This window comes from Hemiscyllium ocellatum, chromosome 9, assembly GCF_020745735.1.
Source record: "Hemiscyllium ocellatum isolate sHemOce1 chromosome 9, sHemOce1.pat.X.cur, whole genome shotgun sequence".
NCBI classification, from domain to species: domain Eukaryota; kingdom Metazoa; phylum Chordata; class Chondrichthyes; order Orectolobiformes; family Hemiscylliidae; genus Hemiscyllium; species Hemiscyllium ocellatum.
In genome coordinates this window covers 85042950-85160825 of record NC_083409.1, presented here as the reverse complement: position 1 = coordinate 85160825, position 117876 = coordinate 85042950, and the positions used below count along the sequence as shown (strand labels likewise).

The window sequence follows — 117876 nt, the reverse complement described above, 5'->3', positions numbered from 1 at the left end:
AAAGTTCTACTCTTTCCGATCCTCTGTTTCCTATCTTTTAGCTAATTTCTAATGGCACCAGATCCCATTCAAACTCCATCCCTGAGTTCACTAGCCTACATTGGCTTCAGGTACAGCAACAGTTAAGTTTTAAAATTCTCATCCATTTGCTTAAGTCTGTTCATGGCCTTGTGCCTTCCTATCTCGGTAGTTTTCCAAGCAGGATCAACATTCAAATAATTCTGGCTTGTTCCAAATTAGGCATCTCCTACATCTTCCATTTTCTAACTGCCCTTGAGAAGGTGGTTATTGGGTAAAACCTTAGGGTCTTTTTGTAATTGTTTCAATCTGGTCTACCCTAAAATATGTAATTTCTAATGGCAATAAATGTCACTAAAATGTTCTGAATATCTGTATACTCCGTTTACATATCTGCTGAGTATGCACATGTATAAACCTCTCTCAACACGCTAGATGTCACATATTGTCTGAAGAAATATTAGTGAAATGGCACATTTCACAATTTCACATTGCACTTTACAGTCAAAATGAATGGAAAATGATGCAGCCAATTTGCATACTGCAAAGTCCTGTAAACAGTGTTGTGATTCATGCCCACGTAATCTTCAGTTATGTTGGTTGAGAAGTAAAAATTGCCCTCGTTACCAGGGAAAATATTATTGCTTTTTGTGAAGTATTATGGAAGAATCCATCAGCCCGGACAAAGAGGAATTCAATTTGACATCTCATCTCAAATGTGGCATCTGATAATATAGCAGCTTCTTATTATCACGCCGAAGCTTCGGCATCACTGTGTCTAAGTGTCAGAACAGAACTTGTCTATAACCGTTTGACTCAGAAGCAAAACAGCAAATTCTAATACAGTATAATGCTATCTAATACTGGAAAAGTATTTTTCTGCTTTTCAACTGACTTTCCCAAAAACCAGTGGTTAGAAGTAGAGGGTCAGGTTTTCTAGAATGGGGTACTGAATGGAAGATGAATGCCCAGGGATAACTCAACAAGTCAATTGAGTATAGCTGATTCAATAGCCAAAATGTCATTGGATTTGGGCCGTGCTGGTTGACAAATATTCCTGGAAGGAGGGCATACATATCACTAGCCCTTTGTTAGTATGCATTGATACATGCATGAACCAAAGTAAAGGCTAGAGTACAAAATAGATAATTAATTGTCCAAGTTTCATGTACTGCTGGTTCCTGTACACATATTGTCCATCCTGAAGAGTCAGATCCATTTTTGTTGTATCAGAGTGACACAATGTTTTGCACATTTCCAGAGTCAAGAGGCCCACCGTGTTTCTGGTTACCTCTACCCAATGACCGTTCAGACAGGGAATTTGTTGACACCAATCTGATCCATACCAGCCATGCAGCTAACCAAGCCAATCAGCCCCTGAAAAAAAACAATCAGAGTTGCTGTGGCTACGTACACTTTTACACACAAGTTGTAGGTTGCAGTTGTGGATAATCATGGTAGGTGTTGCAATTCCTTCAAAAGGCTGACCTGTTTTTCCTGCCAATCATTGGCATACATTGGAAGAATTTACAAGTTGATACTTAACCAGTTTTGCTGGGTTTTGAACACACCTTGGCTTCAATTAGAATTAGATCTAAAAGCTTTTGGTTCAAAGGCAGGGACACTACCGCTGTACCAGAACACTCCAAGTTTAGCAAATGCTGAATAGTAAGTCATTTTTATTTTAAATCCAATCTCTTCTTCTAATGCAACAATATATTAAAAAAAAATCACCTCCCACACTTTTCCATAAGTAGGCAAAAGGAAGTGTTTAAGACTGATGAGTTTTGTACCAAATGTACAGGTGAGTCAATTGTGGCAATAGGTTGGAGTGAGAATCCCTGCTATTACAAAATGATGAGGATTTATTCCTCACTGAAACACAAAATAAGAGCAGGTAGTCATTTGGCCCTTCAATTCTACTCTGCTGTTCATTATGATCACAACCAATCATCCAACTCAATAGCCTGTTCCCGCATTTCCACCATGTTCTTTGATCCTTTAACCCCAAGTGCTATATCCAACTCCTTCTTGAAATCATGTTTTGATCTTGACTGCTTTCTGTGGTAGCAAGTTCCATAGACTCACCACTCTCTGGGTAAAAAAATTCTCATCTCAGTCCTAAATGGTTTATCCTGCATCCTTAGACTATCACATCTGTTTCTGGACTCACCTGCCCATTGGGAATATTCTTCTTGCATTTACCCTGTTTAATCCTGTTATAATTTTATAGCCTTCTATGAGACTCCCCTCTCCCTAGGGTCATTCTTCTGAACTCCAGTAAATATTAGCCTAACTGATTCAATCACCTCTGTTAGTCCTGCACGTCCCTGGACACTATGGGAAATTTAGCATGGCCAATCCACCTAATCCGCATATCTTCGGATTGTGGGAGAAAACCATAGCATCCGGAGGAAATCGGACAGAATGTGCAAACTCCATCCAGTTGTTAAAGGCTGGAACCAAATCCAGTTCCTGACACTGAGGTAGCAATGCTAACTACTGAGCCACTCAAAGATGTAAAGCACATTTAAGGCAAAACATGGACACTAACAACTGCATAAGATAGTAGAATATTATGTACACACAAGGGTTAGCCATTAAAACTGAAGTGAGGAGAAATTTCTAAACTAAAAGAGGTTTTAAAAAATTCAAAAATTCATTAAACTATAAAGAACCGCCATTCCTTTTGTATTTTAATATATACAACGAGGCCAAAATCAGATCAGCAATGACCTTACCAAATGGTGAAGGGCTGAATGACTTATTCCTGAATTACAACAAACAAATTGGTAGTAGAGATAAACTGATCTTTGGATACTAACAAAAATCAAAGTATATGGAAGTAGTGAGGGAAGCTGTAGCTAAGGATAAAGACCAACCAAGATCTTATTTAATGGTGGTGCAGACTTGAGGAGTAGAACAATTATACCTGCACCTCATTGGTACATGCGATTAAGTTACTAATTCCTAGAGAACAAATGGGAATGAATACCAAGTGACAACTGTTGCAGCACCAGAGGTACAAAAGCATATTGCAGAATTGAGCAGAAGAGGCAGTTGTTCAACCCCTGTCAATCCATCATTTGAAAGAGTTTTTTTGATTAATCTGTATTTTATCTTCATTTGCTTGTCTTGTTAAATTTCAGGTGAAGAAAATGGTTCAACTTGCTAAACCATTTTCCTAATCTAAAGTTAAAACAGTTGACATGGGACTAAAGCAGGTAAATGGAGTTAAAGTATCGTCAGCAACATATATGGTTTAGTTGAGACAGCACTATAAGTGGGAGAGGATTAAAAGACACTATTTGTAGAAAAGTTACACCTATCACTTCAGTACAGGGGTATCTGTTTCAATTATAAACTAGAAGTCTAAATAAAATTAATAAAAAAGGAGAAAGACAACATTATCCAAGTTTTGGCTCAATAAATTTATTTATAATGTCAAGAATAATTAAACAATGTCTGGCTCCAAATTCAATCACAAATACAGTAAACCTTTGACAAAGGCAATGCCTGAATCATTGTACAATGGATAAAAGGATTCATTTCTCACAAAGTTATTACTCAATGAATAACCAAATTCCACAAACATTTTGAATCCTGAAACACGGAGTTCCTTGGGCAATGGACTTCACTTTAACTTACTCAAGATATCTGCAGCCACCTGGAACAAAAAAATAGTTTCATTCTTGAGTGTGCAGACTGAATGAGACAGAGCAGAATGGGAACAGTTGGACATAATTTCTTTTAATTGAACTGGAAGGAAATGTCTAATTCCAAGTGCATCAAAACAAAATGGATTTGTTGCTTTCCAATTGCTAGAGAGGCCACATATAGACAAATTAGCATACTTTTCATTTATCTGAAAAACACTACAGAAAAATGATTTTAAAAGCTACAGCAAATCTTGTTATGAGGCAAGGATGGGAATTGAGACTAACTGGAGAACTCTTACAAAGTCATAAGAGGCACAAATGGTCCAAGTGCTCTCTTTCTGTACCATATCATTCAGCAATTCTAGAAATAAAATGTTTAAATTTCTATCAAAATTCTTGAAGATCTATACTGATGCCTTACTTCCTAATGATTAATTCTGGTTACATAAATTAAAAGCATTTATTTAATACTTCTTTAATGTGATTAAAGAAAATAAGGCACTTCAATTAATATCAATTTAAAAAGTGAAAGATTTTTCATGTAACCTCCAACAAATACTCAAAATTGATTTCAGCATCAGAGTCAAAAAACTGCACAGAACTATGTCAGTACAACAGAACTGTGTACCACCAGAACAGTTTACAAAACAAAATAGGAGAATGAACACCCAACACAAGGACAATTAAAAGTCCTCCCGAAAGATTAAAGTAATAATTTGGAAATATATTTAGAAGCAAAGAACTTACACAATGGTCCCTGGCATGCAAAAAGTCAAACAGTTCCTCATTACAGGTTTCTGCTGTTTGCGATCTAGAATTTACTCTCTCTGTACAGGCATCCAATATTTCTTGTAGCTTTACACACTTTTCGATCTTCTCACACCGCTCTCTAATTGCTATTATGGGATCCTGTACAGGCACAACAGAATGTTTTAAACAAATCAAATACATTTTAAAAGTACCTTCATTTTTATAAATGTGTTTAATACTAAACTTTAGGCATTTGCCCATTATCTAAATTCTTGTTTTCAAGAAGTTGACATTCAGGGTTACCAAATTAGATTTAATTCTCAAATTTATTTGACTAGATCTCTGAAAGGTTAACATCGTGTGTTAAGAGGTTCTTAAAAGTAAAGAATGCCAGAGTAGAGCATCAAGGATAGGGACAGGTTTCAGGTTGACTGGCTCCATAACCCCAGGTTCTTAATTCCCACACAGGAATTAAGAAGTGGAGGAAATGGGATGCAACAGCAACAGTGTTAGCTATACACTTGAGATAGCATATCCATAATCAATGCAAGCTACTAACTTCATCTCCTCAAAGTTTAAATGTTTCCTCAATGTAAGAGCCATACAGATAATCAGAATTGTAGTTTCATGTTTTTGTTTGAACTACTTTAACAGGCAAAAATACAATTTTAACCCAATAGCCAAAGCAGAAGTAGTAACAAACTGGAAATTAATCACTTGACTCATGCAGCTCTGTCAAAATGAAATTAAAAACACCAACAGTAATGGTCTGGGGGTCGAATGCTCATTTGCTGTATGGGATAAGTAACAGGATTTTTATGGGAATTAAGACGGAAAGGGTAGTGAAAGAGTTTTATGGTAATAAAACCATTTTGTTAACTCATTGCAATCTGATTGCAATGTCAGAACAAATCTGTATATTTCTCTTGCAAATGGATAACTATTGTTAGTGGGGCTTAAGTAGTTTCCCACTAAGTCTTCTTGTTGCTTTGGCTCAATCATAGAAATATGTAGCAACAGGAAGCAATCTAAGTGTCTTTAGGATGAAAAGAAATAAGGAATTAAAAAAAAGGAAATAAATAATGGGCACAGTATGCAGACAAGTTTGTAAAAGTCGCACGGATGATGTCAACTGTGTTACACAATTAATTAAAAAATTATTCTTGACAATAAAGCTAATTTAATTCAATTTGAAGACCACTGGCAAGGCTAGCATTTATTGTTCATTCAATGCCTTCAAGGTGGTGGTAGTGAGCTACTTTTCAAATAGCTACAGTCCACATGGTGTAGGCACACACACAATATACCTCCATGCAATTTAGTGTATTATATTACATATACATTATATGCATACAATAATATTATTTTGACTTCATATTGCTGTAAACTGCCCATATTTCCACTGCTCTTCACTTCAGTTGAGTACACAGGTTCAAGGGCTGCCACAGTTACTTGTTCCCACAGTTGCGCTTCAAAAATCTGCTAGCCCCGTGCAAACCTTTTGATATTCAAGGCCAAATAAGTCACTGTGTTCTTTGAGACAAAGACTCAGCAGAGGCACAGTTGAATTCAGTCAGGAGGGAGCTTCCCTGAGAATTCTCATTGACTTCTGGCCCACTGTGGCCTCATGGAATCAGGGTGAAATGTGAGCTAAAATACATACCTGACCACATCTTTATCAATCTGCCTATCATAGATGCATTTGTCCATGACAGTAGTATAAGGAGTAACTATTGTCCTTGCAGAGACTAGTCCAGCCTTCGCATTAAGTATATATTCCATGTAGCACCGCCACCACCATGCTGAATGGAATAGATTTCAAACAGATCTAGCAACTAAAGACCAGGCACGCATGAGAGGTGCTGTGGGCCATCAGCAGCAGTGGAGCTGCACTCAGCCACAAGCTACAAACTCACGATCCAGTATATCACTATCACTACCATCAAACCTGGGAATCTGATTTAATCAAAAATCAAGGTATGCCAGAAACAGTACCAGGCATATTTAAACATGAGGTGTCAACGTGGTGAAGCCACACAGGACTACGCGCATACCAAACAGCATAAGCAGCAAGCGATGCAGAGCTAAGCGATTCCAGAGTCAGTAGATCAGATGCAAACTCTGCAGTCCTGCCAGTCACGAACAATGATGGACAATTAAATGACTAACTGGAGAAGGAGTCGTCTCCACAAACATGCCCAGCCTGAGTAATATGGGAAGCCTAGCATATTACTGTAAAAAAGATAAACAATTGCAACCATCTCCTGCCAGACATGCAGAACTGATGATTAATTTCATCATGCTGCGTAGTTTCCAGGTATCACAGGTGCCAGTCTTCAGCTAATGAGGACTCCACATATCAAGAAACAGTTGAAGGTGCTGTGTATTATGAAGGCTATGGGTCCAGACAATATTCATTATTATTGCAGATGTGCTGCAAAACTTGCTCGTTCCTAGCCAAATTCTTCCAATATAATTACAAGAATGGAATCGACCTGGTAATGTGGAAAATTGGCCAAATATGTGCTATCCCATAAAAAGCAGGTCAAATCCAATGTAGTCAATGACTGTCCCATCAGCCTATCAGTAAAGTGAGGGTCAACTCAGCTCCAGGACAACTCTGCAGGAGTTCCTCAATGTGTTGTCCTAGACCCAACCATCATCAGTTGCCTCATTCATAACTTTCCTCCCATAAAGATCAGAAACGGGATGTTCATTGATGACTGCACAATGTCAGCACCACTCATGATTCCTCAGATACTGAAGCAGCCCAAGGTCAAATGCACTAAGACCCAGACAATGTCCACTGACGAGTGGTAAGTAACTTCAAGCTACATGAGTGCCAGGCAACAAACATCTCCAACAAGAGAGAATACAACCATCGTATGCAATAGCATTGCCATCATTGAATTCCCCTGTTATTAACATGCTGAGGGTTACCACTGACCAAAAAACATACTGGACTAGGCAAACACACTGTTGTCACAAGAACAAGTGAGAGGTTAAGAATCCTACAGCACATAACTCACCTCCAACTTCAGAACCTGTCCAGCACAAGTCAGGAGTGTGATGGAATTCTCACCACTTGCCTGAATGAGTGCTGCTCCAGCAACACTCTAAGTTGGCATCATCCAGGTCAAACCAGACCTCGATTGACAACACTCCCTCCACCACTGACACACTGGAACTGCAATGCACAATTAACAAAATGCATTGTAGAAACTCACCAAGATTCCTTTAAGACAGCACTTTCCATATCTTAAACTACTACCCCCTAGAAGGACAGGGGTAGCAGACATGTGGGAACACCACCACCTGTAATTTCCCCTCCAAGACAATCACCAGCCTGACTTGGAAATAGATCACCATTCCTTCAGTGTCACTAGCTCAAAATGCTTGAACTCCTTCACTAACAGCACTATAAATGTTCCTACACTAAATGATCACACCTACTTTCCTAACAGCAATTAAGAATGGGCAATAACCGCTGGCTCAGCAACAGCATATCGCCTGAAGCTGCTCTTCCTGCCTCTCACTCATTCCCAAATCCTTGCTCACAGCAAAACTTCAGGAAGGAGCAGCTGCTAGTGGGAGCATTTGAAAAAAAAGTTAGCTCCAGCAGAACACTTTGGCAGCCTGCAGAGCCAGCTTCAGACAAAACCTGAACCTTGAATAGAATTTCAGATTCAACAAAGACAAATAGGGTGCTGAAGAGTCAAGGAGCAAGAAGCTGGCGAGAGGTAAAGCTCACATGGTCATCACCAAGACACTTCGTTAGGCATCAGCACAGGCCCAAGTCAGTCAGTCAGCAGCAGGATGAATTAGGGAGTTAGAGGGACTGCAAGGGATTCAGTGAGAGGATGGGTCCTCAGCAACCAGAAGGGTCGGGAAATAGGATATCAGGAAGTCAATAGTGGTAATTTAGTGATGCCACAATGTCATGGGGAGATGGTAAGACTCTCTCAGACTAAGTCTGAGTGTTATCCAGGTCTTGCTTCTGTACTGGAGAAGTCCCAAATAGCGCTGAAAATTTTGGTGAGGAGTTTCGCATTCCTGGCATTATGGTAAAGGGAGTGTTATTGATCAAGCCGCTAAAGTTGTCTTGGCCTAGGACACTTGAGAAATTCCTACAGTAATGTTTGGCACCCCTCTTCTACCCTTGATTCCAACAACTACAGTTTTACTTTGTCTCCTTCACTCTGGCATATGCTGCATTAATGTTAAGGAAAATAATTTTCACCTCACCACTGGGGTTCAGCTTTATGTCAGTGTTTGGACTGTGTGTAAAACAGGAGCTGAGAGAGCATGACAGAACTCAAACTGAGAAATGTGTTGTGAATAAGTACTATAAGGTGCCAGAAGACTGGAGGTTGGCTAACGTGGTACTATTTAAGAAAGGTAGTAAGGACAAGCCAGGGAATTATAGACCAGTGAGTCTGACGTCAATGGTGGGCAAGTTGTTAGAGGGAATCCTGAGGGACAGAACATATGCATATTTGGAAAGGCAAGGACTAAATAGGGATAGTCAACATGGCTTTGAGGGTGGAAAATGATGGCTCACAAACTTGACTGAGTTTTTTGATGTAGGAACAAAGAGGATTGACGCGAGCAGAGCAGTAGATGTGATCTAAGTGTACATCAGTAAGGCGTTCAACAAGGTTCCCCATGGGAGACTGGTTAGCAAGGTTAGATCTCATGGAATACAGGGAGAACTAGCCATTTGGATGTAGAACTGGCTTGAAGGTAGAAGACAGAGGGTGGTAGTGGAGGGTTGTTTTCCAGATTGTGACCAGTAGAGTGCCACAAGGATCGGTGCTGGGTCCACTGCTTTTCGTCATTAATATACATGATTTGGACGTGAGCTTAAGAGGTATAATTAGTAAGTTGGCAAGTAACACCAAAATTGGAGATGTCGTGGACAGTGAAGAAGGTTACCTCAGATTACAATGACATCTTGATCAGATGAAACAATAAGCTGAGGTTTAGATAATTTAGATAAACGCGAGGTGCGACAATTTGGGAAAACAAATCTTAGCAGGACATATACACTTAATGGTAAGGTCCTAGAGAGTGTTGCTGAACAAAGATACCTTGGAGTGCAGGTTCACTCCTTGGAAGTAGAGTCACAGGTAGATAGGATAGTGACGGTGGTGTTTGGTATGGTTTGCTATATTGGTCAGAGTATTGAGGACAGGAGTTGGGAAGACATGTTGCGGCTATACAGGACGTTGGTTAGGCCACTGTTGGAATACTGCATGCAATTCTGATCTCCTTCCTATCGGAAAGATGTTGTCAAACTCGAAAGGGCTCAGAAAAGATTTACAAGGATATTGCCAGGATTAGAGGATTTGAGCTCTAGGGAGAGGTTTGATATGCTGGAGCTGTTTTCCCTTGAGCATCTGAGGCTGAGGGATGACCTTATAGAGGTTTACAAAGTTACGAGGGGCTTGGAGATAGGCTAAACAGGCAAAAGGTATTTTCCCTTAGATGGGAGAGTCCAGAACTAGAGGACATAGGTTTAGGAAGAGAGGGGAAAGATATAAAGTGACCTAAGGGGCAACGTTGTCTTGCAGAGAGTAGTGCGTGTGTGGAATGGGCCGCAGAGGAAGGATTTGGAGGCTGGATGCTGGCAGGTGGGACTAGGTTGGGTTGGGATATCTAGTCGGCATGGATGAGTTGGACCAAAGGGTCTATTTCTGAACTTTGCATCTCTATGACTAAGTACTATTGGATAATGGTTATTTCAGGTGATTGAAAGTAGACCAGTTGGGAGGTAACTGGCACAGTTGACCCGTCTTGCCTCATTCAGGCAGGACACACCTGGGCAACTTTCAACCTTAGCTGCTAGATACACAGATATCTTTTTAAGAACAATTTTAAGAACCCTGGCAACCTCCTTGCGAATCTTTCTGAACTCTTTCAAGTTTCACAACATTCTTCCTACAGGTGGTCCTCAGGATGTTCATTCCACAAACAAGCCATCCTGTCTAAAAAATCTGCCACATTCTTTTTTTAAAAATCTCTCTCTTTTCACCTTAAAAACATGTCCCCTACTCTTTTGAAGAAATAATTCACTCACCATTTTCTTAGGGCAAATATGGGCGTTAAATAATATCACCAGTTTCCACATCACCCCTCCCAACCTCATTCCAGATCCAACCCTCCCAACGCAGCACCACCCTCTTGAACTGTCCTCCATGCCCATCATCTCTCCTAACTATCCCCTCCACCCTCCCCTCCAACTTATCACCATCATTCCCCACTTGCATCTACCAATTGCTTTTCCAGCAACCTTCCCCCCACCACTCTCCTATTTTATATCTCAGTCCCCTTCCCGCACTCCCTCCCACATTCCTGATGCTTGAAATGTCAGCTCTCCTTCTCCTTACATGTTGCCTGACTTACTGTGCTTTTCCAGCATCAAACTTTGAGACATTAAATAGAGCCTTACATCCTAAGTACAAGCTATAAAAATCAAATGAGAATTTCCAGATAACTGGAATTTACAGCAATTTATTTTACATACTCACCACCACTTCTTCTTCTTCTTCCTCCTCTTCATCCTAAGGAGAAGCAACATGATTAGTAATACATAGGAACTGATGAATTATAAGTTACATTACAACTATGTACAGGGTTGTTTTTCAGACTGGAGGCCTGTGACCAGTGAAGTGCCACAAGGATCGGTGCTGGGCCCTCCACTTTTTGTCATTTACATAAATTATTTGGATGTGAGCATAAGAGGTACAGTTAGTAAGTTTGCAGATGACACCAAAATTGGAGGTGTAGTGGACAGCAAAGAGGGTTACCTCAGATTACAACAGGATCTGGACCAGATGGGCCAATGGGCTGAGAAGTGGCAGATGGAGTTTAATTCAGATAAATGTGAGGTGCTGCATTTTGGGAAAGCAAAACTTAACAGGACTTATACACTTAATGGTTAGGTCCTAGGGAGTATTGCTGAACAAAGAGACCTTGGAGTGCAGGTCCATAGCTCCTTGAAAGTGGAGTCGCAGGTAGATAGGACGTTTGGTATGCTTTTTTTTATTGGTCAGAGTATTGAGTACAGAAGTTGGGAGATCATGTTGCAGCTGTACAGGACATTGGTTAGGCTACTGTTGGAATATTGTGTGCAATTCTGGTCTCCTTCCTATCAGAAAGATGTTGTGAAACTTGAAAGACTTCAGAAAAGATTTACAAGGATGTTGCCAGGGTTGGAGGATTTGAGCCATAGGGAGAGACTGAACAGGCTGGGGCTGTTTTCCCTGGAGCGTTGGAGGCTGAGGGTGACCTTATAGAGTTTTACAAAATTATGAGGGACATGGATAGGATAACTAGACAAAGTCTTTTACCTGGGATCAGGGAATCTAGAACAGAGGGCATAGGTTTAGGGAGAGGGGGGAAAGATATAAAAGAGACCTAAGGGGCAACTTTTTCACACAGAGGGTGGTACGGGTATGGAATGAGCTGCCAGAGGAAGTGGTAGAGGCTGGTACAATTGCAACATTTAAAAGGCATTTGGATGGGTATATGAATAGGAAGGGTTTGGAGGGATATGGGCCAGGTGCTGGCAGGTGGGACTAGATTTGGTTGGGATATCTGGTCAGCATGGACGGGTTGGACCGAATGGTCTGTTTCCATGTTGTACAACTCTATTTACATGGTACTTTTCTAAGTCACAGAATAGAACAAAAACAGAAAGGGACATCAGGAGGGATAAAAATTGAGATTTGGGAGCAGATTTTCTAGCTGTGATCAGGTTGTAAGTTTGATCGTTAAGCTGGTAGGTTTGTTCTCAGATGTTTCGTCACCATGCTAGGTAACATCAGCGAGCTTCCAGTGAAGTGTTGATGTTCTATCCTGTGTGCTATTTCTGTATCTTGGTTTGTTGTAGTAGGGGATATCACATCTGATTCTGTTTCTGAGAGTTTGGTAAGAGTTCCAAATCTATATGTTTGTTAATGGAGTTCCAGTTTGAATGCCAGGCCTCTACGAATTCCTGCACATGTATTTGTTTAGTTTGCCCCAATCAAATTGGTATCCCTCTTCATCTGTATGTATGGATACTAGTGATAGTCATGTCTTCTGACGCTCATGTATCCTTGTGGCTAGCTTCCTGCCAGTTTGTCCAGGGACAGCTAAACAAAGACACACACGGGAATTCCTAGAGGCCTGGCATTCAAACCAGAACCCCAATGGACCACATTTACCAATTCCTCAGAAACAGAACTGAAAATGATCAGACCTACCACAATAAACCAAGACACACAAAAAGCAAAGCAGGACAGAACACCGACCCTTAACCAGAGGCTCAGTGATGATGTTTACTCGCACAGTGATGAAATGTCTGAGAACAAACCCACCAGCTCAGCAAGCAAACTTACAACCTAAGGGATAAAAATCTTGGTAACTGGGGTGGATTTTAAAGAGGAACTTCAGGAGAAAATGGAAAACCTGGATAAATGTCTGGTGTCCTGACCATTACAACAGCTCCAAAAAAAGTAACTGGACTTAAAATATTTGCTCTCTTAACAACTTCCTCTTTTTAATTTAGAAAGGCCTGATTTGTTACAGATGGCAGAGTGGTTCTTTTTTAGGTTGACAATATTATCATAGGTTGCAAGAACCTTGGCTGACAAGTCATGTGGAACATCTAGTCATGAGGAACAAGCAAGCTTACTTAAAGTTGAGAAGGCAAAGATCAGACAGGGTTCTTGAGGCATAAGGTAGCCTGAAAGGAGCAGAGGAATGGCCTCATGAGTGTTAGAAAGGGGCAGGAAAACCCTTTGGGAGTAGGATTAAGGAAAACCCTAAGGCGTTCTACACTTAAGTGAGGAACAAGAGAATGGCCTTATTGAGGGTTGGGTCGATTATGGATAGTGAAGGGAACTTGCGCGTGGAGTCAGAATCATGGAGGGGTACAGCACAGGAACAAACCCTTCAGTCCAACTCATCCACGCCGACCAGATATCCCAACCCAATGTAGTCCCACTTGCCAGCACCCAGCTCATATCCTTCAAATCCTTCCTGTTCATATACTCATCCAAATGTCTTTCCTTCCTGTTCATATACTCATCCAAATGTCTTGAAAATTTTGCAATTGTATTAGCCTCCACCACTTCGGCTGGCAGCTCATTCCACACATACACCACCCTGTACATGGAAAAGTTGCCCTTTAGGTCTCGCTTATATCTTGCCCCTCTCACCGAAACCTATGCCCTCTAGTTTTGGACTACCCCACCCCAGGAAAATACTTTGTATATTTATCTTATCCATACCCCTCACAATTTTATAAACCTCTATAAGGTCACCCCTCAGCCTCTGATGCTCCAGAGAAAATAGTCCCAGCCTATTCAACTTCTTCTTACAGCTCAAACCATCCAACCCTGGCAATATCCTTGTAAATCTTTTCTGAACCCTTTCAAGTTTTACAACATCTTTCTGATTGGAAGGAGACCAGATTTGCATGCAAAATTCCAACAGTGGCCTAACCAATATCTGTACAGCCACAATATGACCTCCAACTCCTGTACTCAATGCACTGAATAATAAAGGAAAGCATACCAAACACCTTCTTCGTTAGGAGAAAGTGAGAACTCTAGATGCTGGAGACGAGAGTTGAAAAGTGTGGCGCTGGAAAAGCGCAGCAGGCCAGGCAGCATCCGAGGAGCAGGAAAAATCGATGTTTCGGGCATAAGCCCTTCTTCAGGACTGAGGCTAGTGTGCCAAGCAGGCGGAGATAAAAGGTGGGGTGGAATTTGGGGGAGGGGTGCTGGGAATACGATAGGTGGAAGGAGGTGAGGGTGAGGGTGTTAGACCGGAGAGGGGGTGGGGGCAGAGAGGTCGGAAAGAAGATTGCAGGTCAAGAGGGCAGTGCTGAAAACAGAGGTTGGGACTGGGACACCCGCACCAACCAACCCAACCGCCCAGTGACTGAACACTTTAACTCCCTCTCCCACTCCGCCAAGGACATGCAGGTCCTTGGCCTCCTCCATCGCCAGACCCTGGCCACACAACGCCTGGAGGAAGAGCGCCTCATCTTCCGCATAGGAACCCTCCAACCACACGGGATGAATGTAGATTTCTCCATCTTCCTCATTTCACCTCTCCTAACTTTATCTCAGTCCCAAACCTATCGTATTCCCCGCACCCCTCCCCGAAATGCCACCCTCACCTTTTATCTCAGCCTGCTTGGTATACCAGCCTCATTCTTGAAGAGAGGCGTATGCCCGAAACGTCGATTCCCCTGCTCCTCGGATGCTGCCTGGCCTGCTGCACTTTTCCAGCACCTTAGTTATCCTATCCACCTGTAGCTCTACTTTCAAGGAGCTATGAACTGCACTTCAAGGTCTCTATTCAGCAACACTCCCTAGGACTTTACCATTAAGTGTAGAAGTCCTCCTAAGATTTGCTTTCCCAAAATGCAACTGTTTAAGAAAGGTAGTAAGGACAAGCCAGGGAACTGTGGACCATTTATCGCATTTATATAAATAAAACTCCATCTGCCACTCCTCAGCCCACTGGCTCATCCGATCTAGATTAGTGGTGCTGGAAGAGCACAGCAGTTCAGGCAGCACCAAGGAGCAGTGAAATCGACGTTTCGGGCAAAAACTTGGAACTAGGGTGAGGTGGGGGAAGGGGAAATGAGGAAACTGCATCAATGTGGACTTCAACAGTTTCCTCATTTCCCCTTCCCCCACCTCACTGTAGTTCCAAACTTCCAGCTCAGCACTGTCCCCGTGACTTGTCCGGACTTGTGCTACTTGCCTATCTCCTTTTCCACCTATCCACTCCACCCTCTCCTCCCTGACCTATCACCTTCATCCCCTCCCCCACTCACCCACTGTACTCAATGCTACTTTCTCCCACCCCCACCCTCCTCTAGCTTATCTCTCCACTCTTCAGGCTCTCTGCCTTTATTCCTGATGAATGGCTTTTGCCTGAAACGTCGATTTCGCTGCTCCTTGGATGCTGCCTGAACTGCTGTGCTCTTCCAGCACCACTAATCCAGAATCTGGTTTCCAGCATCTGCAGTCATTGTTTTTACCTCATCCGATCTAGATCCCACTGTAATCAGAGGTAACCTTCTTTGCTGTCCACTATACCTCCAATTTTGGTGTCATCTGCAAACCTATTAACTATACCTCTTAAGCTCACATCCAAACCATTTATATAAATGACGACAAATAGTGGACCCAGCACCAATCCTTGTGGCACTCCACTGGTCACAGGCTTCCAATCTGAAAAACAACCCTCCACCACCACCCGGTCTTCTACCTTTGAGCCAGTTCTGCATCCAAATGGCTAGTTATCCCTGTATTCCATGAGATCAAACCTTGCTAACCAATCTCCCATGGGGAACCTTGTCAAACGCCTTACTGAAGTCTACATAGATCACATCTACCGCTCTGCCTTCATCAATCTTCTTTGCTACTTCTTCAAAAAACTCAATCAATTTCGTGTGACATGATTTCCTACACATAAAGCCATGTTAGCTATCCCTAATCAGTCCTTGCCTTTCCAAATACACATACATCCTATCCCTCAGGATACCCTCCAACTTGTCCACCACAGATGTCAGGCTCACCTGTTCCCTGGATTGTCCTTACTACCTTTCTTAAACAGTGGCACCATGTTAGCCAACCTCTAGTCTTCTACACCTCACCTGTGCTGTCGATGATACAGATATCTCAGCAAGGGGCCCAGCAATCACTTCCCTAGCTTCCCACAAATTCCTAGGGTACACCTAATCAGGTCCTGGGAGCTTTACACATTTCAAGACATCCAGCACTTCCTCCTCTGTAATATGGTCATCTTTCAAGATATCACCATCTATTTCCCTACGTTCTATATCTTCCATGTCATTTGCCACAGTAAGCACTGATGCAAAATACTCGTTTAGTACCTCCCCCCATCTCCTGCAACTCCACACAAAGGCTGCCTTGCTGATCTTTGAGGGGCCCTTTTTGCTCCCTAGTTACTCTTTTGTCCTTAATGTATTTGTAAAAACCCTTTGGATTTTCCTTAACTCTATTTGCCAAATATCGTCAAAATTGTCCTTTCTCCAATTTAGAACTTCAACTTTTAAATCTGGCCCATCCTTTTTCCAAAACTATTTTAAAAGTAACAGAGAATTATAGTCACTAACCCTCAAACTGTTCCCCCACTGACACCTCAGTCACCTGCCCTGCCTTATTTCCCAAGAGTAGGTCAGGTTTTGCACCTTCTCAGTATGTAGATGTACCTACTAGAATCAGAAATTTTTCTTGTATAAGCTTAACAAATTCCTCTCCATCTAAACCCTTAACACTACAACAGTCCCAGTCGATGTTTGGAAAGTTAAAATTCCCTACCATAACCACCCTATTATTCTTACAGATAACTGAAATCTCCTTACAAATTTGTTTCTCAATTTCCTGCTGACCATCAGGGGGTCTATAATACAATCCCAATAGGGTGATCATCCTTTTCTTATTTCTCCGTTCCACTCAAATAACTTCCCTGGATGTATTTCCGGGAATATTCTCCCTCAGTACAACTGTAATGCTATCCCTTACCAAAAATGCCACTCCTCCTCCTGTCTTGCCTCCCTTTCTGTCCTTCCTGTAGCATTTGTACCCTGGAACATTAAGCTGCCAGTCCTGTCCATCCCTGAGCCATGTTTCTGTAATTGCTATGATATCCCAGTCCCATGTTTCTAACCTTGCCCTGAGTTCATCTGCCTTCCCTGTCAGACCCTATGCATTGAAGTAAATGCAGTTGAATTCATCAGTCCTACCTTGTTCTCTGCTTTGCCCTTGCCTGGCCTGACTCTTTGGCTCGCTTCTTTTCTCAACTGGACCAGTCCCAGATTGATTTCTTTCCCTCACTACCTCCCTGGGTCCTCGCCCTCCCCCCATCTTACTAGTATAAATTCTCCCAAGCAGCTCTCGCAATCCCCCTACCAGTACATTAGTCCCCTTCCAATTCAGGTGCATCTGTCCTTCTTATATAGGTCACTCCTACCCCAGAAGACATTCCAATGATCCAAAAATGTGAATCCTTCTCCCATAAACCAGCTCCTCCGCCAGGCATTCATCTGCTCTATCCTCATATTCCTGCCCTCACTAGCTCACAGCATTAGGAGTAATCTAGATATTATTGCTAGAGGATCTCCTTTTTACATTCCTGCCTAACTCCATATTCTCCCCTCAGAATCTCAACCCTTTCCCTTCCTATGTTGTTGGTTCCAATGTGTACAAAGACCTCCTGCTGGCCCCTCTTCCCCTTGTTAACATTCTGCACCCTCTCCAAGATATCCTTGACCCTGGCACCAGGGAAGCAACACACCATTCTGAATTTTCACTGCTGGCCATAAACGCCTGTCTGTGCCTCAGACTAGACAGTCCCCAACACAAATCTATCTCTTGGAATCCAATGTACCCCTCATGGCGTTACAGCCAGCTTCGATACTAGAAACTTGGCTGTTTGTGCTATATTCCCCTGAGAATCCAGCAACCCCTATACTTTCCAACCACAGAATACTTGTTTGAAATGGGGATAGCCACAGAAGACTCCCGCACTATCTGCCTACCTCTCTTACCTTTCCTGGAGTTGTAATGCTATCCCTTACCAAAAATGTCACTCCCCCTCCTCTCTTGCCGCCCTTTCTGTCCTTCCTGTAGCATTTGTATCCTGGAACATTAGCCTGTCAGTCCTGTTCATCCCGGAGCCATTGCTATGATATCTCATCAATATTACTGTATCTGAGACTTTTCTCCCTTGCTATAACTGCCATCCATCACACCCTCTTGCTCTGGTAAATTCGTCATTGCCTCTAACTGTTGCTCCAACCATTCCATTCGATCGGATAGGATTCACAACGAATGGCATTTATTGCAGATATAAACCTCAGTAACACAAACTCTCCCTGAACTCCTACATCTGTTAAGAGGAGCATATCACTCTACTAAGGGCCATTTTTGCTTCTTCCAATCTGCAGACCCAGAAAATAGCACCATCTTATTCTTCTACAAAACACTGCTCCAGGCTAACTTAATACTTATGGCTTAAGACTCTCTCAATAAAACATTCAAGAACGAACCCATTCTATGCAGTACTGCAGATTCCCCAAGGCCACACTTAAAACTATTCACTTATTGGTCTGAGTGCTGCGACTTCTCCCCAACAGGTTCCTCCAAGGTCAGTTGCGAACTTCACTTTGTTAATTTTCCCAGATGCACTCCGATGTCCAGTGATACATGAATTCAACAGCAAAGGCAGTAACTGTGCAGGTTCACTGTTGTGTCAGTTACCAGTGTGGGTTCTCTCGCACGTGCGCGTTCTCTCTCTCCCCAACTACACTGACCTCACCATGTGCTGCCTTTGTCTGTTTTTGACTTTTTTTTCCTCCAAAGTTCCAAAACAATGCAACTGCATATAAAACAGTAATTGCTGCTCCTGGAATTCAAGGGAATTTCCTCCAACAAATATCCCAGAAAAAGGAGTAGCCTGTTATAGCCAGAAATTTTTCCTGTCCTCTTGGATTACCCAGAATCCTTACTGGAGGTAGGGAAGCTCCTTAATGAATACTTTGCTTCAGTATTCACTACTGAGAGGGACCTTGACATTTCAGAGAACAGCGTGAAACAGACTGATATGCTAGAACAGGTCAATGTTAGGAAGGAGGATGTGCTGAAAATTTTGAAAAACGTGAGGCTGGATAAATCCCCTGGGCCAGACGGGATATACCCCAGGTTCACACAGAAAGTGAGGGAAGAGATTGCTGCGCCTTTGGTGATGATCTTTCTGTCCTCATGGTCTACTGGAGTAGTGTCAGATGATTGGAGGGTGACAAATATTATTCCCTTGTACAAGAAAAGGAAGTGGAATAATCCTGGGAATTACAGACCAGTCTTACATCAGTGGTGGGCAAAGTACTGGAGAGGATTCTGAGAGACAGGATTCATGATTACATGGAAAACCACAGTTTAATTAGAGATAGTCAGCATGGCTTTGAGAAGAGTAAGTCATGCCTCATAAACCTTACTGAATTCCTTGAGGATGTGACAAAACACACTGAAGAAGATAGAGCAGTGGATGTGGTGTAGATGGATTTTAGCAAGGCATTTGATAAGGTTCCCCATGGTAGGCTTATTCAGAATGAAAGGAGGCATGGGTTACAGAGAAATCTGGCTGCCTGGATACAGAATTGGCTGGTCCAAAGAAGTCAGACGATAGTGGTAGATGGAAAGTATTCAGCCTGGAGCTTAACAGACAGTGGTGTTCCACAGGGATCGGTTCTGGGACCTCTGCTCTTTGATGATTTTTATAAATGACTTAGATGAAGTAGTGGAAGAGTGGGTTACTAAGTTTGGTGATGAAAGTGGGAATTGGAGGAGTTGTGGATAGTGTAGAGGATTGTTGTAGGTTGCAACAGGCCATTGACAGGATGCAAAACAGGGCTGATAACTGGCAGATGGAATTCAACCTGAAAAATAGTGAACGATTCATTTTGGAAGATCGCATTTTAACACAGAATATAGGGTCAAAGGCAGGATTGTTGGCAGCTTGGAGAAACAGAGGGACCTTTGGGTCCATGCCCATAGCTCCCACAAAGTTGACACCCAAGTTCATAAAGTTGTTAAGGAGATGTGTAGGCGTGTTGGTTTTCTTTTGCAGGGGGATTGAGTTTAAGAGTTACAAGGTTATGCTGCAGCTCTACAGACCCCTGATTAGACTACACTTGGAACACTGTTCACTTCTGGTCACCTCATTATTGGAAAAATGTGAAAGCTTTAGAGAGGGTGCAGAGAAGATTTGCCAGGATGTTGCCTGGTCTCATGACGAAAGTTTGAGGGAGATAGGGCTTTTCCCATTGGAGCTAGGGAGGATTAAAGGTGTACAAGATGTTGAGAGGCATAGATAATAGTGGATAGACAGAGACATTTCCCCATGGCAGAAATGTCTATCACAAGGGGCCATAATTTTAAGGTAATTAGAAGAGGTTTAGGGTAGATGTCAGAGGTAGCTCTTTACACAGATTGGTGGGTGCATGGAATGCACTGCTAGCAGTAGTAATAGGGACATTTAAATGACTTTTGAATAGGCACATGGAAGGTAGTACAATTAAGGGTACATAGGTTGGTTTGATCTTATAGCAGGATAAACAGTTGGTACTGAGCTGTACTGTTCTACGTTCTCGCATTACAAGGCAGCAGACTGCAACTGAAAGAAAGGCATTATTTAATAGTTAGAATCACTGGCCCTGGGACCTATCCCACGAGCTGGGGGAAGCGTGCTTCCCAGCGAACAAAACCAAAGACAATGCTGCAAGAACAAGGAACAAAAGTTGAAAATGCTGCCAACACAAGTCAGTCAGTCAGTCAGTCAGTATTGCCGTCTGTCAGCAATCACCGTGACCATTTACTGAGCTGATCTGGTCTGTAAAGGAAAACGAGCCAGACTAACGCTAACTCCGCTCACTCTCCCCCCAGCCCCAGCCCCAGCCCCAGCCCCGCTCCGTGGACCCAGGGTTTGCTCGCTACACAGCCGCCTCTGTCCTTGGACTCACCCCCAGCGGCCCAGCTCAGGCTTGTCCTTGGCACTCCCCTCTTCCACCAACCACATACTACTTTCACCGCCTGGCCTCAATTTACAGACCCCGTCGCCCTGCCCCGCATTTATTTCCCGCTGCTACCCCAGCTCCTTCTCCCCGATCTCACCTCAGGTCCCCCCGCCAACACCACCTCATCCTCCAAACCCATGGCGACCTTCCACTCAAACCCGGGAAGAGAAAAGCGCATGCGCGGCCAGATTGTATCAACGTCACAACTAAAGACCCGGATGCTCCGTAGAAACAGATAGACCGTATTCAAAGACTGGAAATGGTTCGATGTTGTTTACTTCCGGGTGAGTTCCAAGACGCGGTGTCTATTTATTGTTTTCGTGAACTCCGTCTTGGCAAGCTTCATTATCAAACCAGTTAACTATAACTGCTTAAACAAGGCTAATGTTCCCAGGCGCTCCTGTGTGTTCATCTAAATTAATAACAGGTACCCTAGCAAAGAATTGATACACAGACTTTGGAATGTAGCTGAGGTGTTTTAAACCCAAGTGGTGTCTCAACATTGGTATAATATACTTGATGTAATAAAAGCCGATGATTCGTGTAGCGTTTGCTGTTTGAGGTACTTTGCAGTAACCCTTCAATAGATCAATCTTTGAAAGGAATGAAGCACTGCTAACCCAATCAATACAAATTTCTAAACAAGTCATTCAGTACGAATCCGTTTTTGATACCGCATTTACTTTTCTATGCAGTGTACAGAATCTAGTAAATCCATCCAGGTTAGGAGCTCCATCACCATTGAATTTTAGCTGCTTTGGCTAGATACAATCAAATCTTTTTTTTTAAATATGCATTGAATCTATTTTATCTAGGCTCAAATGATTTTTAAAAAATTGTTTTATTGACATGGACACTGATTGCTGTCCAATCACATCTTGCTTAATCCAAGTTATACACACTGGCATCTCTCTACAGACTTCCGCAAAATTCCTAAGTAACCTTACAAGAAGAGTATCTAAGTACAATAATAAGGCATCTAATATTTCCGGTATTTCAGTATTTGATAGCAGGAAGTTCTCTTTGTGAGATATCTGTCCATCAATCTCACTCTTAGAACATAGAACAGCACAGCACAGTACAGGCCCTTCAACCCACAATGTTGTGCCAACCATTTATCTTACTCTAAGTTCAGACCAACCTGTGTACCCTTCATTGTACTAACTTCCATATGGCTATCCAAGAGTCACTTAAATGTCCCTAATGTATCTGATTCTATTACTATTGCTGGCAGTGCATTCCACACACACACCACTCTCTGCGTAAAAAACCTACCTCTGACATAGAGTCATAGAGATGTACAGCATGGAAACAGACCCTTCAGTCCAACCTGTCCATACCACCAGATATCCCAACCCAATCTAGTCCCACCTGCCAGCACCCGGTCCATATCCAAGACATCTCCCCTAAACCTTCCACTAACCACTTTAAAATTATGGCCCCTTATAATAGACATTTCCGCCATAGGAAAAAGTCTCTGGCCATCCACTTTAACTATGCCTCATCATGTTGTGTACCTCTGTCAAGTTACCTCTCATCACTCTTTGCTCCAATGAAAAAAGCCCTAGCTCCCTTAATCTTTCTCCATAAGACATGCCCTACAGTCTGGGCAGCATCCTGGTAAATCTCCTCTGCACCCTCTCTAAATCTTCCACATCCTTCCCACAATGAGGCGACTAGAATTCAACACAATGTTTCAAGTGTAGTCTAACCAGAGCTTTATAGAGCTGCAGCATAACCTCACAGCTCTTAAGCTCAATACTCCGCCAATGAAAGCCAACACACTATACGCCTTCTTAACAACCCAACCAACTTGTGTGGCAACTTTAAAGGATCTATGGACATAGATCTGAAGATCCCTCTGTTCCTCCACCTACCAAGAATCCTTGCCTTTAACCCTGTATTCTGCTTTCAAATTTTACCTTCCAAAGTGAGTGGCTTCACACTTTTCCAGGTTGAATTCCACCTGGCACCTATCAGCCCAGTTCGGCGTCATGTCAATGTCCCGTTGCAACCTACAATAGCCCTCCATACCATCTACCACTCCACCAACCTTCATGTCATCAGCAAACTTATTAACCCATCGTTCCACTTCTGCATCCAAGTCTTTTTAAAAATCACAAAGAGCAGAGATCCCAGAACCGATCCTTGAGGAACACCAGTGACCACTAAGCTCCAGGCTGAATACTTTCCATCTACTACCACCCTGTCTTCTATGCACCAGCCAATTAAGTATCTAGACAGCCAGATTTCCTTGTATTTCATGCCTCCTCACTTTCTGAATGAGCCTACCATGGAGAACCTTATCAAATGCTTTGCTGATATCCATGTACACCACATCCATTGCTCTGCATTCAGCTTCAACACTGTGTTTTGTCACATGCTCAAAGAATTCAATAAGGCTAGTGAGGCATAACCTGCTCCTCACAAAGTTATGTTGATGATCTCTAATCAAATGATAGTTTTACAAGTAATCATAAATCCTCTTAGAATCCTCTCTAACACTTTACCCACCACTGACGTGAAACTGACTGGTCTATAATTCTCAGGATGACCTCTATTCCCTTTATTCAATAAGAAAATAACATTTGCCAACCTCCAATCATCTGGCACTACTCCAGTGGACAATGAGAATACAATGATCATTGCCAAAGGTCCAGTAATCTCTTCCCTCACTTCCTGTACTAACCTAAGATAAAGCCCATCTGGCCCAGGAGACTTTTCTTTCCTCATGATTTTCAAAATTTTCAGAACATCCTCCTTTTTAACATCAACCTGTTCAAGCATATCAGTCTGTTTCATGTTGTCCTCAGAAATGTCAAAGTACTGCTCAGTAGTGAGTACTGAAGCAAGGTATTCATTAAGGAATTCCCCTACCTCCTCTGACTCCAGGCGTAAGTTCCCTCCACTTGCCCTGATCAGCCCTGCCATCATGCTGGCCATCCTCTTGTTCCTCACATAAATGTAGAATGCTTAGGGTTTAGATTAGATTACTTATAGTGTGGAAACAGGCCCTTCAGCCCAACAAGTCCACACCGACCCTCCGAAGAGCAACCCACCCAGACCCATTCCCCCGACATTTACCCCCTCACCTAACACTACAGACAATTTAGCATGGCCAATTCACCTAACCTGCACATTTTTGAACTGTGGGAGGAAACCAGAGCACCCAGAGGAAACCCACACAGACATGGGGAGAATGTGCAAACTCTACACAGACAGTTGCCGGAGGCAGGAATTGAACTCAGGTCACTGGCGTTGTGAGGCAGCAGTGCTAACCACTGTGCCACCAGTTTTCCTTAATCCTACCCGCTAAAGCTGTTTCATGCCTCCTTCTATCTCTGCTAAGTCCATTCTTCAGTTCCTGGCTACCTTGTGACCCTCTAGATCCCTGCCTCCTCAATCTTAAGCAAGCTTCCTTCTTCCTCTTGACTAGACGTTCCACATCCCTTGTCACCCAAGGTCTTTCAACCTACCATCTCCTCCTTGCCTCAGTGAGACAAACCTGTCCAACACTGTCAGCAAGTGCTCCCTGAACAACCTCCACATTTGTCATGCATTTCCCTGAGAACATCTGTTCCTAATTTAGGTGCCCCAGTTCCTGCCTAACAGCATTGTAATTTCCCCCTCTCCCAATTAAATACTTTCCCATATTGTCTGGTCCTATCCCTCTTCATGAGTATAATAAGGGTCAGGTAGTTCTGATCACTATCATCGAAATGCTTTCCCATCGTGAGATCTGACATCTAGCATGGTTTGTTGCCAAACACCAAATCCAATATGGCCTCCCCACATATGGATTCATGCACCCTTCCCAGACACACCTGACAAAATCTGCTCCATCGAAACTATTTGAACTGAGGAGGTTCCCATCTATATTAGGGAAGTTAAATCACCCATAACAACAATCCTGTTACTTCTGCATCTTTCCAAAATTTGCCTCCCAAACTGCTCCTCCCTGTCTCTGTTGCTACTGAAGAGTCTGTAGAAAAGTCCCAATAAAGTGACTGCTCCTTTCCTGTTTCTGATTTCCACCCATACGGACTCTATAGACAAACTGTCCTCAATGACCTGCCTTTCTGCAGCTGTGAAACTCACTGATTAGCAAAGCCCACTCCTCCTCCTCTTTAACCTCCCCCTTACCCCCTGATTCATTTTGAAACTTCTAAACTCTGGAACAGCCAACAACTATGCCTGCTCCTGTGATATCCAAGTCTCTGTAATGGTCACAACATCCAAGTACTGATCCTTGCTCTAAGTTTGTCAGCCATATCCTGGATATTTCTTGCATTAAACAAATGATACACTTCAACCCACCACACTGACTGCATCTTTGCCATTTCAAGTGCCTATCCCTCCTCACAGTCTCTACATGTTGTATCTGGCTATTCATTAACTACTCCATGATCTGATCCATAGCTCTGGTTACCCCCCCCCCCCCCCCACCAATCTAGCTTAAAACCTCTTGAAAAGCTCTAGCAAACCTCCCCCACCCAGTTTATTGGTGGACCTCCCCAGTTCAGGTGCGACCTGTCTTTCTTGTACAGGTCCCACCTTTCCCGGAAGATATCCTTATGATCCACATATCTGAAGTCTTCCCTCCTACACCAGTCTTGCAGCCATGTGTTCATCTGCACTTGCTCTCTGTTCCTAACCTCACTAGTACGTGGCACAAGTAGCAATCCAGAGATTATTACCCTGCTCTCCTACCTTCTAGGTTCCAACCTAACTCCCTATATTCACTTTTCTTACTATGTCATTGGTACTTTGTGTAGCATGACTTCTGGCTGCTCTCCCTCCCACTTAAGAATCTTGTACACTTGATCTAAGATATCCCTGATGGCAACATACCATCTGGGAGTCTCATTTGCACCCAGAGAATCTCCTATCACTATCACTCTCCTATCTGTCCCCCTTCCCTTCTCAGCCACATGGCCAGAAACCTGGCCGCTGAAGCTTTCCACTGATAGGTAATTCCCCCAACAGTATCCAAAATACATATTTGTTGTCTGTCAACTCTCACTATCTTTGCCTCCTGACATACTACCTTTCTCTCTATGACAATATTGCTTTAAAATGTTTGAGGCATATGAATATTTTACCCATTTTCCCAACCTGTCACTGAAGAAACATCAGGTATATACTATCACACTTAGGTTGAGGATTAAGTTAAATTCTCAATTTTTTGACCAAATTGTCTCACTACCTTGTAAATCAATTTTGGGTTTACCTTATGAACTATCATTTTGAATGCCTCTAAGTTGGAGCAAATACATGAACCCTCTCCTAGGAGATAACTTACGCATTATTATGAAGGACAAGATACAAATTGTCACCACAATTTTAAAACTTAGAATGCAGAGTGGATTAATTAACTGTAGAAACAGGACTACTTAGTAATTGGAAGAATATGGTTCAGTAATTAAAAGCAGAATGTGGAAGCCATTTTCTTGGCTATGGCTTCCCTCCTGGCTAAAGAACCATTTTCTCGAAGTGCCCCTCACCCAGTACTTGGCATGTAGCTGTGAGAGGGAGCGTCGCAGCCTCCTGCACATAGTTTGGCTCCTCTCTCACTAATATGCAATGCTAAAGTGTAGCTTATCTGTTCAAGATGCCGGTTTGCCTGCTCAATGTTTCCCCATTGTGATGTATTGCTAGAGCATGGTGCTTAGTTGCTCAAGCATGCTTAGCCCTGTCAATTAGTTTACAATATATTGCCAATTTGTGTTGTTCCTTTAATTAAAGGCATCTGTCTTACATTTGTTATGGATCTCTGTAAACAACATGTTAGGTGATAACTTTCAATCCTGTCTACTTGTGGAATGTGCAACACCAATTCGGGCTGACCCCTGATTTGGTATCTCCTCGGACCATCCTGACACTTTTTAATTAACAGTCAGCCTGTGTCTTGCTTTCTATATAATCCTGTAACTTTTGCTGTACTTTGGCGTCTTACCGAGCCACAGTGTGGGATGGTGGTCTCCCCATGATGCATCATGTAATAAACTGGTTAATGCTCAATTTGCCTCTCGAGATTTTCTTCATTACAGATTGAATGGTGTACGGTTCAGGTCACTGATTCAGTCTTAGAATTCCTAAATTTTAAATTATAGTTGAGAGCCGACTGAGATGACTGCAAATTGAAAACAAAATACTCAGTTCCAACTAATTGGAAAACTGAGCATTTAAGATAATTGTAATGCAAGCCTATCAAATGCTATAGAGTTCCTGCACTAGAGTTCACGTGTTGAATGATTTTTTCCAGAAATTGTACAATCTTGGGGTGGTTTTAAATCCCTAAAAAAGTGTGTTTGGGCTATGCCACAGGTTAGAATGCAAAAAGAACCAAATAACACTGCAAAGGCACTTATCTCATTCACCCAATTCTTCGGCTCCTTTAATTCCACTTTCAAAAGTAACAGGATGAACAGTGAGTGACCAATTTACTCAGACAACTTGGGTTCTCAGGGATTGAAAACTTTGTGAGCAAAAACAGGAAGGATATAGTCTAGATGCATTTAAAGCGCCTTCACAAAATTCCTTGAAATTCTGCAAGACACTGCTTCATCTAGATCCAACACAGTACCCAGGAAACATACACTGTCCTGGTCTCTACTCATTGGTCCATCAGGATGACAACTGGGGCCCAGTTCAGATCATCAATGGAGTTTCTCCACCCTCCATCTTTCTCATTTCCACCCCCAAAAATATCGCTAATTTCCTCAATACATTCATTTGCTCTTGTTTGCGTCCAAATTTTGAAACAGGCTCCCTACTCAAAAGGTTGGTGGAAAAGCGCAGGTCAGGCAGCATCCAAGGAGCAGGAGATTCGATGTTTCGGGCATAAGCCCTTCATCAGGAATTCCTGAAGAAGTGCTTATGCCCGAAACGTCGAATCTCCTGCTCCTTGGATGCTGCCTGACCTGCTGCGCTTTTCCAGCAACACATTTTCAGCTCTGATCTCCAGCATCTGCAGACCTCACTTTCTCCTCCCTACTCAAAAGGGACCAAGACTATTAGGCGGCCATTTCCCAAAAAAATGTGTCCTGCAATAAAATGCTGGATATTCTGGCGAGCAGAGACAGTCCTTGACATTAAGGCCACATTTAACTGACTATGACATCAAGGAGCCCGAGCAAAAGTGGAATCAGAGATGGAGGCAAGTTGCTTGCTGGCTGCAGTCATGCTTGGCACATAGAAAGATAGTCATGGTTATTGGAGGTCTCGAAGATTACCCTGAGGAACTCGTGCAGAGATGTGTCCTAGGCCCAAACATCTGCTGCTTCATCAATGACCTGCCCTCCATCATAAGGTCAGCCGTGGAGATGTTCAATAATGATTGCACAAAGTTCAGCACTATTTGTGACTCTTTAGATACTGAAGCAGTCCATGTTCAAACGCAACAAGATCTGGACAACCGTCCAGGTTTGGACTGACAAGTGACAAGTAATATTAGTGCCACACAACTGCCAGGTTATGACCATCACCAGAGAGAATCTAGTCACTACCCCTTGATAGTTAAATGGTGTTACTATCACTGAATCCCCCATGATCAATATCCTGGGTGCTCACATTGACCAGAAACTAAACTGGACTCGACATAAACACAGCAGCTACAAGAACTGGTCAGAGGCTGGGAATCCAATGGTAAGTCACTCACCAAAGCCTGTCCATCATCTACAAAGGTAGAAGTCAAGACTCTGATGGAAAACTTGCCTGGATGGGTGCAGCTTCAACAACACACAAGAAGCTTGAAACCATATAGGACAAAGCAGCCTTCTTGATTGGCACTACATCCACAAGCATTCACATGCCCTCCTCTCCCGATGCTCAATAGCAGCAGTGTGTACTGTCTAAGATGCACTACAGAAATTTACCAACGATCCTTGGACAGCACCTCCCAAACCCATGACCACTTTCAACGAGAAGGACAAAGGCAGTGGAAATTTGGGAACACCACCACCTTCAAGTTCTCCAAGCCACTGTCATTCTGATATGGAAACATATTGCTGTTCCTTCACTGGCATGGAGTCAAAATCCTGGAATTCTCTCCCTCAGTAGGTCATTGTAGGTCAACCTATAGCAGTTACCACCACCTTTAAGGGCAATTAGGGACAGGTAATAGTCAACCAGCAAAGCCCATGTCCCACAAGCAAATAAAACTAAAGCATTTTTCTGGGCTTCCTGACTTCAGTAGATGTGCAACCCGTCCCAAAAGAGAATTCGCCTCCAGGCTAATAATTCAGGTCTAATCTCTTAGAAGTCATATGCTTGGGTTCATGTTCCTCAATCTCTTGGGATGGTTGTACCAGCTAGGGATGGAACTGTTCCACTCTAATCCTCCATTCCAACTAATACTTATTTCAAACAAGTAACTACACGTAAATGAGCTGGCTTCATATTCACCTTCTGAGGAAGGGTCACTCGACCTAAAACATTAACTCTGATTTTTCTCCACAGTTTCTGCCAGACCTGCGGACCATTTCCAGCAATTTCTGTTTTGTTTCACATTCACTTTCTTGATCACTGACAACTTGAACAATTAAATGATGCATTTAACTCTGCCTGTAATTAGCTAGCATAACCATGCAATGAGTTTTATAACCGCTTGCCCACCCATGAAGAAAATTTGTACTTGCAAGGTATTATACTTATGAAGGGAAGGATTACACAAAGACTACAGATGACCAAGAAAATCTTTTAATTAGCATGAAAATGCAACATAGCTAAAGAGAATCTGTGAAGTATGACAAATACTTGCTTATACATTTTAAATTTAAAGAGAAACCTTGTTTCAGTTAATTGACTAATTTGGGTGATATGTTGCAGAAGGGTTCACCTTCTACAGTATCATTCATTTCTAATGATCATAAAAGTCCCTGGAAGATGCCAGAGTTACTAAGATGGGAATCAGTAGGGATACCAAATCTTATTTACCTCCCACCACTTTCTCAATCATTTAGTAAATACAGGAACAGGATTAATATTAACAACCAATTCCTCAGCTCACTGTTAATATTGAGCATTTTATCACTGGCCAGGAATATTCTGCTTCAGTAAACATGAGTTATTTAAGTTAAACTTCCCAGTATTCACTTTATTGATAGACATCGTGGACAGGGCTATGTTTCAGCTCCAACTTTATTTGGAGAGTACATTTTCATCAATTTTAAAGAACACTTCCCATTGAATAGTTGCACAGATACCATGCTACATCAACTCAGTTATCCAAAAACAAAACAGGCATAAATTTGGGAGAGAAAGAACATTTATAAAAAAAAAGTTGAGACAGTAGAAATATTTACATACAAGTTTAAAACATAAAAAATTGTCATCTATTATCCATCATCTTCCTTTCATATACGTGAATGTGACTTCCTATCCGACCATCTGGCAGATGAGTGTGAAACAATACTGCAGTTTTCACATAGCCCTTGGTAATCAGAAATGGTTCTATTTTCTTTGAGACAGAAACAAAATTTTAAGATTAGAAAATGCACAAAATTGCAGCATTTTAAAATCTGTTCATAGTTACTGTTCACAAATATGCTAGTTAGTTTAACTTGAAGAGATTTGCTAACATTATATAATAAATTTCTTCAACATTCTCACATCCATGCTTTATTTTAGACCAAAGAACAGAGTAGAACTAGCTGCTCCATAGATCTTTCCTCAGCACTTTTATTGCCAGCATAATTTAAGTAACAAATGAGGAAGAGAATGAAATAGAAATTTAAATTGAAAACAAATCTAAATTATCCCTGAAAAAGACACTCAGCTTTCACATCAGATTCAACATGTTGTTGAAGATGATCAATCATCTTCATCACTTCAAACATAAACCTCAATCAAATTGGAGAGTCAAGGCCACCCCCACATAAAGCCATGCTGACTATCTCTAATAAGTACACTCTTTGACAAATGTGAGTAAATCTTATTCCCAAGAACCTTCTCCAATAATTCTCTAACACTTATGTAAAACTCACCAGCCTATGATTTCCCAGATTATCCCTATTGCCTTCTGAAAGAAAAGGACCAACACTGGCCATTCTCCAATCTTCTGGAAGAGGATACAAAGATCTCTGTCAAAGCACTAGCATTCACCTCCCTTGCCTCCTTTGGTATCCTAGACTAGACCTCATCAGGCCCTGGGGACTTAAGTACCTTAATACTTTTCAAAACACCCAACACCACTTCTTTCATAATACTGACATGCCCCAGAATATCAGCATACCTATCTCTAATCTTACCATCATCTGTGCCCTTCTCCTTGGTGCATACCAATGTGAAGTACTCGTTAAGGAATTGTGGGCAGCACGGTGGCAGTGGGCGGCACGGTGGCACAGTGGTTAGCACTGCTGCCTCACAGCGCCTGAGACCCGGGTTCAATTCCCGACTCAGGCGACTGACTGTGTGGAGTTTGCACGTTCTCCCCGTGTCTGCGTGGGTTTCCTCCGGGTGGTCCGGTTTCCTCTCACATTCCAAAGATGTGCAGGTCAGGTGAACTGGCCATGCTAAATTGCCCGTAGTGTTAGGTAAGGGGTATATGTAGGGGTATGGATGGGTTGTGCTTCGGCGGGTCGGTGTGGACTTGTTGGGCCGAAAGGCCTGATTCCACACTGTAAGTAATCTAATCTAATCTAAACCCACTTCCCTGACTTCATATATGTCCACCTTGTCCTTGAGTGGATCTACCTTTTTCTCCTTACTCTCCTGCTCCTGTATGTAGGGATTCTCCTTAATCCTACTTACCAAGGACATTTCATGGTCCCTTCTAGCCCTCTTAACTTCTTTTCTGCTTCCTTTATACTGAAGACCCTTGTTTGAATTCCATTTCCTAAGCCTTACTTACACTTCCTTTTTCTTTTCGATGAAACTTTTAATATCGTCTGTCAATCAAGGTTCCCAAATCTTGCCATTCTTACCTTTCATCCTCTCAGGAACATTCTGGTCCTAAACTCCAACCCCTCCCACAGTAGTTTAAACGTTCCTGAGTGAGGTTACCAGCAAATCTCTCTTCATGGTGCCATTCAAGTTTAGGTGCAACCCACACAACAGAAGGTTAAATAGAGTTAAAAAAGATGTGAAAGTGGATCTCCTTATCTAAAGATCAACAGTAAACCAGGTGTGTTTTTCAATAATCTATCAATCTCTTGGCCACCATTACAAACATCCGTTTTTGTTTTTCCAGATTTGTTGAATTAACTGAATTGAAATTTGACATTTTTCTGAACTTTTTTGACAAAGCTTCTGGATTACTATTCCTGCAATACAATTACAAAGATTAATGATTTTTTTATATTGAGTCCAGTATGGTCAATTCTGCTACAACGCAGTAGTTCCATTCTCATGCAATCCTGTGTTATAAGAAAAATCACATAATACCAGCAACGTCGAAACTAACGGGGGCAGAATCACTTTATGATCAACATATGCTTAAAGGTTTGTGCTTTAGAAAGTGTCCCCATCTTGTCAACTGTTGTAACGAATTCACATTAACAAAACACGCATGATAGCAAAACAACCTGTAATAAAATACATACTTACCTGTTCTATTACATTATAAAATACTAAGTGAGTGGGAAGCGAGGCTTGACCAGAAAATCTTATGTTCAACCACTTAAGTGGCTCCTCAAAAAACAAATCAGCTTCATCAACGTAGCTATTGTTCCCAGTCAAATCTGGAGGACATTCTAGAAAATGCATTTTTATTGGGCAATGAACATGGCTGTGGGGAAACAAACAGTAATTTAGTCATGCAGATAATCTCCATTCACCACACAAGTTTTAAGAATAAATGCTTTTATTAATTATTTCCTCCTCACCTACCGTTTTTGTCACCCCTAATCAACTGAGTTTTCTAGCTATAGAAGAGTAGGCTGGAGACCTACTCTCATGTCAGTCAATAGAATGATTAGCATCTTACAGTTTTCTCTCCATATCCAAAATAAGAGTATTGTCTGTCAAGATTACTAGACTTCAATAACGATCACATATTTATGAAAGAGGGGTCTGTATTTTCTTTTTGAAATGTGATGGTCTTTAGTATTGCTAAAAAAACTGACATTTAACACTTTTCATCTTGCACTCATCAGAATAATTTGCAAGAATACATACTGCATGAAAAGAGACTGATTGGTTGGCAGGTGTTAGAGGCATTGTAAAGACATTGCCATTGAGTGTGTACCCTTTAAAGCTGATTGACAACTAACTGCCACATTTTGTTTAAATTCAAATAAGACAAGTCAACCGACAGAGTCATGGCATTGCCAAGAAATGTACTCACAAATGGTGATCATCTATTTGTGGAGTTCAAACAGGCATAGTGTATGTCACATTTTCTCTGTGTGCAAAATTCAAATCCTTGTGTATTAATATATGCAACACCCAACACACACAAATGCGCCCCACTACAAACTGATAATCCTAGCTTGGTTGTCAGCATAAATCTTCAAGTACATAGGATTGTCCAGCAAATGTTGCTCATTGAAGACCCATGTCTAATTTTGGACATGGTGTTGGGAATTTTTCAAGTGCAAGATAGGTACAGTCGATGCCTTGCTTACTGCAAACACCCTGAGGGATATGCTATTTGAGATGATATGCCAGTCTCTGGAATGTATGGTCAACATACCTGGCATCACACTGAAATTCATTGGCTTTTCTTTGATATTATTATTTTTGGGAAGAAGCCATATGGCTAGGTCAAAAGTAAACTTAATGGTTTGATTGCTGTTTTTAATGTCTCAAACTAATGCAAACTTAGGTTCAAGATGTTTGAGGTGAAAAGTTATTACTCAAAGATATAGCTTCACTTGAAAATGATTCGATTTTTCAACTTAAAATATGTAGCACGCCTATGTGGATCAGTTTTATGATTATTTTGAGCTTTATGCTATCAACAGTTACTGTGGAATCATGCATGGTTCATGTCATTAAAGGATATTAATAATTTTTCCAGAATCAATAGATGTATTAATTGGGATAATAGTTAATTACAAGAAGGATACATTCCATGCTCCAGGCAGACACATTTATTGTTCAGTGAGACGATCTTATCTTGGAATTGTTAAATTGAGGGGGTCAAACTGTTATAAAGTTGGCTGTTCAATAAAATGTTAAAGAATGAATGAGGTGACAGTCAGAAGTGATATAACTAAGAAAACTATTTTAAAAAGGAGCAAATCAAGAATTGGGCACATGTTGCTTCGCCAATCTAAGACTCGCCATGAGCTGTTCTTGCACTAAATAATCAATTAAAGTTCAGGATGTGCTTGATCATGCATGGGGTAATGTTAGAAAGGGTCAATAAAGTCTGAGTTTTTATGTTTTCATATATGAGAAAGATGACCAAATACAAAAGAACAGCTTTAACAAACACAAGAGACCCAGTCAAGTAGTATCACAAAATGGTGTTTCAGTTTGTAAAGTCATTGCCTCAAGTATAATTCTTTTGGACATATTTAGATAAAGAATCAATTCTGTAAATCTTGTGAAAACATTTTTGTACCTGAAATGGATCTTTTAACTAATCAGTACTAGTACATCTTAACTGGCTCTTTTTTGAAACTCAATGGCTTTTGAAGCGAAATGGTTTTGTCCCTATTGCTGAGTGAGGAGGCCCAGATTCAAGTCCACCTGCTCCAGACATGTGTAACAACATCTCTGAACAGCCCAATTAGAAAATCTATAATATAAATTGACTAAGGTTTTACAAATAAAGTTAAAGTGCATCCTAAACACTTGCACAAGTGCCTACATAGCTGGAACGAAATTTTCACGATTAACCGAAGACATTTGGCTGACTGTACAATTATCCTAAAATTAGAATGATAAATGGAGTGGACATATTGTAACTGAACTTACCAACAAAGAATTAATATCAACCATTCTACCACCAGTCTTTATCAAATAAATAGCAGTTTCATATTTTGCAAGGGTTACATGTCCATAATGATTATTCGAAGTGATGGATAGCTTTATTAACTTTGTCTTTAGTCTTTGCAACACAATAGCAATTAGAAAAGCTATTCTCCCACCTCTGTTCATCCACCCAAAGATGATATAGCGGCTTCACTAAATCAAGACATTTTTCAGCACCTTGCACAAAATAAGTCACTCCTACTAACTCTGAAATTGCAAGCATCCAATAGTGCAAAATACATATCTATATATACAAGGTATTTAAAATCCCTCGTATTGTAAGCTCTCAATTTCTATATTAGATTGCATTGTATTTAACTTGCCTGTAAAATGGTGTTGAATGACAGGGCATCAGAAAGAACAAGGAGGGCTCATCTTTCCCTGACGTGTCCTTGCAGAGTTGTTGAACATTCTGCATTACGTCCAGTGTTCCACGCTGGTGAATTAATCCAGTATACAAAACTACAGACAAATTTGCAACCAATAGTAAACAGGCTGCTGGCTTCTTCCATGTTTTCAAATTAGCCAACGAGTAGCCTAATCAAAACAAGAAATTAAACCAGCAATTAAATATACAATTCCACTTAAGTGAACACAAATAAGGAAATCTAAAGCCTGCAATATTTTCTGTAAATACAGGGAGTAACTAATATATTGGTCAAGTAAATAATTTTAATCCTTCATTTCAGTTATGCAAACTTTGATAAAGAGTATGCATTTGACAAGGTTGACAAATTTTCAATCACAAGTTTGCATAATCTAAAAGTAATTCAACAACTCCCAAGTTACTAATTTAGTTAAAATACAAAAATATATATCACACAACTGTCTACATAAAGTGATAATGGAAGAAACTACAAAGAGAAATTCTTTGAGTCAAAGTGCCTCGTGAAATAAACAGGTCAAAGCCAAAAAGGTAAATCTTTTGAAAAACAAATCGCCTCTGAAAGAGGAATTGGTAGAAGCAGATCCAGCTACAACATTTAAAAGGGCATTTGGACAAGTACATGAATAGGAAAGGTTTACAGGGATATGAGCCAAATGTAGGCAAGCGGGATAAGTCTAGTTTGGGAACCTTAGTTAGCATGGATGGACTGGACTGTAAGGTCTGTTTCCATGCTGTATGATTATATGACTCTGCAATCCTAAAATTGCCTGCTCATTACAAATATGAAAAATGTGTTAATTATTTTATTTCAATTGGAAACAGTAAGCAAGGAGTTGATTGTTACTTAAATAGAAAAAGACTGCTGAAAGATACAGAACAGAGACATTTTAGATCATAAAAATGAATCACAAAAAGCTAGCATCCAAGTTCAGCAAATAATAGACAAGGTAAATTGAATGTTGACCTTTATGTCAAAGAGAATGGATTAATCAAGTAGGGAGAAATTGCTAAAACTATACAAGGCACAAGTCAAACCACAGCTGGAATCCTACAAACAGCACTTATCGAAAGAATGATATTCTTGCACTGGAGGCAGGTAAGAGAGGATTCATTAAGTTCAGCATGTACGTCTTGTGACTATAGGTTGAGTAGGTTGGGCATGTACTGATTGGAATTTAGAAACATGAGAAGTGACCTTATTGAAATATACAAAACTTTTGGAGATCATGACAAGGTAGATGAGAAGAGATTGGTTTCCTTTTTGGGCAGAACTCAGTAAACAGGTCACACATCTAAACTGAAATGAGGAGGAATTTCTTCTCTCAGAGGATGGAGGTCTATGGAATTCTTTTATATAAATGATTTGGATATGAACATAGGAGATATAGTTAGTGAGATAACACCAAAATTGGAGGTGTAGGAGATAGCGAAGAGGGTTACCTCAGAGTACAACAGAATCTTGATCAGATGTGCCAGTGGGCTGAAGAGTGGCAGATGGAGTTTAGTTTAGATAAATGCGAGATGCGGCATCTTGAGCAGCAAATCTTAGCAGAACTTGTACACTTAATGGTAAAGTCCGAGGGAGTGTTGCTGAGCAAAGGGGTGAGGTTCATAGCTCCTTGAAAGTAGAGGTGCAGGTAGATAGTATAGTGAAAAAGGCATTTGGTATGTTTCCCTTATTGGTCAGAGTACAGGAGTTGGACGGATATGTTGCAGCTGTACAGGACACTGGATGGGCCACCTTTGGAATATTGTGTGCAATTCTGGCCTTCTTGCTGTAGGAAGGTTGTTGTGAAACTTGAAAGGGTTCAGAAAAGATTTACAAGGATGTTGCCAGGATTGGAGGATTTGAGCTAGAGGAAGAGCCAAACATGCTAGGGCTGTTTTCCCTTTTTTAAACTTATAGAAGTTTAAAAAATCATGAGGGGCATGGATAGGATAAAAAGACAAGGTCTTTTCCCTGGGCTGGGGAAGTCCAGAACTAAACACCATAGGTTTAGGGTGAGCGGGGAAGGATAGAAAAGGGACCTAAGGAGCAATGCTTTCATGCAGAGGATGATGAGTGTGTGCAATGAGCTGCCAGAATTAGTGGTGAAGGCTGATACAATTACAGCATTTAAAAGGCATCTGGATGGGTGTGTGAATAGAGTGGCCAAGTGCTGGCAAATGGGACTAGATTAGCTTAGGATATCTGGTCAGCATGAACGATTTTGAATGAAGGGTCTGTTTCCATGCTGTACATCTCTATGACTATGGCTATCTCGGCAGAGTCATTGAGTACATTCAAGGCTGAGATAGAGACATTTTTAATCGGTAAGGGAATCAAGGTATTGGGGAAAGGGCAGAAAATGGAATGGAGGATCAGCCATGATCTCATTGAATGGGAGAGCAGAGTCAATGCACTGAATGGCTTACTTCTGCTCCTACATCTTAATATTTAAATCTAAAGATAAAAGTATGAAAAGAATGCTTACCACAAAACAACATGCAGAAAGGCATTACTGGATAAATAAACCTGAATTCCTTATGGCTTAAGAAACTGTAATAAAGAATACATACAGATTTGTAAAACATAAGTATTCCAGAAGTGATATCCAAAAGTATGCTTCTGCACAATAATTTGTAATGCTGCATTAGGGTGCAGTGTCATCCAAATTTCTCTACAACATCCAAATGGAAAGAGTCACTGAGCAAGGGGCAAGAAATTATTAATTCAACTATTTATGCACCACCCACAATGTCTGCTTCAACAGCTAAGAAAAACCTGCTCTCATTCATTTTAGCTAGGTCTTGATCGATCAATTCAGTCAAACAGTGTCCAGTATACGGCACCAGCAGAAATTGAGTAATGACAGCCATCGGATTAGCTAATACTGAGTGTAGACATTATCCAAAATTTCATAGTTTTCTAATCTTAATGATAAATTCTGAATTGTGGTTCAGATAGTAGTGGTGAATAAAACAAAATAACTTCCTCAGTTTCACTTCTGAAATGGCATAACTGTCTGAAGTTGATGTAGCTCAGTGTTATCACTGATCCAAAATATTATCTTTCCATTCACAATATAGAAGATCGAGCACATAAAACTTAGGATGACACTTCAAAGCAGAACTGAAAGAGCATCACATCGTCAAAAGTTATTGTCTGCATGAGAACTGAAACCAAAGGTCATCTTTCCCTCTGAAGCAAGCATAAAAGATTGTGAGATACAATTTGATGTAAACTGCCCTGTTTTGCATTGTCTTGGCAAGCATTTCTCTCACAGAAACACCCGAAACAAGTAGTTCTGGTCATCAATTCTGTCACTGTCTGTGGGACATTGCTGTGCTATTTTCTTTCCTATATTCTGAATATTTAATTAGTTTTAAAGTACTTCTGAGCACCTTTCCTGATCTCACGATGCTATGTACATACACATGGAGATGTACAGCATGGAAACAGACCCTTTGGTCTAACCCGTCCATGCCGACCAGATATCCCAACCCAATCTAGTCCCACCTGCCAGCACCCAGCCCATATCCCTCCAAACCCTTCCTATTCATATACCCATCCAAATGCCTCTTAAATGTTGCAATTGTACCAGCCTTCACCACATCCTCTGGCAGCTCATTCCATACACGTACCACCCTCTGCATGAAAAAGTTACCTCTTAGGTCTCTTTTATATCTTTCCCCTCTCACCCTAAACCTATGCGCTCTAGTTCTGGACTCCATCTTGAACATTCTTACATTAAAACACAAATATTGGAGACACACGCCTGTGAAAGGGTGAGAAGACAAAGGCAGCATCTTTTGTGTAGAAATTATCCCTTCATTGAAGGTGACTGTACAGTTCCAGAAAAAGCACCAACTCTCCAGATGAGAATGCGATGACTTGTCAAAACATAAGCTGCAGAAAAAACCTAAATAGCTACCATTTTTCCTAATTTTATTTTCTTCAGTAAGTCTCAAAACAACAAGTTATTTTACTTCCCTGTTTTATTTATGGAATATCTGAAAAAGAAGAGAATGCAAAGGCTACAGGAAGACAAATTAAACCCTGGTTGGTTACATCAAAAACCTGGGATGGAGACCAAGTCAAATAATTTGTAAACGCATGATCAGGATAGCAGTCTAATTTTTAATCCTTCTGCGCTATAAGCTTTAGTGGTTCAGTAGCTGAACCTTGCTTACATATCCTACATTCCCAGATCAGGAAATGTTAACTAACTTATGAGAGAGAAAGGCAACGAAACAAAAACGTAAGAGAGGAGAATTACATCATTAAATAAAAGCATGGATGCTGGAGATCTGATATAAAAATTGCACATGCTGAAGGAACCCGAAATCATGGCTGAACTAGTTCTGAAACAATTAAGTTTTATTTCCTGCCTTTAATCAAAGTAAATTATGTTCTACACAGAAAGCCCCAAACTGAGTGGTACACACCTATACACCACGAGGGTCCATATCACCGCTATTAGCAAAACTCTGTACTTCTTGGGCACCAACAGGCATCCATGAATGAAGAAGGGAAAATGAGTTCCCATGATAACAGGAAATCCCTGAGTGAAGTACCAGTGCCAAGGGTGGGAGCCATAGAACGATCCCATGTTCTGAATCACGTTAAATTTGAGGAAATTCCATTGAACCATAACCCACTGAAAGGGTAAAAAGCAAAGACAGATCGGAAAAAAATATACATTTGCAAATTATGGTGTTATGGGATTCTAAATGGAACAAGGTAACAACATGGATTTAACCAACAGGAAACACGAAAGGCAAATAATTGAAGTAAATCTGCCCCAGAATGTTTTTCTTCAAAATTGAAGTTGTGTGCGCAAGTTCATGAATCCAAAACAGTATCATTGATTTTAAAGGAGTACTGAGGATTCATTATCTTACATTGATAACACAGTTAACATTCTGAAATTAAACAAATGAACATAATGGACAGGAAATTCTTCACCAAATGTTCTTATTAACCAGCAGTTAATTCAAGTGTTCGACTGGAAGAGATAAAACTTTGTTGAAATACATGTCCCAAGACAGAATTTTTAAAAAAATTTAAGTTAAGTTAAATCTATGAAACCAAAAAAAAACAGGCACCAGATCCGTTAAAAATAAGATGCACCAGTGTATTACAATGTGCTCCAAAAATAGGAAAGGTCAGGATATAATCCCATGTTGGCCACACGACAATAGTTGCGCACACAGCTCAACAGCAGCTTTTAAAATATCAAAAATGTAAAAAGGTATCCTACCTCACCATAAAATATTCGGTCAATTGTCAGAGAAATTCCAAGCGTTAAGCATCTGTAAAATAAAAACAAATGAAATAAATCTGCATTGGGAAGTTTCATCAAAATGAATCTGTCACACCAAAATGCCCTCAGGAGTAGGGTACGCATTTTCACCTGATTTCCCCACACAACTAATTTATGACTTTGACTGTGCCACCAGGATACAAGAAAGAGAACTGCTTAGAATTATACAAATGCACAATAAAGTTTGGTAACAGCGTTACAACTGAAATGAGAGGAGTCTTTCTCTGGTCTGACTACTCCATGGATCACAGCATAAAATGAATTGTTCTTATGGGAATCAGGTAAAACAATCATCTGTTTCTTCATATTTGATTTGAAATATAAAGCTCTATCCACCAGGTTTCCTTAATAAGTACAAATTTATTGCTTTACCTTGATACAAAACCAGTGAACACACTTAATGTGTAATATTAAGATAGAAAATGTCTGACTGTCCAGATATTCCATAACACACACAAATACATATGAGGGAAAGGAAAACAAAAATGAATTCCTCTCTGCAGTGATTTACTTTATTAAAAAAAACAAAAGCACTTTTGGTCAATGACCCCTGTTTGAGATGTTGAGATGGTGGTCAGTTTTGACATTTGAGCAAATATAGGTGGATGTTACTGAACACATGCTGTTGATTTTGGGAACCCTCGCAGATACAATCATTCTCTCAGAGGTTTCTCAGATGAGAGATTACGGCATCAGATACTACACTAACTTACATAGAATGTTTTTCAGAAAGATGATAGCTGAATCGGGAAGCTTCCCTCCAAATGCTGCAAACAACATTCAAAGCAGAAATGAGAGCCTGGTAGTCATAATCCTGGGTGGTGATCGCTAGTGTTCCCTCTAATTTTGCTTCCCTTGTTTGAATATCCAGGGGCTAGGTGCAACAGCAACCTCCAAAAGTAGAAGTCATGTTGTGGCACAATAATTGGTTCGCATGGGGCTTCCCAACTTAAACAGAATGTTGGTGATTTCCATTAGTCATGCAATTATCTCAAGGTTTATGACTACTAAGAAAGGCCTCATTAATGAAGTTCCAATGTTTTTCATTGACTTCTTTGAAAAAGAAATCAAAGTTTCTTTACACAAAGAATGCAAAGAAATAACCCATACCAACAATCTTCTCTGTTCTGTTGTCTGGACAGTTAGACAAGGTTGCTCTGTTTAAAATAAAAAGTCAGGGATCAGGATAGTCCCTTATCTGGAGTTAAATGCATAACTGGCCCAGGTTGTCTGAAAACGTAGTTGCGACAGTCCATGTAGGTGATGGGAGCTGTAATCCTTAGCATTCTCATGCAATGAATGATTTTAACAAATCCAAAATGAAATCCACATCCATTATCAGGGTTATCTGGAAGTCAAGTCCAGGAACGTTCAGGCCGAAGTTGAAGTTCTCAATATGGCATGAAAAAACATTTTAATTTGAGATATTGCTGGTGAATTATTTGTTGTTTCTACAAATGACACATTCCTGCCTAATCTCCCTCCACTTCACCAAAATGTACCTTGAATTTCTGGGTTATACTCCAAATTCATTAAAGTCAGCCTAGGTGTGTACACCCTAGGAGTGTGTTTTTGCTTAACCTGTCCCAGGATAGATGTGTTGTCCCAGTCGAAATGGTGGGTTTTTTTTCATCCATGGGTAGGGCTATGAGGGAGAGAGGGTCGTGTCTTTTTGTGGCTAGCTGGTGTTCATGTATCCTGATGGCTAACTTTCTTCCTGTTGTCCTACGTAGTGTTTGTGGCAGTCCTTGCATAGAATTTTGTAGATGACATTGGTTTTTGTCCAAGACATGCCAGAGAATTCCTAGAGGCCTGGCACTCCGACCACAACGCCATAAACAAACACATAGATCTAGATGTCATTTATCAACCCCTCAGAAAACGAACAGGAAATGACATCACCACAAACCCCATCCAGGACATACACACACACATATACATACATACATACATATTATATATATTATATAGAAAGCAGGAGACAACAGCTTCACTTCACTTGGAGGTCACCACTGATGATGTTACCTAGCCAGGTAATGAAACGTCTGGATATCAAACCTACACCCTTCTTCTTTCCAATGAGAACAGAACTAAGTCTCTCCACCTTTCTCGTAAGACCTTCCCTCCAGACCAGGCAACATCCTGGTAAATCTCCTCTGCACCTTTCCCAATGCTTCCCTACCCTTCCTGTAATGGGGCAACCAGAACTGTACACCATATTCCAAATGCAGCTGGACTAGCGTTTTGTAGAGTTGCAACATGACATTACGGCTCCGGAACTCAATCCCTCTACCAATAAAACTTAACACATCATATGCCTTCTTAACAGCAACCTGGGTGGCAACTTTCAGGGATTTATGCACATGGAGCCCAAGATCCCTCTGTACATCCACACTACCAAGAATCTTTCCATTGACTCAATATTCTGCCTTTGTTATTCTTCCCAAAGTGAATCACCTCACATTTATCTGCACTGAACTCCATTTGCCACCTCTCAGCCCACTTCTGCAGTTTATTCAAGTCCCCCTGCAACATAGTGTCATTTGTAACCATATGAACCCATCCACGTATGCCTGCAACAGAGTTATTTATAAAGATGACAAACAGCAGTAGTCCCAAAACAGAGCCTTGTGGCACACCTCTAGTAAGTGGGCTCCAGGCTACCATCAACCACCACTTGCTGCTTTCTTACAGAAAGTTAAGTGTCTAACCCAAACTGCTAAATCACCCTCAATCCCATGCCTCTGCATTTTCTCCACAGCCTACCATGTGGAACCTTATCAAAGGCCTTTCTGAAGTCCATGTACACCACGCCAACTGCCCTACTCTCAGCCACGTGCTTAGTCACCTTCTCAAAAAACGCAATGGGATGTGTGAGACATGACCTGCCCTTGACGAAACCATGTTGACTACCTGCAATCAAATTGTTGCTTGCTAGATGATTATAAATCCTATCTCTTATAATCCTTTCCAAAACTTTTCCGACCACAGGAGTAAGAATCATTGGTCTTTAATTAGCTGGGTCACCTCTACTGCCCTTCTTGAACAAGGTCACAACATTTGCAATCCTCCAGTCCTCTGGTACGAAACTTGTAGACAATGACAACGCAAAGATCAAGGCTAAAAACTCCAACATCTCCTCCCTAGCTTCCCAGAGAATCCTCAGATAAATCCCATCTGGCCCAGGAGACTTGTCTACTTTCACTCCTTGTAGAATTGATAACACCTCTTCCCTATTAACTCGATCCTTTCTAGTCTAATATCTCATTCTTCTCCTCTACAATATTCTCCTTTACTTGAGTGAAAACCGATGAGAAATATACATTTAGCACCTCTTCAATCTTCACAGAGTCTAAACTCAACTTCCCACTTCTGTCTTTGACTGGCCCTATTCCTACCCTAGTCATCCTTTTATTCTTCATATACCTATAAAAAGCTTTAGGGTTCTCCTTTATTCTACCTGCTGAAGACTGATGTTCTCTCTTTGCTCTTCTTAACTCTCTCTTTAAATCCTTCCTCGTTAATCTGTAACTGTCTAATGCCTCATCTGAACCCATCTCGTCTCATTGTCAAATAACCCTCTTTTCTCTGCTTAACAAGAGATGCAATTTCTGTAGTAAATCACAGTTCTTTACCTTATCACTTCCTCCCTGCCTGACAGGGACATAACTATCAAGGACACGCAATATCTGTTCCTTACACCAGCTCCACATTTCGATTGTCCCATCCCCTGCATTTTGCTACCCCATTCTATGCATCCTAAGTCTTGCCTAATCGCATTGTAATTGCCCTTCCCCCATCAAAAGTACATGCCACAGGCAAGAGTTAGTCCCTTTCCATTGCTAAACTAAATGTAACTGAATCATGGTCACTCACTCCAAAGTGCTCACCTACCACTAAATCAAACACCTCATCTGGTTCATTACCAAGCACCAGATCCAGTGTGGCCTCCCCTCGTCGGCCCTTTGACATACTGTGTCAGGAAACCCTCCTGCACACATTGGACAAAAACTGATCCATCTGACATACTAGAGTTATAGCATTTCTAGTCACTGTTGGGGAAGTTAAAGTCCCTCATGATAACCACCCTTTTCCTTTCACTCCTACCCAGAATCGTATTGTCAATCCTCTCCTCCACATCCATAGAACTCTGCAGAGGCCTATAAAGAAGATTTCCAGCAGTGTGACCTCTCCTCTCCGGTTTCTAACCTCAGCCCATACTATCTCAGTAGGCAAGTCCTTGTCAAAAGTTCTTTCAGCCACCGCTATACCATCCTTGACTAACACGGCCACACCTCCCCCTCTTTTACCGCCTTCCCTGTTCTTACTGAAAGATCTAAATTCTGGAACCTGCAACATCCAATCCTCATCCTGATCGATCCATGTCTCTGAAATGGCCACAACATCGAAGTTCCAGGTACCTATCCATGCTGCAAGCTCACCTACCTTATTTTGGATACTTCTGGCATTGAAGTAGACACACTTCAAACCAGCTTGCTGTCTGCCAGCACATTCCTATGACCGTGAAATCCTGTCCATGCCCTCCCTACTCTCATCCTCCTCTGCACTGGAACTACACCTCAGGTTCCCATCACCCTGTTGAGCTAGTTTAAACCCACCCGGATAGTACCAGCCTATTTCCCACCCAGGAGATTCGTACCCCTCTGATTCAAATGAACACCTGTTTGTAGAGGTCCCACCTTCCCCAGAATGAGCCCCAATTATCCAAGTACCTGAAACCTTTCCTCCTGTACCATCCTTGCAGCCACATTTTCAGCTGATATCTGTATACCTTGCCTCACTATCACGTGGCACAGATAACAAACCAGAGATAACACCACTTTGTTCTAGCTCTCAGCTTCCACCCTAGCTCCCTGAAATCCTGCCTTCTAACCCTAATCCTCTTTCTACCTACGTCATTGGTACCTACGTGGACCACAACTTGAGGCTGGTCACCTTCGCCCTTCAGGACTCCAAAGACACAATCCAAGACATCATGGACCCTGGCACCTGGGAGGCAACACACCAACCGTGAGTCTCATTCGTTCCCAACAAATCTTCTGAGCCTCTAACTATTGAGTTCCCAATGACTAACACTCTCCTCCTTTACCTCCTGCCCTTCTGTGCAACAGGGACAGACTCTGTGCCAGAGACCTGCAGCCCACTGCATGTCCCTGGCAAGTCGTGTCCCGCCCCCCAACAGTATCCAAAACGGTGTACTTGTTTTTCAGGGGATTTTCCTGCTCCTCGGATGCTGCCTGAACTGCTGTGCTTTTCTAGCACCATTCTAATCTAGTTTTAGGGGAACGACCACAGTGGATCCCTGCACTGACCGCTTTTTCCATCTTCCCCCAGCGTTCTTCATGCCTAGGAGTAACTGCTTCCCTGTAACTCTCATCTATCACAGCCACTGCCTCCCAAATGATCCAAATTTCATCCAGCTCCTGCTCCAATTCCCTAACTTGGAGGAGTGAGAGTTGGGTGCAGTTCCTGCAGATGTACTTAGATGGGACACTAATGGCTTTCCTCATCTCAAACATCGTGCAGGAGTAACATTCCTCTCTGCACTGTCATCCCGGCTAGTCCCCTTAGCAGAATGTAAAAAAAAGAGAAATCGTATTGCTTTACCATTAATTTTTACCCAGGTCACGTCACACTGCTTCCAAATTGAAACTTTACAACTAATAACTTTGTGAATACTTTTGATCCTTTCTGTCCCAGAACAATCGCAGATCTGGCATAAAATGCATTTAGTTCCCAATTGTAAAGTGAATTCAACAGCAAAAAATGTAAAATTGGCTCTGAAGCTAGTTTGTCTCAAGTTGTACGTGCCTCAACAGCTATCGAGTAAACTCCCCCTGCCCAGTTCATGTACATACCCAACCGGTAGACATTTGTACAAAAACAGGTCCAGTTTCTTCAGTTCCTGCCAGAAATGAAAAAATAGCAGCGGCAGCCAAAGGATGACAGCAGTAGGACGCACAATGATCGCAAAAGCAATCAGAGCCAGATACTTTGAACTGCAAAGCAAAAAACAAAAACAGAAAATGAGTTCTTCTGACAACTACCTTCAAACATTACCACTAAATGAAACGGCACTTCTATAAACACACCCTTTTCTGCCATCTTCCCAATTAAAAATGATAACTTCTCTACAGCAGGTTTTGCAGTGAGATCATTCGTTCATTGAAATTTCTACTTTTGCATCCTCTTCCCACATCTTTCATAATTTCCCACAGCCATTCCTGTCACTTTCCCTGGGAGAAATGACCAGCTATATTAAAATATCTCCTGTCTCTCTGCTGCTTCTCCTCTACTCACCCATCAGCTCTCATCAATATGAATTATGCAAAGATGTCAGCATTATATACAGAATCATCTACTGCATAACGGTACTGTAATGACAACCTTTTAACAGTAAGCAACTAAAATGTTCTACAAAAGACAGAAGGCATTGGTCTTAAAGTGAGGAAAAAATCAAAGGTGAACAAGTTTCATTTAATGAAACATCTGACCTCTATCATCTCTCATAGATGAGCAATAATTCAAGCAAATTTTAAAAAGGAGTTTAAAAAATATTTTTCAAGGGACTTCTATATGTTTTCCTTTTTGGGGGGGGGGGAATTTAGGATGGGGAAAAAAAGTCACTGTTAACCTTGTCAGGAGATTAAAAAAAAGAACTGAACTCCATGGTCCCCAACCTTTTCCTGGTAGGAACTATGATGCCAGGGAAAGGGAACCTTCATGAAGAGGCTGAATTTAAGTCCTTACCCAGATTTTCATGTGGACTTTTACTTAGTTCACAAAATGTAATTATTTCATGTTGCCTGCAGAAAAAAAAGTAGAACAAGCTGCAGGTAGGGCTGGCTGCGGTGGAGGTCCAGTCCTTAAACCCAAACAGAAGTCATATCAGGTTGCAAACAACTGGAAGGAGGATTTAGATGGTATGGGGACAAAGTTTGGAGTGGGACTGCAAATAATTTAATTGGAAGAAACTTCTGTCTATGACAATTTATCAACATGAGAGGAGTCATGTGAGGTAGAGCTGCAGATCATTAGCGTAGACATGAATATTTTGGCTGTGCTTTCAAGTGATGTCACCAAGTAGTTGTAGTTGAGAAATAGGAGGCCAAGGAATTATTCTTTGTGAACTATTACCTTTGATGTCCTCAAACAGATGACATTGTAATTGATATCGGGACGCAGTTGGACAGGCAAAACTGGATCAGGTGAGAGCAACCCCACTCAGCTGGACAACACATGAGAGACATTGAAGAATAACGGTGTGATCAACCATGTCAAAACCAACAAACAGAACATGAAGGATGAAGACCAAGCATTTGTCATCATCACTGTCACAACTCAGGCATACCCTGTGTAAATGGTATGGACAGCAAGCAATGGAAGAAAACAAAAATATGCATGGGAATGTATTTATGAAGGCCTGCACTGAGTTTTTAATGGTTTTAAATCTCTAAATATTCAGCGAATACTATGGTTTTGAACCTTTTTCATCTCCTATCTATAAATTCAGGAGAAGGTTAACAACCACTTTCAGCATTACACCATTTCAAAGTGGATTTTGTCAATTTTTTTTGAAGAATTCTCATAGAAGCCTCAGTTCAACATATCACATAATGAAGCATTCAATTTGTTTTGACAAATAGCACAGAATACTCTTCTTAACTAAGTATTCTCACATAGGGAGAGAAACCTACTGTATTCATAATGTAGGACTTCACAGACCTACCCAAAAAATATCAATGGCTATATCTTCTCTCAATCTTTTGTATTCCCTATATATACACAGGTAGCCAAAAGGTTCATCCACGCTGACTAGCTTCCAAAACGGAAATTGCTACTTGAAACGAGCTCATTATGACAACGATAATCAGTATTAATCAACATTTGTGTTATCCCTCTAAAGCTTTTCCTTCAAATCTTCTATGATTGTTCATTCTCTCTCAAGCACAAAAAGATGCCTGTGAAGATATGGCTTACAGGGCGAAAGTATGGACTGCAGATGCTGGAGATCAGAGTCGAGAGTGTGGTGCTGGAAAAGCACAGCAAGTCAGGCAGTATCCAAGGAGCAGGAAAATCGACATTTCGGGCATAAACCCTTCATCAGGAATCAGGGTACAGATTATAGGTGATATTTAATAGCAATGCACAATAGCACTCTAAAAATGGAGTTAATTCAATTGCAGTGGTACAGATTTTATTCTTTTCTGCATAGGAAGTGAGAACAAAGTTCGGCATAGGAAAACACTGCTAACTTATGCAATAGCATTTTTTTTAAAAATGTTTAGAATATGCAAATATTTTCCTAACCTGTTCCCAGTCTTTGTACCCTGAAAAGGGTAGTAATAAAGTGTAAAGATGGTTAGAACCACTTCCATACTATTTGTAATTGTCCGGGTGCTGCAATACCAGGTAAACCAAGAACATACCTGTGAAAAGTACTGGAAAATTTGTTTTTGTTAAGTACAGTATCAAAACTTTGAATTTAAGGCTAAGTCTACATTTTAAAAAATGTTCTAAATACACAAAAAATCAAGGTAGCAAATGATACAATGAAAGGAGTACACTTATACAGTCAGCCACAAAAGTCAAGATGTTATTTGATGTTAATACATTTTATCCATCTTTCATTTTCATAGTCCATTTACAACCATGCAATTTGTAAGAGCCTTTAGGCTGTGGAATACAGAACTTTTTAGATATCTAGCTTGCAAACTCCTTGTACAAAATTGGAGTTTTCTCCCTCTAAAATGGAGCCTGTAAGTTTTTAAACTTCCAAATTAAAGTACAAAGGCGGATGTAAAATCAGGGTGGGCTGACATTGTGGACCTGGAATTGAGGATCAGATTTTGAAGCCCCGCAGACTTGGAGATAGTAGATAATAACACTAACAAAGCAAACGTCTTCAAGGAATGGGTTTACTTTTAATACTTAGAAATTATGAGCTTTTATCCAATTGCTTAACTTGTATTCCCCTTCTCAATATTACACATTCTTGTCTAAGATTTATCTTGGCAATACCTTAAGTCAAAATCAACTTCACTCTCAGAAGGATGCTCCAGTTCACTACTACTGTAAAAATGTATTAATGTGCTGAATGCTATTTTCTCATACCTTCAGGAGCTTGTCACATTAAAATTCTTTCACGTGTAGTCTCATCTTAAAGTCCAGAAAATTTTAAGGCAGAGTCAAAATGTGTTGGAAGAAGTTTTATTTTGCACTGTAAAAGCAAGTAAATATGAAAGGACTCAAAAACTCTACTTACCACCCATTTGGCAATTTCTGTGCTCTCATGCTTTTTCACGATAGAATACAGTTTTACATCTGCCAGTGCTGCAAGGAGGGACTGGACTAATCGAGGAACCCAGATCTGCAAAACCAATTATGGCAGGATTGCTGGTCACAACAGAGTTTATGTTGGATGGTAGATTGCCAGTGTAAATCATTGTTTATTTAGTGCCATCCTGTCTTAATGGAGAAAAAAAATTGTTCTTGCCCTCAATAAAAGTTATTGCTAGCAAAAGCACAAATTTACATTTTACAAAAAGTTGTGTAAATAGCATGTTTTCTACAAAATCTAAATTGATTCAATCTGCAGAAGCTTGCAGAATACAATGTAAAGGTGGGAATGAATGAGTCTTGCTAGAGGACTAAATATAGGACTGAAATAAAAGAAGTCATTGCAGCCTATAAGCATGTAATTTCACTTGTATAAGCCCTACTGCATACCACAAAGACAGAATAGTACAAGAACAGAAACACTGGACAATGCAAAATGTTAAAAATAGTTAAGTCAAATTAACTCAGTTATTTCCTGTACCACTTATAATTTCTTTACTCTCGCCTCACTCCCATTACCAGCAGAATAAAGTATGCACACCTCTCAAAAGTGAAGAACTATATCCTTACACAAAGATATTAATTTTTAAATTCCTTGTAAATATGGAAAAGGTTTGACAAAATGTATGTCTTTTTGTTTTAAATAATGTTCATGTTTTGCATTGCCAAGCGACTATTTAAAATTGATTCAAGTTGTTTGATGAAATAATGAAGAGTTGATGACGGTAGTGCAGTTGAAGTATGAACTTTGTATCAAGACAATGGCAGCATATTGGCAGAAGTGTAAACAGAGAGCAGACAGTAATGGTAAACAGTTGTCTTTTTGCAGATGACATAATATTAGAGATGAAATGAATGTGAAGAGGTTGGTAAGAGACTTTAGGAAGATAAACGATCTGAAGAAAAAGGCATTCACATGGCGGAGTAATGTGTTGCATTATATTTTAGGAGGATGAATGAGGACAAGTAAAATAAAAATGAATGGTATAGCTTTAAAGAGAACATGTACATGTAAATTGTTGAAGTTGGCAGGACAAGTTGAAAATGCTATTAAAAATGCATTAGAACATAAACGTGTGGCCGCCGCCATTTGGTCCCTTGAGCCTTCATTGCCAGGAGTAGACCTCAGACAGTGTAGGAGAACCTACAGCAAATGAACTGCAGCAGTTCCAGTAGATCACATATCATCACATTTGCAAGGAAAATTAGAGATGATCAACAAACGCTAGCTGTGCCAGCGACACTCCGATTCCACGAAAGAGTCAAAAGCAAAGCCTCAGCTGGAATAATGTGTTCAAATCTGGGCACACTTTAGGAAGGTTTGTAGCTCAGGATGAGGTTTAGGTTTAGTGTGTAACTTTGCTCGCTGAGCTGTAGGTTTGATATCCAGACGTTTCATTACCTGGCTAGGTAACATCAGTGGCGACCTCCAAGTGAAGCGAAGCTGCTGTCTCCTGCTTTCTAGTTATATGTTTGTTGGGGTTCCTGTGGGTTTGTGGTGAAGTCATTTCGTGTTCGTTTTCTGAGGGTTGATAGATGACATCTAGATCTATGTGTTTGTTAATGGCGCTGTGGTTGGAGTGCCAGGCCTCTAGGAATTTTCTAGAATGTCTTTGCTTAGCCTATCCCAGGATAGATGTGTTGTCCCAGTCGAAATGGTGGTTTTTTTTCCTCCGGGTGTAGGGCTACGAGGGAGAGAGAGTCATGTCTTTTTGTAACTAGCTGGTGTTCGTGTACCCTGGTGGCTAACTTTCTTCCTGTCTGCCACAAACACTATGTAGGACAAACAGGAAGAAAGTTAGCCACCAGGATACACGAATACCAGCTAGCCACAAAAAGACATGACCCTCTCTCCCTCGTAGCCCTACACCCGGAGGAAAAAAAAACCACCATTTCGACTGGGACAACACATCTATCCTGGGACAGGCCAAGCAAAGACATTCCAGAGAATTCCTAGAGGCCCGGCATTCCAACCACAACGCCATAAACAAACACATGGATCTACATACCATCTATCAACCCCTCAGAAAACGAACTCGAAATGACATCACCACAAACCCCAGGAACCCCATCCAGGACAAACATATAAATAGAAAGCAGGAGACAACAGTTTTGCTTCACTTGGAGGTCACCACTGATGATGTTACCTAGCCTAGTAATGAAACTTCTGGATAACAAACCTATAGCTCAGCGAGCAAAGCTACACCCTACACTTTAGGAAATATTTTAGGCTTCGTGAGGGTGCAGAAGAAATTTATTAGCATGGTGTCAAGATGAAGCTCTTCAATTATGTGGAGACACATGAGAAACTGTGGATAATCTGCTTCTAGCACAGATGGTTAAAAAGAGATTTGACGAGTAACCAAAATTATAATAATTTCTGATAAAAAGTAAAAGAAAATCCTTTGTAATGCCAAAAAGGGCAAGTAAATAAAAGTACACAGCTTTAAGATGATTGACCAAGAAAGAAACAAAAGAGAGGTAAGCTGTGTTTCTCCATACAGTGAATTCCTATAATCTGAAATGTAATAATTGAAGACAGATTCAAAAATATTTTTAAAAATCAAAGCAAATAAAGAGAAAGACTGTAAGAGAAAAAGCGAGTCAGTCTAATTAAATAATTCTGAGGACTGAGATAAGCAGAGATTTCCTCACCCTGAAGCCTCTGGAATTCTCTACCGTGGCAGTTAAGGCAAAAACATTGAATATTTTCAAAGGGGAGACAGATATGGTATTTAGGGCTAAAGGGATCAAACAGTTGAGGAGAAAGTGGGAACAGGATATTGAGTTGATGATCAGCCATGATCATATTAAATGGCCAAACAGGCCTATTCCCACTTCTATTTCCTATGTTTCTACGTCCTATCAAACAGCTGCATGGGGTCAATGGGATAAATGGCTTCCTTTGGTGCCACATCATTCTGTGCTTTTCTGATACCAAAGAACTGACACGGATCTGCATTTCCCAAAAACAAAAATGAGTCAATAACTTCCCTGGTATTTCAAGAATCTAAATTTCGAACAGACAAGATTGATTAGTAACAAACAATTACTCTTTTAAGGCTTACCAACAGTTGAACAGTATCCTTCTTGAAGATTTGCAACAATTTATAAAAGCTTGCAAAGAACAATGGATATGCATAGCCTCGAAGTCTCTCTTTCCATTCCCAGGTTAAATAACCGTATTTGAGAATGTTAAGGTTTAGTATTACATATTTATTTTACAAATAGATAAACCATTCTTCTGATTTAAGTAATCAATTCATCGTGGGCCACATGGCAACCACATTGTGCGCTCTGATAGGCATTAATAAAGAAATGGATCATGCCCAAAGGCAGTGCTTTTGCAGCAATGTGATAGGATATATAGGCTATGGCTGGTCTCTCTATTCCACTTAAAAGCATATTTGATCTTTCATTCACAGTTGCAAAACCCAAAATTTTACACTATTTGGCTCTCTCTATGTTCAACTTGGCAAGGCCCTGCTTTTCCTCACTAGTAGATTCCCAAATGTTTGATGAAAATGAAGACATTGAACAATGTAACACATCCTTAGTCAAAAGAAGAAAACAACAGGATTTCTTCCATTCATAAGGTCATACCAAACATAGGTAATAACTATATTAGAGCACAATAGCATTATTCAGTACACATTTTAAACTCATTGTATCTTTATTTTTATATAAAATTTTAATTATAGTTAAAAAGCAAAGCTTATAAAAATTTGTGAAGGAGAGGTATTGGAAATGGCTTTGATTAATAATTGGGGCTGGAGTATCAAAATCGCAATTACTCTGGAGATCTTGACTTTAGATGTTTTAAATCCTAACCATCTCCAGAGGTGACCGGCCCAACTCAATCATGCTCTCACCCACTGACCTGAGAGCGAAACCCTGCATGACAGGGCCTTTTATAGCAAAACAGATGTGCTGAGTTAGGAGATTTCCCAATAGGATTAACCGACATGATCAATAGCAAACATCCGGCCACAACAGTTATACAACCCCAGGAATTATGAAACAGAAGACTGAAGATTATTGAACCACTAATGATGGAAGAATAGAATTACAACATTTCAAGTTACCATGACAAATACCATTATATAAATTTGCATTTGGAAATTTGTAATGGAAGTGTACAGTCATAAGGTAAAACTTGACACACAAATCCTATCAATTTTCTGATGCAAACACACAGCACCTCAGTCAGAAATGTACAGCACAGAAACAGACCTTTCGGTCCAACTTGTTCATGCTGACTAGATATCCTAAATTAAGTTAGCCCTATTTGCCAGCACTTCACCCATATCCCTCTAAACCCTTCCTATTCATATACCCATCCAGATACCTTTTGAATGTTGTAACTGTACCAGCCTCCATCACTTCCGCTGGCAGCTCATTCCATACATGCACCACCCTCTGCGTGAAAAAGTTGCCCCTTCGGTCCCTTTTAAATTTTCCCCCTCTCGCCCGAAATCTATCCCCTCTAGTTTTGAACTCCCACATCCCAGGGAAAAGACTTTGTTTATTTATTCTATTCATGCCTGTCATGATTTGATAAACCTCTAATGTCACCCCTCAGCCTCTGACACTCCAGTGAAAACAGCCCCAGCCTATTCAGTCTCGCCCTCTTGCTCAAATCCTCCAACCCTGTAAGATCTTTGTAAATCTTTTCTTCACCCTTTCAAGTTTCACAACATCCTTCCAATAGGACGGAGACTAGAATTGCACGCAATATTCCACAAGTGGCCTAACAAATGTCCTGTACAACCTCAACATGGCCTCCCAACCCCTATACTTAATGCTCTGACCAATAAAGGAAAGCATACCAAATGCCTTCTTCACTATCCTATCGACCAGCAACTCCATTTTCAAGGAACTATGAACCTATACTCCAAGGTCTCTCTGTTCAGCAACACACCCCAGGACCATACCATTGAATGTATAAGCCCTGAGCTGAAAAATGTGTTGCTGGAAAAGTGCAGCAGGTCAGGCAGCATCCAAGGAGCAGTAGAATCGATGTTTCGGGCATAAGCCCTTCTTCAGGAATGAGGAGGTGTGCTAAGCAGGCTAAAATAAAAGGTAGGGAGGAGGGACTTGGGGGAGGGGCGTTGGGAATGCAAAGAGTGGAAGGAGGTCAAGGTGAGAATGATAGGCCGGAGAGGGGGTGGGGACGGAGTGGCCAGGAAGAGGATTGCAGGTCAAGAAGGCGGTGCTGAGTCTGAGGGTTGGGACTGAGATAAAGGTGGGGGGAGGGGAATGAGGAAGCTGGAGAAATCTGCATTCATCCCTTGTGGTTGGAGGGTTCCTAGGTGGAAGATGAGGCGCTCTTCGTCCAGGCGTTGTGTTGCCATGGTCTGGCGATGGAGAAGGCCAAGGACCTGCATGTCCTTGGCGGAGTGGGAGGGGGAGTTAAAGTTGTCAGCCAGGGGGCGGTTGGGTTGGTTGGTCCGGGTGTCCCAGAGGTGTTCTCTGAAACGTTCCGCATGTAGGCGGCCTGTCTCCCCAATGTAGAGGAGGCCACATCGGGTGCAACGGATGCAATAGATGATGTGTGGGGTGGTGCAGATGAATTTGTGATGGATATGGAAGGATCCCTTGGGGCCTTGGAGGGAAGTGAGGGGGGAGGTGTGGGCGCAAGTTTTGCACTTCTTGTGGTTGCAGGGGAAGGTGCCGGGAATGGAGGTTGGGTTGGTGGGGGTGTATGGACCTGACGAGGGAGTCGCAGAGGGAGTGGTCTTTCCGGAATGCTGATAGGGGAGGAAAGGGAAATATATCCCTGGTGGTGGGGTCTGTTTGGAGGTGGCGGAAATGACAAAGGATGATACTATATATCTGGAGGTTGGTGGGGTGGTAGGTGAGGACCAGTGGGGTTCTGTCCCCCAGATACATTGTATCATCCTCTGTCATTTCCGCCACCTCCAAACAGACCCCACCAAGAAGGATATATTTCCATCCCCACCCCTCAGTTTTCCGGAAAGACCACTCCCTCAGCGACTTCCTCGTCAGTTCCACACCCCCCACCAACCCAACCTCCACTCCCGGCACCTTCCCCTGCAACCACAAGAAATGCAAAACTTGCGCCCACACCTCCCCCCTTACTTCCCTCCAAGGCCCCAAGGGATCCTTCCATATCCGTCACAAATTCACCTGCACTTCCACACACATCATCTATTGCATCCGCTGCACCCGATGTGGCCTCCTCTACATTGGGGAGACAGGCCGCCTACATGCGGAACGTTTCAGAGAACACCTCTGGGACACCCGGACCAACCAACCCAACCGTCCCATGGTTGAACACTTTAACTCCCCCTCCCACTCCCAGGCCAAGGACATGCAGGTCCTTGGCCTTCTCCATCACCAGACCATGGCAACACAACGCCTGGACGAAGAGCACCTCATCTTCTGCCTAGGAACCCTCCAACCACAAGGGATGAATGCAGATTTCTCCAGCTTCCTCATTTCCCCTCCCCCCACCTTATCTCAGTCCCAACCTTCGGACTCAGCACCACCTTCTTGACCTACAATCTTCTTCCTGACCTCTCTGCCCCCACCTCACTCCGGCCTATTACCCTCACCTTGAACTCCTTCCACCCTTCGCATTCCCTATGCCCCTCCCCCAGTGCCTCCTCCCTACCTTTTATCTGAGCCTGCTTAGCACACCTTCCTCATTCCTGAAGAAGAGCTTATGCCCGAAACGTCGATTCTCCTGCTCCTTGGATGCTGCCTGACCTGCTGCGCTTTTCCAGCAACACATTTTTCAGCTCTGATCTCCAGCATCTGCAGTCCTTACTTTCTCCAATGTATAAGTCCTGACCTGATTTGCCTTTACAAATTTACCTCTTTACAAAGAATTACACATTACTCTTAGTGTCAGTATAATGGTCAATGAAAAATGTGTGGGAAGTTTCACATGCCAATTAATCAAAGTGGCACTAACTATTTTTTAGCAATATTCTGTTACACAAATTCAACTGCTCCAAATCTTTCCAGCCAAATAGACAATAGGTGCAGGAGTAGGCCATTCTGCCCTTCGAGCCTGCACCCCAATTCATTATGATCATGGCTGATCATCCTCAATCAGTATCCTGTCCATAACCCTTGAAATAAATTGCATTTAGTTTCAACAATCCAAGTAAACAAATTTAAAGTATAATCCCAAGTCATCTTTGAGATCTGGTGTCCATATGGGAAGGTGATTGTATAGCAGTAATGAAACTTGCCAGTATTCCAGAGAACCAGATTAATGCTTTGGCAACCTGGTCCTATAATGGCAGCCAGTCGCTGTTACAAAAAGTTATACGAGATTTACAATCTCCACAAAGGTACATACACATGCGAGCTCCAAATCATGATCTAAAAGATAGTATTTTCACAAAGAGTATACATAATCTGAAAACCAAAGGATATTTGAAGACCATGTTGTGTGCGACTTCTAGTGACTGCCAATATTCATCAGGAACGAAACTCGTTTGGACCAGAAAGCAGTTCACTATCCTTAAAACGATACTGAACATAGTTAAATAGGAGTCCGGACCGAATAATCCTAAACTTAACAAAACAAAAATGATAATTACAAAACCATTGAACCAGCAGCAGCAAAAGATTTTGGTGGCTCCAAATATCACTTGTACTTTTTTTGAAGTGTCACATTAAACACATTTTATTGATTAAATGTTACAGATTAAGAAAAAGAACCTTATATTATACTTGTATAAAAATTACAGAACATTTCTGCACACAGGTGATTGGTGATAGGTTCATTTTCCCAAGTGCATCAAAAGAGAGGACAATGACTTGGAGCTCTGTCTTCGAGTGAGCGCTATTATGGAGGTTGGTACAGTGTAGTTTTGAATTGAAGGCAGTGTAGGTTGAATGGTTTCCCCATCTGCTCTGTAGATCATTTCCATATCTGTGGGCAATTTACTGAAAGAGATCAATGATGAAATCTTGGAAAAAGTGCACCCAGTTTACATATCTTCTTTACAATGAAAGCAGAACGTAAATGGCAAAATTCATTATCTTTTCCTGTGTACTGGTTCAGCCTTTGGCCAACTGAAGACAGTATTTGAGGACCAGGGTCTCAAAACCAAGGCTAATGTCCTTGTTTAATGGACATCTGTGGACTTATATCCTTCAGATACTTGGACAATCTGTAGTGGTTACCTCAAAACAGCAGAGAAGTACCACCTATAACACCAGTGCAAGGTTACCCAAATATAACACCAGGAAGTGTTGCGAATCATTAAGAACGAGTTATGGTAGGTGAGACATCTGGTCCTATGCCTGCCAACAGACTAAAGAAGCAATTACTCTATTTAGAAATCAATTGCAGGGGTCGCCCCAGAGAAAAGTAGAAATGTTTTAGGAAGTCTTCAAAGCATCACTGACCAGGCTATGCTTCCCTGCTAACTTACTGCAGTTGCTGGCTTATGACCAAACAAGCAGAGATGGCTCATCTGGGAGGGCACTGAACACCGAGAGATTTCATCACGATTGTGCAGACATAAAACTGAAGTGTCAAAGGGAGCACAGAAACCCAAGAGCAACCTCTCTACCAAACCTTTCAAGCAGCATCTGCGACAGAGTCTCCAGATCTCACAATTTTGGCTACCTCAGAATCTGTTGGATCACTATGGAAGCAAGCAAGTCAAACCAGACCCTGAGGGACTGAGACAAACAGAGGCTCTCCAAAATAGCTTTCCTGTTGAATATAGATGCTTTCTTTGGAACAGAGGAGATTGACAGAAGAATTAATTGAAGTACATAAAATTGACAGGCCTAGATAGAGTGAATACAAAGGATCTATTTCATAGCATAGTGAGCAATAAACAGGGGCCATAAAATTGAAATAATTGGTGGAAGACTTAGAGAGAAGTTGTCAGACATCTGTAACGTAGGGCCTTTGAAACAGTGGGGAAGCAGAAACTGTAAAATGAGGTGCCAGCAATACAAAGAGCAATGCTACCACCATATAAAAATATCCTTGTGCACAGTAACAAAATGAGCAAAGAGGGCACATAGTAGAGGACAAACCTCCATCACATTTTATTAACTTAATAACAATTATCCAACTCTTCCTGGATGACATGCCTGCCTGGTTGATTCTCTGCATAAGTCCAGAATTTTCTTTTTTCTTCATCAAGAGGCTGCATTGTCACTTCCTCCTCTCATGATCCCAACTGCTTCCATCTCACTGAGATGGGTTCAGGCCATTCACATCCAGTTCTGAAAACTCCACTCACATTTTGACAGCTCTGACACATTCCACCAGAGCAGCTAAAACCATTCATGACATCATTAAAGTAAATTTACCTATCTCTCAGTGTTAACAGATCCTTTAAAAAAATCCCATATCCAAATAACCTTCACCAAAACTAATTAGTCCTTCCTTGGGCCATACCCTACCAAGTTTCAATGAACCTTTTCAATTAACCTGAGAGATCATTGAGAGGATCATATAAAAGCCAAAGGCTTTGGTTGCTAGAAATCCAAAATTTTCTTAAAAAGATGTTTAGGAGAACTGGCAGGATCCATGAACAGAAAGAAAATTAGCATTTCAGACATACTTCATTTCAAATTCTGAGATGTGACAATAATTAATAGAATCTAATCTGTCACGTGCTTAAGTTCAGTGACAAGTTTTGTTCTGTATGCACTACAGGCAGATCATACCATACAAAGCACATATGGGTAACAGTGCAGAAATTTTAAGCAAATTCAGAAACAGTAAAAGAGGGAACAAAAAAATGTAGATTTTAATATGTAGGAGAGAATAAATGAATGATAGAGCAAGGGAAATGGGGGTGGTTAGGGTACAAGCAACAAATGATTGATACAGAAAAGGTGTAAATGGGGAAGCAGAATCACTAACAGCAGCTGCCAGCTGAAACACAGGGGACTCTCGGTTGAGCCTGGAAAGGGTGAACCAAAAGATGACATGATGTTCCTCAAACGTACATGGAATTTCAATGGAAGGATGTACGAGTCAAGGACAGATGAAACAGAACAGGTGTGTGCAAGAAACTTAAAATGATAAGCATCCAAAAGGTCAGGGTTACATTTATGACCTGAATCAAGGTTTTCTGCAGTGATCAAACAATCTGTATTTGGAGCCACAATGCATAGTGACTGCATCGCAAGCAATGAAACGAGTATACCTGATTAAAGCTAAAAATGACACAACACCAGGTTATAGTCCAACAGGTTTAATTGGAAGCACACTAGCTTTCAGAGCGACGCTCCTTCATCAGGACAATCACCTGATGAAGGAGCGTCGCTCCGAAAACTAGTGCGCTTCCAATTAAACCTGTTGGACTATAACCCGGTGTTGTGTGATTTTTAACTTTGTACACCCCAGTCCAACACCGGCATCTCCAAATCTTGATTAAAGCTGATACTGTGTAAGTAAATGACCACTTCACCCTGGATGATGCTTTGGGGGCCTTGAACATTGAAAAAGATACCAGTTGAAAAGGCAAGTGTTGAATCCCTTGGGTTTGACTGAAAATGTTTCAAGGGAAGGAGAATAAGTGTTGTGGGAAACTCAGTGCAACACAGAGCTGAAATAGTCAGTGGTGACATCACACTGGAAATGGCAGTAAAAACAAAGGGTAATCCATTGAATGTCGATGTTTAAGGACAATGGGAAAGATCACAGTGAGAAATGGAATGGAAATGGTCAATACCCTGTCAACTAAAGTAGTAGTACATTGTTAAAACAGAAACAATGGCGATGAGAGAAACTGTGAGAACAGAATAAAATCCCTGCAGGATGTGCAGCAAGGCAAAGTTAGAGTCTTTATAGCACAGAAAAAGGGGCAACATCTCCACACCAGTCTTCAAGCATCTATTCAATCTAATCTGTTCTTTCTTGTGCCATACCCTACCAAGTTGTATGAAATGGTCTTTTAAGTGATCATCTAAACATTACTTAAATATCAAAGATTCCTGCCTCTACCATTTTAGTGAGTTCCAGCATAGGTTAGGTGCATTACTCAGGGGAAAATGCAGAGTAACGGGGAATGGGTCTGGGTGGGAAACTCTTCAGACAATTAGTGTGAACTTGCTAAGCCAAAGGGCCTGCGACATTGCAGGGATTCTATGATTCCAGATATCCACAACGGTCTTGGTGACCTTTTTGATCTCTCCCTTAAATTCCACCTAAACCGAAGGACCCGAAATGTTAACTCTGATTTCTCTTCACAGATGCTGTCAGATCTGTTGAGCTTTTCCAGCAATTTCTGTTTTCATTTCTAATTTACAGCTTCCGTGTTTCTTTGGGTTTTTATTAAACCTCCTACCCCTTACCTTAAAGCTCAGGATACCAACAGAGTCAAGAACAGCTTCGTCCCCGTTGCTATTAGACTTCGGAATGGACCTCTCCAATTTTAAATTTAATGTTGATCACACTTTGTGCACCTTCACTGAAACTGTAACATTGTATTCTTCGCTCTATTACCCTAAAGCACGTTGTATGATATGACCTACCTGTACAGTAATGCACATAAAACAAAACTTAGCACTGTACCTATATACATGTAACAATCATAATTAAAATTAAAACTGCGATCCCTCTAATAAAGAATGGATTTTTCCTCTACTGGGAAAAATATTCCCAGGACAACGAATATCATTGTAGGGTTTGTTTGCACAAGCAGAACGGTGCGACACGAATTTCAGTAACATGTTCAGAGAGCAGGGACAAACCGAGGACGGATTAAAGTAACTCGTGTACTCTACCTACGCCCTGCTCCGTGTTGCAGCGCTCTTTACTGTACAGGGTTGACTTTCTCTTTCTGAGTCTAACAGTTTCTGAGGCTGCAGCATGTCTACCCAAAAACAGTTTTCTGCGAAGTGTATCCATTCTGTCTGTTGCACTTGGTGTAGGACAATCTTCACTGTTCCATTCCGCTTCCGGCCACGTGACATCACCCAGCCGAGCCGCGATCTCCATTCAGTGAATCAGCGCGCGGGGCTACCAGGCGCACGCGTGGGACGGGCCAATCGTCCCGGCTCGGTGCGGCCAAGGAGTGGGTGACGGCACGCCTCTCCTGGAAAAACTACGAAAACCATAAGACCTTGCGACAGTTGCGCCTGCGCTCTCCCCGCTGAGGGTGGGATCTCATGCCGTTGATTGGCACCTTCTCCCCTGAGCAGCTGGGAGGTGACTCGAGCCAATGAGGAGAGCGGCTGGGGGTGGGGAATGATACAGTGAGAGTGTAGCGCTGGCTTGTACTGAGGCAGGTAGCAGCCTGACCCAGCTCGGGACAGACGATAGGAAGGTAAATCTTGTGCATTTCTTTCCTTCATTTCTGGAGCAGCACATGTAAACTACAAAGTTCTTTGGCGTAAAGTTTTGGGAAATGCAAGTATAATTTTCCGTCTGCAATGAAAAGCGACGTATCGGTGAAAGTTTAGTCTGAATTTTAATCTGACCTAAAAGCTATATCTGAGACCTTGGAGCTATATCTGGATATTTTAAAAGAGAAAAGCGTGGAAATATATTATTTGATTGTTGTAATTTTGTTAAAACACCGCAGTTTTTGGTTAATTGACGCTTGTGATAGCCTCAGAAAATGGATTAACCTCACCGAGTTCCCGTTGGCTGTTGTGTTTTTACCTCCCATCCTGACGAGCACACACGCACAAACGTTCTCAACACAAGGTCATTTTTCAGATCTATTTGATGTTGGAAGTTCACCAGAGTTCAACTCTCTCCTGCCTTTTAAGGCAAGTTAAAAATTCTGGAAATACACAGCAGGCCTAGCAGAATCTGTTTAAAATAGTTTAATTTCTAGCTGTCTTATATTTTTATATCTCCAAGCTGGATGTAAGAAACTTTATATTGGGCAAAGGAGAAGGGATAGTGAAACTAAAAAGCAAGAAGTGAGACAGGAGTCCTGTTGCGCAAAAGTAATTCATCTTTTTAAGTCAACAAGCAGTGTTTTGTTCTCAGTTTAAAAACAGAAAATGCTGGTAACAGTATGGTCAGGCAGTATCTGTGAAGACAATTAGGGTTAATCTTTCAGGTCGTTGACTTTTCGACAGAACGCTGTGAGTAAGCGAAACGTGGCGCTGTACAGAACAGTTGGAATTTATGGTGGTGGAGCTCAAGATGTTACGAAGTAATTTTTGCTCCGAACCAAGAGAGATCGAGCGCTTCCATAATCCTAAATAAGTAGCGACAGCGAGATCTGGTTTCGTGAAGTTGATTGATGGATAGCATGTTGGAAGGTTTAGGTCGGTTGCGAAGATGGATTTGCATCTAGAGCGCACCATACCTGGCAGGATCAATCAAGTTCATGAATCTAAACAATGCTGCCAATTCCTAACATCTCGCTGAGAAAGAAATAGTAACCATAATGGAAATATCAACAGGCTAGTTATTGTTGACTGTCTAATATATATGGTGTAACAGACAGGACCGTTTTAAAAAAAACTGATGGGATGTGGGTTGTGTTGGTTTGTCCAGCATTTATTGTCCATTGCGAGTTGCTCTTGAGAAGATGGTGGTGAGCTGCAGGCGTCCATCTAGTGTCAGTACACCCATAATGCCAGTAAGGAAGGAGTTCCAGGATTCTGACCCTGATATATTTCCAAAGTTAAATATCTCACAACACCAGGTTAAAGTCACAACAGGTTTATTCAGAAACACAAACTTTGGGAGGCACTGTCTCTTCATCAGGTAGTTGTGGAACCTAGCGAAAATGAGAGCTGGAGATCAGAGTCGAAATTAGTGGTGCTGGAAAAGTACAGCAGTTCAGGCAGCATCTGAGGAACAGGAAAATCGACGTTTGCAAAAGCCTGCTCCTCAAATGCTGTCTGAACTGCTGTGCTTTTCCAGAACCACTCTAATCTTGAAGTTGTGGTACATGACCATATGAGTAAAAAATGAGGTCTGCAGATGCTGGAGATCACAGCTGCAAATGTGTTGCTGGTCAAAGCACATGACCATATGACACAGAATTTATAGCAAAAGGTTTACAGTGCCATGGAGCTGTAATGTTATATTAAACAATTTTGATTATAGTTTGATTCAGTCTTTCATCTTTCAGAATGGAATATGATTAGATTCCCTACAGTGTGGAAACAGGCCCTTCGGATAACAAGTCGACACTGACCCTCCGAAGAGTAACCCACCTCCTCTGCCCATAGTTGTTAGGAGCATTTGTCAATGTAGCATGGCCAATTCACCTAACTGCACATCTTTGGACTGTGGGAGGAAACCTACGCAGATACGTGGAAAATGTGCACACTCCACTCAGTCACCCGAGGCTGGAATTGAACCTGGGACCCTGGCGCTGAGAGGCAGCAGTGCTAACCACTGAGCCACCGTGCTGCACCTCCATCACCCCTGCATCCCCCCCCGATGGGATATGGTGATTTAGATTCTTTAGTATGTAAATCCAAGAACTCCATCTCAAGGTGGTGTCAGCATTTCTAGTAATAGGTGTCATTTCAGCTCAGACAATGCATTAAATGTGTGAAGATAAAATCTGTCACAATGTTGAGTCAATTCTATTTCTAAAGTGGGGCTTACAGAATCTTACATGCTTCCAAATAAACCTGTTCAACTATATCTGTTGTGTGATTTCTAACTTTGTCCACTCCAGTCCAACACCGGCACCTCCAAATCATGATATATTTCCAAGACAGGATGGTGACTGGCTTGGAGATTCCTGATGAAGGGCTTTTGCCCGAAATGTCGATTTCGCTGCACTTTGGATGCTGCCTGAACTGCTGTGCTCTTCCAGCACCACTAATCCAGAAATTGGAGATGGTGTGCATATGTATCTGCTGCCCTTTTTCTTCTAACAGTTTGGGTTTGGAAGGTGCTGTCTAAGGAGCCTTGGTGAATATTTGTAGTGCAACTTGTAGATAGTTCACATTGTTTTTGCTGAGCATCTTGTGTTGAAGGGAATGGATGTTTGTAGATATGCCAGTCAAGTGGGCTGCTTTGTCCTGGAAATCATGTCCATTGTTGTTGGAGCTGCACCCGCACCCATCCAGGCAAATACACTATTCCATTATTCTCCTAACTTGTGCTTTGTAGATGGTGGATAGGATCAATACTCTGTTCAATGCATCTCCTCATCTTTCCTCATAGATCTATTCCCTGCTCTCTCAAAAGTTTATCTACTTTTCACTGAAGTGCATTTAAATATGTCGGGGCATTCTTGAAAGAGATCAGGAAGGCAAAGTGGGGATGTAAGATAAGTGTCTGCTAAGGCTAAGTATAATCTAAAGAGATTCTACAATACATTAAGAGCAAGAAGGCAACGAGAGAGAGAGTTGGGTCCCTTAAAGATCAAAGAGGTTGTCTTTGTTGAACCTCAGGAGATGGGAGTTTTTACTTTGGAGAAAGAAATGGAAGCTACAGAACTCTGAAATAAATATTGATTTGAAACCTTTTTAGAAGAGGAAGTGCTGGAAATCTTAGAAAATATAAAGATGGATAAATCTCTGGGACATGGTGTAGTGTATCCCAAGGTGTTGTAGGGAGTTAGGGAGGAATTTGCAGGGACCTTGCAAAAATATTTATGTCATCTATAACTGTGTGAGATGCCAGAGGATTGGGGAATGGTTAATGTTATGCCTTTGTTTAAGAAGGAATGGAAGAAAGAACCTGGAAACTAAAAGCATGTGACTTCAGGGATGGGTAAGTTAAAGAGGTATAAAGATGTACAGCATGGAAACAGACACTTTGGTCCAATTCGTCCATGCCAACCAGATATCCCTAAATTAATCTAGTCCTATTTGCCAGCACTTGGCCCATATCCCTCTGAACGGTTCCTATTCTGTTACCCATCCAGATTACAGCATTGAAAAAGCATCAGCTTCCACCACTACTTCTGGCAACATATTCCATACAAGCACCACCCTCTGTGAAAACATTATCCTTGGATACCTTAAAATTTTCCCTTCTCACCCTAAATTTATGCTCTCTAGTTCTGGACTCCCCCACTTGAAGGAAAAGACCTTGGCTATTTAACCTATCCATGCCCCTCATGATTTTATAAACCTCTATAAGGTCACTCCTCAGCCTCCGAAACCCTATTCAGCCCCTCCCTACAGCTCAAACCCTCCAATCCTGGCAACGTTCTTGTAAATCTTTTCTGAACCCTTTCAGGTTTCACAACCTTCTTCCTCTAGGACGGAGACCAGAATTGCGCGCACAATTCCAAAAGTCCTGAGCAGCTGCAACATTATTGAAGGTGATTCTGAAAAATGGGACTAATATACATTTGGAGAGGCAAGGAATGATTAGGAATAGTCAGCATGGTTTCGTGCAAGGGAAATTATGTTTCACTAAGATCTTTGAGGAAGCAACCAAGAATATTGTTGAGGGCAGAGTGGTAGACATTGTTTACTTTGACTTTACTAAAGCCTTTGACGAGGTTTCACATTATAGACTAATTAGTAATGTAAAATCACATGGGATTCAGGATGAGCTTGCTAATTGGATGCAAAATTGGCTTAATGCAGATGATAAACTGGTGAGAGACGGTGGTTTTTCATATTGGATGCTTGTTACCAGCAGTGTTCAACAGGGACCAGTGCTGGGTCCACTGTTCATCATTTGTAAACGATTTGAAAGAGAATATAGAAGGCATGGTTAGTAAGTTTGTAAATGAAGCTAAAATTGGTGGCACAGTGGACAGTGAAGAAGGTTATCTTAAGATCACAGAGGTATTGATCAATTGGGTCAATGGGCTGAGGAGTGGAAGATGGAGTTTAATTTGGATATATGCAAAGTATTGCATTTTTGTAATATGAACAATGGCAGGACTTATACAATTAAATGTAGGGCCTTGGGCAATGTTGTAGGAGAGAGACCATGGGCTTCAAATTCACAATTCTTTGAAGTTTTTGTGTCACATGTAGATAGGGTGCTTAAGAAGCAATTTAGCACGCTTGCCTTCATTGCTCAGTTCTTCAAGTGTAAGAATTGGGATGTCATTTTAAGATTGCATAGGATGTTGGGAAGGCATCTTCTGGAGAAATGTTCAGTTCTGTTATAGTAAAGATATTAAACTGGAGAAACTTCAGAAAAATTTTGCCAGGACGTTGCTGGGAATGAAGGGTTTGATTTATTAGACTGGCACTTTTTCTTTACAGGTCCGTAGGAGACTGAGAGGTCACCTTTTTGAGGTTTATAAAATCATGAGGGGTATAGATGTGGTGATTTGCAGATGTCTTTTCCCAAGGGATGGAGATTGCAAAACTCTGGGCATATTTTTGAGGTGAGAAAAGAGAGACATGAGGCCAACCTTTTTTTTTAAAGAGTGGTTGGCATATGGAATTAACTTCACAGGTGGATTGAGGTACAGTTAAAATGTTTAAAAGACACTTGGATAAGAACATAAATAGGAAATGTTTGGAAGGATATGGACCAAATGTAGGCAGGTGGCACTAATTTAGTTTAGGATTATAGTTGGTGTGGACTGGTTGGACTGAAAGGTCTGTTTTTGGGCTGTATGACTCTTCAACTTATAATAGCAACTTCCACATTATCACTGCTCTGGATGGTGTTTCTTCTGAAAACTTGAACTAATTTCCTTCAGTTTTACTATTCTCCACTTTCTCTGCGTAAAAAATGAGGTCTGCAGATGCTGGAGATCACAGCTGCAAATGTGTTGCTGGTCAAAGCACAGCAGGTTAGGCAGCATCTCAGGAATAGAGAATTCGACGTTTCGAGCATAAGCCTTTCTCTGCATCTACTTGATTCCACATCTTTAATAATTGAAAAGACATTTGTTGTTTTCTTTTCAGAATTTACACTGGAGGACATATATTATACCTTTTTGGTAAATATGTTTGCAAATCAGAAGTTGAGACTGGTCATTTTTGAGCTTGGTTTAACTTTAGTTTTACATTTCACTTTGGTCTTATGTCTTCTTTCACTTGGCGCAGGGTTTCTGCCTTCCTTGGTTGTGATGTCATCTGTGTAAGTTACCATGCCGACTGAAGGAGAACCTACAACGTTTGCCAAACTTCTGCACCTGATGTTCCTCTCCACCTTCTGGGGAATGCAGATATGGGTCACATTTATATCAGGTAAGTGTCTCCTCTCTCCGTACTTTTTTTAATTCCTGAAATGGGGTCATGTACAGCATTGGCTTGACCAGCCTTTATTGCCCATCCTACTTGCCCAGGGAGCAGTTTAAAATCAACCACATTGCTGTGGATCTGAATTCGCTTGTTGGCCAGACCAGTTAAGGATGGCAGATTTCCTTCCCTAAAGGACATTACTGAACCAGATGAATTTTTCCAGCAATCGACAGTTGTTGATTAATCGTCACCATTAGGCTAGTTTTTTATTCTATTTTTTTTGATTATTGAATTCAAACTTCACCACCTAACATTCAAATCTTTGATCCTAGAATATTAACTGGAATTCTAGATTACTAGTCTAGTGACATTACCACTAAGCCATTGCCTCCCCTGTAATTGATTCTTTTGTTGAACCATTACTATTGATAGTTAATACTTGTTTCTATTCTCTATAGTTTAACAGGGTCAAACATGCCACAATGAACATGCATCCATACATGCATTTGTTCTAGGCAATGGAGTATAATTAGTAAGCTGTTCAATAGCTTCAAACAGTTTCTCATGTCTCCTACCTAACAAAAGCATTTTTCAAAGGCGTACATCCAATTCTATGTCTCAATAAAGATGTGATCAAAGCCACTGCATCAAACTAACTTGAAAAATTAAATTCTGTAATCCAATTAGTTTTACTGTGATCGTGAAATCCAGTAGCCTTACCTAGGATGTACAAGAAAATGATTTACAAATGCTTTGAGATGTATACTTCTCATTATTTGTCCTTAAAAGCAAATCCAATATTTCATTAGTTGTACTGTGGGGGAAAGAAATATTAAAGGATAAAGTGCGACTTCTATGATGGAAGAAATTATAATTTTTGGTATTCTTTCCAATGCCTTTGAAGTGTGAAGTGATTCGGTATTGGAATGGAAAAATTCATAATTTACATATGAAACCTCACAATCGCAGCTCACAAAAGCACAGATTCAGCTTGTTGAATTACTATAGCCCATCTAACTACCCACAATCTCAAATTATCCCAGAGCAGACGCTTGATTTAAATAAGCTGGCACTTTTCTTCAACTCTTGTATTCAAAGTCATGAATAATATTCTCTGTAATAGTTGAACATTATCACCTCTTTTCCTCCTCAACATTTCTTTATGCTTAGACACAATCGACCAGAACATTGGAGTTTGTCCCCTTAGAACTCCCCTTGTACAGTTCTGCTGTGTTTCTCCTTTTTTGCATTTCAAAGTCCTTTTGTTCATTATTAGTGGCAAGTACCCATGTTCTTGAATTTCCTCCCTACATCTCCGTTTCTTTTTTACTCCCAGTACATTTTTGAGTCATTGACTCTGTGTCAAAGTCTTTCAGATCTACTTTCTAACAAGATTTTCCTATATTCAGTATACAGCAGGTCAAACAGTCTCTATCTTTTCCTGTGCCCATGGCTAATTTAGAATGGGAAGAGCATTTCCCGTTTAAAATGTTGCAGGCCAGTAGGTGCAGACAAACCTGAACATTGAGCTAATTAACCCAATATTTTCCATTCAGGAAAAGTGAGGTGATTATAGGGCAAACTGGGTCATGAGTCTGACTTACACCCGATGCTATGAGCTATGGAGGCAGGAATAGGAGGATAGAACAAATAAATATGTGGCTGAGGAGCTGGTGTATGGGAGAAGGATTCACATTTTTGGATCATTGGAAGCTGTTTTGGGGTAGAAGTGACCTCTGCAAGAAAGATGGATTGCACCTGAATTGGAAGGGGACTAACATAATGGCAGGGAGATTTTTTACAGCTATATGAGAGGATTTAAACTCGAAAGGTGGGGCGGAGTGGGACCCAGGGAGATAGGCAAGATTTCAAAATGAGACTGGTACAGTTGAGAACAAAGGTGAGTCAAACAGTCAGGGCAGGCAGGAACAAAGCAGAGAACAAGGTAGGACTGATAAATGCAGTTTATTATATCAAATGCAAGAGGCCTAACAGGGAAGGCAGATGAACTCCGGGCATGGTTCGGAGCATGGGACTGGGATAGCATAGCAATTACAGAAACATGGCTCAGGGATGGACAGGACTGGCAGCTTAATGTTCCAGGATACAAATGCTACAAGAAGGATAGAAAGGGAGGCAAGAGAGAAGGGGGGAGTAACATTTTTGATAAGGGATAGCATAGCATTACAGCTGTGCTGAGGGAGGACATTCCTGGAAAGACATCCAGGGAAGATATTTGGATGGAACTGGGAAATAAAGGGATGGCCTCCTTATTTGGATTGTATTATAGAATCCTCTAATAGTCAGAAGGTAAATTGAGAAACAAATTTGTAAGGAGATTTCAGTTATCTGTAAGAATAATAGGGTGGTTATGGTAGGGGATTTTAACTTTCCAAACATAGACTGGGACTGTCATAGTGTTATGGGTTTAGATGGAGAGGAATTTGTCAAGTGTGTACAAGAAAATTTTCTGATTCAGGATGTGGATGTACCTACTAGAGAAGGTGCAAACTTTATCTACACTTGGGAAATAAGGCAGGGCAGGTGATTGAGATGTCAGCAGGGGAGCACTTTGGGGCCAGCAACCATAATTCTGAGTTTTAAAATAGTGATGGAAAAGGATAGACCAGATCTAACAGTTAATCTTCTAAATTGGGAGAAGGCCAAATTTGACAGTATTAGGCAAGAACTTTCAAAAGCTGATTGGGGGCAGATGTTCACAGGTAAAGGGACGGCTGGAAAATGGGATGCCTTCAGAAATGAGATAATAGTCCAGAGGAAGGATATTCCTGTTTGGATGAAAGGAAAGGTTGATAGGTATAGGGAATGCTGGATGTCTAAAGGAATTTGAGGGATTGGTTAAGAAAAAGAAGGAAGCGTCTGTCAGGCACAAACAGGATAGATGGTGAATCCTTAGAGTAAAAAGGCAATAGGAGTATACTTAAGGGAGAAATTAGGAGGGCAAATTAGGGGACATGAGATTGTTTTGGCAAATACCGTTAAGGAGAATCCAAAGGGTTTTTACAAATACATCAAGGACAAAAGGGTAACTAGGGAGAGAATTGGGCCCTTAAAAGATCAGCAATGCAGCCTTTGTGTGGAGCGCAGAAAATGGGGGAGCTACTAAACAAGTATTTTGCGTCAGTATTTACTGTGGAAAAGGACATGGAAGATATAGAATGTAGGGAAATAGATGGTGACATCTTGAAAGATATCCAAATTACAGAGGAGGAAGTGCTGGATGTCTTGAAACGCATAAAGCTGGATTAAATCCCCAAGACCTGATCAGGTGTACCCGAGAACTCTGTGGAAAGCGAGGGAAGTGATTGCTGGGCCTCTTACTGAGATACTTGTGTCATTGATAGTCACAGATGAGATGCTGAAAGACTGGAGGTTGGCTAACGTAGTGCCACTGTTTAAGAAAGTTTGTAAGGACAAGCCAGAGAACTATAGACCAATGAGCCTGATGATGGTGGACAAATTGTTGGTTGGAATCCTGAGGGACAGGATGTACATGTATTTGGAAAGGCAAGGACTGATTTAGGGATCGTCAACATGGCTTTGTGTGTGGGAAATCATGTCTCTCAAACTTGACTGAGTTTTTTGAAGAAGTAACAAAGAGGATTGATCAGGGCAAAGGGGTAGATGTGATCTATATGGACTTCAGTAAGGTGTTTGACAAGGTTTCTCATGGAAGACTGATGAGCAAGCTTAGATCTCTCAGAAAACAGGGAGAACTAGCCATTTAGATACAGAACTGGCTCAAAGATAGAAAACAGAGGGTGTTGGTAGAGTTGTTTTTCAGACTGGAGGCCTGTGACCAGTGGTGTGCCACAAGGATCGGTGCTAGTTCCGCTACATTTTGTTATTTACATAAATGATTTGAATATGAGCATAAGAGGTATAGTTAATAAGTTTGCCGATGACACCAAAATTGGAAATGTAATGGACAGCACAGAAGGTTACACCAGGTTACAACATGATCTTGATCAGATGGGCCAATGGGCTGAGAAGTGGCAGATGGAGTTTAATTCAGATAAATGTGAAGTGCTGCATTTTGGGAAAGCAAATCTTAGCAGGACTTATACGCTTAATGGTAAGGTCCGAAGGAGTGTTGGTGAACAAAGAGACCTTGCAGAGCAGGTTCACTGCTTGAAAGTGGAGCTGCAGGTAGATAGGATAGTGAAGATGATGTTTGGTATGCTTTCCTTTATTGGTCAGAGTATTGAGTACAGGAATTGGAAGGTGATGTTGTGGATGTACAGGACATTGGTTAGTCCACTTTTGGATTCCTTCCTATGAGAAAGATGGTGTGAAACTTGAAAGGGTTCAGAAAAAATTTACAAGGGTTTGCCTGGGTCGGAAGATTTGATCTACAGGGAGAGGTTGAATAGGCTAGGGCTGTTTTCCCTGGAGTGATGGAGGCTGAGGGGTGACCTCACAGAGGTTTATAAAGTCATGGGGGCATGGATGGGATAAACAGACAAAATCTCTTCCTTGGGGTGGAGGGGTCTGGAACTAGAGGGCATAGGTTTAGGGTGAGAGGGGAAAGGTATAAAAAGGACCTAGGGGCAAGTGTTTCATGCAGAAGGTGGTGTGTAAATGGAATGAGCTGCCAGAGGAAGTGGAGGAGGCTAGTACAATTGCAACATTTAAAAGGCATCTGGATGTGTATATGAATAGGAAGGGTTTGGGGGGGATATGGCAGGTGGGACTAGATTGGCTTGGGATATCTGGTTGGCATGGACGAGTTGGACCAAAGGGCCTGTATCTGTGCTGTACATCTGACTCTGATTTACCTGTTGGAATGGGGAATGAGGGACTGTAGAAAACAATTCTAGAGTCCATCTGATGTATTCAAACTCGAAGAATAACTGTTTGTAGTGATTCTGTTAGAGGTTGCCCTATTTCCTTTCCATATTTTACAAAAGTACACATTTGTATGTACTACATTCATATGAATTATACATACAAATGAGGACTGTTTGGTTTCTCAAGCCTGTTTCGTCTTGTAGTAAAATCGTGGTTGATTTGATTATGGCCTCTATCTTCCTATCCACTCCATTTAACTTTCTTGTCATGAATGATTTTATCTCCGATTTAAGTTTCCATTGCTGACTTCCCCAGGCATGTGAGAAAACTGCTGCGCTTGATTAAGACTCCAGTCTGATAAATATGACAGTGTTAACATCGATATTTACATTAAGTAACCCTCACCCAGTTTAATATTGGCATCAGAAAACCTGCAGTACTGCACAATATTTTTGTAATTAAGTTATCGCTTATGCAAAAATATCTCATTGGCCATCCATAATTGCCATTTACAGCTTTGCAAAATATAATTAGTGAGATAAAGGATTTCATACTGAACTGCGTAGACTTATGGTAAATATAGTGAGCAATAACCAATGTTAATGGCCAAAGACTGATTTTTGTATAATTTTTTTTGTTTCCTCTTTACAGTACAACCTATGGTTGACTTTGTATTGCTATCCTCATCAATAATTTAATCAGAAGTTCTTAATCTCATTTTGTTTGTTCTACAGGTCTGATCATGGGCAGTAACCTCACGAGACACACATTCGGCTTCATTCAGAGCAGACTTTTTCCATACTACTTTCACCTTGGATCTTTCTGTGCCTTCTTTAATTTAACCATCTTTGCAATGTATCATCCCAGTGAGTTGTTAACTGAAGAAGAGACATTTCAGGTAACATTCAGTGTTTTTAATTGGACAATGAGAGCATGTTGAAGTTAATAGTCATCATTCTGGGTGGGATGTAACCCTTTCATCGCGAATGTTTGTATTTTTTTCCAGGATTGGTCTGGATTACGTACAATCTCTTGTTAACTTTGTCACAGGTTCGGCTGCTTTTGAACAACAATGCTAGAGACAAAAATACTGCAGATGCTGGAATCCAAGGTAGACCAGCTGGAGGCTAGAAGAACACAGTAAGCCAGGCAGCATCAGGAAGTGGAGAAGTCAAAGTTTGGGGTATAACCCTTCTTCATCTGCAGTTTCTTTTTGTCAAATACGTTGACTTCTCCACCTCTTGATTTTGCCTAGCTTGCTGTGTTCTTCCAGCCTCCTGTTTGTCTACTTTGAGCAACAATGAGAGAGCACGCTACAATTGTTTTGATGTCTTTATGGGGCCTTCCCTGCAGCTGTCACATATTGGGTGCTATCTGTCATCACATTAAAAAAATTAGGAATTATTGAGAACTGCTGAACCCTCGAGGATGTTGAATAGCAGTCAAATATGCTTCCAGAAATCTGGGAATATCCTCTGAGTTAGGATCCATCATTGTATTGCTGCATATTGTGTGATAGTTCATCAAAACACTATATGATGCTTAGCTGCAGCATCATCTTGGGAGGGCCAGGCTCTCTCACTGGCGATCGTCAGGCTGTTCCTACAAAATGAGTTAAGGCATCTAATTTGTGCTGAATGCAGTAACCTAAATTAAAGAATAGAGTTGGTTTCTTATCTGATCCTTTATGCCAATGCTTGTAAGATGCATGCTCACCCAGCATTCTCTTAGACTATTTTAAGTTTGTATTAAAATGTCAAAAAGATGGTATAATTTATTCAGTTTGCTGTTTCCATTGGTGTCTTGCTGGTGTTCTAAATGAAATGTGTTTTGAGAGCCTTATGCTAATTCTGGACTATCTTTAGCCCACAGTAGAAATCTGCCTTAAATTTGATCAATATATTGGCAGGTTTGAAGACCCATTTATACTAAATCTGATGTATATCATGTAGTCAGTGAATGATAATTCAAAATGATTACATGCAATTTCTTTTCTTACAGATTATTGTTCTTTTCATCTGTGTGACTGTTGCTGGGCTCAATGCACAATGGTTTGGTAAGATAACTTCTGAAATCATGGCTGATATGCATCTGATTGAACAGAGCTGTGGACTGGGGAAGGATATTGGATTGTCAACCAACAGAGAGGCTTATAACAAGCTGAAGGAGAGTAACCCCAAATACAAGAAGTTTTCACATCAACTAACCCTGTATCACAATACTTCCTCTTTATGCAATCTGTGTTGCATCATCTGTAATGGGATAAGTTTGTACTACATGGCAGCCAATTTATCCACATTATGAAAGTGTTTTCAGTACAATATTTTAAAGGCTCAGTGTTGAATGGTGAAAACTTCATTTACAAATAATGGAAGGCTGAAAAGTAAACTATTTTGTTGTATTGTCTGACGGTGGACATTAAATCCAGTATGATCTCTCCAATAATTATGCATTTTTAAAAGTGTTCATGCTATTATTTGCAATATTTTAGAACAAAAATCAGTGGCAAGTAGAAAATTTTAAATTTGAAGCATCGCTGTTGATATTCATTAGCAAAGACAAGTCTAGGGTGATAAATCTGAAACAAAAACTGAAATAGCAGGAGAATCTCAGCAGGTCTGGCAGCATCTATGGAGAGAAAGTGTCAATGTTTTGGGTCTAGTGACCCTTAAACATTGATTCTGCTTTCTCTCCAATCTTTAAGGGCCACTGGACCCAAAATGTTGACTCTCTCTCCATCGATGCTGCCAGACATGCTAAATTTCTCCAGCGATTTCTGGTTTTGTTTCCGATTTCCAGCAGTACTTTTATTTTTTTTAGGGTGGGAAATGTTTAGTTCTATTATAGTTTGACTTACTGTAGTTTACCCTGTGTTATAATGCATATGTGTAAATAGGCTGTCATACTTTTCCATATCCACAAATTGTGATTGAATAAAGTTTAGGAGCTCCGCAATGGGATCTTTGAGTACAGCCAAGGGGAATTTGCCAGTGTATATATTAATTGTGAATTAATTTTTATATGCTCTTTGTCAATGAGAATCCTGTTATTAGATGGACTCTTTGTTAGCCTGAATCTGATGTATGTGAAATTAGAACAGGTTATAAATAACTTTTCTAGGAACTTAGAACACTAGAAGAGATTTGTGATCCATATGTCTAGTCCCAAAATTCAAAACCGTGTCCCACACTAGTCCAACTCTTAATTCTTTTATCCAAAAAATTTTAATGTACATCATACCAATTTGATAACAGTACATAACTTTTTAGGGCATTCATGTGTACGTATAATTTTGTATAAGATGTAGATTGAATGTATTGTATCAAAAACACTAATGATTTTCCAATGTTGATAAAGAATATTTTGTCACCCTTTCCATTATTGCACTTCTCTAGTTTGTTTTTCATGTACTCTTGATGGCTTATGGTTTTTATATTAATTTTGTTCTTTGTGATGAAGGTATCACTGGCAAGGCCAGAATTAGTTGCCCATTCTTCATTGTCCTTGCATCAAGTGGTTTGCTCTGTCATTTCAGGGAATGTAATGCCTGCATTTCTCACTCGAGGGCAACTAAAACTCCTACACAGTACTTGTAGGTCTGAAGTCACACGTAGGTCAGACAAAATAAGAATAGCTAATTTTCTTTGAGTTAACAGTGCTGTATTGTCCAATGTTCCTGGGACATACTTTTAAATTTTACTATCTACTGTGTTGGAATTCAAATTTTTTTTTAAAAAGTCTGAGTTAGAGAACAAGCCAAATGGTGACATATAACAGCTGTCGATCACTGTAAAAACCCATCTGGTTCACGCTGCCCTTTTTTTTAGGGAAGGAAATCAGCCATAGTTACCTGATGTGAAGTTAGTTGAACTTTGGTAGTGGGGAAACATCTAGACATAATTGATTTGTGACAGAAATAGTAATCACATGGAAAAAAATGGATTGATTAGGAATTGGATTTCTAAAGGGGAAGTCATGTTTAACTAATCTGGAATGTTTTCAAGACGCTACAGCAAGGCTGAATGAGAGTGATGCTGTTGATATGGTGGATGTGGATGACCAGGTGTTTACAACTGTGTGGCAATGTATTAATGTAAATACCCTATTTCCTATCACTCAACCAATTTTGTAACAGTAAATGGATAACTTCTGAGATGGTGGAAAATTTGTAGTGGCTTTTCTCAGAATATGAGCGTTTTGCACTTTTATTCTACCCTTCAAGCTGTCACATTTTGACTTTGAAAAGTAGTTTTGCCACCAATCTGTAAGCTTCTGGAATTTCTCCAATCTCCCTTCTTACAACCTCACAACTGCAGCTCCTGAGTCCCCTACACTCTATGCTCTTTGCAATCTTGCTGCCGTTGCTGTCAAGTTCCACACAGGACCACCACCATTCTGTCTGTTTCTGTGACCTGTTTGTTCTCACTGCAATTGGGTAATAAACTGGAGTGAAAACAATTGTTTGGAATCTTCAGCTTGAGAATAAAATGTAGAAGGCAATCCTGAGCAGCACCAAGGGAGTACAGTATTGTCTGGAGAGCACTCATTCAATGATAATGATGAGATGTGATCAGATCATTTGTTCTCACATTTGTGTATGGTTTTCAAATATGGTATTAATGTCCATGTTTTTCTAAATAAACTATTTATTGTTGATCGCACACCAACATTCATTAAGATAACACAATTTATTAGAATAAACTTTGAACAGTCATATAGAATTAGAAATGATAACTACTTTATCCACAGTTGCTGCCAACTCTGTATTATCTTAACTGACTTGGAGCTTCTTTCCTGATAGAAACTCTTTGGAGAATGATGAATCTCTTACTAGAATTATGATTCTCGGGTTTCCAGCCTTCACAATATACCTGGATACAAGGATTCAAAGAAGTATGAATTAATATCAAACAACATCCACTTTTATGGAATAAAAGGAACAATGATCTAAATGAGGAGTGGGACCAGTCATATGGGGACACACAAACATCCATGTCCTGGCCAACCAAGTAAGAAGCACTGTCCAATGCTGCTCTACGTTCCCATTATCCACAATGTGAATGAATCCTTAACATGCCAGAATTTGTTCACAAAGGATTCTTTTGTCTCCTGTAGTACCAGTAGCATTAGTCTGTTCTCTGCAGTCAAGAGGATGGCAATTGTAAGGTATGTCCTCTTCTATCAATTGAGGAAGAGAGCACAGATCTCTGAGGACGTCCAGCAAGACTGGCCCTGCACCCACCACTAGGTCTGATATTGAACACCTCAGTGGGTACGTTAGTGAAATTTAGGGTTGGGAGCACTGGCTGATGAGCATATCCCTGCCACATCGCTGTAGACTGCCAAGGAAGAAATGTCCCAGCTTGTTGGGACTCCGGAGGACTGCTGGAGACCAGGAACCTGCAAAGCAGAAGAGGACCCTATAGTGTTGGCTACTAGCAATTTCATTGAAATGCACAAGCAAACATGGGAACAGCAGGCAGGTTTGCCAGGGACACAGGGTAACCTAACACAGATTTTATAGGACTACAGCAAAACCATTGCCACACTGCTGCCTCCATGGGCAGCTGCCATGGAGAGCTAGATCTAGCATAGGCAGATCTGCTGGACAGTCTCACAGGTCTGCACTCTATCACTCCATCCATTTGGTACGCAGCAGCAATGGTATAGTGACAGGGCAGCAAGGTGACTGAGTACACCCCAGGTGTTGCTTTCTCACAAAGGGACATGGTGATGCTAGCCAGAGGAGGGCCCACACAGGACTCCCCTTAGGACACTCCAGACGGAACTTGGCCTTCTACCCTCACATTGCCTGGCACCCTCAGAACTCCAGGAATTCAAGCTGGGGAGGGTGGCCTTGCTTCTGAGTGGTGGGGGGCACTCAGCATGTCTGGGTGCTCTAAACACAATACCAAACCACCAAGGCTGGTGGGCTCCAATGTGGGCAGGCTCCCTCCATCCCAGTTGTGGAACCCTGGACTGCACTTAACTGTCATGCAAAGAAGGAAGATGACCTCAACAGGTGACACTTCACTGAAAATACATTATATTTATGAATGCATATTCAAATTTCGTCATCAGTTGTGTGTGCAAATGTCTGTCTGGTTGGAACTTCAGCATTGAAGGTACAGAACTTTAGAAGTGAGTAGCTTCTGGGTACTGGCAGATGATTGTTAATTTGGCAAATGGCATTAAGGAATTCAGCCCACAAAACAAGGCTAGAGCATCATAGCTGTTACCTGGTCAAGAATGTTTGGAGAAGAATTTGGACTGAACAGGCGGCACGGTGGCACAGTGGTTAGCACTGCTGCCTCACAGCGCCTGAAGACCTGGGTTCAATTCCCGACTCAGGCGACTGACTGTGTGGAGTTTGCACGTTCTCCCCGTGTCTGCGTGGGTTTCCTCCGGGTGCTCCGGTTTCCTCCCACAGTCCAAAGATGTGCGGGTCAGGTGAATTGGCCATGCTAAATTGCCCGTAGTGTTAGGTAAGGGGTAATGTAGGGGTATGGGTGGGTTTCGCTTCGGCGGGTCGGTGTGGACTTGTTGGGCCGAAGGGCCTGTTTCCACACTGTAAGTCTAATCTAATCTAATGTCTAAGGTTCATATAGACCTGTGTGAGCACTGTGTGCTGTCAGCTTTAGTGGATTGTGAAGCAAAACACTTAACTCACCCACTCCAAGTGTGGTGACAGCTACTTTCAGCTCCACTTGCCACACTTAAGATCTATTGTCTATCTGAAGTTGCTCTTCACACAATGAACATAGAAGGGTACAGCACTGATACAGGCTGTTTGACCCACCGTGTCTGTGACGACCATGATGCCATTCTAAACAATGAGTCTCAAGCTCAGCTTCCTATCCTTGGTGAAGCCTCAAATGTCAATTCCTTTTTTTTGGTGCCTCTGCCCATCAATCCTACAGGTTTTGAACATCCCTAGGTCCCCACCCAACCAGTCCATCTTAATCTTCATCTCTCCATTTTACATCCTCAGTTCCAGTAACCATGCCAGAAATGGGAGTGCATGCCACCCCCACCTGATAGAAGTCAGGCTTCTGCTGACTGTCAACTACCAACACCCTATCTCCCTCCAACATCTACTTTCTGCATGTTGCCACCAATTACCAGTCAAACTAAGTTCTGTAGCTTCAATCTCGTAACATTGGCCTCAAAGAATATCTCTTCACCCTCCACTGGCTTTTAACGAACGGACCTCCCAGGACTTGACAGTGACTCACCCCGTTGAGAGACTTCGATGGACAGCTCCAAATGATGAGTGACCATACCTCTAACTAATATATGTACAGATCCCTACCTGTCGTCCTGTGACTCCCTGGACTGGGTGCACTGAGCCCATAGGTTGACCATTACTTACTCCTAGACCGGATCCCCTGACCGTGATTACCCTGAACAGCTGAGAACTATGTCCAAGACCCTGGAATGATAGCGGAGGCTGCTGCTGATTTATTGCATCAGGAACCCATTTCCCTTGCCTTGACTGAGGACTACTCCCATTTGACTTGGAGTCATGGCTGTTTGTTGGAAGCACATGCAGTCTTGCACATTGTGCAGGAGGAAGACTGACGTCGTCCAGAGGAACAAGCATCAAGCGCAAGTGGCCTGGTAACTACTCTGACTTCCATGGGTTTTGTAATCACTTGTGGGATATGGCCATCACTGGCTGGCCAACATTTACTGCCCATCCCTAGTTGCTCGAGAAGGTGGCAATGAGCTGCCTTCTCAAACTGCTACAGTCCACATGCTGTAGGTTGACCCCTAATGCTGATGGGGAGGGAATTCCAGGATTTTGACCCAACAACAGGGAAGGAACGGTGATATATTTCCAAGCCAGGATGGCGAGTGGCTCAGAGAAACTTGCTGGTGATGGCGTTCCAATGTAACTGTTGTCCTTGTCCTTCTAGATGGAAGTGGTTGTGGGTTTGCCTGGGGATCTCTGGTGAATTTCTGCATTGTATCTTGTAGATGGTACATGTTGGTGCTACCGAGCATTGGTGGTAAAGTGAGTGGATACTTTTGGATGAATTGCCAATCGAGCATGCTGCATTTTCCTGGATGGAGTCAAGCTTCTGGAGTAATGGGGAGTACTTCATTAAACTCTTGACTTGTGCCTTGGAGATGATGGACAATCTTTGGAGAGTTAGGAGGTGAATTACTCACTGCAGTTGGGGAGTCTTACCTCTGAGTTCTAACCAGTGGTAGCAGAATGGGAACTGCATAGTAAAAAGGGAAGACTAAGTAATAATGAAAGATTTTGATGAATGCTACAATGCTTCTCAATTCTGTAGTGAGAATCTCATCTTGCCATTCACTACAGGGTTGGAAAATGAGATTTTTTGGTCTCAACGTTGAGAAGCTACTTGCTCTCACCTGATCTTCCTAACTTTCTCACATCGGGCAGAATCTTCCCAGCCTCAGAACAATGTGTTGGCATTCACACTGTGCTACGTTTTCAGTCTAAAATGAATTATGTGTAGGCCAGGCAGGAGTTGGTGAAGAAAGAAATATGAAGTGATACTGTCCAAATCCACTTCACCTGAGTGCTCAGACCAGAAGTTGTTTAAGGTTGATTTGTCTAAGAGATTAAAAAAACAAATGCTGTAACTGGCAATCCTTCCCAGCCTGCAATGGCTTTTTAAAAATAATGATAGATTTTTATGGAACATGCAAAGGTGGTCCTGCGGCACTGTAGGTGACATCACTGTTTCTGAACCAGAAGTTCTGGGTTCATGTCCTCCTCCAGCTCTATAAGACCAAGGAAGATATATACAGTCATAGCATGGCCAAATAGATCAAGTAACAACTTGCAAATCCTCCAAATTATGTGAATGGCATACAGTAATAATAAGTGAGATTTCTGTTAGTTCATGATACAGTAAGAACATAGGAAGCTCAAACATCACTATTAATTGCTTTCGGCTGCAACATACACATAAAAGTGAATGGTGCCACAGCAAAGCACAATCTGAGTGAATTATAACATTCACAAAAAGCTTATGTCTTTTTTACAATATCCAAACAAATGGCTTTAAAGATGGTACAATCCATTTCATATAAAAGTGGTAGTTCTCCAACTAGCTAAGTCAAAGGAACAGCAGGAATTGAAATCAACAACCATTCTGCTCACCTATCATGGCTCAGAATCTGGCGCAGACTGCACATGGGATCTACCCGGAACAGATCCTCTCTTTGCTCACCTTCAAAATATAGCTGTAGGCACAAAAGAGCAAATTGATTAACAAAAAGTATCTTTTTATTTATGTTTTAAATAATTACCAAAAATATTTCAGTTTGTTTGCTCTTGATTACTACAACAGAGAATAGTAAGATTCTACAACAGAAAAACCAAGTATTCCTTTCTCCATCTTATTATCGTCTCCACTTCAAAAACCTGCACTTCAAGATAAATGGATTTTTGTGTAATAATGAAGTAGTGTAAGAATCAATATGGATTCTAGAATGGATTACAATATCCTGAAATACAGATTATTGAAATCAATTTAAATTGTTCAGTAAGTTGTGGTTAAAACCTCCCAAATGGAAATAAAAATTCAAGGCTAAAGATTTTCCTGTTTTACAATGCAGTTGTAAGCTGTGTTGTACCTTGCCTGTCTCACATTTAGAAGTGTGTTTAACAAACGGTGGGGTAACATTTATGCAAACTAACTAGTCACAACTTTTATACTTAGTCTGCAATGCCCTGATGTGCTCTTTTATAGCAGTATGTCAGATGTAATAAGAATGCTTTGCTTCAAAATCTCACATTTCATCAAATTATACATACATCAGTCTGGACTCATCACACCAACCAGACCAGAACAATGGTTGCATGCAGCAAACACTTAGAAGAGCAAATGCTTCCTTGCACCAAAAAATATCAATTGTCTCCTACATCCAATGTCTCTCTAAGTTCACCAATGTTTCACAAACAGCCGTCTGCAAAAACGTCTGAAGTCACTGCCATGCACAAGCTTCGGAGGCTAAGGCAGCCAGAGGGAATGCTGCCTGTATACCTTACAAACTCCATTTTAGAGGCACGGTATTGAAGAAGTATGGCTGATTCATGTAATTGAATGTACGTTTTTGTATTCGCTTGTGGGACATGGGTGTTGTTGGCTCTGCCAGCATTTATTGCTTGTCCCTGGTTCCCCTTGAGAAGGTGGTCATTATAATGCCTCCTGAACTACTGCAGGTAAACCCACAATGCCACGAGGGAGCTAATTTCAGAGTTTTGTCCCAAAGACATTGAAGGAACGGCAATATATTTTCAAGTCAGGGTGGTGACTGGTTTGGAGGGGAACTTACATAAATATGTCCTTCTAGAAGGTAGTGATTATGGGCTCCACCAATTTGTGAATAACTTTGTTACCCCCACTCAAATCTATCAGTTTTGTACTTTTAAAACTATCATCTTCTTCAAACAGAGGTACTGCGACAAATAATGGCTGTCAGACTGAAACATATCACTTTAAAATTACCAGTGCTGAAGGCGAGTTCACCAGGAATAAATGTTTCTGCTCTACTCAAAAATGAAGGGAAATGAGGTGTTGATTTGTTTTCTGAGTTATTTCGCAAAGGGCATCAGAATGAATGAAAACTAATTTTGTGAGAGCTTGCTAACATGTTGGAGACAGTTTCCTCCACTTTCTCATTTTTCATTCAGGATAACATTCTTAAATCCAGTTCAAATAATACCTCTAAATTGTTTGGCTTATATATTTTTTCTGTATCCCAAGGGGGGACGTTCTCACCAAACATCACAGATAAATGGTCCATAAACCTGAAAAGAGAACAGAGCCAAAGTTAAATCTCTAGAAGGCAAAAATCTTTATCCCTGCTTGGCAGAAAACAAAACTCACATCCATAATTCAATATTATAAAGATCATATCTTTTTTATTTTGCTTTATTCTTGATTGTGGATTGAACTGGGAAGAGGAGGAGAAAGTGATATTCCTGATGAAGGGCTTATAGAACAAAGAAGAAAGAAGAACAAAGAAAATTTACAGCCCAGGAACAGGCCCTTCGGCCCTCCAAGCCTGAGCCGATCCAAATCCATTGTCTAAACCTGTCGCCCAATTCCTAAGTATCACTATTGCTCTCCTCCCCACCTACTCATGCATCTGTCCAGACGCATCTTAAATGAATCTAGCGTGCCTGCTTCTATTACCTCTGGTGGCAACACATTCCAGGCACCTACCAGCCTCTGTGTAAAGTACTTGCCGCGTGTATCCTCCTTAAATATTTCACCTCTCACCTTGAAAGCATGACCTCTCATTATTGAATCCTTCACCCTGGGAAAAAGCTTACCTCTATCTATCCTGTCTATATGGTTCACGATTTTGTAAACCTCAATCAGGTCCCCCCTCAATCTTTTTTTCTAATGAAAACAATTCTAATCTACTCAACCTCTCTTCATAGGTAGCATCTTCCATACCAGGCAACATCCTCATAAACCTTCACTCCAAAGCGTCCACATCCTTTTGGTAATGTGGCGATCAGAACTGTACACAGTATTGTAAATACAGCCAGACCAATGTTTTCTACAATTTTAACATGACCTGCCAGTTCTTATAACTCAATGCCCCGAGTTATAAGAAGGCTTATATTTTTTTTCTGTATCCCAAGGGGGGACGTTCTCACCAAACATCACAGATAAATGGTCCATAAACCTGAAAAGAGAACAGAGCCAAAGTTAATCTCTAGAAGGCAAAAATCTTTATCCCTGCTTGGCAGAAAACAAAAAACTCACATCCATACCATAGGCCTTCTTGACCACTCTATCCATCTGTGCACCAACCTTCAGATCCATCTGCTCAACTTTTCCCAAGGCTCTTCTGTTTACTATATAATTCGCTCTAGACTTCCCAAAATGCATCACCTCACATTTGCCTGGATTGAACTCCATCCACCACTTCTCTGCCCAACTCTCCAGTCTATCTATATTCTCCTGTATTCTTTGATAGGCCCCTACTCTTTCTGCTACTCCACCAATCTTCATGTCATTCTCAAACTTGCTGATCATACCAACAGTGCCCTCTTCCAGATCATTTATGTATATCACAAACAACAGTGGCCTCAATACTGACCCCTGAGGAACACACTGGTCGCCTTTCTCCATTTCGAGAAATTCCCTTCAACTACTACTCTCGGTCTCCTGTTGCTCAACCAGTTCTTTATCCACCTAGCTAGAACACCCTGCACACCATGTGACTTCACTTTCTCCACTAGTTTACCTTATCAAACGCCTTACTAAAGTCCATGTATTTGACATCAACAGCCCCTCCTTCATCTATCAACTTGGTCATTTCCTCGAAGAACTCTATTAAGTTGGTAAGACACACAATCTCCCCCGCACAAAACCATGTTGCCTATCACCTTAATAACCTCTAGCCTACCCAACACATCTCCCCTACTTCTGTCAACGTGATCCAGAGTAATCCAACTTCTTTCTCTAATCTCAACATTCATCATGTCCCTCTCCTCAGTGAACACTGATGCAAAGTAATCATTCAGAATCTCACCCATTTTCTCAGGTTTGATACATAGCCTTTCTTCCTTATCCTTTAGTGGACCAATCCTTTCTCTAGTTACCCGCTTGCTTCTTATATAAGAATAAAAGGCTTTGGGATTCTCCTTAATTCTGCTTGCTTAGGTGATTTCATGACTCCTTTTAGCCTGCTTGATTAATTGTTTAAGACTGGCCCTACTCTCCAGATATTCCTCCAGGGACCGTTCTGTTCTTAGCTGCCCTGGACCTTATGTATGCTTCCCTTTTCCTCTTGGCTAGATTTCTCCTATCATCCACAGTTCACAAATCTCGCCTTTCCTGTCGTTTGCTTTCAACGGGAAATGCCTATTCTGCACTATCTTTGAAAGCCTCCCACATATCAAATGTGACTTCCATTCAAATAGCTGCGTCCAATCCACGTTTCCCAGCTTCTTCCTAATTTTGATATAATTATGCCCGAAATGTCAATTCACCTGCTCCTCTGATGCTGCCTGACCTGCTGTAGTTTTCCAGCACCACACTTTAGACTCTGAACTGGGAAAAGGATGGTTTTTAAAAGAAAGACCTAGGAAGGAATTGTTGTATTTTTAATTATAAAGTTACTGAAACTCATTGTAAGTTGCGCTTACATTCTTGCTTTGCAAGCAGCGGGGGAAGGAGTAAAAGTAGACAGCATGACACCAGTGTATGTGTACCAAGTGAGATTCAACCAGCAGCAAGCAGCTGATTGGTTCGTGGAAATGTGGCCAGTCATGATACCAAAGGTCATCAACCTGACGCCAACTCTATGATTAACTGTTGGGTAGCTAAACAGCTTGTGGTTATGAATGCTTCAAGCAGAAGCCTTGGAACATTGCAAGGGGTGATGGTATCTCTTACCCCTATAAAATTCCTGAAGCTAAAGAAAACTAGGTGTTTTTGTTTACCAATTGCTATAATTGGTAAAAGACTTCTTCATTTGTGAACTAGTTCACCCTGTACTCTCATGAAGAAATGAAAGAACATGAAGGAGATGATCAGAAAAACAAAGAACTTAAACAAACAATCAAATCCGGATGACTAGTGCTAATAAAGTGTTTCACTCCACCGATAGTTATTTTTTGGTTGTGTCTGTCTGTGTGCATGTGTTGAGCTTTAATTGATAGAGTTATGTGTCAATAGTTCATTGTTGTTTATCTGTGATTAAAATCTATTTGTTTACACTCAATAGCTCTTGTAAATACAGAAACCTGGTCCATGTTAATCTGAGTTAACAAAAAGATAAATTGGAGATGTTGTGTAATGTGATAATATTTTAACTTCTGTGATGACTCAGGAGCATCACTCAGGACAGTCTCAGTTCATCTTGTGACCTACGTTCACATCCTTTGGAAAGTGTTTGCTTCTAAGTTATCCTCAGATCTATTTCACCACAAAGCCATTAACAAACGAAGATTGTAAATTGCCAGTGTATTCAGACAGCTCCAGAAAGCAGGGACAAAACCACTAGTGTGCATACATTAACTAAAGGTAGGAAATAATTTTGACATGGCTGTTGCTTATTCATTGAAAATGTCTAGTGTGAAGCTGTCATGAATATAACATTATTAAAATATCAGCCCACATCACATGAACATTTGACCAGAAGTGCTAGGTTTACTCAAATCATTGGAGAGGCTATTTTTAGAACACAAGATGTCATACCTACAACAAACACAGGGAATGCTAGAAAACCCAGTTCAATGTCACACTGGACTGGAGACATTAGCTCAGTTTCTCTCTCCACAAATATTGCCATACCTGCCGAGTTTTTCCAGCATTCTCTGTGTGTGTTTCAGATATCCAGTATTCACAAAATTTTGGCTTTGTCCTACCTAAAAACAGACATTAATATTAATTGCCTAAACTGAAAGATGTCTTTATTTGATATTTACCGGGTGTCTTCATGAAACGCTGAGATAAAATCCATTTGTTCATATTCAGGATACAGAAACAACACAGGCCAATTTAAGGAGCCACTTTCATCCAAGTGCACGACAATGCCATTCTCAGAGTTTATGCCATCAAACAGTGTTCTTAATATCCTGCTGTCTTCCTTATTATCACCATCATCATCACTATCAGAGTTTTGACTGGACAACTCCTGAGGCTGAAATACCTTGATCTTCCTCTCCTGCAACAGAGAACAATAAAACCTAAAGCAAAATTCAGAAATAGTGAAATATATCCTTACATCTAGCAACAATGCTGAGTCAATCCCTTATCCTCAAAGATATTCATCTATCCTTTGGGACAGGAAGCTATGTGATAATTGGGGACAGGCCTGTTGGTGGTGCAGAATATATTTTTTTATTAGAGGTTGTGACATATGATTCTAAAATCATTCCATTACTTTCACCTCCTTATTGTAAATTAGTTGCCATGTACAAGTGCTGATCTTAAATATCAGGTATCATTTTAAAAACATATCCTTCTCCAGAGCAGTATAGTCAAATATACATTTTCCATATATACTCATGAAAAAGTCAAATCTTTTAAACCCAATTTTAAGCCAAAGGTCGAGAGATTGACTTTTCCATAAGTAATAATTTTAAGAGGTAGATGTGTATGCTTGATTAGGTCCCAAACAAAAACCATTATAATGGAATAAAGTAAAAACTTACAACATGAAGGAATTCACTTTTAGTCTCAAGCATTATTTATTTTGTAACATTATAAATTATATACATTTCCTCCAAAACAATACAAATGTGTAGTTCCTATGAAACCATTTGTAAGCCGAATTGGTGAAGGCGAAGAAGCAATTACCATTAATTTATGTTGGAAAAATTTTTGAGCGTTCCCAAACCCAAAACATAACCTACGAAATCATACCAAATAACACATAAAACCTAAACTAACACTAACATATAGTAATGGCCATCGGAGGTTGGGGTGGCGGGAGGTACAGGATAGCTTAGGACTCATCTTGCTAACGGATACACAAAATACATTGAGATAAACCACAGATGCTCGCAGACACAGTTCAAATCTTGATGCTGAGTGCTGAGGGCAGCTTGATGCTGAGATGCTGAGTGTAGTTCCCAGGGAAGGTACTTGTTGGCGCCACCCTTGCTGCGTTCACTTTTTTGTAAAAGCGAAAATCCTCTTTCATTTAGCGAAAACAGGTACTAAAGTAGGTCTTTCATAAAAGTGAATTGGTGTAAAGCGAGCGTTCAAAAAGTAGGGGATACCTGTACCATAAAGAATTAACTACAATAGTCCACATTGTAATTCTTCAGTGTCTCTCTGATTAGCAGCTAAATCACTGAATGCTTTATCCAAATATCATTTTGGTATAACATAACATAGATCTTCCTCATCTTTATTTTCCTTATCATTGGTAGTACCAGGAGGTTCAACACCAAAATTCCACAAGTAGGATCCTAAATATCATTGAACGTTGCAAGGTTTGTGAAGGTTTGTAGCTCAGGTTGAGGTTTAGGGTGTAGATTTGCTTGCTGAGCTGTAGGTTTGATATCCAGACGTTTCATTACCTGGCTAGGTAACATCATCACTGATGATGTTACCTAGCTAGGTAATGAAACTTCTGGATATCAAACTTACAGCTCAGTGAGCAAACCTACACCCTAAATCATTGAATGTATTCGATATTCCACATTTTAGAAATTTTTTTTGACATCGCTAGGATCAAGCTCATACCTTGTGCATAAAACCCATTGGCACAATGTTGCTAGTCAAGGTGTCTGCAATTTTCCAACCTCCCGATTGCCACTCCCTTCATACACTGTCCTTGAGAGGGTTCTTAATGCAGATATCCAAGGGTTGAATGATTTGTATGATCACCAGAAAAAGCAGTCAAATAACCATCCTTTCCCATGAAGTGGATATAATGCCTGTCTGAAGTTTCTATTTAGAGAGAGTTCTGTACTCCACTATTACCATTGGCTTTAATCATGTGCCATCTGCCATATGTAACCACTCTGGACTGTATGTAAACCCACCAGCTTTACAAAGACAGCACTTTCAACAATCTTAGTATCAGTCTTGTTTGCTAGCAGGTCGAAGTTCATTTGTTTCATTCATATTTCTAATGTAGATCGTTCAACACATATTCATCAACTGATGTCAGCTGACAATTGATGATTTTATTGTGTATAGGTGGCAGATGCTGTTCTGAAAAAGTACCAAATCATACCTTTTCACAAAGCTCAGGCATGACATAGCATTGACCTTCAATTCTGAAATGCCATCTTTCTTCATTTCTCTGAGGGTGTAAAGCTGAAGTAAAATCTAAAAATTGTGTCTAACCTCAAATTAATGAGGTCAGTAATTAACAATAAATACTCAACAATTAGAACACTATTTAACATCTTAAAAGCTAGGATTAACTTTCACATGAAGTATTTGAAAAGTTCAGCTTTTTAGAGTATAAGGTCATGTGGTCATCTTCTGTAGGAGATCAATTTTAACATGATAGCAATGTGGAAGACAGGGCCACTTTTCCTAAAGTTTCATATTCCCTTACCCTGATAGCCTTCAGTAAGGCCTCTGCTTGCACCCGGTCCTTCTTCTCCTTCAGTTTTGATTTCCTTACGTTACGCTCTTCAATGCGCTTTAAAAAATAAATTAATAATTAAGAAGGAGGGGATGTGGCAAGAATCAGTCAGAACAAAGATCTTTCACTTGTGATCTGAATTCCACGCATATTCGAATGATGCCTTTGAAGCCATCATTCTCTGCTCGCTGTGAGGGCTTTGAGCATAACAAGTTCAACATGAACCTGTCACCAGAACACACATTGGCAGCACAAAATAATCCATGAGATTACAATGCAATTTTAAACAGTTAATTCATCTGCTTATTAACAACACTCTTCCCTTCCTCGAGGAACGACTTTGACAGTTTCTGCTCTGTCTACATATTTTAAACTTAATTGACTAAATCTCCTGTATCCAGCATACATGCAATGCAGTCATCACAGACTTCATCTCTCACAGTCAAGTACTTAACCAGCAGTCACTAAACATACCTTCTGTTTATCAGCTTTGGCTCTCAATTCAATGAGTTGCTTTTCTTTGGGTTCAAACTGGAGGCCATCGTCACACCATGCTATTGCCTGGCTGTAATTTTTCAGTTCAATGTGACAAAGGACACCTGTCAATATAAAACTTCAGTCATTTAATGTCATTAGAAAATCCATTTCCCAAACATTTATTTACTAATCAAGCAATCATAGTGAGACGCCAGTTTAACAAAATCTACCTCCATTTCATAAGATAATATTAATGTTTATGATTAAATATGGAGTCTGTTAAATGATCACCAGAACAAGATTCTGAAGAATGTCAATTTTTTTTTAGAAATGATCTTTCTTTTCTCAATAAAAAGCAGCAAAAATAGGTGAGAGATAGGAAGGGGAGGTTCATCATTATCTAACTCACCTATGGTTAGTAACAAACATTGGTCCCATATGGCATTGTTCTGTCTCAGCATCCCATTTTGCTACTGCCTTTGGATTAAGACTAAAAGGAAGTCAATTAGTGGAGCACCACCCTGTTAAATTCATAATTGCCTGTGCGTATAGCACAAATGTTTGAAGTCATAGATTCGGAATTCACTGCTATGGTTTCCCGCTGTCAAAGTCCCTCATGGATCTCCCAATAGGAAGACAGGCATCGCTGAATCATAAACTGGAGTTGTATGGTGGGACTGTTTGAAGTCTTGATGCAGTTTACTCTGTGGGAGCTGCCTGTGAAGCTGAAATGTCAGATGGGCAATAACCGAGCTTCTGGAAACCTTCAGAATATTCCCTAAATCTGAGTTAGAGACCTTGGAGGCTACTGCCTTACTTTCCTTAACTTGGAAAGATTAGAGAGGTTCAGATTTACTCCAACTGTTGGCTAACTATTAATCTAACCCTAAGTATGAACAAAATACTGCAGATGCTGCAATCTGTACTGAAATCAAAAAGTGCTGGAAATCACAGCAGGTCAGGCAGCAACCATGGAGAGAGTGCATGCTAATGTTTCGTGTCCAGATGACTCTTCATCAGAGCTGATGTGAAGTGTGGAAGTGGCAGCATTTATGCAATAGCAGAGATAGGGTACGAATGCTGGGGGGGAAAATGTGGTGTTCATAGAGCAGGTTAAGTAATCGGAACATGAGAATGACAGAACAGTGGGTTCAACCCACTTCCATTCCTTCCCTTCCTTTTAGCTTTATTTGTTACATTCTCTGTCACCACGCCCTCTCTTCCCTGTCCCACACCCCAATGGGACTGTCTGTTCTTTCCAGTCTGGCAGTTAGACTCAGCATTGTTCTGCCATTCTCACATTCTGATCATTTCAGCAGCCTTTCCAATCTGCACTACCAGCACTCTTTCTCTCCTCCACCTCCATTGCATAAACGCTGCCTCCTCCACACTTCACACCAGCTCTGATGAAGAGTCATCTGTACGTGAACATTAGTGATCTTCAGCACTTTTGTTCTCAGCACATAAAACTAACCCTCCGTGTTCAATTCATCACTGGTTCCCATCACCACCCCCAACCCTTTATGAACATCATCGCCTCCCTCAACCCAGATAGCCACCAAACAGACAACTTACCCCTCCAGTCCTCTTGAACCCAACACCCCTACAGACCACAAAATACCCTCCTATTGTCCTCCCATCCCTAGTCACTCTCCCTTGCATTCAACACAGAAATCAACTCACCCTAGCATCCTTGGACCTGACAGCAACCCCCAGACAACCAATATCCCCCCCGCTACCCGACCCTAAAATCAATCTGCATTAATCCCCTCCCCTCACTGACTGGGCACAATCAGACAGCCCTGAACTCCCTCCACTCAGGCAGATACCCAAACCAACCTATCCTAAGCACATTCACTTATTTAGAACTCCACACCACTCACCCACATCACTGTCCTAGCCCCTACCTGAACACCAGCCTTCCAACCCTGTTACCCCACCCTGCACCTGTGCAGCCCACACACTTTTACTGACCTTCTTGCAGTAGCTGTCAGTGATTTTAGGATTTTTAAACCTTGAAATACAGCAGGTACTGCTGCAAATGAAACATGTGGTTTGAGCACTAATCCACGGTGGCGTTGGCTGCAGGACCTACTGCTTTGGGCTGCATTGCTTCAGCTAGGAAATCCCCTCAAAGCTAGGTGGGAACTTTTTGTCTGATTTGGGTTGGAAATAGGAATTCTGATCCAGATCAGAAGATTTGGGCTCATACTACCTGTGCTATTGCTAGAATAAAATACACTTTCAAAACTCAATTACAGATTTCCTAAAAGCTGAGGGGGTGGCCAGGAGAAGAGAGAAGCAAGGAGGGTCTCATTGTACCTAGCTGTGTCACACATCAACACACACAGATTTAGCAGGGAATAGATCCCCGAAGAAAGGAGGGCAAGCAAAACAAAACTCAAGTATTTCTGCTATCTTACCTCTAATGATCGCTTTCAAATGGTTTGGTTTCAGTTTTCGAGCTGCAATCACATCATTTAGTGCAGATCGATTATTACCTTGAATAAAGCATATTAAAAGACAGAGTGTGAGAACAAATTTACTTTTTTGAGGGGTGATAGATATATGACAGATGTCAGAGGTAGGTTCTTTACTCAGAGTGTAGTAGGAGTGTCGAACGCCCTGCCTCCAGCAGTAATAGATTCACCAACTTTAATGACCTTTAAATGTTCATTGGATTGATTTCACAGGTCGGCGCAACATAGAGGCCAAAGGGTCTGTACTGCGCTGTAATGTTCTCTGTTTTTTGTTCACCATATTTTTGCTGTTCCATAAGTTAGTTCTATACTTAACAGCTGACATTACCTGGGAGTACTTGCATGTGGAGGAAAGTACTACTTGATTACAGATGTGCTTTTCTCATTTAGTTTTATATTTTCTTTTCCTTTAATTATATTAGTTTACAGCCTATAACTAATTGTTGAGTTGATCTAATGATACGAAATGTTCTGTTAATGTTGTGTTTCCCTTTAGAACTCATACAAATGTGCAATGTGACATTTCTATTAAACATACCAGCGAACCTTCCAGTCCTCAAGTAATGGCAGGCGGTGACCAGTGGGGTATCGCAGGGATCAGTGCTGGGACCGCAGCTTTTTACAATATATATTAATGATATAGAAGATGGTATTAATAGTAACATTATCAAATTTGCTGATGATACAAAGCTGGGTGGCAGGGTGAAATGTGAGGAAGATGTTAGGAGATTACAGGATGACCTGGACAGGTTAGGTGAGTGGACAGATGCATGGCAGATGCAGTTTAATGTGGATAAATGTATGGTTATCCACTTTGGTGGCAAGAACAGGAAGGCAGATTACTACCTAAATGGAGTCAAATTAGGTAAAGGGGCAGTACAAAGAGATCTGGGTAGTACAAAGAGATCTGGGTGTTCTTGTAAACCAGTCAATGAAGGCAAGCATGCAGGTACAGCAGGTAGTGAAGAAAGCTAATAGCATGCTGGCCTTCATAACAAGAGGGATTGAGTATAGAGCAAAGAGGTTTTTCTGCAGCTGTACAGGGCCCTGGTGAGACCACACCTGGAATATTGTGTGCAGTTCTGGTCTCCAAATTTGAGGAAAGACATTCTGGCTATAGAGGGAGTGCAGCGTAGGTTCACGGGGTCAATTCCTGGAATGGCGGGACTGTCTTATGTTGAAAGATTGGAGCGACTGGGCTTGTATACCCTTGAGTTTAGAAGACTGAGAGGGGATCTGATTGAGACATATAAGATTATGAAAGAATTGGACACTCTGAAGGCAGGAAACATGTTTCCGCTGATGGGTGAGTCCTGAACCAAAGGACACAGCTTAAAAATAAGGAGTAGGCCATTTAGGACAGAGATGAGGAGAAACTTCTTCACCCAGAGAGTGGTGGGTGTGTGGAATGCTCTGCCCCAGAGGGCAGTGGAGGCCTAGTCTCTAGATTCATTTAAGAAAGTGTTGGATAGAGCTCTCAAGGATTGTGGAATCAAGGGTTATGGAGATAAGGCAGGAACAGGATACTGATTGAGGATGATCAGCCATGATCATAATGAATGGTGGTGCAGGCCGAAGGGCAGAATGGCCTACTCCTGCACCTATTGTCTATAAGATTACTCCAGATTCAGACACCTTGATATTCAATTCACTTAAGATGCTTACATCTAAGAGACTCATTCATATTGAGAGCTAATCTCATTGTCTGACATTGATTCAGACAATCCTCAATACTGACTTCCTGAACAATCCATCTCCACACTGGTAGAATTATCAAGTATCAAGCCATACCTAAATAAAATTGTGCTGCTGCTCTGTTTGTATGGAGTATGACATTCAGCTCAGAGTCACTGCATTTTCTCTTCAGTCCCTCAGTATAGGAGATTATGGCTTTCTTGTAATTCTTTTCCTTGAAGTAATGATTACCTTCATTCTTGTATGTTTTTGCAAGCTCTGTAAAACATAGTTCAAAAGAAAAAGTTTAATATAACCTATGAATATTAGTTATTGTCACCTAGCCTACATAAATATGTGATTTATCATTTAATCTACATGGACGCTCAAGTTGTTTCAACAGACATTAGCCCAGGAAGTGAAAATTGCTATATTATTCTAGGAAAGTGACATTAAGGTTCGCCCCAATGATTTTCCTGCGAACAGTTTCAGTATCTCCAATACTGAGTACATCAGTGAGCAAACATTTATTCAGTGGATTATTTAGAAATCATTTCACCGAAGTACTATTTTCCTTGTATTCTTCTGAAAATAAAAGTAGGACCAGGCTAAAAAACTGCACTGTAGAGTACTCACTGTAGTATCATCTATCACTTCTATAAATGATGACATGTAGATGGGGATGATAGCAACATAGTGGTAATGTCACCAGACCAATAATCAAGATGCCCAGACTAATGTTCTGGGACAAGAGTTCAGATCCTCCTGCAGCAACTGACATGACAACATGTCATGACCATCAATTATTGCAAAAACCCATTTGATTTACCAATGTATTTTAGGAAAGGAGATCGATTACCCTTACAAAACAAAGCCAAAACTCTGACATAAGGAACTAGGAAAACTCAGGCAGCACTAACAGTTTCTGGTTCAGGTCAATGACTTTACAACAGAACACAATTACTCTTAGTCTGCCATCCTTACTTGGTCAAACCAATGTGATTCCATATCCACTATTAGATGATTGACTCTTAACTTCCCACCAAAACACCCTAGCAAGCCATTCATGCAACAGATGCCGGCCTTGCTGGTAACACACATATTCCATGAAAAGAATAAATAAAACCTGGCCAATGCCAGTAAATTTCATTCCATTGACTTCTCTGAAGAAGAAATCTGCAGGAAGCCAGTTAATGTTTGCAAAATGAAAATTTGCAAATTGGAATGGGTTTTGTTTGAAGTTCTGTACCTTCTGGAGATTGATCCTCATCGTACAACATTGACTGGATGCAAGCAAGTTCTGGATGCTTCAAAGGATCAAGTTCTTCAGGAGCTTTTTTCATAAACATCGGAATCTTTTCGAATTCCTTGGCAAGAATAAAAAAAATATAGTCAGCATTGTACAGTAAATGAAATTATGCCTTTACTTAGCTACTGAGCATCTGTCTACAGGGCTCGAGATAAGATGGTACCTCTCAGCATCTTCTGTACATAGTCATGTTCATGAAAGACTTGCTGTTTCATCAAGAAGGTGGATCTCACAATACTACAAGCATGACATAGTCCTTTTCTATCTCAGTTAGCTCCTATTTAACTTTTCTAGTACTTGATTGTTTCTTAACGGGCAAGGTGAGACATGAAAATGCCTTCTTGTTAATTACATAATTTGCAAGTTCTTCATAAAATCAGCATTTATTCTCAAGACAAAGGAAGATTTATTAGCCTACTGATGACAGGTTTTAAAAGGGAGCCTGGGTAATTTCTTAGCACAGAGAACTGTTTAAAATGCTAGTTTGGGAACCGGGAAAGGAGATTCAGTGATCAGCAGTTGGAAGTGAATTTAAAAACAGATTAAATATAACTTCAGCCTGACCTCGAGGTAACTAATCTCAGCTAGTGGATCCTGAACAAGCTCCGAATGTTATCACATTCACAAAATTACTTTGTTATTCCTCACATGGCGGTATGTCCTGAATTTATTTAACCTTGCCAACCTGTATCGCTTGCTTTTATTTCCACAAGTTGCGAGTCGAGTGAAGCAGCTTTCCCAAGACGTTCCGAGAAGTCTCCCTGCCCCCCACCGATTTCTGGGCAGCTTTTCAAATCTCACCTCTTCCCAGTTATCCTCGTTGAAGCCTCCCTTGTACTTCTTATCCTTGAAGTGGTCGTAAAGCGCATCCATTCCATCGTCCTCCCCCGGCGATGCCATGCTGTCCACTCCCAGACAGCTCGCTCACTGCCCACAGCTGATACACTCGGGAGATTTGTTACATTCAGCAACACATGTTTCCGGCTGCACCACTGCAAATCGTCCCCCAATCCCAAAAACACTTCCGCCTAACCATTTTACTAACACTGGAGACGTAAAGCTCTTCGCGAAGTGAAATCTGCGAGGCACTGTGTTTTGGATAATACACATTTGAAAGAGGCGGAAGATCTGGATCGATGCTGTGCTCGGTTTTTATGCAGTGAACCAACGGGTAGAATGTACTGAGGTCTCCAAAATACCATAGTATTGATAAAAGTAAAATAAATCAATTGCTTGTTATTACAGTAAAATTGGAGGTGATCACTTGAAGTGAGCAGCCTTTCAAAAGTTAAAAAAAAGGACAATTAAAAACCATGGGTCAGGCTCCATGATGATGGACATTTTGGGTGACCAACTGTAGGAGTCTGGAGGAGGGGCAGTTGAAAACAGAAAGTCATGTAATGGCATTTTCAGGAATATAACCTGCCAGTGTGGCAACCGTCTTCCACAGATACTTCAAGGGCATCATCAGTTATTGAACTATCAGAGCCATAGAGGTAGTGACAACTCCATGGAAGAGGTCAAGGGGCCGGCGCCAGCGCCAGGAGGGATACAGATCCACTACATTGAGTGTGCTGTGATGGCTATTTAAAGGAAGGAGGGTGAAATTTCACACAGATTTCCCCTCCACGTACCCATTTTAATGATTTTTAATCAACCTGTTCAGTCATGCCGTGGTACACTTTCAGCACAAGTGGGACTTGAACCTGGATTTTCTGGCTCAAAGGCGAGCACACGAACATTGTACTTCAAGAGCCCTTAAACTTCACTATGTGTCCTGATGGCACACCTTCTGCATCTATAACAAAAGGCCCATCTCCCCATTAGTCCTGTCATTGCTGATCTCTCTAGGTTTCTAGTTTTCTAACATCTCCAAATTAAACTTTTTAAACATGTGTAAATCTTGTGATAGGCCTTACCCCTATCTCTACAAAATGTCAGGAGACAAATGTCCTCCATGGATAGGGCAAAGAAGCAGGTCCTGCAATCACACCAGATGGATCAAACCTTCTGCAATTGGCAACAATCTGGTCCACACCAGCTGTCCAGCCAACTGAATCAATCTGATATATTGTGGCAACATACATTTTTACATACATGTAGCCCAGAACTATGGATAATTTTAGAGGCTCCAATTTCCATGATATAGCTGACCAGGAATCTCTTCCATTCTTACCACCTGCCATTTGTTGGAAGAATTTACAAGTTGTCATTCAACTTGTTAGGGCATCATTCTTGACCATCAAGTCCTGGAGACAGACTTGAAATTAGAGCTTTTGGTTCAGAGGGAGGGATACTACCCACCGATAGATAGGACTTCCCTGAGGCAGACTAGTCGATGTAAATATTTTCAGGTCACTTCTCTATGACTGAAGCACATTTCATGTTTCCAATCCAATGAAAAAATTCTTTCAAAGGCTTTCACAAACAAATCTGCCTATTTACTATACAGATGCAGACTGAATTGGCGTGTTTCTGGCATTCTCTCATTTTGCTCAAGATTTCCAGAATTTGCTGTCTTCTTTGTTTGTACAAAGGAGTCTTCCAATGAAATCTGTACTCTTTGGAGTTGTTGAATGACACTATCATCAGCTTCCTCAATTTTGTTGTTTCTCCTCTGTCTGTTCCACCCTCTTCATTTTTAAAGCATACTCCTTTTACTTTTCCATTTCTTACTATTTTTGGCCAGGTCTCCATTCCCATTCTTGCACTCTCCATATTGTGGTCAGGTCCTGCAAGCTATGGTACAATATGGAAGGGGTGATGGACCACCAGTAAATGCAGCACTTTCTCCCTTTGTCTTTTTAGGGCCAACAAGCACATCAGCTGCTTTTATCAGTGGATTTTTATAATGCAGGGATGTGTGTTGGGCCACTGAAATCATTAAATGGACCAGTTTCAAACTGCTGATCAGAGATCTTGGCTAACCTCTCAGCCCGTATTTTTAATCACAGCTCCAAGAAAGTGCACTACAAAATTATAGAAAATGGATTCCTATTGTGAGTCTCCATCCTCAGCAGAGTTATTATTGCCTCACCTCAGAACATGGGCAAAAATCAGCCAGATGCATCTATTGCTTATCATTCAGCCATGTTGACAAAAGCTAAAGGGTTATGAGGAGAAAGTGGGAGAATGGGGTTGAGAAACTTATCAGCCACAATTGAATGGCAGAGCAAACACGATGAGTTGAAAGGCCTAATTTCAGCTCCGATCTCTTATGTTCTAACCTCCAGCTTGCCCAGGCAAGAAATAGTAGTCCCAATATTTCTTCATCCTTCACCCACTCCAATTTAGTTTCGATGACGCACAAAATGCTCCTTTTGTCCTGACCTCAGCATGCCTTATCTGCATTGCAACAGGGTCTACAATTGAAAAGTATTTCACAAGTAAAACAGATTAGGATTTCCTGACATACTGACTGTCTTCCTTCTTTCTTCTCTTTCCTCATAAGTCTACAGCCTGGGGTCTACTTAATGTCTCTATGGGCTTCTGGATGGTTTCAAAAAGATCAAATCAGAACCACACTGGACCTAAAGATCCTGTGGGGAGGTTGGAGAGAAAGGCAACATTTAAATTTTCAGGGATCCCTCATTTTGAACTTTGTCATCCTGAGATGCTGTGATCCAAAGAACAGGGAGACACAATCAGGAAACTCTGATGAGAGTTTGAAGAATATGATATTGGGCTTGGAATGCTACAGCTCATCACTATTTTCATACATGTTTTCGACTAAAGGCTTCCCCTCCATTAGTGAAGCCTTGGAAAGACTAGAGTAACAAGAAGAGGTCAGAGATCTGGTACCATAGGTCTCTGCATACAGATCCCATGACTTCCCACTTTCTAGATAAACATCACATGAAATTTAGCCCCAAAATGTTGCAACCATAGAATGAGCCAGGATATAATGGAAAAAATAAACTCTAAGTTAAATGAATGGGTTTGTAAACTAAAACTGAATTTTGCTTCAAATGATCACTGACACTACACAATATATGATACACAAGACAATAACAGCATAAAAGGAAATTGGATGAAGATTATAGTTCAATTATGGTTATTTCCTGATTAGATTAGTCAAGTAGCTAAAAATTCATCCCAGGCAGCCGGTGTAAAATGGATAACATTGGTTCATGTGATAAGCAGAGCCTGAATTTCAGTTCCTTTGGAGTCAATGGGAGTAAATCCCAGGTACTCCATAGAAAAGGCAGCTGGTTTGATACCACAACTTTTGTGCCACTGCCTGAATTGAGCTTATAAAACAATATCTTTGAAATGTAGTGGCAGCTGACAGTATCTGATGATCATTGGTGGAATAATTGATGACTCTTTTAGTTTTCTAGGCCTTATCATATTACATTTATAGATTAGATGACCTGCACATGTTGTATATCAATTAGAACATCTTACAAGACTGATCCAAGAATGATATGGAAAAACTAGACAAGCAACCTCCTTAAAACAAAATCCTCATTTTACTCAGACAATCTTCTTTGAATTCAGATATTACATGATCTGTATACTCTTCCAATCAGTAGAACATAAAATTAATGAACACATCAGTACAGGATCGAAATAAATGATCTTCCACCAGAACAGGAACAATCTAGAATAAAAGCATGACTGTAGAAAAGTGTTCATTTCAGCAACAAAGCAGAAGTAACCCAACAAACCTGCACATTTGATACACAATAATTCTCATATAAGACTTACAAAAGCTGCCAATTACAGTACTGAGTACAAGGTATTCTTGGTATAAATTTTTAGTTTTTAATTTTGCTTTGTTACTGATCCTCTTGTCTGCTTAAGTTTCAACTGCTACACTACATTCTCCAAAACAGTACATGTCTCTCTCACTAATAGTGATTCATATAAAAGTGAGTTGATTGTTACTTCCTGTGATATAGCTTCACAATCTTAACAGTCCCTCACCATAAGGGAAACAACATAATTACATCAGATATATCATTCTGAACTATTTCCTTTGCTGTACACTTTCAAAAAGACTTGATTTCAAGGGTTTGCAAACCATAGTAAAGCACTTTCACCAGTGTAGATGGCCCTATCCAAAATAATGGCATGTACTAAACAATCTTCACATTTCTCAGTAAGTCCAAAACACCTTCTTGTGTGAGAAATACTGTCTTTCCATTGTTTTGACAGCTGACTTCAAAAACTGGTGGATTTTCCAAAACTCGCTTCCCTGCAATTACAACATATGGGTAACCCAGACGACTGGCATCTTTCAATCTCTTGCCTATTGTCAGGTGGCTTCGGTCATCCAAGATCACCTCTCCATGAAGCTGGGGGACAGCATCTATTAAAGTATCATACAACGTCTCAGACAGACCTAGGCTCAGTTCTTCTTTACTGCCTTTCTTAGGTGGAATGATGCAAACTTGATAAGGGGCCAGGAGGCTTGGCCAGCGAATCTCATCTTCCGTTGACAAAACCTCTATGGCAGCGGCTAGTATTCGTGTGACTCCAAGGCCAAAACAACCCATTTCGGTTACAACAGGCTTATTCTCAGTGTTGGAATATGAGGCACCTAAAATATATGAATACTTTGTCCCAAGGTAAAAAGTGTGTCCCACCTCAATGCCTTTGCTTTCTTTCAGCTTTCCATGACACTGTGGGCAGTTTGTTTCAGTGTCCGTCATTGCTTCGACATTGGCCGCAAAATGGCAGTCAGAACACATTAAAAGGCGATCCTCCCCAATATCAGCTGGCAGCTGGAACTCGTGAGACATTTTCCCACCAATGCTGCCGGTGTCCGCCCGCACCTTTACAAACTGCAATCCCAGCTGGCCAAAGATACAACTGTAAGCTTGGGAAACAAGATTATAGGTCTCCATGGCAGCTCCTTCCGAGACATCAAACGTATACATATCCTTCATGTAGAACTCTCGTCCACGGAGCAAACCAAAACGTGGCTTTGGCTCATCTCGGAATTTTCTTGTCACTTGGTAAAGCATCAAAGGTAGCTGTCTGTATGAGAGATTACCCTGCATGGCAATTAGCTCGGTCACTGCCTCCTCGTGTGTTGGACTTAAACAGTATTCCATGTCATGCCTATCCTTCAATCTGAAGAGTTCCTTCCCCAGAAGGTCCCAACGTTCACTGGTCTTCCACAGACTTGCTGAGGTGAGGCTAGGCATATTCACCTTCTGACCCCCAATGGATTGCATTTCTTTATCAATCACACGGACAAGTTTCTCCATGGCTCGAACTGTATACGGCAGATAGTGAAAGCAGCCTGTACTGGCTGGCTGAATAAGACCTGCCTGAAGCATCAGTCTCTGGCTCTTGCAGGTAATGTCAGTGGACCGGCCAGCCCCAATAATTCTATCCTCGCGGAGATTCATTGGCTGGAAGAGACGAGACAGCAATATACGCTTGGACCTACCATGGTGATAACAGGACCTGTGTAAATGTAAGATGTTACAGAACAGTCTGTTGAACAATTGTCTTGAATTTGAATAGATTGCCACCTCCATTACGCATCCAAGAAATAATTAGTTCTAGAAAGGAAAACAAAGAGTATAAGTTCACCTCTTTCTCAAAACCCATACAATATTTAAGAAAGGAAAACACTGTAGGCTGAATGCATAGCAGCAAGTGAACTAGGTACATCATTGTCATGTTATTTCACTTGCAATGTTTATTAAGATGAGGGATGCAAAACATTCACCTGTGCTTTCCAAGATCACAATTAAGCATCTAATAACAATCAAGCATTCTTCAGGGTGTCACCAAAGCAGGAAAAGATCACACAAACTGGCCTATTTCACTGTACATCCAGCATATTTTGGCTATTATAACTTAGCATGGACTCACACACAGTTAACTACGCATAGTTACATCCACCAGGATTGATTGTCACATATTAAGCTGGATTGCATGTTAGGTTACCATTTTCATCACCTACAATCCTGGTTCTTAAAAGTGGCTGCTAAGCTAGTAGCAAAAATGATTATCTTCCAAACTTCTTTGGTTCTGAAACAATACCAGCAGACTGGGAAATAGCAAATAGAATAGCTTTACTTAAGAAAGAACAGAAACAAAGTGCAGGAACGTATAGGATAAAGTCAATGTTGCAAGTAGTTTACTTGCTGGAATCCAAGATTATGGTTGTAGAAGGGGACTTGAAAATCATAACGGAATCTGGCAGAGTCAACATGGTTCTGTGAAAAATAAATCACGTTTAACTATTCTATTAGAGTTTTTTGAAGAAGTAACAAGCACAACAGATATAGATGACCCTGTAAACATTGTGTGCTTAGATTTCCAAGAGACTTTTGTGAAAGTGTCACATCAAATGTGGTGACACAAAGCAAATGGTTATGATGTTAGCAAGGATAAAGGAATGGTTGTCTGACAGGAAACAAAATAGGACAAATTAATCTTTTTCAGACTGGCAGACCAGGGTTAGTGGAGTGCCACAGGAATCATTGCTTGGCTCTCAACTATTTATAATCTATATTAATGTCTTGGATGATGGGACGACGGTAGTTAAATTTGCTGACAAAATAGCTTGATAGTTATTTGTTAAAGGAGCTACAAAGGTTAAGAGAGTGGGCAAAACTTTAGAGAGAATACAATATGGAGAAATGCAAACTTCCAAATTGATAGGAAGAGTGGAAAAGTAGCATTCTAGTTAAATGGAGACAAATTACAGAATTCAGTGGTATTGAAGGAATCACAAAAAGTTTCATAAAGTAATTCAGGAAACAAATGAAGTGTTGGTGCTTATTCTAATAGGAATGGAATATAGAAGTAGGTTTTTTTTTACAGCTGTACAGAGTCTCAATGAGACTACATTTGGAGCAGTTGATAAAAACAAGGACTGCAGATGCTGGAAACCAGAGTCTAGATTAGAGTGGTGCTGGAAAAGCACAGCAGGTCAGACAGCATCTGAGGAGCAGGACTTGGATGCTGCCTGACCTGCTGTGCTTTTCCAGCACCACTCTAATCTACATCTGGAGTAGTGTCTAGTTTGTGTCCTTATTTGTAAGGCAATACAAGGTGTTTTCTTTAGAAGTTTATACAGCAGTCACTCACCTCCTTCATTCCATACCCATCACTCATTGTCATTCTCTCACTCATTCATCTCTGTCTCAGTATCATTCATTAATTCAGTCACCCCCTCACTCATTCATTCGCACTCCCTTCCCCTCATTCATTAATTTACTCCTTCCCTTTAACCTCTGGCCTCTCTCACACTCATTCATTCATTCATTCATTCTCTCACTGTCCCGCTCTCTGTCTGTCACTCCCTCCCACAACCCCATCCTCTCTCTCTCTCTCTCTTTCCCTTCCTTCCTTCCTTACCCTCTGGCTCCCAATCACTCACTCCTTCCCATCCGTCCCTCACTCATTCACCCCTTGTCTGTCTCATTCACGCACTCTCCTTTCCTCTCCCACACTCACTCCTTCCCACCCGTCCCTCACTCCTTCTCGCTCTCTCTTGACTTACTTTCTCTTCCTCACTCGGTCCACCTGACCTTGCATTCTCTCTAATGCGCATGTGTCAGTTGCTGGTACGGGTCGGGACTCAGTCCAGAACGCACCAAATCGCGAATCTCGGTACCAGCTCCGGCTGCGCTTCCGCTGCTGCCAAAGTTTAGCAACTTTTACAGTTTACAGACAGCTCTTTGCTTCAAAGGAGTTTCCGACGATCTTATTGGAAAGGCATCACCTTCCTTCCCAAACCAGGTCCCGGGATGAATCATTCGTTTCAAAACAGCTGTTTAAATTTTCTGCAGGCACCTTTCTCCCTCACTGGTACAGTCTTAAAACAAAAAGAAATGCTGAAACTACTCAGCATCTGTGGAGAGAGGAAGAGAATTAATGTTTCACGTCTACGACCTTTCATCAGAACTGGACTTGACACAGGGAGGAGCGCGGAACAAGTATCATTAAAATAAACCAGAGTTGTATATCCATCAAAATAAAGCATCCAAAAACTTTAAGGAGGTGGCATTCAATAGATGGCCAAGAATCTGACAGGTTACAGGCAAAGGGCATTATGAACAGTCATGGTGCTACCATAAATATTACTCTCCATGCTTTTTCATTCTGCTAAAGATTTGCAGTGAGGATTTCAATTGGTAATGTTCTGAATGCACATCCACCCACCTCATCTACTGCAGTTTGTTATGGACCACACCAGACCCTCTCAAAACATTTCATGAGAGTAACGCAGACCCTAACTTTTCTAGTTGTTTTAAGCAGGTGTAAAGTGGATATTCCAGGAGTGATGCAGCTGGCCAAACCACTCAGTTTTAAACAAAACAGAATTTATTTAGACTACTGAATGAAACACAAACAAAAGAGAACACAATATAGAATAACAACCTATCTGAAAACCCATTCGACTGTCTCAAAGTAATGATGCTGTTTCAAGTACCTGCAATATCCCAATAAACACACCCTTGGCAAAAAAAAGGTAAAATCAAACACAGGTTCTTGCAGGAGAAATGTCACAGACAGAGTGTGCCAGAAAACCTCTGCTGAATCCAGGAACCTTCCCCCCAGAGCAGCTTTCTTTGAGCAGCAGCTTCAAGCAGAAGGCTTGCTAAAGCCAAACCAGAAAGAAAAATCCTGAACCGAGAGAACTGGCCACTCCCCTTTCATTGTACAAGTGTTCTTTATTAAAAAATTAAAAGCCTTTTCAAGTAGGTATTTCAAGACATATAGGAACCTCTGCCTTTACCACTCCTCTTGAAAAAAAACAAGGATGACATAGGAGAAAGTGAGGACTGCAGATCCTGGAGATCAGAGTCAAGAATGTGGTGCTGGGAAAGCACAGCAGGTCAGGCAGCATCCGAGGAGCAGGAGAATCAACGTTTCGGGCATAAGCTTTTCATTAGGAATGAGGTTTGTGGGCCGGGGCTGAGAGATAAATGGTAGGGGGTGGGGTTGGGGGGAAGGATAGCTGAGAAAGCAAAAGGTGAGGGAGAAACTGGTAGGTCAGAAGGGGTAGTGATAGACAGGTCCGGAGGCCGGTGCCGAGTTGGAGGCTTGGGATTGGGATAATGTGGCGGAGGGGAAGTGAGGAAGCTGTTGAAATCCACATTTATCCTGTGTGTTGCAGGGTCCCAAGGTGGAATATGAGGTGTTCTTCCTCCAGGCGTTGGGTGTTAATGGTTGGTGGAGGAGCCCAAGGCCACAGACATCTACTACAAACCCACCAACTCCCACAGCTACGTAGACTACACCTCTTCCCACCCTACCTCCTGTAAAAACACTATCCCTTATTCCCAATTCCTCCGCCTCTGCCACATCTTTTCCCAGGATGACCAATTCTATCTCAGAAAGTCCCAGATGACCTCTTCCTTCCATGATTGCGGCTTCCTTTCCCACGTGGTTGACGATGCCCTCCAGCACATCTCCTCCACTTCACACACCACCACCTTTGAACCCCACCCCTCCCAACTCAACAATAACAGTGTTGGTGGGATTGCAGTAGATGTCTGTGGTTAGTCGATCGCCAGAGATGTTCATGGAGAGATCCAGGAAGGGGAGGGAGGTGTCTGAGATGGTCCAGGTGAATTTGAGGTCAGGGTGGAAGGTGTTGGTAAAGTTGATGAACTGTTCAACCTCCTAGTTGGAGCACTAGGTGGTGTAGATAGTCATTGATGTAGTGGAGGAAGAGGTTGGGGGGGGGGTTATGCTGATGTAACTGGGGAAGATGGAGTGTTCACATATCCAATAAACAGGCAAGCATAGCTGGGTCCCATGTGGGTGCCCATGGCTACACCTTTGGTTTGGAGAAAGTGGGAGGATTGGAAGGAGAATTTGTTGAGGGTGAGGACCAGTTCAGCCAGATGGATGAGGGTATTGGTGGAAGGATACTGGTTGGGACAGCTTGAGAGGAAGAAACAGAGGGCTTGGAGCCCTTCGTCATGGCAGATCAATGTTCATGGATGTCCATGGTGAAGATGAGGTGTTGGGGGCTGGGGAAACGAAAATCTTGGAGGAGGTGAGGGTATGGATGGTGTCACAAACATATGTGGGGTGTTCCTGGACTACGGGGACAGGACGGTGTTAAGGTAGGAAGAGATGAGTTCAGTGGGACAGGTGAAGGCTGACACAGTGGGTTGCCGGGGCAGTCAGGTTTGTGAATCTTCGGTAGGATGTAGAATCAGGCAGTACAGAGTTCATGGGTGAAGAGGTTGGAGGCTTTGTGTGGGAGATCCCCAAAGTCCATCGTTTCCCAGACCATCCACAACCTCATCACCTCTGGTGAATCTACTGAAGATTCTCTTGCTCCTCGGACACTACCTGACCTGTTGTGCTTTCCTAGCAACACACCAAGGACAACATAACCTTGTTAAACAGGCAGCAACATCACAATCTGTTGCTCTCAATGTGGTCTCCTCCACATCGGGGAGACAGGATCCCAATTTGAGGAGCAGTTCAGGGAACATCTCTGATCCACATGCACCAAACAACTCCAACGCCCTGTGGACAATTACTTCAACTCCCTTCAAACCCCCCCAAGGATATGCAAATCTTAGGCCTCTTCCATTGCCAAATCAAAGCCACCCTCCAAATGGAGGAAGAATGCCTCATCTTCCACCTCAAGACCCCACACCTATACTGCATCAACACTGACTTCATCAGTTTCCAAATTTCTCTTCCCCCCACCTCCCAACTCAGCACCACCTTCTTGACCAACCTACCTGTCCATCTTCCTTCCCACTTATCCATTGCACTCTCCCCACTGATCTATCACTATTATCTCCAACCTACACACATCTATCACTATCCTACCTACCTTCCCCATCCCCATTTAGCTTAGGTTGGACTGAAGGGTCTGTTTCCATGCTGTACATCTCTATGACTCTATGACTCTATGTCATTTGTTCCAGTGTGGACAATGACCTCTTGCTTGCGCCTCTCCCCCGTGAGAACATTCTGCACCCTCTCTGAGACATCCTTGATCCTGGCACCAGGGAAGCAACACACCATTCCGCTTTTTTGCTGCTGGCCACAGAAACGTCTGTATGTACCTTGGACTACAGAATCCCCCAACACAATTGATCTCTTGGAACCCGACGTACCCCTCGATGCATTAGAGCCAGTCTCAATACCAGAAACTTAGCTGTTCGTGCTATGTTCCCCTGAGAATCCATCACCCCCTACATTTTCCAAAACAGCATACCTGTTTGAAATGGGTATATCCACAAAAGACTCCTGCACTAGCTGCCTACCTTGCTTACCTGTCCTGGAGTTAACCCATCTATGTGACTGTATCTGAGACTTCCCCCCACTTTCTATTACTGCCATCCATCACATACTGTTGCTGTTGCAAATTCCTCATGGCTTCTAACTGTCTGTCCAACCGATCCATTCAATCTGATAAGATTCGCAGCATTTATTGCAGATATAATCCACAGTAACCCTTAAACTCTCTAAACTCCCACATCTGACAAGAAGTGCATATCACTGTACTAAAGGCCATTTTTGCTCCTTCACAATCTACGGACCCAGAAATTATCATCATCTTATTCCTCTACAAAACACTGTTCCAGGTTAAATTGATAATTATGGCTTATATTTTAAGTTTAATCAAGAGACATATCTCCAAAAACATAATCACGAAAAAACCCACTCTACTCACTACTGCAGATTCTCTGTAGGTCACGCTTAAAACAACGATTAACTTCTGTGTTGTGAACTTCACCCAACAGTTCCTCCAAGATCAGTTGTGAATTTCACTGTTTGTTAATTTTCCCAAATGCACTCCGATATCCAACGATACATGAATTCAAACAGCAAAGGCAGTAACTGTGCAGGTTCTCTCTCTCTCTCTCTCCTGCAATGACCTCACCATGTGCTTCCTTTGTCTGTTCTTCTCCCTTTAAAACTGCTGTTGTTTTGACTTTTTTTCCCAAATTTCCAAAACAATGCAACAGCATTTGAAACAGTAATTGCTGCTCCTGGAAATCACCTCCAACACCTAAAATACCTCAAAAAAGGAGCAACTGTCACAGCCAGAAATTTTTCCTGTTCTCCATCTTGGATTACCCAGAATCCACTATTGTTATTGGAAAATGTGAGGGACATTGAGTTTGATTTGCTAGCACTGTGCGTTCTCTCTTCCAGGGCAGTGCAATTTAAAAACAACCACCCAAGCAGGGACTTGAACCCTGCACCCTCAGATTAAAAAAAAAATCTGGTGCTCTCCTAACTAAGCTACCTGAGCTCACAGAAAGAATCAGGCATTTTTGCACAAGCCAAGTAATGCGGGTTTGTCTGTGATTTGAACCCAGGATCTCTTGCCAAGTCCATGCAGTAGAAGACCCAAAGGAACTATTTCTATTTGTTTTTCCAGTGCCTGATATTCTTCAAAAGTGCTATAAGACATTAAGAGACATTCATTGCAGGCACATCAGAAGTTCCCTACTTACCCTGAGTTCCCAACTCTTAAATTCCAATGAAATATGGGCATATAATTGCACCACACCAATAGTTATTCTCCACATTAATTATTTTCAATTCCTGCTTCATCTACAGAACCTTCTACCTCATTTAATGATCCAGTCTCTACTGAAACTGATAACCACAATATAGGTAAAAGAGATCAGCTGTTATTGTCTAGTGCCTTAAAACAGAATGAAATCAGCACAAGTCCTTGTCAGTGAGGTATCATTTTAATTTTATTTTCACAGTCTTGAAGTTGTGGAGCGAATCAAAAAATGTTCCTGTTTGATATACTGCATGGATGGGAAAGACCAGACTGGAATCACCACTGCTTTAATGCAGATCTATGTTGGCTTACCAAGGAATTTCATTCTTGTGGACTATGTAACCTCAAGAGTAAGCTATAAGTCATAATAGAAAAAGCATAACTTTCATATCTTATGTACAATTATGTCTCTCACCCCATTCTCCTTATACTCCCAAATGGAGAAACAACTAGTGGGTGGCACGGTGGTTAGTACCGCTACCTCACAGCGCCTGAGATCTGGGTTCAATTCCCGACTTAGGCGACTGACTGTGTGGAGTTTGCACATTCTCCCTGTGTCTGCGTGGGTTTCCTCCGGGTGCTCCGGTTTCCTCCCACAGTCCAAAGATGTGTGGGTCAGGTGAATTGGCCATGCTAAATTGCCCGTAGTGTTAGGTAAGGGTAAATGTAGGGGTATGGGTGGGTTGTGGGTCGGTGTGGACTTGCTGGGCTGAAGGGCCTGTTTCCACACTGTAAGTCTAATCTAAAAAAAACTACTGCTGCACTTCAGTTACTAATTTGGCAGATGTTGAAAACATGACAAAGACCTACCTATCCTTTTGTAAATCAACAGTGGCAACGTTCATTTCAACAGTATCTTCCAGTTTCTTTGGTTCTCTGCCCATAGACAGAACTGATCCACAGCACGACATCCTCTGCCATGGGTATGTCAAGCAGGTAGTTCACAAATCTATCCCAACTAGAACAGAGTCCAAACCCTATGTGGTTGGCACCATCTTATCCACACAAGCTGTTCAGCCATCTTTCATCTGGAGAGTCTGAGTTGATGTGGGAACCTAATGTTTTATGAGTAGTGATGGTAGAGGTTCCAATTTCTTTTCTGTTACATGGCTGACCATGAATCCCTCCCATTAGTGAATCTTGGACAGATTTACAGATTGATACTTTGGCCACATTTTGTACACACCATCCTTGGTGACTAAGTCCTAGAGTGGGATTTGAACATGGAGCTTTTGGCTTAAAGGCAGGGACGCTATGAACTGGGCCATAAGACTTCCATATTAGAACCTATAACGTAGTAAAACAGCCTCAAGCACATTAATGCAGAGTTATCACATAAATTTGGCATTGAAAGACAAAAGGAGATATTAGTTCAGTAGCTAGATGGAAGGGCTCATGTCAAAGAAGTACGTTATGAGCAGGAGGAGAGAGATGTAGAGAGGAGGAAGGATTAGAGGGGATCTTCAAATACTAGTACCGAGGTTATGAAGGCATGGTCTCCAAAGATGGAACAGATAAATTTGAAGATATATGGGTTCAAATTTGAAGACGTCCAATGGTCTCACAAGCTTGTGGGGCTGCAGGAGTTTCCAGTGATAAGGAAGGGTGAGGCCATGGACAGATTTGAAAACAGGAATAAGAAAGTTTTGCTGAGGCTTAAAGTCAAAGTATGTTATTGAGCACAGATGTAATGGGTGAACAAGTTATGATGGGAGTTCAGATGCTTGCAGGGATTTGCTCTGAGTAAAATATTGAGAATGAAATGTTATTTCTTTACCCAGGCAGTCTTAATTTGGTGTCAATGCAATTCCACAATGTCTAACAATATCATCCAAACATATTGTTGTGCCTGTTTTTAACAGATAGTCAACGTCTTTCTACTTTTAACTGTCTACATTTGTACTTGCAAACATAGGGAGTTGAAAATGAAAGTTCAAAAAGTTCTTTCTCTGCCCATATACTCTAAAATATATAATGAAAACTAGTCCTCCTAGCACAAGATCATCTGTTTCAAGAATTAAATTTACAGATGTAATAATGTTAGGTAAAGGGGTAAATGTAGGGGAATGGGTGGGTTGCGATTCGGCGGGTTGGTGTGGACTTGTTGGGCTGAAGGGCCTGTTTCCACACTGTAAGTAATCTAAGTAATCTAATCTAAAAAAAAAGATGCTGGTGTTGATCAGAAACCCAATCTAATCAGCCCAGATAAAAGCAACCTACTGTGAATGCCAGAAATCTGAAATAAAAACAGAAAATGCTGGAGAAACTCAGCACACCTTTTAAAAGAGAAACTGAGTCAATGTTTTGAGTCTGATACAACTCTTCTTGAGAACTTACTTCTGCAAATAAAGTTATGAATGTTAACTGTTTCTCTCTCCACAGAAGCTGCCAAACTTCTGAATTTATCCAGATGTTATGAAGGTATAGGTGTGTACTGTACCTTTAACAGAGAATTGAAGGTGGCATGAACCTAGAGAGGCACAGAGTGCTGAAAAAGATAAAAATTAAAAATTCACATTTGCTTGTGAAACAAATAGCTGGAGCTGCATTGCCATGTTATACAACTTGGCCAATCAATTTAAATTATCCCCCAAGATATCAAAATCCAATCAAATTTGAATTTTAATGTTTTGGATGCCATCCTATCAATGAGATAGTCTGATGTTTCTTTTTAGATTACTTACAGTGTGGAAACAGGCCCTTCGGCCCAACAAGTCCACACCGACCCGCCGAAGCACAACCCACCCATACCCCTTACCTAACACTACGGGCAATTTAGCATGGCCAATTCACCTGGCCCGCACATCTTTGGACTGTGGGAGGAAACCGGAGCACTCGGAGGAAACCCACGCAGACACAGGGAGAATGTGCAAACTCCACACAGTCAGTCGCCTGAGTCGGGAAATGAACCCGGATCTCAGGCGCTGTGAGGCAACAGTGCTAACCACTGTGCCACCGTGCCGCTTTGAAGTATATTAAATCAGATATTTTGAACGGTTAGCCAGAGTGGTAAAGGGCACCAACAAATAAAGATATGGGCTGTAGTGTCTTGCTCTGAAAAGGTACCTTTTCATAAAAAATTTGTGAAGCAGAAGACTGAAGAAAAGACCCAGGAAAGTACAGATGAAGATGCTAAGGGAAAAGTGACAACTGGCTGGCTTTGAAATTTGACTTTTTTTAATAAATCTTAATAGAGTTTGTATTGGACCAGTGTGGTAGAGTGGGAGGTAAAAGATAGGTTTAAGAGAAAGGAGTTGTAAATTTTTGTGATCTAAACATTCTCTTTTGGACTTAAAGAATAAAACTGTTAAATTTTTCTTTAAATAATGATAGTTGAGATAGTTCTTTGCCACTCACAATTTAACAGATTCTGGCATGAGCTGAGCTTTTAGAGTCATAGAGATGTACAGCATGGAAACAAACCCGTCCATGCTGACCAGATATCCCAACCCAATCTAGTCCCACCTGCCAGCACCTGGCCCATACCCCTCCAAACCCTTCCTATTCATATACCCATCCAAATGCCTCTTAAATGTCGCAATTGTACCAGCCTTCACCACATCCTCTGGCAGTTCATTCCATACACGTACCACCCTCTGTGTGAAAAAGTTGCCCCTTAGCTCTCTTTTATATCTTCTGTGTGGCTGGCTTAAATTAGCAGAAGGGTTTACCCCTTGTCGTAACACTGTTCTTTCTATTCTTGTGATCAGGCCAGACAGCGTCCCTACTTCTGGGCCAGGAGACTCATTTTCAAGTCCCAACCTGATTCAGAGGTTTGTAATAGCAAGTCTGAACAGGCAAGTTAGAAAATATCTATAACTCTAATGGTGCACCATTGGTCACATGCCTAACCTACTTCAGGAAGGCATGAATAATCTTTATGGTGAATGATATGACAATCATGTCAAAAGCTAAAGAGTAACTGAAGATATTCCATTTAGTACAGAAGAAACAATGGCAACATTTTTGAAATACATAGATGAAAAGTAAGTGAGAACTGCAGGAATCTATTTCATGCTTGAAAAATAATAGGAACATTGCTATCTGCAGCTCTTCCAGTGCATTGCTACCTAACCTTGATTGACAAAATATGCTAGAACTCAGAAACTCTAAATTTTAGCTTTACACAGGAGTTTTCCAAAATTCAATATGGGAGATAATATCCAAGCTTTCTGTCTCAGAAACCTAAACCTACATTTTCCATTTTAGTGCTGTTATTGTTCAAATCGCTTTTGATGAGCTTCAAACAGATTCCAAATAGATTGGCTGCTTTTCTTAAGCAGTTTCGGGTGTGTATTTGAATGGATATTAAGAACAGCATCTTGTTGAATGTGAAATATTGGTTATAAATTTTAAAAGGATAGCAATAAGTATAGTGTCATACAAGGAGGATAACACCTTTTGAAACCTTTATCATTGCCTCAGTGGTTCAGTGGTTAGCACCCGGACCCGAGTTCGATTCCTGCCTTGGGTAACTGTCTGTGTGGAGTTTGCACATTCTCCCCTTGTCTGCGTGGGTTTCCTCCGGGTGATCTGGTTTCCTTCCACAGTCCAAAGATGTACAGGTGAATTGGCCATTTTAAATTGCCCGTAGTGTTAGGTGCATTAGTCAAGGGGGGGATGGGTCTGGGTGGGTTACTCTTTGGAAGGTTGGTGTGGACTTGTTGGACTGAAGGGCCTGTTTCCAGATTGTAGGGAATCTAATTTTTAAAAATTAACAGTAACAAACATTGGCAAGACAGTGCAATCATTGCCCCAGGTGTTTCTGGTCACTATCTGGAGAATTCTGTTTGGGCTTTAAGATAGGTGCCTCCATTTTGTTGCTTCCCTCTCCAAGTGTATATGCAACACTCACCTGATCATGCAGGCCACCCTTCTGCTCAGCCACTCCAAATGAACCCATGTCTGTTTCTCTCAATGGGAAAAAAATTAATTGTTTTACTGTAGATGGTGTAAACAAAAATCCTGCACTTGAGAGAGGAGAAAACCCACCACTATCCTCTCAGTAACGGGTGGATAGCAATAATTGGAACCATAGCAATGAATGGTCACATTCAAACTTACAAATAAACCTTACTAAATGCACAATGGCAAGTTTTACAATTCATTTTCTTTAAATATTGTAGTGATACTTTCTGCATGCTTCATGAATGTGTTAGAAGAGTTCAAGCTGTTGACGTTTGTAACAATTGTATTTGTAGTGCAGTTGGAAAGCTAAATTTAAACAGTTTTGTTTTGAGAGGAATGGCACATTAGCCCTTTTTTGAAGTCAAAGAGCCTAGCTGGACATTCCAAAGGAGATTCAGAGCCAGCGGAGGGAAGGGAATGCCACATTTCCTCAGTTTCACCACAAGTGACTGATGCCTTCTTCAAAGTAGCCATATTGTGGGGAATGAAAACAAAAATGACAAGTCTGGCAGCATATATGGAAGGAAAAATAGAGTTAATGCTTGTAGTCCAGCATGACACTTCTTCAGTGGTCCTGAAACATTAACTTTCCCAATGGAGTTGCTGCTAACCTGCTGAGTTTCTCCAGTTTCATTTCAGATACTCCAACATCCAGTGTTTGGCTTTTGAATAGAATAGTAATTTATTTCCATTTCTGTTTTTACAAAATAATTACAGTGAGAAGTGTTTAAGTCACCAACTCCACTACCTAAATGAATACCAGCAATTGTATATAAAAAAAAATTCAAGACCAAGTCCATCTCTGTTCAATTCTCGGCTCATGGGTCCCCAAGGTTGAGGAAAAGACAGGGATCACATTCTCCGCTGTCACAGAAAGCTGCCATGGAAGCTACCGAATCTTGGGCTGGACACCAAGCTGCCAAAGATATCACAGAAGCTGCCTCAAGGACCCCCTTTGTCACCAAAGCCACAGCTGAAGTAGACCACCACACCTGGAGAAGCTAAGTTCATTTTCATTAAATCAATAATTCTGTGCTTGAAGTGTCGGCCTCAAGCACTCATGCTCAAAGATATCTGGTGTTTGAATCACTTCAGCATTGTACTTACTTAAGTACAATAAGGGTACAAAGTCATTCATTAGATCACATCGCTATAATTTTCAATTTCATACAATTCTTACTTTGCAAGTAAGCAGTTTAAATCCAATAAATCAAAAAGGTTCAATCTCATCAGACAGCTGTGATTCTGCTGGCATTCAAAATTTTAGAAGTTTAAAAAGAAAAACAGACCAATGAGAATTACCAGCGTGAGTTCCAAGTTATTATATCTGTGGCATATTACCACAACACATGCTCCGAAAGTGAGATGAGGATCTGGGTGATGATTGATTAAGATAACCCCCTCTCCTCTCTATGAACTGCAATAAAACTGTTCTCTGCCAGTTAGAGTGGTCAGAGCAGAATGAATTTAGAGCAGTGTTCATAAGACTGCAGCTACTTAATGCTCACCACATGCTCATTCTGAAACAGGGTTTTCTCCCAAAGGGTTCCAGGGTGGCTTGTGTAGGAAATGATCTGATAGAGTGGTAGGTGTTCAACTGATATTTGAGTTGAGTCACATTGTTGAGTAAAGTAGGTTGTGTTTTATCCTTTGATTAACCAATACTACATTTGACCTGGCATTTTAATGACGTTTTATAGATTAAATATTTCTGCCAGAGAATTCCAGAAAACCAAAAAGATCTGAGATTCATCAGGAAGGTGCTATCTAGGTCACATTACTCACTCCTGTGTGTCTAAAAACAATGTATGTTTAGCCTGGTTAGGAGACATTTGTGAGTGTTTAATAAAAGGTGAACAAATCACTTTGAAAGAATCATATTCCAATCAAATTCTGGCTGTCATCTATTTGGTATTTTATACTGGGGACACCTTTTCTGCAGCTCGCCAACAGAGGGGCAACATAATGGTGAAAACATGAGATAGGTTAAATTGCAATTCACAGGCTATTCAACATTTGGCCCATCTGATTAAACTGGAAAGGCAAGGTTTGCTGGCAGAAACCCTTAAGTAGTGAGTGCTTAAAGACAGGTAGTGAAAGCATTCAAACAACTCCTTAACCAAAATCTAACTAACTCAGGTGTGATCAGGATTCATTGTTTCCAAAAGTAATTTTACTATTCGCAGCTTCCCAGCTATGATCATAGCTCTGGAGAGTTTTAAAATCTTTGGCGTATGGTTTCGGCAAATTAAGCGCAGTTCCTGTCGGACTCTCTCCATTTGATACTTTGCCTCAGCTTTTTCTACCCAGATTTCCACCTCACGGATAACCATTTCCTCACTGGATTTCTCCTGGATGAACAGTGACAAAAGCGATTCAATGAGGCAGCGGAATGTCTCAGAGTACTGGGATCCTACATCATCAAGTTCAATTGCTTGCTTGAAGCACTCAACTGCATTGTGCTCCTCCCCTTTGACCTGTAAACACTTCCCTCTCAGCAACTGGATCTCGGGCAGCGTATCTCCCATGTCAAGCTCCATGGCTTTGGCAAAGAAAACTAAAGCATTGTTTAGTGCATTCTCATCCACCAACTGGAGTTCCTGCACAGCGTCAACACCCATGTAGTAACAAACCTGCGAGCAATACAGAAATAGGTTATTAATCCAAAAGAAGCAATGAAATTGAACTTGGGTGGCAGTGCATTTCAAGACTAAACAAATTTACATATCTAGAAAAGTTCATAATCCACAAGAGCTCCAACCAGTTTGAGAGTCATCAGTTTAGTATACAACGAATATCTGTGGGGACGTTTTTAAAAAATGCATTCAAGGGATGAGAGCATCAATGGCTCGGCCAGCATTTATTGCCCATCCCAGAGTGCAGTTGAGTCAACCACATTGTTGAAGGTCTGGAGTAGGCCTCATAGATAAGGTTGGCAGTTTCCTTCCCTTAAGGACATTAGTGAACCAGATAAGTTTTTTTTTTCCCCCAATGATTCACAATATATTCACGGTCATCATTTAGATGGCATGGTGGTTCAGCAGTTAGCACTGCTGCCTCGTAACATCAGGGACCCGGGTTCGATTCCCAGCACAGGCAACTGTCTGTGTGGACTTTGCACGTTCTCCCTGTGTCCACTAGGTTTCGTCTGGGTGCTCCGTTTTCTCCCACGGTCCAAAGATGTGCAGGTTAGGTGAATTGGCCATGCTAAATTGCTGGAGAAAGTGAGGACTGCAGATGCTGGAGATCCGAGCTGAAAATGTGTTGCTGGAAAAGCGCAGCAGGTCAGGCAGCATCCAAGGAGCAGGAGATTCGATGTTTCGGGCATAAGCCCTTCTTCAGGAATGAGGAAAGTGTGTCACAGTGTTAGGTACATTCATTAGGGGTAAATATAGGGTAGGGGAATGGGTGTGAGTGGGTTACTCTTCAGAGGGTCGGTGTGGACTTGTTTCCATACTGTAGGGAATCTAATCTAGTTATTAGACTCGTAATTCTAGATTTGTATTGACTTCCACCATCTGCCATAGTATGATTTGAACCCAGGTCCCCAGAACATTACCTGGGTCTTTGGATTAACAGTGGAGAGTGTGCTGCTGGGAAAGTACAGCATGTCAGGC

At 41.2% G+C, this 117876-nt stretch overlaps 6 protein-coding genes across 8 annotated transcripts in view; 1 reads left to right on the top strand and 5 right to left on the bottom strand.

Annotated features, from left to right (window-relative positions):
- Positions 1-3425: 3425 nt before the first annotated feature.
- LOC132818803 (cytochrome b-c1 complex subunit 6, mitochondrial) lies at positions 3426-21225 on the bottom strand. The gene is made up of 4 exons (XM_060829895.1): positions 21131-21225; positions 10958-10990; positions 4425-4586; positions 3426-3685 (listed from the first exon to the last, which is right to left on the bottom strand). Exons 1-4 carry the CDS (start codon positions 21209-21211, stop codon positions 3653-3655), a joined length of 309 nt encoding a protein of 102 aa, XP_060685878.1. The 5' UTR covers positions 21212-21225; the 3' UTR covers positions 3426-3652.
- An 8533-nt stretch (positions 21226-29758) lies between these two features.
- On the bottom strand, positions 29759-61901 carry pigb (phosphatidylinositol glycan anchor biosynthesis, class B). Its single transcript, XM_060829893.1, has 12 exons — positions 61753-61901; positions 57425-57556; positions 53079-53200; positions 49937-50041; positions 48982-49112; positions 46530-46670; positions 40588-40639; positions 39773-39984; positions 37819-37883; positions 35280-35493; positions 32581-32761; positions 29759-30493 (listed from the first exon to the last, which is right to left on the bottom strand). The coding sequence occupies exons 1-12, from the start codon at positions 61874-61876 to the stop codon at positions 30365-30367; spliced, it is 1608 nt and encodes a 535-aa protein (XP_060685876.1). The 5' UTR covers positions 61877-61901; the 3' UTR covers positions 29759-30364.
- A 310-nt stretch (positions 61902-62211) lies between these two features.
- On the top strand, positions 62212-76252 carry si:ch211-121a2.4 (transmembrane protein 205). Of its 2 annotated transcripts, none has more exons than XM_060829891.1 (4): positions 62212-62294; positions 67927-68070; positions 73611-73774; positions 74878-76252. In XM_060829891.1, exons 2-4 carry the CDS (start codon positions 67971-67973, stop codon positions 75178-75180), a joined length of 567 nt encoding a protein of 188 aa, XP_060685874.1. In that variant the 5' UTR covers positions 62212-62294; positions 67927-67970; the 3' UTR covers positions 75181-76252. The 2 variants fall into 2 exon arrangements, with proteins under 2 accessions (XP_060685874.1, XP_060685875.1); XM_060829892.1 differs by lacking the exon at positions 62212-62294 and adding an exon at positions 62663-62742.
- Positions 76253-77587: 1335 nt separating this feature from the next.
- Positions 77588-96877, bottom strand: ttc4 (tetratricopeptide repeat domain 4). The gene is made up of 10 exons (XM_060829890.1): positions 96679-96877; positions 95818-95935; positions 94686-94847; positions 92838-92915; positions 90412-90536; positions 89908-89994; positions 87314-87552; positions 83587-83671; positions 82019-82101; positions 77588-77747 (listed from the first exon to the last, which is right to left on the bottom strand). Exons 1-10 carry the CDS (start codon positions 96775-96777, stop codon positions 77648-77650), a joined length of 1176 nt encoding a protein of 391 aa, XP_060685873.1. The 5' UTR covers positions 96778-96877; the 3' UTR covers positions 77588-77647.
- Positions 96878-100366: 3489 nt separating this feature from the next.
- pars2 (prolyl-tRNA synthetase 2, mitochondrial) lies at positions 100367-104375 on the bottom strand. 2 transcript variants are annotated; one of them, XM_060829889.1, is made up of 2 exons: positions 104351-104375; positions 100367-102395 (listed from the first exon to the last, which is right to left on the bottom strand). In XM_060829889.1, the coding sequence occupies exon 2, from the start codon at positions 102369-102371 to the stop codon at positions 100959-100961; it is 1413 nt and encodes a 470-aa protein (XP_060685872.1). In that variant the 5' UTR covers positions 102372-102395; positions 104351-104375; the 3' UTR covers positions 100367-100958. The 2 variants fall into 2 exon arrangements, with proteins under 2 accessions (XP_060685872.1, XP_060685871.1); XM_060829888.1 differs by lacking the exon at positions 104351-104375 and adding an exon at positions 102566-102730.
- Positions 104376-114916: 10541 nt separating this feature from the next.
- Positions 114917-117876, bottom strand: part of ttc22 (tetratricopeptide repeat domain 22) — a 21098-nt gene continuing 18138 nt past the window's right edge. The window contains exon 7 of the mRNA XM_060829887.1: positions 114917-116892. Coding sequence (XP_060685870.1) covers positions 116395-116892 — 498 coding nt within the window. The 3' untranslated portion in view covers positions 114917-116394. The remainder of the gene's footprint in view (positions 116893-117876) is intronic.

Bases quoted from the DNA above. Each gene is read 5' to 3' on its own strand.
- LOC132818803 (XM_060829895.1), bottom strand. From the start codon at position 21,211: ATGCGCTTTTCTCTTCCCGGGTTTGAGTGGAAGGTCGCCATGGGTTTG. The intron at 10,991-21,130 runs GTGAGATCGGGG...GCTTCTCCTTAG, and splicing joins TGTTGGCGGGGGGACCTGAG to GATGAAGAGGAGGAAGAAGA. The intron at 4,587-10,957 runs GTGAGTATGTAA...GTGCCTGTACAG, and splicing joins AAGAAGAAGAAGAAGTGGTG to GATCCCATAATAGCAATTAG.
- pigb (XM_060829893.1), bottom strand. From the start codon at position 61,876: ATGGATACACTTCGCAGAAAACTGTTTTTGGGTAGACATGCTGCAGCC. The intron at 39,985-40,587 runs GTAGGATACCTT...TTACCCTTTCAG, and splicing joins ACCGAATATTTTATGGTGAG to TGGGTTATGGTTCAATGGAA. The intron at 37,884-39,772 runs GTGTGTACCACT...TCTTTATTACAG, and splicing joins TGGACCCTCGTGGTGTATAG to TTTCTTAAGCCATAAGGAAT.
- si:ch211-121a2.4 (XM_060829891.1), top strand. From the start codon at position 67,971: ATGCCGACTGAAGGAGAACCTACAACGTTTGCCAAACTTCTGCACCTG. The intron at 68,071-73,610 runs GTAAGTGTCTCC...TTTGTTCTACAG, and splicing joins ATGGGTCACATTTATATCAG to GTCTGATCATGGGCAGTAAC. The intron at 73,775-74,877 runs GTAACATTCAGT...CTTTTCTTACAG, and splicing joins CTGAAGAAGAGACATTTCAG to ATTATTGTTCTTTTCATCTG.
- ttc4 (XM_060829890.1), bottom strand. From the start codon at position 96,777: ATGGCATCGCCGGGGGAGGACGATGGAATGGATGCGCTTTACGACCAC. The intron at 94,848-95,817 runs GTACAGAACTTC...TATGTTTTACAG, and splicing joins TGAGGATCAATCTCCAGAAG to AGCTTGCAAAAACATACAAG. The intron at 83,672-87,313 runs GTAAATATCAAA...TTCTCTTTTCAG, and splicing joins GCGTTTCATGAAGACACCCG to GTTTATGGACCATTTATCTG.
- pars2 (XM_060829889.1), bottom strand. From the start codon at position 102,371: ATGGAGGTGGCAATCTATTCAAATTCAAGACAATTGTTCAACAGACTG.